General features: G+C 39.8%; 6 protein-coding genes across 8 annotated transcripts in view; 2 read left to right on the top strand and 4 right to left on the bottom strand.

The window, feature by feature from the left end:
• Positions 1-1,639: 1,639 nt before the first annotated feature.
• On the bottom strand, positions 1,640-70,446 carry nell2a (neural EGFL like 2a). The gene is made up of 20 exons (XM_058408776.1): positions 70,096-70,446; positions 69,796-69,924; positions 62,011-62,161; positions 56,088-56,261; positions 55,803-55,899; positions 54,021-54,093; positions 53,840-53,922; positions 52,557-52,685; positions 50,970-51,072; positions 48,835-48,926; positions 46,699-46,801; positions 45,606-45,734; positions 33,867-33,992; positions 25,844-25,966; positions 24,975-25,070; positions 9,822-9,962; positions 9,329-9,522; positions 7,756-7,932; positions 2,914-3,138; positions 1,640-2,191 (listed from the first exon to the last, which is right to left on the bottom strand). Exons 1-20 carry the CDS (start codon positions 70,145-70,147, stop codon positions 2,150-2,152), a joined length of 2,439 nt encoding a protein of 812 aa, XP_058264759.1. The 5' UTR covers positions 70,148-70,446; the 3' UTR covers positions 1,640-2,149.
• A 6,701-nt stretch (positions 70,447-77,147) lies between these two features.
• dbx2 (developing brain homeobox 2) lies at positions 77,148-84,137 on the bottom strand. The gene is made up of 4 exons (XM_058408651.1): positions 83,729-84,137; positions 82,021-82,113; positions 78,943-79,127; positions 77,148-78,067 (listed from the first exon to the last, which is right to left on the bottom strand). The coding sequence occupies exons 1-4, from the start codon at positions 83,979-83,981 to the stop codon at positions 77,840-77,842; spliced, it is 759 nt and encodes a 252-aa protein (XP_058264634.1). The 5' UTR covers positions 83,982-84,137; the 3' UTR covers positions 77,148-77,839.
• Positions 84,138-88,014: 3,877 nt separating this feature from the next.
• szl (sizzled) lies at positions 88,015-89,462 on the bottom strand. The gene is made up of 4 exons (XM_058407481.1): positions 89,182-89,462; positions 88,832-89,001; positions 88,633-88,725; positions 88,015-88,325 (listed from the first exon to the last, which is right to left on the bottom strand). The coding sequence occupies exons 1-4, from the start codon at positions 89,460-89,462 to the stop codon at positions 88,015-88,017; spliced, it is 855 nt and encodes a 284-aa protein (XP_058263464.1).
• A 3,040-nt stretch (positions 89,463-92,502) lies between these two features.
• On the bottom strand, positions 92,503-103,717 carry mov10l1 (Mov10 like RISC complex RNA helicase 1). The gene is made up of 27 exons (XM_058407668.1): positions 103,675-103,717; positions 103,206-103,312; positions 102,826-103,013; positions 101,908-102,064; positions 101,692-101,804; positions 101,332-101,522; positions 101,102-101,242; positions 100,516-100,923; positions 99,625-99,828; positions 99,368-99,482; positions 98,628-98,805; positions 98,459-98,529; positions 98,253-98,344; positions 97,968-98,026; positions 97,742-97,851; positions 97,549-97,633; positions 97,230-97,399; positions 96,078-96,224; positions 95,629-95,750; positions 94,743-94,842; positions 94,394-94,540; positions 94,003-94,176; positions 93,698-93,847; positions 93,507-93,614; positions 93,046-93,186; positions 92,834-92,925; positions 92,503-92,601 (listed from the first exon to the last, which is right to left on the bottom strand). The coding sequence occupies exons 2-27, from the start codon at positions 103,297-103,299 to the stop codon at positions 92,577-92,579; spliced, it is 3,582 nt and encodes a 1,193-aa protein (XP_058263651.1). The 5' UTR covers positions 103,300-103,312; positions 103,675-103,717; the 3' UTR covers positions 92,503-92,576.
• A 5,795-nt stretch (positions 103,718-109,512) lies between these two features.
• pclaf (PCNA clamp associated factor) lies at positions 109,513-111,042 on the top strand. Of its 2 annotated transcripts, none has more exons than XM_058408517.1 (4): positions 109,513-109,668; positions 110,387-110,473; positions 110,597-110,771; positions 110,847-111,042. In XM_058408517.1, the coding sequence occupies exons 1-4, from the start codon at positions 109,623-109,625 to the stop codon at positions 110,884-110,886; spliced, it is 348 nt and encodes a 115-aa protein (XP_058264500.1). In that variant the 5' UTR covers positions 109,513-109,622; the 3' UTR covers positions 110,887-111,042. The 2 variants fall into 2 exon arrangements, with proteins under 2 accessions (XP_058264500.1, XP_058264499.1); XM_058408516.1 differs by lacking the exon at positions 109,513-109,668 and adding an exon at positions 109,754-110,280.
• Positions 111,043-112,350: 1,308 nt separating this feature from the next.
• The window catches only part of LOC131364930 (casein kinase I), a 32,766-nt gene continuing 23,220 nt past the window's right edge, over positions 112,351-121,896 (top strand). The window contains exon 1 of one of the 2 annotated variants that reach the window (XM_058408411.1): positions 112,351-112,556. The gene's annotated coding sequence lies outside the window, so the exon portion shown is untranslated. The remainder of the gene's footprint in view (positions 112,557-121,896) is intronic. The other variant, XM_058408412.1, reaches the window with a different exon arrangement.

Raw genomic sequence — 121,896 nt, 5'->3', positions numbered from 1 at the left:
GTAGTGAAAAGACCAGGAGAGAGAGAGAGAGAGAGAGAGTGAGAGAGAGAAACAACTGCAGCCCAAGTGCTGAATGACCTTGTGTGTTCTGTATAATGTGAGCACATGGTGCTGCGTTTACATTTAGGACATGCTCCTATTTCCCCTGCTCTGCCTAAAAATTGCTGAATACTCATACAAAATTCAAATATACAACATGATATGAAGATGTTTGGATGTAAAATATGGAAAAATGAAACAGTCCTTCAAACTGAAAGCAGATACACCTGCCCATGTATATGTAAAAAGGAAAGTTTGGTTTAATTATTCTTTTTCTTACCCAAAATTTGAAGCGAAAAGTCGTCTAACTTTCACCCACACTAACTCAACTGACCTTGGCTATTTGTTCAGCATGGAATGTTTGTTGGTACTTAATAGGAACATTTGGTGGAAGTGTTTTTCGTGTAAATTAACTTGATTAGTTATTTAATGCTGTAATACCACATATGCAAACTTAAGATGAATATTGTTCATTTCAATTCAATTTATTTGTACAGGGCTTTTAAGAATGGACGTTGTCTCAAAGCAGCTTTACAGAAGTATAGAAAAAACATTATCAAGTTTAAAGTTACTATTTTATCCCTAATGAGCAAACCTGAGGCGACGGTGGCAAGGAAAAACTTCCTGAGATGATATGAGGAAGAAACCTTGAGAGGAACCAGACTCAGAAGGGAACCCATCCTCATTTGGGTGACACTGGACAGTAAATAATGAAACTGAAAATAATGTCCTTTCTACAGCAGCAACCAAGGGCTCTTGAGGAACTAATAGGTCAGTGTAGTTTTTCAGTGTTTTTGCTTGGATCTTGGGTAAAATGCCACAGTTCACTTAGTGTTGCTTCGGTGGTTGAAGGACCTTTAGCTCAGTGTTAAAGATGACCAGTAAACATTGAACTCTTTTCACTAAAGGCCAAAAAAGGAATTTTTTTGTTTTATTGAATTTCTTTCTCATGTCACGTTCCACAGTGGAGGTTAATGACTCATATGAAAGCAGACACTCATTGTTTTAAGAATTTGTTGTAAGTATTTCTACATAGCCTACTACGAAAAGTTTATATATTAAATAAATGCTGAGCTCAAACCCATGCCCCAAGTGTTTGTACATAAACAGCTCAAATTTAAAGCCGTTATCTTCAACCACAACCATTCTGTGTAAGGATATCCCAACAGAGGCAAAAACATCTCATACTGAAAGCCTACAGAGTCCTGACTCAATTTATATCAGACTTGCAGTGATAAAATAATCCATTTGTTGATACTGATTAAAATGTCCAGTAAGTCAATTTCCATTTTGCTGACAGAATGGAATAGCAGAAAGGCGAGAGAGAAAACCAAAGGAAAAAATCCACCTGCAAATTTCTGAACCATAAAAATAAAAATAAAAGTAGTAAACAAAACAGGTATATCTTTATTAAGCTTGTTTTTGCATTATTTGTCTCTGAAATATATATATATATATATATATATATATATATATATATATATATATATATATATATATATATATATATATATTAAAGACTATTGCCTCAAAAATATCTTTATACATATGACGTATGACCAGTCTTGGAAGTTAAAAAGTAATAAGTACAAGACATCTGTAAATGGAAATGGAAATACTTTATTTCACCATTAGACAAGAGCAAGCGGGATAATCCTTTAAAATTGTGAAATTAACCAAAAGGGAACGAACATACAAAAAAAAAAAAAAAAGTGTTATGGAATCACAAAATATAGACAACTTCCATAATGTGATGAAAGAGAAATACAATAACGTTTACATACTACCTAAGATCCCTAATTCTTTTACTGGTTTCATAAACAGCTCTAAATGAAAGGATATGATTTTAACATCCAGTGTGGTCATGCCTGTGTATACAGTATTCTGTACAGCGCAGTGAGATTTCACCTCAATGTGAAAAAACAAAAAATGGTTTCTTTCTGTAGCAGGTATGAACAGCGACATTCTCTGTCATCAGTTTGGTATAATACATAGTTTGCATTTGGTATAAAGATGTTGATTTGGGACAGGGTGAAAACAGTGGGTATCTTTTCTTTTTTTTTTTAATGGAGAACAACTGTACAAACACCTTCAGCAAGACGGACTGCAGCTAAAGGCACAGAGGATCCACTGAGCAACAGATGTGTCCATTCTAGACGGAAGGAAAGAGAAAGGAGAAAGAGAAAACATTAATTAGCTAAATATATATACGGGTTATAAGTATAGCACAGTAATATTTTGGATTTATCAAATGTATGCTGTATCTCCATCACTGAGCATTTGAAGGCTTAAGCATGTTTATTAGAGATAGCTCAGTGGTTAAGGCATTGGACTACTGATAGGAAGGTTGTGAGTTCACTGCCACTGCTGGGCCCCTGAGCAAGGCCCTTAACCCTCAGTTGTATAAAATGAGATAAATGGTAAGTTGCTCTGGATAAGGGCGTCTGCCAAATGTTGAGATATTTGCTCAGGAGCTCCTGGTTAACAACTGACTATATATTTCTGTAGAAAAGATATTATTCATAATCACACTCTCCGGTGTTTATGTTAATTTACACTCTCCGGTATTTATAATAATTTATAATCACACACTCTGGTGTCCCCAGTCTGATTCCTCTTAAGGTTTCTTCCTCTTACCATCTAAGGGAGTTTTTCCTTGCCACAGTCGCCGCAGGCTTGCTCATTAGGGATGAATATGAATAAATATAAATATAAGTCTAATATGAATCTTGGAACTTTCTGTTCTATATTTCTTATGTTCTGTAAAGCTGCTTGTCCAATGTTAAAAGCGCGATACAAATAAAATTGAATTGAATTGAATGTATCTTTGATACAGTTCACGCAGGTGGTGTTAATAACGTGTGGTGTAAAGACCTTGCAATGGCAGAGCGTGCACTCTGTGCCATGTTTGACCCAGGAGGAGCCGCTGAAGCGCATGATGCCGTGTTCATCCTCGCAAGTCTTGGTGATGTCATTGCGGATGCTCTGAGCCAGGCACGGGTCTGTGACGCAGCGTGGGCAGCATTCGCCCTCGGGCACCATGGTGAAGTCGCAATGTGCCGGAGGGCACAACAACGGCCAGCAGTCCACCTCTCCCTGCTGCAACACACACACAACACACCACTCAGCAAGTTCACTCTTTATCATCATACACTGCTCTCTTTAACCCGTTAGCTATTTGTATGAACACTTGTTGCATTCAAGATTCTAAGAGTTTTGTGGCATGCGTTTAGGTCTATACTTTTTTTCCATATGCGCTTTATTTACTGTTTTCTAAGTTTATGAAACATTCTCCAATAGTTGTTGTTTTTCTTCGCTATAACGGTCCTGGTTGCTTTCCCCATAAATTGTGCAATACCCTTAGCTGCAGTTTGTTTATCCTTATAACAGCAGAAAGTGAAGAAGAGAATTTTACACCTCTGTCAAAACTTGGAAAGAGTGAGAGTGCTCATTTCTGTGAAGCCCCCGGAGTGCATTGCAACAAATAACCAAGCCCAAAGTAGACCATAATAAACAATAGTTACTGCCTCTGTAATGAGAAATGACCCTACTTGGCCTGGAGTGAGAGACTGTTTTCCACAAAAGAAACACTAGCTCTGCAAATTAACATGCATTCTATCTGGTAATTAGGGTGTGGATCCATTTTAAAATATCACATGGAAGCAGCTACATTGTTGATGGCAGTAACTATATTTACAATGCACGGCTTTGGAAGAAAGCGTATGGCTCTCTGGAGCAAATGCTCTACTCTTTGTTTCTCATAAATCACACCGAAGCAGGAGCGCAGAAAGCTGCACCGCCTGCCCCCTGCTGCTCTCAGTAAGTCCCTAAAATACAGGTCATATATTTCACCCAACCTAATAGATTTAGGTAAGCAGTGGTGTAGCTCTGTCTGACCTATTTCGGATAAACCTTTTCATTTCACTAGGTTTAACGCTACCCCTACACTGTGTGTGTGTGTGTGTGTGTGTTTATGTGCCGGTGTTTAAAAGCATGTATCTAATGTATCTAAAGTGAGAAGAAGATAACTAAGCTCGTTATTTGTCCATGCACTCAGTCTTTTTTAATAATGGGATGTTGCAGAGCAGGTGGACCGCAATCTAGATACGGAGCCAGAAAATTATTGAATTGAGACCTCCTGCAAAACCAATCAGCACTGAAGAAAGAATAGCTAAGCGACTCTAATTTTTATTTATTTTTTATTTTTTTAAAATATGAACCACCATGGCTACGGTGCCAGATCCTTGTTGTGGCTAATCCAGTCGAGCTCATGGAGTATAAGAAGAATTTCCATAGACTTACTAATTCATTTGCCGTCTGTGGATGCATTTATTCTCTGCTGCAGCGTTAAAATAGACCTGGTGTGTGTCAAATGTGTTAAACTGAACTGTGGAAGCAAAAGATAAACATTTAAACGTTTCTATTAATAGCTATGCATGACAAATTAATAGTTGAGTGTTAAAAGATCAGTGCCGTCTCTGTAGTTATGTTAGACACTTATTGAGATTTTTCAAAGCATGATATTTAACGATCCAGGATTTTCACTTATTTTAGTTGATCTTGATGTTAGAAATGTAACCTAACAAAAGTAGGGTGTAGGTGCGGAAGTCTGGGTGTGGTGAGACTTGCTAGAGAATGATAGAAATTGCCACTGAGTGCAGCTCTAAAACTTTAATCTGAAGAACGAGCAGAGAGTGTATGCTGTAAAGTTGCTGCAAAAAAAAATTATACTAAAATATCTTAGGCAAATGCATCTATATTTTAAGACTGCACTCATGAATTTATGATATTTTAAGGTTACACAAAACCAAAAGATTTATAAATCTATTTCTAAATTATTCTTACTTAAAGATCAGTTAATTCAAAGATTAAGCATATTCTGTTCAGTGGGGTCCAAAGATCTGAGCGAACTAGTGAAAACTAGGGGAAAGTTTCTAATTTAATACAACTTTCATTGCAACTTGAGTGAGTCTCTCTACATGAGTTTTTCGGTTTTGTCACCTTTTTTGCTTTAATAACAGTGTGCACTAGAGCTGCCACGGACTCCACAAGACTGTGGAAAACCTTAAGATCCATTTTAGATCAAAATTAGTGTTGCCTGAACACATGCTTCAACAGAAAGAGAGATTAGACATTAGGAAAATCTGACCTTTAAGTACAAAGTAGTTAAAATGCTCAATAGAGACCTAGAAGCAATCTTGAACTTGTGAAACATTTACTTTCTTTGTGTTAAATATTTACCTTCTGTTTATTGCCAGTTTAAATAAAAAAATTATACAAAATTCCCAGATTTTTTGAGTGGTCTCAGACCTTTGGACACTTTACATCACAAGTTTGAAAGACTGAAGTGCCAAGAAATAGGTTCAGTAATCCTGCTATAATATATTTGGTGTATTATAATCTTTTGCTAGGCAATACTAGATCAATTTGATTATATTCAAGGTGTTTGCACTTTTAAGATTTCCATTTTTTCGTCTCCTTACAGTGCACCTACACCTGCTCAGGTCTTTTCTCCTCAGGTCTTACTTTTGTTCTTTCCATCCGTCTCCCCACACTCTTCATTGCCTTTTATGCTCCCCTCATCATCCTTTTCTCCTCCCTCCTTTGATCCCTGCATCCTTTCTATTCTTTTCTTCCTTTCATCCTTGACTTATCTCATTCCATTCCTTGAAGTCGGTTGTCCTGCCATTGCGAAGGCAATTAAATATCCTGTTTTCTCTCTAGTCCTTTTACCCTCCTGCCAGAACACAACCCCTGCATCCAGCACGAGAAGTTGGAAAGGCATAAGAGCATACTGGGTATTATGAAGCACTTTTGGTGCACATCTGTGTTCATATGCTAATGTGAAGCTGGAGGAGGGCTGAGAGAGCCGAGCAGGGCTGTGTTTCACTGTGTTTGATCTGTCTAGAGCTTAATAAGAGCAGACACACCTCCACCCAGACAAGAGTGGAGAGCATTTGTGGGGAAAGGTGCTACCCAGGAGGAAGCCGTAATAGTTTTTTTCCTTCCCAGGGAGCAGAAACTCATACTCATGAATGGCATGTAGCGCATTTGCATTTGATGAACATATGGATGGGGTGGAGGAACAGCTGAGATATGGAGGGAGGGAGGGAGTTGGGGAAGTGTCTTGTCAGAATAAAGTGTAGCGAAATGTCTTCCTCTTTCTTTGCTCTGCAGGAGGGCTGAGAGCCAAGGGAAAAGAAAGAAAGCAGAAAGTAAAAGCGAAAGAAGAACGAATGAAGGGAATTCTGATGAATGCCTTTGCTGCTCCATGGAGATCATCACCACATGCCATTATACTATACAATATGTGTGATTACTTAATATAAGATACATGGAAAAATCCTCTGCTGCCTAGTTTCCCAAAGCAATCATTACTATTTTTTACAGTGTAGTTACATCAGCTGTATCGAACCCTTTAAATACAAGAGATATCTTGCTACAACTCATCACCACTGGCAGGATCTGTGCAGTTCTGGAAAGTAAAATCAGAAGTATGTCTGGTTAGAAGTGTTTTCCCCTTACAGTATGCACCCTGAGAGCTGAAAGGTAGGAGATTATAGACAAGCTTCCTTTACAGTAGAAAAAAAGATGTAAGCTTCTTCAGCCAATCCCAATTGTCTTGAACCATGTGTCTTACCTGCTGCTTTATTACAGAACCATCCAGAATAGGTTCTGTAAACATTTGATTTACAGTTTTTTCCCCAACTAGAGCAGGTTAAATGCTTTTCATTGATTGATCAGTACTAATACTGATCAATCAATGAAAAGCATTTAACCTGCTCTAGTTTCAGTATCGAAAGTATAGAAATTGTCTTTCTGTACATCATAAATATTGCAGACAAATGCTAGATTTCTATACATCCGTACACCAACTATCAATGCATCCAAAATTTCTTGCAGAAATGCAGTTTGTGAGAATGAAGTGGTTCAAACCAGCAACCTTACTTTTACTTGTTAGCCCAATGTCTCTAGTTTAATGGGAAAAAACAGATCTATCCTCTCTCACGCTCCAGTGCTGATCTCATCCCACCACTGGTATTAGTCCAAGAGCAGGTTTTATTGTCTAATGCAGAGGTATTTACTATAGCAAAAGTATGTGTAGGAAACATCTCTGTAAAATTCCTTATATACTTGTCGAGAATGACCTTGTACTGCTTAATCATTAGTAATTAGCTCATTACTATCATTTAAAGTGATGATGTTTTCCCTTTTTGCACCAGTGCTTCACTTTTGACTAGTGCCACAGACTTTGATCAGACGAGACGTCTGTCCTGAAGACAATAGAGACGTTTCTCCACAAAGACGTCCTTAAATATTCCTTCGTCGTCGCCAGCTATTTTTTAACAAGTCATGTTATCACTTAAGACAGGATAAATCTACAAAGGTCTACGGAAATCTTTTTTTTCTTACGTATTGGGCTGTATTTCAAATAAACACTTGTGATTGGCTGCGACAGTGGATCTGCAGCAGATGCGGAATAAATAAAGAGATGCTGAACTACAGCCATTCTTTTCTCCATACATTGATCAGTTCTGCCGCAGTCATTTTTGAGTGCTCGGCTTGAGCCACTGAAATACTCGATCCACCTTGAGGCTGTGGTCTGAGCCCCTGGTCTAATATCTCTTATCAGACACTAGTAAAGCTGCCACCGGTTATAAGAACTGTATGTATTTTATCTTGATCTGTGTGTGTGTGTGTGTGTGCGTGTCTCACCAGGCACTGGCACTGCTGGCAGTTTTCTGTCCAGGTGTCTCCACTGCTATAGGTGACCAAGCCGTTCTGGTGCAGACACTGAGAGCTGAGGCGTGGATCACACTCCGGACAGCAGAACAGATCCACGGTGGGATTCTCGCAATCACACACCATACGCCTGCACATCACCTGCCCCATCTGACCACAAACAGACAGCAATCATCTAAACATATCCTCGCTCAACTAGCATGCGCACATGTGGATTTGGAATCGATGCATTAGTACAGTACAAGCCGAGCGGCGGAGCTCGACTGAGCGGTAACCCCATGAAGCCTTTGCTTTGGTCCTGACCAGGGCTAAGTACATATCAGATAACCTTGATCGTGCAGCGACCTGTGGATCTCAGAAATGAGAAACTTTCCACTCTGCAAATACAATTATATGTTTGTGCTTCTGTTCAGCCAAGCACAGAAAACCTAATTTTGACTGACAGTTTCCCCATTTTCAAATCAATTAAAATGAGTCATCTAATTAAAAATGATTTTCTCGCTCTGGCCTTCACCGTGAAGTGACTAATAGGAAGGCTGATTATTTAATATCTAGAAACTCATCTTCTTCTGTGCTACCATCAGACACAAGGAAAACATTTCAATTAAGTAGGTAATTACGGAACGTGACCGGAGAAACGAATGGGGGTCAGTCGGTTTAATGAAGATACTATTCTTAAAAGCCTTCAAGGTGTCGGTCAAATTAGCAGCAATTAACTGCCACCATTACCTAGTGATTAAGAGAGAAAAAATAGGGTGGATTTGACAGTTAAAAAATACTAGACTTTTATACTGAAATCATTCACTTCTATTTCTGTCATTTACCTGCTATACCTGAGTAACGGAAAAAACATTTCTTTATACAAAAGGGTTTAAAAATAATAATTACGGCACATTTCTTTTTCAGTGAGACTCTAAGTTTTTAAGCCTACATTTGAGGCCAATTGAGTTCATTTGGTGTTGCTTTTCTTTTGTTCTGTTTAGAAATTTTCATTTCATTTTTTATACACCGTAACTGATGATGTGGTTATACAATATGTTACAGTGCGATGTGATTAAAATACATTATCAGAAATGATTTATTCCACATTTATATACCACAGCATTGTTAAACACTTAGGTGAAGGTGTAGAATATTTTTCTATAACAGCACCGCTTACGGAATTTCTGATTGCCACATGACTAGATTTTAAAAACATATATAATGAATGATATGGTGAACATTTCTATGAGGAGACATTTGCTTAAAATTTATTGGAAGGAGTCTCCAGTGTTAGCACTTTATAACAGCCAGAGGTAAGTTCAGATTTTCCACCATTGGAAAGTTGTCAAGACAGAGGGCTTTGCAGTTTCTCAGTAACATGACAAGCTGTGCTTTTTTGTTGTTATAAGAAAGAAAAAAAAGAGAGTGTCTGGTGTTTCACAAAAAATGAATGAATAAAAACGTGGAATCAATGTAAAAATTGTTAGTGGTGGCTGTGGTAACGGCATCATGTCTGATCAGTGATGTCCGAGCTTGTGTTTCCTATCCATAGATCTTTACTCACTTGGCATGAGCAGACAGAGCACCTGTCATTGTCCAGGACCCAGATCTGGCCGTTGTGTTTCACTTTGCTGTCATAGATGCAGTCACCAGTGCAGTTGTGTCCATGGGGACACCTGCAGTCATATCCACCGTCCAGATTAAAACAGACAGTGTCGTTGGCACAGGTATTCCTCCCTGCCTTACACTCATCTATATCTAACGAGAAAAAAGAGAAGGACAGATTGAGAGAATGGGGATTGGTTCATTACAGGCATGAGATTGAGAAAGAAAGATGGGCTTTGTTCCACATTTCAGTCATTATTTTACTTGCCAGTCAACCAGCCCATGCCAGGCAATGGACAAGGTGTAAATTGGAAAGACTTTTATAGCAGCTTTCTAGCAAGTTTCACATAATCTTAAAAATACAAAGACTAAATCTTATGACACTCTTTATTCGAAGCTTAAGACATGCTGAAGAAACATATAAAGTGTTTAAGCAGAATGAAAAAGACTACCTTCACAGGACTCTCCGTTGGCAGTAAACATGCCGTTGTCATGGTATCCATCACGGCACTCACAGTGGTACCATCCAGGTAAGTTCACACAGGTAGCACGACTGTCGCATTGCACAAACCCTTCAGTGCACTCATCAATATCTGCAGAAAAAGCAGGCAGAATATATACATATTGTATTCAGTAATAATTGCTGGCTCAGCCTCTTTGCTAGTGTTTAGTTCTAATTCAACTTTTATCAAAAATTATTCCAAAGCAAGGATGTAAATCCTGAAATAATGAGCCCAAAAAACAATAAGGCGGAGATAAACACACAAACAAGCTCAACAGTGTTCAATAAGACCATAGAAAAGAAGTGAGAAAGAACAGAATGGGTCTTCTGTCTTATCTACAGAGGGTTGATGCGGCTGCAGGTTTTTTTTATTCCAGCCCAAAAGGAGACACCAAATAATCATCCAAGAACAGCTCTACAGTTCTACAACACAACTGAAATGCAATATACAGAAATAGAAGCACAAGAAGGAAGACAGCAACATTCTTATTTTGCTCTTTGACTAAAATACTGGTTGGAATATTCAACTCAGCTTTGGATTATATTGTAATTCTTGTGTGCTTATTGCATATAAGTCTGCTTCCTCATTTCCAAAACAGTGTTCATGAAGAATACACTGAGAGATAGCGTGAACTATTTAAAACTGTATTAAAATTCTGCCTTAACTGAAAACCTCTTCATACAACCACTCAGGATTGAGACTAACTTCACAGAGTAGCATGTCAGATAAAAACAGGAAGCATCCCTTTGGTATAAAGGCTAATGGACAGAATCCTCTCTATGGATGGGTGGGTGGCTTGCTGCTGGTGTTCATTACATAAAATTTTAATCTTTTTTTTCCCAGTGGCTGCCTTTTAAAGCACCATTTACTGCCGCCCTTAAGAAGGTTATTGACTATGTTCTGTGTTTAGCAGCGCAATGGCATTATGCAAGCTCGGGCTCTCTCGCACGATAACTGCATACAGGAAGATCCCTGATAGACGATATGAATTACACAGCAAGTGGCTTTATGAAGACAAATCTGGCTTAATGTCATACTTCATACCGTAGTGATGCTGTGATTGGTCAGAAGGAGTCTCCAGTGTCTCCAGCGCATTTTTTATTATTAACTTCAGAAGGGAGGAAAGAGAGGCTGTAAGGGAACGACTGTTTTATGTTCCTATAATGTAAGTGATAACTGGATTTGTCGCGTAACGGAGACGAAGATGGATGCAGTTGCAGGTGAACCAGCTTTACTGAGACACAGGTGAACAAATTCAAGACGAGAGGCAAGTTTAAAGTCATGAACAGGGTAAGGCAAACAGACTGAACAGACTAGGAACAGGGTCAAAACAAAAGAGCAAACAAGGATAGCAGGCCTGGTAACGTCAGGAGAACAAAGACTGTACTGAGAGTATGCTGTATATGAGAGTATACAAGGAATAAATGAATGAAAGAAATTCTCTTTTAAAGCATGTGTGTGTGTGTGTGTGTGTGTGTGTGTGTGTGTGTGTTTTTGCTGGGTTATGGAGTTTGTGGACTGCTGTGATGTGACAGCATTTGACTTGTTTTGCAGACATTTCATTTTTATGTAACTACGAGCAGATAAACAGATCGTTGTGATATAAGAGGAATAAAACACACCGGGACATGCTGTTAGTGAAAAATAACCAACTACATGTTGATAACAGCATCACAACATGTTAGGGTTTTTTTGTCTCTGTCTTGTTTTATTCCTTCTTTATAATACATCAAACAGAGAACAAACCCTGTGAAATACAAATAGCGCTAAGCTACGTACAAAATCACGGGGAAGACGAACACGTACATTAACGCTTACAAATGCATCCGCTCTGAAAAACAAACCTCATCTACAAAGGGCATCGCCGCAGTCCATTTCTCATAAATGACACAGTCTAGATTTAATAGCACAACAAACAAATGGGTTTTAATACTTAGAGGAAAGGACATTATATTTCAAATAATATTTCATTAGACAGCAGTGGGCTGGGGGATGGGCCAGTTATTAAAGAGGAGGGATGAAAACAAGAGGCACTGGGAGGTTTTAGGATGATTAAACGCTCCCACTAGGGCTGTAATGGGCTCATTACGATTGCCACGGACGCATCAGGCTTCAGTCATCGTGAAATTATTCTGTTGTATTCCGGGCTCCTCGCTCTGAGACCCACTTGCTGGTCCTGGAGAAGCTGCTGCTCTGTCCGTCCCGCTGTTTCTGTGCTGCAGTGAGGATTACTCTGAAGGAGAAGCGGCATTTTTGGAATTCTTTGGACCAAATTGAAGCGTGATTGCTTATAATAGTCATGATTAAATGTGAGAGCGCAGCTTGGAATGAGCTGAAAAACAAATAGTTCTTTTTGATAATAAGCATAAGGAGGAATAATGTGAGCTGTTAGGAGCAAAATTACCCAAACTGCAATGCATTTTCTTTTCACCTTTGCAATTTCGGGCATTCGAAAGTCGCTGTATACGCTACTACACTGTACTCCGAAGAAAGCAATACACTTCAACACAGATAGGAAAGATTTGTTAACAGTAAAAATGAAATGGGGACAATCTGGAAAAAAAGAAATGATGGCAATATGCGTAAACATTTTGGCTTTGCATTCTTTTTATTTGTCATTTAGCGGTTTTACAAATTTATATTTTAACCATGAAGGACTGTCAGATCCAGATCATGTGTTCAGTCGATTAGAGCATTTCTAAATTGTTCGTTTGTCATTGCTTTTGTTTTTCTAATGTCACCCTCTGCATTATAGAGCTTTTCCCCCTGTGTGTATTGCAATGTACTTTACCACTGCTGACCTTTTACTCTCTATAGTGACAATGGTACCAATTATTTACTCCGCCTGTTTTGTGTGTGTGTGTGTGTGTGTGTGTCGGGGGGCTTTTATTGCTTGCAATCAACATTATTGACAGGTTCTGTGCCACAAACTAGTCCTGCAGCAGTGTAACAGCTAATATCCTATTACTATTAGTTATTTAATTACTACAGTATAATTACGATTTAGCTATTCACAGTCATATAAATCAATCCACCCTAATTATTTCCTAGCTATCGTTTTTTGTCTTTAATTTTGTTTGTCATGTGGATTGAAAAGACTCAGTGACAACCTGTTTTACAACACAGTAATTTACACTTGTAGGTAATTTACAGATATCATGCTTTATGCTATATCTGCATGTTTACAGGGGATGTATTACAGTTACAGTTTCTCCGGCTGACAGACACGACGACGTCCTCAACCTTTACTTAAACACTGCAATATTTGGCAAAAAGAAAATAACCCTTTACCTTTAAAAAGCACTCTTTAGGCACATTGTCATGCTATTTTATAGGAATATCATTTTTTCCATGAATCTTACACAACCTTGATCATCTTCTATTGACTTTTGCTATCATGTTTAATTCTGTTTTCATAGATAATTCCCAGCAATTCTCAGTTATTTGGAAAACGAGCTGGTTTTTTTCCCTACTAACACTGAAATTCAGAACACAATTTAAATCTAAACAGTTGCTTGTGTCTATCTATTCACACAGCAGGAAAAAGTGGTCCAAATCTGATCTTTTTCTGCAGAGATATATTACTTGCGTGACTAGCAAACAACACGCTGAATCTGACATTTTCAATTGCCATTTGGGCCACTTTCATATGTGGTACTGACATCCAATGCATATCGGATATGTGGCAATGTGACCTCTGCCTGAACAGGCGGATCAGAATTAATGCGACTTTTACATCAGTCCATCAGTCAATATTTCACGCTTCCAGGAAGGTAAGATGGAGGATAACGGCGACAGAGAATTTCGGTGGTGGGATACTGAGATAATGGACCTCAGAAACATTTGGGGTGATGTTTCTGGATAAACAAAATCACAAGAGGTTATTTTTGACTTTTATCTTTGTGTTTGCTAAACAATAGCTAGTTTATATTGAACCATTTGGTTTTAAGTTCACTTAAAAAATGCAGTTTGTGGTACTCTTGTACCACATTTGGTTTTTTTGTCTATAATAGTATATATTAGATTTTTTTAACTTAGCAGAAGCAGCCAAGTATTGGGATCAATCATCTGTAGACCACAATCACCTCTAGATGTGAATGCAAATGTGAATTTCAATTTCGTTTCCATGTCATGGATTCCTGGTTCGGGTCGGGAATGAGGAGGAGAGTTTGGGACAATTCAAAACATGTTCTTTATTTTTAACTTTTTCTGTACTTTTGCTTTTGAATGGACATTCACACTCTCTCTCTCTCTCTCTCTCTCTCTCTCTCTCTCTCACTCTTTCTAATCTGTTATGAGTGTAACCTGATGGAAACACAGGTGCAGGCACTTGACCCCGCCCCTCCCCACCCACCGCCACAGACTTCTTTTCCACATCGATCTATATGTGCTAACGTGAAATACCACATCTTTTACTAAGAAAGCTTTGCCAGACAATTGCTCCACTAAGTGCCCTAAACAAAGCACCTCACTAGAGAAGAATGTACACTTGCTCTTATCTCAGGTTGCATTGTGAACACCCACATACTGTCTTTGTCACTGCCAGGGAATTCAACCATACGCAAGTGTAAAGCAAGTTACACCCGCAATGGCCTGCCGTTTTCAATAACTCACATTCATCCAGTATCTTACAACCACCAGATTGCAGAATTTTTGTACTTTATTCGAAACAATGTTTTTCTCATGCACACTGTGTACGGCAGAGCGTTCTGGATCTGTAAATAAGTCAACAGAATCACACAAACGGCGTTTGACTGCGAAAGACATGCAGCAGAAGCCACTATCCAGTCATCCAGAAATATTTCAATTAAAATCTATATTTCAAAATACACTCCCGCTGCCCTGCTTTGGTAAAAATCTGTCTTGATCTTTGTACCGGGTGAATTTGCACTTGGCAGGAGTTTTGAAATTAAAAAGCTGTTTGACTGCAATGCCCTCTAGCAAGAAAGAAAAGACCAAGACACCTGAATCCATGCCAGCTCGTTCTGCGTGTAGGGAATCTGAAGGCAGACAGAAGGCATGCAGACTATTTATACCACCCGAGGGTTTTGACAGCATTTTTAGCAGACGATGGATGTACCACCGGAGCTAGCAAAGCTTTTACATTAATACATGTCATTTTCAGAGACGATTTTCAAGTCTAACCTCCACACACACACACACATAAACGCACGCACTCACAAATATCAGAGATGAGATACAAGAGAAGTCAGTTTTCACTTTTCAAGCTGAAGTGTAATATCAGCATAAGCATAAAGCTTTATTAAATTATGGGAAGACTGCTGAGAGAAAGTAGCTACATGGGGACTGTATCACCATGACAACATGGGAGGACTAAAACATCTCCATATTTACTTTTCACACCCTTCTTGTGTTGTATGTCATTTAATTGCTACCACAGGATCTGAATTATAGTAAAAGAATGAAAGCAAAGAAGAAGCAGAAGACGCAGTAATTTTATTTACATTTTGTAAAAATGAGATTTTGTAATAATGAATCTGAACTGAAACAGAGTGAAACAAAAGACAAGAACACAAGAGATAAATGAGAGAACAAACTAAGTGGAGGAGAGACGGTGGGTGGATGGGGGAAAGAATGGCAGCAGGAGTGAAGGAGTAAAGTAAAGGAGTACAGAACAGGAGAGCAGGTGATGCAACAGCCACAGCTGTTCCCCTCATTATACTGAACGACAAGCTGGAAACAAAGGCTCTATTAAAATGGCCCTCAAAGGGCAGAGGATGAGTGAGTCTACCCTCAGTGCACTCGTTCATCCTGTCACCCGTCCTTCCTCCCATGCTTTACTTTTTATTCCGTCTTTCTCTGTGCAGGAACACTCAGAGGACGGTGTGACGAGAGCTGAAACAGCAACGCCGACTGACAGAATCGGATCGCACAAAGACACGAGGGCAGACTATTTCTTTTTGAAAAAAAAAAAAAAAACCCTAATGATTTTAAGTGAAAGCAGGTTTATTAGCAGCACATTCTTAATTCTCTTTTTTTTTATATAACAAAATTTTTGATAACTGTCTATAAGTCAAGAATAATTTAGAATACTGACGCATCATGCACTGTGTATTCTGACCCCTTTCTATCAGAACCAGCATTAACTTCTACAGCAATTTGAGCAACAGTAGCTCGTCTGTTGGATCGGATCACACGGGCCAGCCTTCTCTCCCCACGTGCATCAGTGAGCCTCGGCCGTCCATGACCCTGTCACCAGTTCACCACTGTTCCTTCCTTGGACCACTTTTGATAGATACTGACCACTGCAGACCGGGAATACCCCACAAGAGCTGTAGTTTTGGAGATGCTCTGATCCAGTGGTCTAGCCATCACAATTTGGTCCTTGTCAAACTCACTCAAATCCTTACACTTGTCCATTTTTCCTGCTTCTAACACATCAACTTTGAGGACAAAATGTTCACTTGCTGTCTAATATATCCCACCCACTAACAGGTGCCATGATGAAGAGATCATTAGTCTTATTCACTTCACCTGCTCATAATGTTATGCCTGATCGGTGTATATATGCGTGTGTGTGTGTATTCATTTATATATACCTCATATACTTGTATATTCAATAAGGTTAAGGGAAAATACAGCACAAAAAAAATTTCATAAAAAAAAAAAGTGATGCATAATTTATAAAACAATTGTGGACATTGCAGCTCGGCACTTTTGGAAGGATTTGTCTGGTTGGATGTAGCCCTAGGAGCCAGAGGGAGAAAAAGCATTTTTCGCATCAACTTACATTCAAAACTGGCAGCATTTAGACAAGGTGACTTTCGTTCCCCAAAGCAACATCAAATCTCTATTCTTTTATTACAGTCATTCATTATCCAGACAGAAATTGTTTTGTGGTAGCACCTAAAGCATCAAAACAGCCATTTCCATCTTATAGTTAGTGCAATATACAGTAGTCAGGTGAGTCACATTGAAGCAAAGCTCCAACAAACCCAAGATGGCAACGTCCATGACCTGTAATTTCTATACAATATGCAAATTCCATGTGGTGCTAGTGCTAATGATCTCTCCAGTTCTTTAAGAATCTCCATGGACACTGGGGGGGGGCATAAAAAGTCTACACACCCCCTGATTTTTTGGTTAAAATACAGGAACAATCAGCATAAATCATGTGAACTTTTTTCCCATCATGAATGTGGTATAGCAACCACCAAAACCTTTTGCTGCCCAATGTAGCACTCAATCAGAAGATCCTTCCAACATGGCATATCTTGATCCGGCAAATTTATTTCACTCTTCCTTGAAAGAATGCTCCAGATCCATCATATTGTGAGGGGAGCTCCTGTGCACAGCTTTGTTTAAGCCATTCCACAGATTTTCATAGCGATATTGACTTGGAAGTGTGTTCTGGTTCATTATTGTGCTGGAAGGTGAAATTTTTCTTCATTTTCACTTGTTAAACAAGAAGCCTGCAGGTTTTGTGCCAAAATAGATCTATACTTGGAGCTATCCATGATTTCTGTCTTGACTAAAGCGTGATGCTGCCACCACCATGTTTCATAGGATATGTTGTTTTTGATGCCAAAATATGTCTTTTAAAATCAGGCCAAAAAAAAACTTTTTACCTTGGTCTCGTCATTTTAGGACAATTTAGGTGTTTTATTTATTTATTTATTTGTCTTTTTTGTTTTGTTTTTGTGGAAAAAGGGCTTCCACTCGAACAGTCCATATAACGTGAAGAATACAATAGATTGTTGTCAGCTTCTTTAATGTTGCTGTAGGTCTTCGGGCAGCCTTCCTTTTAATTTTTCGCTTCATGGTACATCTAATGTTTTGGAAATTCTTTTTATTTCTCTCTCCTGATCAAAACTTTTTTAAGATCCGGGACATGCTTTAAGCTTTCTTTATTAAGCTCTTATATATAAATGTAGGGAAAATGCTGACATTTTTCTTGGTTGCATAACAAAAATGGGATGAATAATTTGTTAGAGTACAGCACTATGTGGTAAAAAAAATGTGCTAAACACACACACACACACACACCCTAAATCTTTTAAAAGTTGGTTATGTGAAACATAACATCTGACTTAGATACTGCTAAACTACTAAATAAGCAAGATTATTGCACTTAACCAGTACACATGAATTCACTGAGCAGGTCATAATTGGGGTCAAAATGTCACCCGGTACAGTCAGCTCATTAGCAACCCTAAAAAATCTTGGTGTTAGACTAACTTTTTTATAAATAGTCTGACCTTTAGCTACACCTCCGTGCATTCCCCTATCTCACTCGGGGTTATTCGGCTCCGTAAGTGCTCTAGTCAGTCTCTGGACTCTCTATATTTGTGCGTCTCTGTTTCTGTGTGAGTAATTGGAGGAGCTTCTGAATGAGACTTTAATGAGGTACGTTTGCACAGAGCGGCACTTTAGGTCCCAGCCATTATTAAGGCAAGTAATTACACAAATCTCCAGAAAAACCAGGCTCAATCTATACAGGAACCTGACCAATGTCTAGAGCTTACAGTCAATAATACTGTCACAGCAAACACATAGAACTGAAGACAGAGAGAGAGAGAGAGAGAAGCTAGTATTATCTTTTATATATGGTCATCTTTGATAAAGTAACAATGTTTAATACCTTATAAATTTCTCATTAATATATATGCAATAACCGAGAATTAACACTTGACCGGGTTAATTTTCTACACTCTGTACATCATTTTATAACTCATTTTTCCCCAAATACCTTATTTGGGCATTATTTCCTGTTCTTATTATATCTCCTGCTGTCTCTTGATTGATCTCGTCTGTTCCTTATGTCCTGCCAAGTTTGTGTTTCTCCCTTAGTCTTTCGGAAATCTTGTATGTTTATAGAGCAATTCTAAGCTTCGATCCTTCGAGTCTAGTCTTTTTTTGTCTTCTTCCTATATTTTCCCCCTATTTTTCCAGTTCTATTTTTAAAACTTGCATATCTCCATCATAAAAACTTGGATGTGCCTTTGTGTACTGTGTTCATTTGTTGGTTGACCTAACAGAGTTGAAGCTGGCTGGGAAAAGCTGTATGGAATTTAGAAAACAGCCAAAAATGCTAAAATATCAGATTTGGACACATTATTTATTTATTTATTTATTGCTAATTGCATACATGTCTCTCATTGCAGTAGCCCGGGTTCGATTCCCAGGCAGGAAGCCAACTGAAGAGTTAACTCTCAGTGTCGGTCCCAAACCTGGATAAAATGAGGGGGTTGTGTCAGGAAGGGCATCGGGCGTAAAACCTGTGCCAAATCGAAACATGCGGACCAAATGATCCGCTGTGGCGACCCCGATCAGGGAGCAGCCAAAAGAACAACATACTTGGACGTGTCTGTATCATGAATTGAGTTGCGTTAAGATTGTGCTTTGCGAGAGTCCCTGCAAATCAGTACAAAGTTATTCTGACTGAACTTTATCCTGTGCCGAAACATTTCAACCTAGTGGTCTCTTCCAGGATTTCAATGTCCTTATCCAAAGTGCACCAGGGCTCACAGACTGGTTTTAATGAGTATAAAAATGATGTAAATCACACGCTATGCCCTTTACAGCACCAGACCTCAACAAAACTGAACTGAACCTATGGGTGATTTTGGATTAGCACTCTGCACTACCATCATCCAAATACCAAGTGAGAGACTATCTGTTAGCAAAATTATGTTCATCTCCAAGCACAGCTGCGTGAGATTGTGATAACCCACCACCTTTATGTCGTTTTTTCTCCTTAAAAGTTTAGAAAAACACTAACCGGGCCACTGATTAACAACATTCAAGCACAAACAGCAATGTTGATCAGCATGAAGCCTCTGTATACTCCCTGCGATAAAATACACTCTAGTCTTTGAGGTTTGCTTTTGACTTGCACTACCTCTTCATGCAATTACCTTGATTTAAAGCTTAAAAAAAACTGCTATGCTTTGAAATCTTATGAGTTCCCACATCTCTTGTTCTCAGACTACAGCACTACAGAGTGCAGTCTATGCATTATACAGTGCTCTATGCATCATTACCCAAGAAGCGGACTGCTGCACTGCATTACAAGCATGCGTGTGTGCTGAAAAGTCCATTCCCTGGAGAGGGTTATGCCATGCTACTGGCTGTAGCTGCAGACTAACACCTGGGGAAATGACAACATCACTTGGACTAAGCAAAAGGTTTGGACATGGAGAGAAGAACAGCACATTTTTAGTCCTGTTCACAAGTTCTAGTCTGTAATATATGATTTGATCAGATAGATGTGTTCACCGGGAAATTTTTTGTAGGCATCGAAAGAACACAGCATGCATTTGAAAAAGTGTAGCAGTAGGGGGAGCGGTGTGTTTTGGTCTATATCTGATGGGAGAGAGGTGCATGGATGAGCCCAGTTTTCACACATATTTATATCATCTTTCTCTCGAACCTGTTCTCTATGATCATTAAGCCCGGTCTGTCATCCAATTAAAAAAAATAAAAAAGGGTTATACTTTTGCCAGAATGTACGCTGATATTGATATTGTTAGCTGATATTGCAATGTCAGTTAGGAGGAAATAATCTGTCCAAAACATTCACGCCTGTGGTATGAAAACTAGAAGAAAAATAAATCACAGTTGTCAATACACATCCAGAGCTATGCTAAAAATATATAATAAACTAACGTGAGCCCTGGCTCTGCATACTGGCTGTGTGTGTGTGTGTCTATCAAGTCATAACAGAAAACACATCCATTTCACCTAACATCGATCCTTATTCACAAACAGCTCCGCTGATAAGACAGCAAAGCATATCACTGCACTTTTTGCCACGCTGTGAGCACAGTCTAAGACATTTCTGGGAGTTATAATACTTCCCTAGCGTTCCATTGTAGAACAAGGTGCCATTTTTCCTGCAATAACATTCTGCCTCCCTGTTTAGGAGTACACTTTGTACTTGCACGCTTATTGCTTCTTTTCTTTTCAGCTTATTCATTTCATATAAACACAGCCAGTCTATCCTTGTCTATCTCTTTCTCTGCCTCTCTCTCAGAGCTGTTGCTGGGTAGTCAGTGAATCCCAAAGGTGTTCCTAAAAGCCAGTGCAGAGCTAGCTGCTGAGAGTGAGGGAGAGAGAGTGAAAGCCTTTCTATGTTCACTCCACCCTTAGCCCCAAACCCCAACCTCCTTTATTTTGTCTCCGCTTCTCTCTGCGTATCCCCTGAACTATCAGCCTAACTAATACAAATGAGAAAAGCTCTCTGATCGTTCTCTTTGTAAGCAATGTTCCTGAATAAGTAAACTCACAGAAACACAAAACATTTCCCGAATGCTTTGACACTTGTGACAGTCGAAATCAGTTGGTTTAATTACTGTGCACATTCTCTATCACTGCTGGAAGCCGGGAGACATCAACGCACTCCGATGCATCAAAGCCAGGACTAAATAAGCAAACGCAGCATGCGTAGAAGACACATAGTGATTCATAGCTGACATTTTGCTGTAGTGCTGTATTGTAATGCTCTTTCCAGAAATGCCCTCGCTCTCCATGGGCATCTGAACTGTGTCTGTCTTTCATTTTCCGCCATCCATCTATCTGTCATGCTCTTTGTCTGTTTGTCTGAACAGCTCACACACTGAAAAGTTCATTGTTCGAGTTCTGTGACTTTACACATTAAAATTAAAAAGCACTTCACTGATTAATGTGTACTGCGTGCAAGTGAGAACAGCAGCTGTCTGAGTAGTAACAGGTTCACGCGGAGTGACACACACACACACACACACACACACACACATGTGCTGCTCAAAATTATTAAATCTCTATTTAACACTGAACACTTTAGAGTTTACTCACTCTCCCTTTTAGTAAGTACTTTAAAGGGTCGTGGTGAAACTGGATCCCATCCCAAAAACCCTGGAAGCGAGGCAGGAATACTCCCTGGATGGTATGCCATTAATTAAATCATATCGCACATTACACACACATTCACACACTCCCCAGGACGGAGGGACAATTTATTTTAGCCGATTCACCTCCCGACATTTTGTTCACATTCTGCAGCCAATAATGCCCAAGAATTATGCACCATAGCCACCATTTCATACCAGACGGATGAAGATGAAGTGGCTCTTATGGACTTTAGAAAGGAGTTTTGGGAATCGGTTCTGGTCACTGACTTAGCTTGCAGTGACAAATCAATATGTTTGGATGATATTCCTGAGCCTTACAGACTGGTTTATTCTCTCATTAACTTCAGATGAGTGTTCAAGCTCACCCATCATGCGAAAACCATTAGCAGGTCTCAATTCTTCTCAAAAGAGCAGAAACCGAGAGACAGTCTCTGCTTGTATTGTCAAGAACGGCAGTTGCCGAACCCATTCCTGTAATCGTAGCATGAGTGACACTCTAGAAGTTTATTACAGTACTATATCTACAGCTCTACAGGTTGTAGCCCTCAAGGAAAGACCAGTGAGATCAGGTGCCATCATATACACACACACACACACACCTCCTCACAGTTGGGCCTGAGGCAAGCAAATTCACTACCCTGTTATCTAAGATCTCTCATGGCTCCATAAACACGACCCTCACATCAATTCAGAAACCCTAGACATTGTTTCATGGTCTGACGTCTGTACTGAATCCTTCATCCTAAAGCCCCAGGTGCTATTAACCTCCACTTCAGTGGAAAGTCCATCTAACTTAGCACAAGTAGTGATTCCTGCTCGATTTCAGAGCAGGTCTTTTAACAAGAACGCTATTGCTGTTTTTTTCCCTCCACGTGACAGTGTGATTGCACTAGTACAGGGCACATTAGACTTCAACTATAGGGTTCTCAATATCATGATGGTAAAATTTCTTCCAATACTTTCCAACAACTTTAAGAGTACTAAGAACCAAACTGACATTTAGACAAGGGCCTAGCTCAAGGGATCCAGCAGAGGCAGCTTTGTGGCCCTGGGATTCAAACACACAACCTTCTGAGCAGTAGAATAACACCTTAACCACTGAGCTATCACATACCTTCTCAGAACCAGAGACGGAGCTAAGTGGACGATCGCATTCAGTATTTAGTAAAGTGTTGGGGCTTGGTAATTGCCCCTTCTTCATTCATTTTCCAGTCATTTATTAATGATAAAAGGATTAAAGGATAATGTTGAAGGAGATGCTAGTTTATTTTGTTATACATACACTTATATTTCCTATTATCTCTTTACTTCCTTTATTTATCTGAGCCAATGTCCCACCAGAATTTTACTTGGGAATTTTATATTACTTAATTTTAATATCTGAGTCTGCAGGGGGTCACTGTGGATGACAACAAGGCTGAGATGATACACATTTAACACCGGGTGAAAAGGAGCAGTTTCATTTCGGGCGACATTTCAGGGTAAATTAGACCTAACCTTTAAGTAACCCTGTGTATAAATCTAACTTCTAACATATTTCAGCAAAAGATTAATTTCAGCAATTCCTTTTTGCAACATATATACAATCCAAATACAACCTAGTCACCTAGAAAGGAAAAGCTAGAACAAAAATATGAAAAATTGTGTATGTGTGAGATTATATGAGTCTTACAGAGTTCTATATTTAACAGTGTATTTATTGGGCTTCTAGAGCGTATAGGTGTGGGTGTTCCTTTTTATGCATTTCTTCACACAATTTAAAATGACCTTTATCATTAAGAGTGGCTGTGCATAAAATCACACATCACAACCCATCTCCTTAATCTAGATACACATGCTCAATCATTCCACTGCACACCTCATTATAATATAAATACAGGCGGTAAATCACTAATAATGAGTTCAGACAATCGCCATAAGTAATGTTACAGCATGCATTGTAGGAGAATATTAAACCGAAGCAGCTTAATACATTTAAGAGCAAAATCATCCATTATCTTTAAAGTGCCTGGAATAAAATAATGTTTTGTAGTCGTGTATTAAAATCAGTAGCAAACTGATGAAATAAATCGATGAAAATGTTATGACTAAAAAAATATAACAAAACAGCAACAGTAAGGGATTATGAAAAACAGGCTGGATTGTATGAAATTATTTTCATAGGGAAGTGGTACCTCAGTGGTTAAAGTGTTGAACTAATACTTAGAAGTTTGAACCCCAGGACCACCATGCTGGGCCCTTGAGCAAGGCCCTTAACTCTCAGTTGTATAAATGTATGCAAGCCACTCTGGATAAGTGCGTCTGCCAAATAATAGAATTTCTGAGACCTAAATATATACGATGTTTTGAACAAGCAGCTCAGATTGTGTGCTGCTACTGAAATGTTACTTTTGCCACTATCATTACAATCAAGTGTCTGAGGGCTCTTCAGAATCTTAAGCGTCTATCTCTGTACTCTGGGAATGACAGGGAGTAAAGAAAAGCAATTGGGCTTCAATCGGCTGCTGCAGAGGGACAAGTCGTAAAAAGGCCCCTTTATGTGGAATCGATGCAAAGCTGGATGAGTAGGAGGGTCCTGTTGCAGAGATGTGCATGCTTCTTGCTGCAGCTTGCTTTTGTCTTAGCTGTGTTCAGCATCTGCTGCTACCCATAATTACCTGTAGAGGAGTAGCAGCGCTGCTGCATTATGTAATGTTGAGATTACAAACACAGTCTCACTGAGCTTTAAATCCATGTTTTGATTAGTAGGTCCCTGCAAACTCAGCCCTTTTTTTCTCGAGGTAATTCATAGCTAAATTAGATGTGAACAGAAGCAACTTTATTACAAAAAGTCAATAAGAGCGCGCGGAGGATGGATGGCAAAATGAATCTGAATCTATTTAACGAGTCTCAGACGCCGAATGCTATATGACGCAGCTCTCCAGCTGCTGTACAGGTGAGAAGGAATGAAATCCTTATTCTCTTACAGCATATTTCAGCATGTGGAGTCATACAGAGATGAAAAGCCATGTGTAAATCTAATTTGATATGAAATCTCATTTCCAAACTGCAACAAACACAGCGCATTCGGCTCCAGATAAATTAAACGAGGAGTGTATGGGTGACGATCTTGGCATTTAGGACGAAATCATGAACTTTCCTCAGTTCCACTTCATTACACCAGTTTAGATGCAAATGCAAGCAATAAATGCACAAGGTAGGAAGACCAGATGATAACAAGAGCATTGACACGACAGCTAGTACCTCTTACCTGTCTCACACTTCTTCCCAGTGAAGCCCTGAGCACACACACACGTGTTGGGAGAGGTACAGGTACCGCCGTTCAGACACAGACCATCACACAGAGCTGAGGATCGAACAAAGGTTACACACATCAGACTTAAACTCAGATTTACAAACAGATTTTATAACGATTTGTCGGTTTCTGTGTCATGCACACGACAAATGGATTTCTCTTGGATCACATGCATTTTAAACTCACATTTTTTGCTATTCCTCTTCACACACACACACACACACTATATACCTTTAACCCTTTTTTACCAATACACTGGACTATCTATCCCACAACTTTTTCATTCAGTATAAACAAATAAAAATAAAGGGTATAAAAATAAATTTTAAAAAAGGGTTATGGTTAGTGGTGAGGGTTAGGGTTAGGGGTGTATGAGCTATTAACTACCACTGTGGAGTGTGACATGATAAACAATTTTAAATTCAGACAGGGCAGTAAAATAACAAATAACCATATAATATATAGTTATATTTTAGTGCATAAGAATATGTTCAGTACAACACTTGGTCATTAGACTACCAGCAAATGTTTTTTCCCATCCAGAAAAGCATAACTTCACACATGATAAAGATGCAATAAGTTGACTTTAGGTTAAATAGAGTATTATTTTATCATTTATAGCAACTATAGGCCAAAGGTAATTGGGCATTTGAAGCCAAACATTAAACAAACAAGCAGTCCAATTAACCACAGAGACGGTCTAAAAGAAAGCAGGTAGCTTGTGGTGTGCTAGGCAGGTGTGTGTGTGTGTTTGTGTGTGTGTTCGTGTGTGTGTGTGTGTTCGTGTGTGTGTGTGTGTGTGTGGTGAGCAGCATCGTCCTCACCTTTGCATATGGTGCCGTTGCCAGTGTAGCCAGGTTTACAGGAACAGCTGTGCCCCCCTACAGTGTTAAAGCACAGTGCATTCTCATCACAGCTGTGCTTCCCCGACACACACTCATCATGCTCTAGAACAGAGACAGTGTCAAAGAGAGAAAGAAAATCAGAGAGAAAATATATGTATAAAATATAAATATGATATAAATATGTATGATATAAATATGAGATAAATATGGTATAAATATGTATAAAATCAGAGAGAAATGTATAAATGTGTATAATAATAGCTATAATGTATGCTATTGTCTTAGAGTAAAGAAAGAAGAGATGAAACACGTGGAGTTATAAGTAACGCTTTATTTAGAGCTAGAAACGCCTTCAGCATGCTCTTCAGCAAATGTTAGCATGTGCAAATACCGTACACTGAACAGGTTTAACACTGATTGCTCTTCAACTGCCCATGAGCTCAAGGGGAGATCTTTGTCTGCACAGGATAATCCCATTTCATTCATAACAAGGGTAGGTCCAGCAAGATCACAAAAGTATTAAAAGTACTAATCAGGACTAACAATCATTCCAGGTGACATGACTTCTATCAAACTAATTTGCAATTTTGAAGATTTAGGCATGTGTCCCACTCTAGACAACGTTATTTCATACGGAATGTCCTGTAACCCGGTTTTTAGCCCTGATCATTATCACTCATGTAAAAGGAAAGACCAAACTAACAGCCAATGAAAGTAGCATGTGATGAAAATATATAAGTCGGAATGTCACCTTGGAAAATGATTCATGTTAAATGTCTGTATTGATTTGAAGACCGCTGCTAAAACGGACAGAGGGCGAAGGAGGGAAAGAGAGAGAATGGTGCAGAACGAGAGCGAGGTAGGCAGGAGATAGAAATAGATAGAGAAAGGAGAAAGAGAGAATACAAGGTGACTCTGTAAAGTCAGAGTATGACTCATTCCTGCATGCATGCCCTTGGACTGAAACTCTAGTGAACAATGCTTTTTTACTTATCTCACTCCACACACTTGCCAAAACTCCTTGCTTTCATGCAGAACAGAATCCTACACCAGATCCTGCGATGATTTTCAGAAGCCCTTGCTTTGCGTCAGCTTGTGGATATTCACTTAATGATAAAGATCCCTTTGCCTCTTAATCAGTGGAGTGTATGTAGTGTATTTGTAAAATACAAAAAAAAAATGTCATAATGAGTACTGAGCTTTTATTCTCCCAAAGGCAGACTGATATTGTAAAGCTTGCTCTAGGGCGTGTAATATATTGTAATGTAGTGATTATAGTGTAACACATTCAGTTATGCACCCAGCCATGCATGCATATCCGCCCTGCCCGTGTACAGTCCTGAATTATACACAGGAATCTGACTGCAGAGAGTCCGAATGAGGCAGGAATTAAATGTCAAGTAGACGGGTGAGGAGATTAACCCAAGGTCACTGCGGCCTGCTGGCAGTTGGACCTGCATGCTGTGTGTTACTGCAAGCATATCGACAGGGTTGCAGAGACGCTGTGACACTTTCTCACCTCCTGCCACTCAAATCTACTCCCTCTCCCCCCTTCATTCGTTCTAGTGTTGTTCATGCTCCTGTCAGATAAACAATCAATTATGTACAGGCAGTCACCAAGGGGATGCTCTGTGTTATTTCGCTCTCCTCTTCTCCTCCATTGCTGTTGGAACATCTGTGCCGAAAACAGAGCGATGAATACCAAACCCAGAGCTACATGCTAATGAAAGGCATTCATTTACAGCATGGAGCCTTGAATACGAGCTCTTTCACCATTTATGAAAAAAGAGGCCTGTGTTACTGTATAATGCATGCTTTTCAGCAACTATTCCTGAACACATACATACTTTCAAAAGCAACAGATGTCGTGTGTATATATATTTGGCTTTCATGCAAACCGTGTTGTGAAAATACATGTCTTTCTGCGCACAGAGAGCCAGAGATGGGAGATACAAATTTAGAAAGATGACATCAAATAGCCGGATTTTAATGCCTTAATTAACCCTGTCTCTTTAGAACTGCCACCACCAGCATCTCACAGACGCTTCCTTACTTAAAAATAAAACCAAGAAATGAAATAAAAAATAAATGCTTATATTGCGGAGTTCAAATCTCTGCCAGGAGACAGAAAGGAAACTATTGCACTAGAATTCTAGCACTATTCATTTCCCTCACTACTAACAGGTGCTGTATTCACTAACAGACATTTCTATTTGTAAACTAAAAATTCCAGTCATTTGTGGTTCTTCAGAAGCCCAAAGCTCCGAGGGAGGCCTGAGAAACAGTGTTGATAGCGGCGTCTTTGAACTGACTCGCTCTAATCCCGCTTCCCCTGTGACCCCCAGTGGGTAAGTGAGGTAGCTGATGCACACACCCACACACAAATCGGAAAAGAGTCTGCCAGCTCTGTTATCATCAGATTAAAGCCTTCTTACTGACCTCTGGAGGAAAAACACAAACACACACACACACACACACACACGTATACTCAAAGATCAAGAGAAAAAGAAAAAGAAGGGGGAAAGAGAGCTAAAGAGAGTGTTCCCTTCTCTAGGATTAAAAGCTAATCTTCATTATTGTTAAAACACTTGAACCCGTGCCTCACTTCAGTAGGGAATGGAGTGAAATCTTGACCAAGTTAAAGGAGTGATGGTAAGCTGATTATGTGTTAGGGTCAATCAAGAGAAGTTGTATTTCATTAATCCCAGCAGTAATACTTGTGTCAAGTGTCAGTCTTAATACCAGCCTACACAGTGCTTAAGTATATAATATATATCTGACTGACTGTATAGAGTAAAAAATCATTTTCATATGTAGGATTTTCTGTCTGGGTTTATTTTATTTTATTTTTTGGCATTTTTTGAGCAGCTTTTAGTTTTGGTATTTTTGACATTTCAGTTAGAACTCTGCTAGCCTGCTTAGACAACCCCGTCTGTTCTTCTTGACAGATATGAATGATTCTGTCCAACCAGCCAAAGATGACAAAAAAATCAAGTTTTTAGTAAGAAGTAAAAGAAGAATTGAGGGCACAAAGCCTTTTTTTATCACCACATATACATTACAGCACAGTAGAATTCTTTTCTTCACATATCCCAGCTGTGGAAGCTATGATACAGCACCCCTAGAGCAGGGAGGGTTAAGGGCCTTGCTCAATTGCCCAATAGTGGAGCTTTATGGTGCTGGGGCTTGAACCCTGATCCTCTGAAGCCTTAACCGTTTGAACCTCCACTGCCCCCTGACTTATGGTTTCTGACTTACAATGACATCTCTACTTCCAGAAAATATATTAGTAAATATATTTTAACATAATGAGGTAGAGACCGGCCATGCTGTATGGTAAAGAGACAGTGTCACTGAGGAAGGGACAGGAGTCAGAGCTGGAGGTAGCAGAGCTGAAGATGTTGAGGTTCTCTTTGGGAGTGACATGGTTGGACAGGATTAGGAACAAGTACATCCGAGGGACAGGTCATGTCGGACGTTTGGGGGACAAAGTTAGGGAGAGGCCGGATTAAGATGGTTTGGACATGTTCAGAGGAGGGAGAGTGAGTATATTGGTAGGAGAATGTTGGACATGGAGCTGCCAGGCAGGAGGCAAAGAGGAAGGCCAAAGAGGAGGTATATGGATAGAATAAATGAAGATATGAAGCTAGTGGGTGCAAGTGTAGAGGATGCAGAAGATAAGGATAGGTGGAGAGAGATGATTCGCTGTGGCCACCCCTGAAGGGAAAAGCCAAAAGAAGAAGAAGAAGAAGAAGACTTCCTAACCTTAACTTGGTGACCGGTTGCATAGTGGGTCAGATACTGGATCAGATTTTACAAACACAGCAGATAATGCAAATCTCTAAAGCTATGCTAGCGAAATGCGATTTCCTCCCACAGTGAATGTCACGCTTGGATCCCTACGTTCCATAACAAAATAGACATAAGCCTGATCAATTTGGTTTGCAATCAGGTAACAAAGCGTGAACAATGCCTGCAGTACTGCCTACATCATCCAAACAAAGAAATGTGCTTAGAAACTCTGCATAAGGTTTAAAATGTTTATATAACTCATAAAAAAACACATAAGAAATGTATTTAACAGAACAGAACTCACTGAATCACTCAGCTTTTATTTCAGCCCAGATGTTAGTGTGAAGAGAGATCAAGAAAGTTTAGAGACAATGATGAGGCTTGTGTTTCAGTGATGCTAGTGACTTTTACTTCAGGTGATGAGACAGAGACAGTTGTGGAGGCTGATGATAATTCTAGCGAGAACCCATATTAAAATTGTTCAAATTAAACTTGGTCAGAAAACCTTTTCCTTCAGTAGCTTAGGTTACAAGGCTGATGTAGGCGTAGAAACTTTCAGCGGAATTGAAATAAATTTCCTCAGATTTAAAATGATAGTACTTAAATTACTTACAAAAAGAGAAACAGGAAAGTTTATAGTTTTCAGAACAGAATATAAATATTAAAGTGTTCAATATACAATATAAATATTACAGTCTCAGGCTACCAGACGTATGTCATCACCAGACAATAATCTGAAATCTGAGGTGGTCATGACAAAACTAACTTATACACCATTTCTTGTGTTTGTTTCTTCTCTCCTTTGTTAACTTCTTAGTTTTTATGTCACCTTCATTTAGCTAACGACTGTTGCACTGAACTGTACATGCATTAGCGGCAGCTTTAAATCACTCAACTGCAGGGTGAAGTTATAGATTAAGACAAATACCGTTATAAATCTGTGTCTCGGGAGCCGCAAAACAAACCACAGCACTCTGCATTCAGCAATTAATCGCCTGTGTCTCTTGGGAAGACAGCGAATAGTGTTTTGTCAAGGGGTGGTTTAAGGGGTAATACAAAGTAGAGCAGGATTAATATGGTGTAGACTGCAGTGTGTGTGTGTGTGTGTGTGTGTGTGGTTGTGGTGCCTGCAATTAGGAACTAGAAGTTTTCAGTGTGGGTTAACATTCAAAGAAACAGATGCTCACTAGCCATTAATTACAACATCTGTGATGAAGATACATTTAGAGCACTGGCACAGAAGATGCAGATAATCTGCATCAGAAAGTTTGAGTGTGTGTGTGTGTGTGTGTGTGTGTGTGTATGCTCAAATGGAACCAGAGATGCGTCTAATTAAAAGTTTGACTGTTTTGAAACGTTTCACCTCAACCTGGAAGCGTGTCTGATTCAGCCATCTTGCTGGCAGACAAACTCTGCTAACTCTAAGAGGACTTTTCTCTTATCAGGAGGGATTCTAAAATAGTGTGCATGGGACAGCAGGAGAGCACTATTGGCAAACTAGCACGTCTGTTTACTGCCAAGGCCGCAATGAAACAACACTGGAGTTTTACTGCAGACTGAAAAAGGGCCTAATGTGGATCCTGTGATTTTTATAATCCAAGGGTCCTCAAATCAGTAATCCAGCTAAAATGTTTCATTTCATTGTCTGAACCGCTTATGCAATCTATTCTCAGGTCACGGGGCGCCATCAGGCATCAAGGCAGGATACACCCTGGACGGAGTGCCAACCCATCGCAGGGCACACACACACACTCATTCACTCACGCAATCACACACTACGGGCAATTTAGAGACTCCAATCAGCCTATTAGCGTGTCTTTGGACTGTGGGAGGAAACCGGAGCACCCGGTGGAAACCCACCAATCATGGGGAAAACATGCAAACTTCACACACACAGTGAGTGGGAGCGAGACTCGAACCCAGGAAGCTGGAGGTCAGCTAAACTGTAATCCAGCTTTTTACACATTAGGCTCATTATTTAAATGTTTACAGCAATATTTTGCCTACTTAATAAATTATAGAGCTTTCGTATAACACAATTCCCTTTAATTTGCCCTCAAGTTTCACATTTATTTACATGATTTTTTAATTATTAGGTTTTAAATTTAAGTTAAATTCGATTCACATTTCCTGTCATACATGTCACTGCTTTAGGCAAACAAACAACGCTATAATTGAATCAATAGGGTTTATCTGTCACGATATATTATTTAAATAAAACATTATATAGTGCCATTCTATAAGTGAAACTGTCAGCAATGCAGAAAATTAAATCCCTCCCAATTCACAGTATTGAGAGCATCAGCTTTCTTACCTTTACTATACTAAAAAGAATAAACCTCGGGTCTTTTCATTGCCTGTCTACTCAGCTCCTGTATCTTCATCAGTATGTTTATGGGTTTATACAGGCATGCTAAAAGCTACACAGTATTATAGGGAGAAATCTCTACTCAGTCAGAGTAGAGTCGAAGAAATAAAAAAAACAAAAAAGTATATTTCAGATGATAAAAGAGGTAGGCTGGTTAGAACAGCACTCATATTTCAGCATTCATCCATGATGCATGCTGTCTCTTAACAAGCTCTGTTGTCAGCTATGTGATAACAAGCAACAAGGATCAATCACAGGAAAGAAGCTGTATGCCTCTAGGCCTTAAATATCTCCCTCTGGGTCATATTTACCCTACACATCTATTCCACACCTTAATTGGACAATGTGAAACAGAAAACACTTCGATAATGATTAGTCATATACAATGTACTATATAAAGGCTGAACAAATCAGTCAGGTATACTAACTCACCATGCCTACAGGCTTCATTTGAACCCTTTTTCCGTATAGAGATACTATGCACAATACTAACTCCCAATATTTAATCAAATAATCTCAATATGTGTGTATAGTGACAATGTAGCTCAGTGCTGAAGCATTAATATACCTGCCATAAACCAATGGGGTGTCACCAAGCATAAAATCAATAAACCAGCAGTCCTTAAGGGCTACAGCACTCGACTGATTCACTTCATCAGGTAATTGCCAAGCCAGGTTTGAGTTAAATTTGGCATGTTAGAGGAGAAAAACCTTTCTTTGGAGTGGAGATTCATTCTTCACTGCAGGTTTTACTTCGCATCGCATCACATCACATCACATGTATTTACTCACTGATTGAATCAGCTCTTGCACAAACAGCTTAATTCTCAGCTTCAGTATTATATTCAGTCTCATTTAAAGATGCGCCGCGCCGCGCACAAGGCCCTTTGCAATCTCACGATCCGTGATTTGTTCACGCTGGTCGATACTCATAGAGGAGTGTGCGTGTCAGAGAGAGTTATATCCCACTCTGCATGCCAAGGTGAAGATGGTACATGTATAGTTCTATCTTCATAAGTCAATACGCGGATGACAGGCATTTGACTTTAGTAAGCACCTCTTACAACCGAGTCACTATAACAGAGCCAGAGAAAGGCTGACTTAATCACACAAATTGACTTTTATAGGGGTAGCAAAACTCTGCGCAGTAACCCCCCAGCTCCCAGGCTGGTTAAATCATGATCTATTTGAAAGCACTGTAGCAAAACTGAAAACATCTCTTTTACAATATTGATGTTCGGAGGTTCAGAAAAATTAAATGCTGTAAATGGTTCATCTGCTGCCTAGTAAATAAAGCATTAAGAAATGATGCGTAGCCTATAATCAAACTGGTACAGCTGTACTACATACACTGAGGTTGGAATAAAGAACATATGGATATGCATTGCACATAAGGATTAAGTATTTATACTGGATTCAATTCCAGCCTGGTCTAGCTATTCCTGTAGGATTGCTGGATAAAGCTTTTAGATTTGCAAATAAAATCCAGAAATTCGGTATAAGCATTGCACATGCACCCAAAAAATCCAATTGCTCTACATATTAAGAGGCACATCAAGTGGTTTAACACCAGTGATCAGTTTAATCACTGCAATTCAAGCCAGTAACAGAAGAACATACACATGTTGCTGAACCTCACCCCAATTTCCAGTAAGCTGAACCACACTGGAGAGAACAGCTTTTTAATTACACACGAGGTGCTTTAGAGACACTTTTTTTCAAGTCTATGGCATTAAGGTTAAATTTGCCATCACTATTTCATTACACCATGGAATGTAATCCATCTCATGGTCAAGTTGGTCATTGCATTGTACAATTAAACCACGGTTTTTTATTCCTTACCGGTGCAGGAGTAGTCATCAATGCGGATGTATCCTGTGTGGCAAATGCACATAAACGATCCAGGGGTGTTCACACACATAGTGTTCTCTCTGCAGTAATGCTTCCCCTCCGCACACTCATCGATATCTGCAAGAAGAAAAACAGGCTTTCAGTACAGAATTTAACATACACAAAACTATACTGACACGTAATACATAATATTGCAATTGAGGGTACTTTTTCGAGCCATCAGAAAGCTCTCTTGTTAATAAAAATAAATGGTATAGGCACAGATTGCTCATTAATGGGTCATAGATTAGAATTGATCTTCATCTTGTAATACTCTGCACTCTGCGATCCAAAGACACTGTCAATCAATCAATCACAAAATGATATTAAAGCTAAAATTAAACTGCAGTACTTGTTGCGACTGTGGAAAAAGAAATGATTTTTCTCTCCCGCAGGAGGCAAATGAACAGTAAACCTGAGACAGAGGAAAACACTTCAGACTAATTCAGGGGAATAAAGAGGTCAGGGACAAACTGGAACATTCTGCATCTCATTAATTCTGACAAAGTCAAATGTAGGGTTTTAAATCAAATCAAAACTGATAAAAAATTTTCAGTTTTCAAATGAAAAACTAACCCAATTTACTTCAAACATCCATCTTTGGCCAATCCTTGAAAATGTTCTACTTTTCTTCTCCTTTTCTGCACTCTGCAAGCATGTTTATTATTCAGTCAATTATCCATGGCCTTCTGTAAAGCCACATTCAATATTATTTTAATTTACATAAGTCGCTGATTTAAATCTAGTGAATACAAGAGAAAAACATCAGCCTTTTTCCTCTATTTGCCTCTCTCCTCAGACTACCTCAAGAGAATCATATTTCCTTGAACAGACCTTCAGTCAACTCTCAGCATTCAACTGAATGAATGAACACTCGCTTGTTAATCGATGGAGGCCATCCATCCCGTCACTGCTTAGCGATGGCAGACGAAGCTTGCTAAAACAAGATAGATAAGATAAGAGCTGTAGCATTGTAGGTACAAGCCAATCTAGCCATGGGATCACAGTCCAGTGACTTCTGTGCCGGTCCCAAGCCCGGATAAATAGAGAGGGTTGCGTCAGGAAGGGCATCCGGCGTAAAACATTGCCAAATTTAACCAATTTCATACCAGATTGGTCAAGGCCCGGGTTAACAACGACCGCCATCGGTGCCGTTGACCTACAGGGCGCTGGTGGAAATTGGGCTACTGTTGGTCAAAGAAGTAGAGGAGGAAGGACAGTGCGTAGACAGAGACAGAAGAGGAAAGGTAAGAGTGTAGGACTGAGAATAGGAACTCTGAATGTTGGTGCTATGACAGGGAAAGGTAGAGAGCTGGCTGATATGATGGAGAGAAGGAAGGTGGATATACTGTGTGTACAGGAGACCAGGTGGAAGGGTAGCAAGGCTCGTAGTATAGGAGCGGGATTCAAGCTGTTTAATTATGGTGTGGATAGTAAGAGAAATGGGGTAGGTGTGGTCCTGAAGGAGGAGCTTGTGAGGAATGTTCTGGAGGTGATGAGAGTGTCGGACAGGGTGATGAGTCTGAAGTTAGAGGTTGAAGGGGTGATGTTGAATGTTGTTAGTGGTTATGCCCCACAGGTAGGTTGTGAGTTAGAGGAGAAAGAGAGATTCTGGAGTGAATTAGATGAGGTGATAGAGAGTATTCCCACGGGTGAGAGTCCATGTCCCACTTCTTCTTGGCTAACCTCTTCCTTTGAATATTATCCTGAACTTCCTTATTCCACCAGCAGATTTTAATGGACATGTTGGTGAGGGGAACACAGGTGATGGGCAAGTTTGGAGTTAAGGAAAGGAACCTTGAAGGACAGATGGTAGTGGACTTTGCTAAGAGGATGGACATGGCTGTGGTTAACACTTATTTTCAGAAGAGGGAGGAGCATAGAGTGACTTACAAGAGTGGAGGTAGGAGCACACAGGTAAACTACATCCTATATAGATGAGGCAATCTGAAAGAGATTAGTGACTGTAAAGTGGTAGTGGGAGAGAGTGTAGCCAGACAGCATAGGATGGTGGTGTGTAGGATGACTTTGATGGTCTGTAAGCACAGGTCAAAGATAGAGATGGAGAAGAAAACCAAGTGTTGGAAGCTGAAAAAGGAGGAATGTTGTGAGGAATTTAGACAGAAGTTGAGGCAGGAGATGGAGAGAAGGACTTGTACAGGTTAGCTAGGCAGAGGGATCGAGATGGGAAGGATGTGCGGCAAGTTAGAGTTATTAAGGATAGAGATGGAAAGGTGCTCACAAGTGAGGAGAGTGTACGGAGGAGATGGAAGGAGTACATTGAAGAGCTGATGAATGAGGAAAATGAGAGGGAACAAAGAGTAGAAGGGGTGAACTCTGTGGAACAGGGAGTAGATAAGATTAGAAAGGATGAAGTCAGGAAGGCTTTGAAGAGGATGAAAAGTGGAAAGGCAGTTGGTCCTGATGACATCCCAGTGGAGGTCTGGAAGTGTCTAGGAGAGGCGGCAGTGGAATTTTTAACTAGTCTGTTTAACAGGGTTTTAGAGAGTGAGAAGATGCCTGAGGAATGGAGAAGAAGTGTATTAGTGCCGATCTTTAAGAATAAGGGTGACGTGCAGAGTTGCAGCAACTATAGGGGGATAAAGTTGATGAGCCATACAATGAAGCTATGGGAAAGAGTAGTGGAAGCTAGGTTAAGGAAGGTAGTGGAAATTTGTGAGCAGCAGTATGGCTTCATGCCCAGAAAGAGCACAACAGATGCAATTTTTGTTCTGAGAATGTTGATGGAGAAGTATAGGGATGGTCAGAAATCCTTGGAGAAAGCATATGACAGGGTGCCAAGAGAAGAGCCGTGGTACTGTATGAGGAAGTCAAGAGTAGCAGAGAAGTATGTCAGAGTGGTGCAGGACATGTATGAGAGGAGCAGGACAGTGGTGAGGTGTGCTGTAGGTCAGACAGAGGAGTTCAGAGTGGAGGTGGGACTGCATCAGGGATCGGCTCTGAGCCCCTTCCTGTTTGCTATGGTGATGGACCAGTTGTCAGAGGAGGTCAGACAGGAGTCTCCTTGGACAATGATGTTTGCAGATGACATTGTGATCTGTAGTAAGAGCAGGGAGCAGGTGGAGGAAAACCTGGAGAGGTGGAGGTTTGCGCTGGAGAGAAGAGGAATGAAAGTCAGTCATAGTAGGACTGAGTACATGTGTGTGAATGAAAGAGAGGGAAGTGGAACAGTAAGATTACAGGGTGAAGAGGTGAAGAAGGTACAGGAGTTTAAGTACTTGGGGTCAACAGTCCAGAGTAATGGAGAGTGTGGGAAAGAGGTAAAGAAGCGAGTGCAGGCAGGTTGGAATGGGTGGAGAAAGGTGTCAGGAGTTCTGTGTGATAGAAAAAGTTCAGCGAGAATCAAGGGGAAGGTGTACAGGACAGTGGTGAGACCGGCCATGCTGTATGGTTTAGAGACAGTATCACTGAGACAGAGACAGGAGTCAGAGCTGGAGGTAGCAGAGCTGTTGAGGTTCTCTTTGGGAGTGACACGGTTGGACAGGATTAGGAACGAGTACATCAGAGGGACAGCTCATGTTGGATGTTTGGGGGACAAAGTTAGAGAGGCCAGGTTAAGATGGTTTGGACATGTCCAGAGGAGGGAGAGTGAGTATATTGGTAGGAGAATGTTGGACATGGAGCTACCAGGCAGGAGGAAAAGAGGAAGGCCAAAGAGGAGGTATATGGATGTAATAAATGAGGATATGAAGTAGCGGGTGCAAGTGTTGAGGATGCAGAAGATAGGGATAGGTGGAGAGAGACGATTCACTGTGGCCACCCCTGAATGGAAAAGCCGAAAGAAGAAGAAGAAGTTGTAGGTATGAGCCGTGTTAGCTAGACTAGGACTGTCAGATTAACAAGCTGTGAATCTTGATTTGTTCCTTCTTCATTCAGTCACTCACCCATGCATTATTTAATCAATCTCGATCTGTCAAACAATCCGTCCATCGATCGACTTTGCTATTTGAAATAATCCAGCATAAGCCTCATGCACTGACACTGGCATCCTCAGATGCATCTCACCTGAGTGATTACAGCAATCTCTAAAAGCATTTCTCACAATGAGCCGACGCATTCAGCCACATCAGTGAGATTACTGAAGCCGCACAATCACAAGGTTTCTGTCTCCATTAGTAATTCCATTCCCTTGTTCGTCCTGTCACATGTCAGCCATAAAACGAGAAGGAGCATTGTGAGCACAAGGCTTGCGAAATCAATGCACACTTCTATTCCAAGAGTGATCTGGGTCAAGAGACTAGTTCGCACAAAAAGATAAATGAACACAGAGATACTCCTTTAACTTCTCAGACGCTTTTTTCCATTTCGCTGGCACCGAAGCAGAGGCTCACTAATGCAGTTTGATGCATGGTTTGCAGAGACACATGCTTTCCCATGTATCCCAAAAGGTTCCAATCAGACTCTAAACCCCTGTGACCAAACAACATAGAGTAATAAGAAAATGATGCACGTCTCATCGAACGCCTCACGCACATGATGACATTGTGTTTGCAGTACTCCAACTTTCCTTTTAATTATTCAGTAATGAATCAGACAACTACTGACTCACTGAAACTAATGCACGTGTCTGTGCATTAAGGAATAAAGAAATAGAGATCAGATCTCAGTGCAATAGTAAACTTAATGTATGTAATGCATTGATGCATTAGACATGTTAAAAAGTAACCAATGCACAAACTTGTAAAAATCATTTAACTAGCAAATTTCATATACTTTCCATATCTTACACTTCAAATTTCATATACTTTTAGGACTGGTTTCTATACAAATCCATACAATAGCTTTTCAAGGATGCAGGTCTACTATGATACCTCCTCATATCAGCTGCTTAAAGGGCAATTTCTTCTTCATAATTCACTTTGAAGCTATTCTGATTGTTCTGATAAAAAAAAGCACATTTCTATAGAGACTTGCCAGGATGAAACTATTCTGAAAACCAGTGAGAGAGATGCCCGAAGTTCTGAAAGCCTCTGAAAGCTACCTTCCTGAACACTGTTACACAAAACGTTTATGTAACCAGAACCCTCGGCGACTGTTTTACAATAGCTAAGACTCTGGCCAATTTTTTTTTTATTATTTATTTTTTATTTTTTTATTTGCAGAGACATTAGGTCCAGTCATTCAGGCTTCAAGCATCAACTGATCTAAGATCGAAGTGCAGCCAAGAGTGCAAAGAGAGCAGCAGAGAGAAATGCGAATGCATTATTCAGAAACTGCTACAACTACACTGTGAAACTTCTAAAGTGGGTTCATAATTAATTGAATGCACACCACCTGTGTGCGATTTTTGGTTCAATTCCAAGTTGTGACACTATACAATGAGGAACAGTTCAATGGGTTATAACAATAACTATAAAAGCTGTCGGAAAACACTCCAGTGTGTTGCAGACTCTCCTTCGTATTTAATGTGTCTTAGGCTGCATTTACATTGCCAACCATTTCCAACTGGAACAACACTGACTCCTGACACGCATTATATAATCTTGTATGCGTGAGAACATATTCGATACCTGACTTCTGAAGTAATCATCATTGTTAAACAGCAATGTCTTTGGCTAGGCCACAGTTCACTATTTGGCACTCATGTACAATCCGTAACAATGATGGACTCTTCTCTCTGTTGCGGTCAGGGAAACGTTTCCGCTCCTTGAAGGCAAAAAACAGGAGGAACTTCTTCCCGCAGGCCATTCGGGCCCTCAACCAGAATACCTAGAACCTGGACTTTCTGGACTTTTCTCTGGACTTCCTCACACATGACATTCTACCTCAGCAGACTGTTGCACACACAATAACTGCACTACTTTGCACAGGTCACACTCACTGAACTGAGTGAGTTATCTATCTCTAAAAGATACCTGTACATCTGTAAAATTATCATCTACAACATTTGCAGAGTCAAAAACGAAATCGCTCATCGTTTCTACAGCCACGGCGGTGCTATTGACATTGCATTTATTTACATTTTGACTACTTACTGTGCAAAAGGATGGGACTGAGGAGGCTGATTATTGTTCAAGCCCAGTATCTGATTATACAGATGAAGAACTATAGCGGATTAATGTTACAGAGCCAGGAGGATGAAGAGAATAAACCAAGCTGGAAGCAGATTTATGTTTGCAATAGAATACAGAACAATTCACCACCATGTTTAATAGCTAATCTGATTTCCCGCAGCTCAGCCGATGCAGTTATATTACTGTAACAGCTTTTATACTTGCTAACAAGCATTTTTCAATTCCAAGTGCCTTTAAAAAAAACCCTTTACATAGCACAACAGCACTCATGTGGACCAAACTGCGAGCGATATTTCTATTTCTTTGATAGAAAATGCATTCACTCAACAGGTTTCCGGTGTATTTGTTTCTCACTCTGCTTCAGCGACAAGCAACTGGGCAAATTTCTCTACCATCGCTATTTCACCTGAACATAGAACATTTACAATTTACATTTACAGCATTTGGAGACATCATATCCAGAGTGACATACATTTATCTTATTTATATAACTGAGCAGTTAAGGGTTAAGGGCCTTAGTCAAGGTCCCAACAGTGGCAGCTTTCGGTGATCGTGGGTTTTAATCTTACAACCTTCCCATTAACAGTCCGACACCTTAATCCCTGAGCTACCATCAGCACACAGAAATAAAAAACGGCCACAGTGTAAGTTCAGATCCAGAGGGGTGACAACATTAAAAGGTTTTCACCACGATTAAAATCCCAAATTGTTCCATACAGCACAGAACACCCAATTTTATTCCACTGCCTGAAAATTGATTGAATTATAATTATTGAAGTATAATGGTTAAAGTGTTAACAATAATTTTCTTTAACAGCACAGACTCTGACAGTAATAACCCCTGCTAGGAAAATCACAGGTTTATAGAAAAGTGCTTATTATAATAATATTAGCGTTTCTATAGTAACAACTAGGGCACAGTGGTGATGGCCTTGGTCTATTGATTGGATTCTCAGATGCATCCTGTGTTAGTTGTACGTCGCTCAGGTTAAAAGAATGAGCCAAATTAGATGAATGTACATATCTTCAGTAAATCAATCACTCACAATTTAGTCTTATTTCACATATCTGGCATTTCTTTTGGTTTATCCTTAGCCCTTATCCAAACCTTAACCTCATTTTATACAACTGAGCAATTGAAGGATAAGGAGGGCCTTGTTCAGGGGCCCAGCAATGGCAGCTTGGTGGACCTGGTCTTTAAACGCACAACCTTCTGATCAGTGGCCCAACACCTCATCACTAAGCTACCAAACCCCCACTGTTACAGTTTAGAAAGAGAAACTCTGGTGCATTGTTTAGGTGCATTGCAGGTACCACTGATTGTTCCTCAGATTATTCTGTGCATCAGCCAAACAGAAGCAGGTCTCTATACCACCCAAGCCCACTTCAATACTAACACAACTGAATGCTGACATGGATAAGCCTCACAGATAGAACTACCAAATGTGAGTACAATTCATTTCAATTCAATTTTATTTGTATAGCACTTTTAACAATGGACATTGACACAAAGATGCTTTACAGGGATATATAAAAATCAAGAACAAAAATGATTACATTCATATTTTTATTTTACATGTATCCCTAACGAACAAGCCAGAGGTAATAGTGGCAATGAAAAACTCCCTGAGATGATATAAAGAAAAAACATTGAAGGGAAAAGGGAAAACCCATCCTCATCTTGGTGACACCAGATAGTGGGATTATGATAGTGGGAATTATGTGGAAATGTGTAACCAGGAGCTTTTGGGAAACTCTAATGTATAAGCATTGATGTAATTTCTGAATTTAGTCTAGTTTTAACATAAATTCCTGCTGAGACCCGAGCGCAAAACCTCAGCAGTTCAAATCCACTGCCATGGTCTTATACACAAGTGCTATTACACACAGATTACAAATCATTTATAAGACTGCTTTCATCCTGTCCCATTGGTAACATTCCAGTACTTTAGTAATGTGTTTTACATGTCAAAGGAATAACACTAAGCTCTGAACTATGCGGTTTGGATTTAATAGATTTGATAACTTCTGTTAAGTATGCACTTTTTTCCAGCCATGGCCAAGTTTGATTTTGAGTTACAGCACCGCTTCACTGGCCTTCCTTAACAACCACACCGCACAGCTAATAATGAGTCAGGCTAGTTCATTCTAATTAGCCTTTGTGAATCACAGCCTCTTAGAGAGTGTGAGTCCACAGGAGGGACCCAGACATTGAGAGCCACTTGAAAACACTGCCTTAATGTTCCTTCTATGGGAGCTCTATCTGACAAAGAGACAGAATACCTTGAAAGCACCTTGGATCATTAACAGGATTTGGCGAGGTGTCAACAAAATGGAGATGGCAACGGTGCATCCTTTGAAAGCCATGCCGTTGCTATGGCCTCATTAACACAAACTCACAGGCGGTAAATCATCTCACGATATGAGATGCCTCTCATTGCCGAGTGAAATAAGAAACAATAAACCCAATAATGCTGTGAACGCTCAGAGAAGAAGAATGGACTCTGTTTGGCCTGATTAATAGTAATGAATTATGCTGTCCCATTTAAACTCCTCACTTACCCAAAGTGGTGCTGACGGGTTGCATGTGTGTGTGTGTGTGTGTGTGTGTGTGTGTCTGGGTGTGTTGTTAAGAAAGAGGCTTCTGAAAATGTTTCCCGTGCATTTAATTGGAAGACGATAATTAATCTTATTATTTTTCAGTTATACATCACAACCCATATTATTCAGTAAACGAAAATCTGTTTGTGAGAGCAAGAGAGCGAGGACTTAAAGGGTTAAAAAGGAATTAATCTGTTCACAAAGTTTACCGCAGCTAAATCCCTTCTAAACCACTAATGCCATATCTAGAAATACAGCTGCTTGCTAAATAGAGCTAAATTGCTTGCTGGGTTCCTTTAATTAACATCTTCAATTCTCTGCTTATTATTCAGTTATTCCTCATAAGCCATATTATTCAATAACTACTGTGAAACTAATATAAGTGGTATCATTTACAAGATTAAGGACTTTAAATCACCTGTGAATCCAAACACTATTCTTGTGTGCTTATGTTTTGCCGTGGATGGCAGGTGGCACTTAGGACTTCGATTTCAGTGTGCTGGTGGTTTAAACTGATCTCTTTGCCCACACAACAGATCCGTGTGTGTATGCCCCGAAGGTCACTCTGACGAAACCGTGGTCAGGTCATCCTCCTCGCCCACTCGCCACTCTCTCCCTGACTTCACCTCAGCTGTAATTGCATTTGGGATTTGCTTGCTCCTCTTCAGTCAACGCCAATTAACCTTCCTCCACCTGCTGACATTTTCCTCTCAAACTCAATCAAACAAAACCTTTCAACAGGTTCTGAGACACTCATCGTGAGCCAGTCTACTGGAATCTCCCTTAAAGTACAGATCTAAATAGAAAGAATGTCTTGTTTTTAATAAATGTGTTTAGATAGCAAAATTGACCAACAGTCTACTTAGTACGAATTTGTAGTTAAAATATCTATATTCTGTCCAAGATAAGGTAGTGATTAAAAAAAAAAAACTTTGTACATACATCCTATATCTTTGGTGAGATCAATATTGGTATAAAAAAGGACATCCTATGATATTTATTAACTGTTTTAGGAAGTTAGGGAATTCAAAAAAGAACACAAACACACACAACTAGAAGACATACCAGGAGGATTTTGTACTCCACACACTGGGTGAACTCATTATCTGTCCACTCCTGTTGCATATCTGCGATGCACCATGGACCTGCTGTGATCACAGACAGCATCCGGCATTCCACATCCCAGTTTATCACATCCACGTAATGATCCCCCCCCCCCACCAAACAGTGTTTGCTGTGTTGGAAAATTCAGCTTCTATTTGAGTGCACCCAGCAAGGGGAGGAATTGAGGCCCCCTGCTTTTCTGTCTGACAGAGCAGCACTCTGCTTCTAAAGAGTATCCCCCTGAGTCTCTGCCCTTCCACCAACCGCATGAAAAATTGAAAGGGGACTGATCTCATCGTCAGAGTCTATTTCGAGAGCAGCGATGTGGATGACAACTTTAAAGAAGTAGCTCTCCATTGTCTCTGCCACCCACAAAAAAAAGTACCCCCGTATCTCAGAGGATGCCGAGGAACTGAAAACAACAAGGAATTAATGAGGTGAGGGTTTTTGAAATTCGAGTAGCTCACTGCCTCTAGGTTGAAAGTTGCCTCAACTTTATCTTGGAGAAGTACAATTTTAACGATTAAAAAAAAGGGCATTATGAGTTGCCTTTTAACTTACAATGCCGGAAAAATAACTTCTTAGATAATAGCTTGAAAGGAAAAGTACGTTTGTTAAAATAATTGTTGTTATAAATATTTAACATGCACAAGTCTTTCTGAAATCATAAACTGGTACAAGAAGAATGCAACTCTAAACACCTTCGCCCACATGAGGAAAAAAACCTGATGAATTGGTCTACTAGTTAAGTAGGGCACTATGACTTTCACTAACGAAACATTTCTAGGTTCTTGTGGTTATCTCTACCGTTTAGGTTTAAAAAAAAAAAAAAAACTCTAATGATAACATTATTTTAACACATACATACTAATTAAAAGCTAAGTACTAATCTCTCAATGACTAATATTTTTAGCAGGCTTTCTGTATAATATTTCAACTCGAAAGTGTCCCGCAGGGCTAAACACTGCAGAATAAAGAATCCATTTCAAGCTAGTCCATTAGTCTAAGTAGAGCTTAACCCAGTAAGGACCACTGAACTCTCCATTAATTTTAAATCAGTGTGCAAGATAGCATATTTAATTATGCATATTCTCCTGTTCTTGTGTAATTACCTGACAACTATTTCCATGAGGCGTCTGCAAAAGCAGCAAGGGGTGACTGATGGCCCGTGCACATCGGTGCAGGTTTATTTTTGGATGAGATGAACTGCTTTCATTACATATCTGTCTGATCTGCACAGTGGTAAAGGCAAAAAAAAAGGGGGCGACGCTCTACGAACCGTTCGCCTCAATTCATTAGCAATGCTAAGAAAGTAGGTCAGACAGTGAGAGAACTGAACAGGAAAGCATGGACAGGTGGAGGTGAGCCAGTCATGACGTACTCCTGCTGATGATGGACGTCATTGTTTGAGAAAGGTGTGGCGGAGAGGAAGATGTCCATCACATCCAGATTAGTGTGCTCTGTAGCTTTGGGTCAGCGAAGACATCACGGTAATTACCCTAATTCTTTAAATTACCCAACAGTTAAATGTTACACTAGTGCAGTAAGAAGAATCTACACCACTTTCAGTGCTAATGAAAGAAATCCTGTCTGACTGAATAAGGAAACCCCACAGATAAGAAGCAATCGTCACTTTGTGCTCATTAAGACTTCACAGAGCATTTAAAAGCAAGAAGCGACTCCCTTAAAATAACTCAGGTGAAAATGGAATATGAGGTTAGCCTACTTTGCCTTTATAGGTTCATCCGTACAGGCCTCTCATCTCATATCATTTTAATTGGTACAAATCCAATTAGCAGAGGCAAATGATCTGCAGATGCCCTTGATATGCAAGATTCAGCAATATACTGTTTATGATAATACTCTACTGGCAACCAGAAAAACCCTCCGTACGACCGTTTATCATCTGAAAGTATATCGTTAATAAATCTTAAGAAAGGGTACAGCTTACCTTCACAGTATGCGTTGTCTGGACGGAGTGGACGGAAACCCTCTTTGCAGATGCAGCTCGCTCCTGCGTCCAGATTCAGGCAGTCGGAGTGGTCCATGCAGACGTTGCCCTCCGCGCAGAAATCATGGCCTTTGAAACGTAAAGGAATTAATGTCATAACTACTGAGAATGATAAAGTGTATAAACCGTGGCTCTGAACTATTTGAGGAATGAAAACTAGTAATAAATTTCTTAGCTAAATAATATTTAGCTAAGAAATGAATATCCGTAAAAGTTCTGGTACAGAAACATTCATCTAACATACATAGCAACATTATTAGCAACATTTATTTTGTTTGTTTAGGTCATTAGCTGCTTATTTGTAGCTTAGCAATTTAGCTGTACAAGCTACAAGGCAGTCCATAGATGAGGAAAAACTTTCGATTAGAATTACTATAAACAATCTTTCTTCATATATTCTCAGTATCTTAGTCAATATGAAACAAGTTATCAAGCTTGATTGTTGCTGTAATTCAGAGAAGCTAAATGGGCATTTAGCCTGCTAGCATGTCTACACAATATTAAATGTGGAATGAGGAAATGTAATACTCTCTTATATTAAAAATAACAACCTCTGGTACATTATTACACAACCAGTAAAATTGTGTAAAGAGAAAAAAACACAGCAATGGAAAGGTAGTTCTGCTCAAAGCAAAGCTCAAAGCAGATATTTGAAATCCATTTCTCAGCCTTGGTCTCAGTCATAATGGCTTAAAAATGGCTTGGAAAGCACAATACCTAAAGGTAGATCTAATATAAAGTCTAAGCCAGAAATGAAGTACATTTCTGAATTTGCTTGCAGTGTTTTGGCTGTGTGTGTACACTGCACAGTAGGATGTATTGACGTATATATGAGCGGCGCTTTAATTGGAACAGACCGTCATGGATTATTTTAATCTCACTTGTCTGTCTTCTTTTCTTCTCTTTTATTATTGCAGCATTCAACTTGTTCTTGTCATCTTCCCACACAAAATGGGTTACGCGTGTGTTCTCTCTAACACCCCCTGTCTTTAAAACAGCAAACTGAAAATCCAGTGATGTAGATCAGCCTCACCTCTACACACTCTGCAGCATCTGTCAGTGAGAGTGACCTGCTGTGTTTCTGGACAGTTGAGTTCGGGGCACCCGTTGTTCTGGACTTTGTGCATTGTGTGGTCCTGATAAAATACAATACACACTTGACTAATTCATGTGTCTTTGGAGCAACTTAATTTGCAAATTAACCTTTTCTACATTCTTAAATGCTGTTGCAAAACTGTCATTTTTGCATATTATATCTATGCTACAACTGTTTTGCACACCGACAGAGTGTTTAGAATCAGAATCAGCTTTGTTGCCATGTACAAGGAATTTGCCTTGGTCTATTGGTGCATAGTAGTGTAAAGCAAAGGTAGAGAAACTCTGTATACAACTGTATAATAGTGCAGTATAATGTGCAGTACAATGAACCAGTGCAAACATTAAATTACAAATGCTACTGGCCGATGCTATCTTTATGTATCTGTCTTGCAGTTTATTGTATTGTCTCTTTGCACTCTCTCTTATCCTGTGCTGTCTTTTGTCTTGCACTGTTTAAAGACTTCTGCACACATGCACGTTATGTCAGTAGGTTCATTTTTCTTTTCACTCTTTAGCCATACTTCTGTGTTGTTTTATGTAGCTCTGTGTTTTTATGTAGCACCAGGGTCCTGGGGCATCAGCTATATATGGTCGAAATAACAATAAAAGCCTCCTGATGAAGTACTAAAAGTAGTTCTGTACTAAACCTAACCATATAGTATTTGTGAATAAGGTTATTAGTTTAAGGATATAGTGGGACTTTCTATGTGGATAAAAAATGCTTATACTTTCTGTACTCTAATACTAAGGTCTTATAACGTAGTATAAGGTCACAGTTTCCATTTGATTGGTTGTAGCTACAGTGATCATGTGATTAATCTTTAGGACCGTCCGAATAAATTTCCATGACATTGATATGCTCTAAATATAAAATTATGGCCGTGTATGATAATCAGGCATTGCTGGATAATGCCTGATTAAATAAGCATTGGAAATCGTCTATAAAAGTCTAATGTTTCAAATCTAATTAAATATTCAATATAAAAATAATTGTGTCGTAAATTGAATATTACATGCACATATTGTGGAGTCCCAAGAGTTCTACAGATGCACTGTATAACCAAAAGTTTGTGGACACCTGACAATTCACACTCTGTGCTGGTTGAACATCCCATTGCAGATTTAGTCCGCCTTTTCCTGTAATAACAGGAACATCCACTCTTCTTGGAAGACTTCCACTATAGCTTGGAGCATGGATGTGAGGATTTGTGTTCATTTAGCCACGAGAGTGTTATTAAGATCAGAGGAGGAGGTCTGGGGTGGAGTCGGTGTTCTAGTTCATGCTAAAGGTGTTCAGTGGGGTTGAGGTCAAGGCACACCAGCCCTGGCAAACCATGTCAACCATGGCATGGACTATGCTTTGTGGGAAAAGCTCACAAGGGTGAGATAATAAGGTATCCAAATACTTTAATGTTATACTCTGTGTACATAGGATCTACAACACCATTTTTTATTCACTACCCAATGGTGATTTTTTTTATTGAATGTAGTGAAGACCTAGCTAAACAATCTAGCTAAAAGGCAAGAAAATCTTATTGTGGGTAAGTAAATTAAAGAGTAAAAAAAATATATTGTCTCATAATTTTCTTAATAATACAAATGGGAAGCTGAGTGTGTAAAATATAATTGAAACTCATTAAAATTCAAATGCAATTTGAAGGAGTTTGGCAGCACAGCAGCTGACACTAGATTAACAATAGGTCAGTGTTATTGGCAGGCCGAGCTAACTGTTGGCAGTCTGGCTCATCAGGTTAATGGACATTCCTGTGACAATCCCTAACAGCACAAATAGCATCAGTTACTGTACAAAAGCAATACAAATACAAAGCGATACACACTATAAAAAAATAAAAAAAAATACATGACTCCAATATCTAACTGTAAATACAAAATACTAAAAAAAAAATGATGATGCTTTTTGTAACTTCCTTGCTGAATGAATGAAAACCAGAAGTGCCTCAATCAAAAAAAATCTTAAACAAATCATCTATCTGTACACGGAAATCAAAGTGGAAATCATAGGTGGATATTTCCACAGTATGATTATAGAATACAGGCTCTAAACTCTCACCTTGCATTCATAGAGTTGGCACAATCCACTGGCGTGATGCACAGCTTTTCTGTCCCCTTCTGCCAGCTCCTGCCCAAAAAATACGCACATAGCTGCACGCACACACACACACACACACACACACACACAGGAAAAGGGTACATGTTCTCCAATCAGTAACATATCCCAGACTTTGTAGGGTTTTATGTCTCGAAGCACTACAGGACATAGAGGAGTCACACTCCATTAGCTGTGGTTACCATCTTTTGTTTCTAAAAGAAGAAGCAGAAATCCTGGACCACCAACCAGCTGAGTTTTATTACTATCTGTCGATCAGCCTGACAACGGTGAAACCAAGCTCCTCTTTTATTTCTACACCATAACAGAGCCAGTGTCTGCACAACATAGGCTCATCACATCGTCTTCTTTGTTGCCAGCAGTGTGTCCTCACATAAGCAGGTAGATCACACTGGCGTCTAAATGAGCTGGCACTTAACAAATGCATGCCTCTGATTTGAGCAGCCAGTAAGTATATGAGAAGGTTAAGCAGCTACTGCATACACAGCACATTGGATTGAATGCAAATCAAATTTAACACCAAACTGTATAGGACTGTACAAGAGACATTTGTTTTAACTTCCCATTCTGTCCAATCTGGCCAAACAAAACGTCCATTAGTGTGCCAAAAGTTTTACTTTTTTCTACGCTTTTTCTGACAACAAACTAACTAAGAAGGATGAAGATCACAAATCTACACATCCAAAGTGCCTCAGAAGAAAGCAAGAACATGTGTGACAACGATGGCATTTCAAAACACAGCGAATATTATTTGTTGAGGTGCTTCACTTTTTCTTCCATGTTTTTTAAGAAAAGACAGTGGTGTGTGTGTGTGTGTGTGTTCATCGGTCTGTCAGATGTATAAGAAAAGATCAGCACTTTAGCGCTGATCTTTCAAACTGAACAAAAAGCCCAACTAATTAGTGTTTTGTTTGTCTTCATGTGGAAGACAGAGACGGATGTAAAACAGCACAGTGACAGGAGGAAAAGATTAGCTTTGCAAAAGAGCTCACACAATACACAGTGTGCATTTCAGTCAAACCCGTACAAAGCTCCCACTACTAGCTGAGTCATTAGATAAATGTTACTTCAACCATTTAATCCAACTGAAACCTAAATTATTAAACCCACTGCAGTGGACTGAATCCCTCTGGTTACTGGCTTATGTTCACTAAGAAAATGATCAGAAGGTTGAGAGAAAGCACTGTGTGTGATTTGAATAGTAAATCCAGATAATGTCCAGGGTGTAGTACATATTTTCCATTAAGACTGACCACAAAACCTTCACCTGTATGTTTCGTGTGGGTCAGAAAAAAGTGACTGACTGGGTTCAAGAAAGCAAATTGGCCGTCTGACTGTCTCCACTGTCAGTCAGAACGACTATGGCTTCTTCATCTATGTGGAAGAGGGCAGATAGCACCTTTAAATGTGTTGCCCCATGACATAGCATGAACAGCAGTTTAAAAGGATGCTATGACTGGCTTCATGTGTCTCAGAGGAAGCACCTGATGCTGGGTATTTAAACAAGCTTAATCTGAGAGTTAAAATAAGAATAAAAATAATGCTAACACTATTAATATTAAACAAGGAGGTGCTTATGCTGCTTTATGGTGTGCTTGTGGCTCTTTGAATGAAAGAATACGTTCTGCAGCTTTTATATGCGCTAAATCAAATTGTTTCTGATTGCAATGGAATAGGAATTACACTCATAGACTCAAATGAATACAATATCAGAGAGACCCACTGTTAGGCCAAGAGGTTTAAATTCAGGTTTCCATTTGCATACACCCCAGAGGGCTGCACTTTATTGCCTGCTCGTGAATAATTTATTTGGATATGTATATGTACGGGAGGACACCTCTGGAGACACAGTGAGCATGTAGCTAAGCAACAGAGAGATGTGGTCAGTTGTCAGGCAACCCTGTGGGGGCGTGAGATGAAAAGCTCTGCTATAGTATCTTCAGCGTCTATGTGTGTGTATGTATGTGGGAGTGTGAGGGAAGAAAAAGGCAACTTTGGCAGCAAGGAGTGGATGAGTGGATGCAGGAAGAGGTAGGTGGTATGTGTGAGTGTGTGTGTGTGTGTGTGTGGGTACTCACGCTGACATTTTTTGCAACACTCTCCTGCCACATAGGCAGCAATGGAACCATCAGGACACTCCAGAGGGGGACACACCATGGCTTCACACTGGACCGTACCATTCTGAAAAGGCAGGGAAGGTGAGGAAAATTAGGAAACTAACATTCAAAGCCCAAATAAGAATCCATATGGCTGAGTGATACAGAGGTCCTGAACCTGTTTGTCTGCTCTAATACATCAGAACCAATTAGCCAGCTAATTAACAGGGTCTCTCTAAGTTGATGTGCATGTGCTAGACCAAGGGAAACGCAATAATATACAGGGCAAGGGTACACTCCAAGGCAAAGGTTATCGACACACATGCTAAGAACATGGGAAGAGAAGCATGTTGACCCCAAACTGCATCACAGCAGCATGCATTTACTTCTGAGATGTCTTACACTTCTTTACTAATATTTCGCAGGGAGCCTTTCAAAAAGCATACCGAACAGCAGCAAGCCATCCGTAGAAAAAGAAAATTACGCCGCTCCAAATGGAAAACAACATATGTCATCTTTCACTGTATACAACGTCAGTTACAAGCTGCGCTTATAAAAGTATTAAGAAGCCGAGCATAGTGCATGCTGTTCGAGAAATCCATCGCGAGAATATAATGTGGAACGCTGTAGTAGACAGATAGATTTGTACAAGTTAAAATAAAAAGAAAGAAAAGGGAAATACAGAATATAGCAACGAGAGAAGAAATGACCCGCTGTTAATTAACCTTTCATACCATGGTTCGTATCACAGGTTTTGTGTAAGTGGATGAAAGCAGCTAATTAGGTAATTGCAGATTGCTTCATGCTTGCCCAGACATGTATATTAAAATTTCGGGTAGATGGATTAGATTTAGCTAGTCACACACACGTATACACACACACACACACACACACACACACACATATATTTGACAAAAGGAAAAACTGGCAGCTCTGTTATGCTACAAGACACATGTTGCTGGCACGCTCAAGTCTACAGTAAATAGAGCTCACTGAACGGTTTGGTAAATATAACATGGATATTAAGCATATGCTATAACCTTCGCAATCACATTCACCAAATCTCAACACAACTGTGGGACCGACAGCATTCTCCATCATCATCATCATCATCATCATTAAAAGAATATATTTTGGAAGAATGATGTTTAACCCTTCAAGGACAGATACTTGAGTCCAAAGCAGCTTTTAGTTCCCCAATATCTTAACAAGACGATATATGTTGTTTTTTCCTTTAAATTTTTCACCAGTGTGTGTGTTTGAATAACTGTCTCAGTACACACAGCTGCTTAGTATCACTTTGTGTTTACGACCACAGTTCAGCAAGCACTGTCAGGATGCACAGTAAGGCCACTTGTTAGGAAACCTCATTATGTGGCCTAATCCGGGCATTGTACAAATTTCCAAGCATTTCTTGACAAAGACAAACCATTTCAATCCCTCTTCTGTGCCTCTTCTCCCGTTACATCCCCTTTTCCCACTTAGCACCCTCAGGGGTGCAACCGTCGCCTATAACAAAGACAACGAGGCCCTGCTGGGAGCTTCATAGACAGAGGACGCTCAACACACCAAGCATGTGCAGTTCTTGCAGCCATCTGTCCAGGCCTGCTCCTCCCTGTAGGTCACCCCCTTCACGCTGCACGTCCGCTCACAAAAGCAGTTATCCAGACTGTTCATCCTCTCTTCTGCTAGTGACAGCTGCAACACAACACACAAAGTAAATCAAATGCATGGCCAGACGGGTCACTCCAGGCCATTATAGCCCCACCTTTTCAACAAAAGTGTTCATCTAGCTATACAAGGTGCAACAGGAAAGCCAACATGACAGAGAGATGAGTGGGAGAAAAAAAATCTCTTGTTTGGGTAATGAGCTGGCAGCATGGCCTTGATGTACACATTTGGTTGACTGATTGCACAGGCACTTACTGTGTAGAGTCAATATGAGAAAAAAAATAATCCATGTGTTAAATCTCAGATGCTGGAATAAAACCCAGGGATTCATCGGTACCAAGACTGGTATCAGTGATCCATTCTGTACTGTGCATGTTTTGCCATAACCAAACCTTCGTTACCATGTGATAGTATGTACCATAAGCTTAGTGCAATTGTTGTAGTAATCAGTAATCTGTTGGTATCTCAGCATGCTTTGTGAAAATATCAAGAGGAGGATCTATAGCATTTCCTTCACTACAAATAACTGGATAAAACATGTTTGTACAAGAAGTTCACCACTAGGTTGCTGCATATGGCAGCAACCCACCCTGGGGCAAACAGCAAGAAAATAATTACTTGGTGAGTGAAAATAATAGCTTTTACCTAGTATATTGTTCTTGGTGTTTAGCCGTTATTGGTTAATGACAAGTAGCGATTCCAAAAACAAGGAAAAAATGAAATGTAGTGTACAGAATTAAAGTTCTACAAAAGGTACGAATTTCTGAAGTGAAATAAAACAAAATGTGCTCATGCCCGTTACAATCCTATTGATTCCTAGCTAAAAGAGCTAGCTAGATTTTTAAAATCTAATGTTATAATGAAAGAGCCTTGTAGCGTATGTGCTTGGACATAGATGTACACTGTTCAAGGCCACTATCTAAACAGGGCTAAATAAAAGGTGATGATTGCTTAACAGTAATTGCGTTCTGGTATCTGTATCAGCACCGATATCAAGTACCACAACACATTCCTCGCGCTTGGTCTAAAAGAAACTGCGTCGATGCATTCCTAATAAAAGCGGATTTTATCACTGAAATTGATGTGTTGATATGAAGATATAGAAACATACATTTTTTTTTAACAATAAACAGCTGTTCATATCCCAAAATAGCCATTAAACATCAACTGACGTGTTTTACCTTGCTTGATGTTTTGGCCAAAATATCTTGAAGTTCCATTATCTTCTGTACAAGCCCATGAAAGTCATTGCAGGTAGGACAAGCTGAAATGCAGAAATGGAGTGAGATGAAAGGATATAAAAGAGAGCGTATCGTGTGTTGTATCACTACAGTTGTTTCAATGCAGCTCAAGTGCACTTACTACGATTAAGATCTGGGCACTGCGTGATATAACCTTGAGGCATCACAATTATATGGACATCTTGCATTATGCCCTGTAATCACAGAAAGAGATCAGTCAGAGATGGTCAATAAGTAGCTTTGATTTAAGAGGATTGTGTCATTTTTGTACATTAGCCTTGTTTTCGCTTCTCTGTTCTCACAAAATGTAGCGCTGGTCCATGATGCTATGTTGTCTATTCCTGGTTAGGGCTTTGGATCCATGGGAGCATCCAGATTTGAATTCTTCAGTTTTGCTATACTTAATAATTAGACTTTAATTAATACTTCAAATAAGAATGTTAATACTTTTACCTCACTGTTATGTCTCAAAATCAAACCTTAATTCAATTGTACAGTGTAACTGTAACTTCAGTTCTGTTTAACCTGATTAGGGACATAAGCAGCTCCATGCATTTATGCCATATACGTCATAAATCTAAAATTAAAAGCACTCATTTATTTAGAATTCAGGAGTGAAGTAGACATGCATTAGTTACATTTGTCAAGCCTGTTTAAGTCTAATGTGCACGCGGCCACCTGATAATTGGACATCAAGTCATTCGATGTAGAAGACGTGGAGGCAAGGTTTCGTTCAGTGTCTCACGTTAATAAGCATAACTATGCGCTCCAAAATTAAATTTGCCTCATAGGTGCATTAATCTGATCAACTTCTGTCATCCGGCCAAGCTACACAAGTGCAACATCACGCATAGACACTCTGTATCCATGGCAACGCAGCCACCTCGCTTCCATCCCCCCTCGAAGGAGAGGAATGGTGCGATTTATGAGAAATTGTTTTTGAAATTGTCTTGCCACTTCAATTTAAAAACCATAAATTCAAAACCCAACAAAACTATTTGCGGATTCTTCAAGGCATGGCGAGAGGAAATGGAGGTGAGCGGTTCAACTACGGAAGGGCTCAGGATGCAATTTAGTGTTCCCGCATGCAGAACGAAGAGAGGGGACACATGCACTGATCATTTCCATTAGAGTCAACATGCAAGGTCAACAAGTAGAGAATCATTTCTGCATAGACCTACTGCTAATGGTACCCTCTACAGTTCTGCAGTTATAGGCTAAACTTGTTTATCAATATTTCATTACTGCTATACTTCACCCATGCCAGTGCCATCATATTTTTCTAGGTTAATACTAGTTGCTCCGGAGAAATATATTCAAAAGAAATAGCAGAAAACAGAAAAACAGTCAATAAACATATGCGAGAGAGACACAGCAAGTTCTCAGAAAGTAATTCGAGTACACATAGAAACGTTCTAATATTGTGTTGCTGTCATTTTCTCCTTGAAATGAAATGGGTTGAACATCTGAACACTTTGCAGTGCCTCCGTGGAGACAGAGAAGTGGGCGGGGGCTGATGAACACTCGTTAAGATGTGAAAATGACCTCCAAGACTCCATTCATCTGCCAATTAACGCTAGAGAAGCTTAACAACCTGGAGCAACAATTATCTCAAAGAGACTCCTGCATGTGTGCACACACACACACACACACACACACACAACAGCAACGCGTTTAAATGGTTGAAAGTCTGCATGGTGGTGTGATTGTCTCATTTATCACTGTAGAGACGGACAGCTGAGAAATGGAATCGACTTCAAGAGCTGAAGCTGCACGACTGAAATCCTTTCTCTCCACCTGATAGAGAGATGGCTGTTTTAAAGGCTGAATAACGGGGTGTATGCCAAACTTTGGGTGTAATAATTCAATCTTTTGCTCAACATAGATGAGACTCTAAAAATACCTTGAATAGTCCATGTGCACTGTTTCTTTGTCCAATCCAGAATGATGCATCTTCCGGGATGTCCATGAGAGGCACAGCTACCACCCGCTCATAAATTCTACACAGGAACAAGGACAATTCAAATTCAAGAACTGTTAATATGGGTGTAATAAAAACCATTAAATCACCATGTTACATTTAAAATATGGAACCCATACTCAAGGTGATCTCCAGATTACATAAACCATAAATGATCAGTGTACAGTTTAGTAGGAGGGGATGCCGGGGCAGGTGGGATCTACTTGCCTGTTGCAGTCCACATAAAGAGTGATGTGGGATGCGCTGATGGCCACTGAAACTTTGTGCCACTGGTTGTCTGCCAGCAAGTAGGGGAAGATCTCAGTGTGCATCTGTCGTCCTTTGGCCAGGAAATGGAGACGGACCTCGCTTTTCTGCCCGCTGCTCTCCAGCTCTAAAAACCTGCAGCCAAAGACATGTTTTTAGGTCTAGGTCTTTAATACGTTCTAAAAACCACATAAATAAATTCGATTAAACTTTATTGATACTGTGCAATGAAATGAAATGCAGTGGGGTTTCGCGTATCCCAGATTATTAGGAAGCTGTGGGCAGAGCACAGGGCTAGCCATGGTGCAGCACCCCAGGAGCAGGTAGGGTTAAGGGCTATTGCTCAGGGTCCATGCATTGGTAGCTTAGCAGTTCAGAGGCTTGAACCCTAACCTTCTGATCAGTGAACCAGCACCTTAACCACTGAGCCACTACAATAAAAAAAAAACCCTCAACATGACTATTAGAAAATCTTGGGCCACATATATACCTGCTATGAAAAAGAAAACTTGTAATTCTACAGGAATTGCAAAAGAACACATTGTAATCCCTCAATGCTAACCGTAACATTTCTAATCATATTTCCTTCATTAAAACCAAAGCCACAAATAAGTTCAGCTGGATTGTCGCTGCAGTATCCCACACCATGATATACTCTCACAGACCACTTCATTAGGAACACGTGTACTCTTGCAATTATGTGATCAGCCGAACATGTGCAAGGAGCAAAAAGCATGCAGAAAGAAGTCAAGAGCTTCAGTTCACACATTCTGAATTTGTGCTAGTGGAACCTTTCTACTCTGTGGAACTCAAACATAGTTGGTCAATTCCACTCCTTAATTCTATTCAGATTCAGATCAAGCAAACACAGCCATCTGTTCAAGCACCCATGGAATACATACTACCAAAATAATCAAGTTGAAATTTTAATACTACAATGTTTTTTTTATATTCTAGTATTTTTGTTTTATCTAATTGAAACTTACAAAGGAAACAGTATTAACACAAGCCCCAGTAACTGCTTCATGTCTAGAGCCACACACTCATAGAGGCATTTTTGATTCATCAGGCATGATGGCTAATACTTGTACACTGTCCAGCAATAAGAAAGGAAAAAAGTTCTCATTTATCAGTTCTTGATACGTTAACAGCATTTGGCAGATGCTCTTATGTACAGAAACTTACATTTTATCTCATTTTACACAACTGAGCAATCAAAGGTTAAGGGGCCTTGCTCAGGGGCCCAGCTTGGTGGACTCACAACCTCCTGATCACTGACCCAACGTCTTAACCACTAAGGTACCACATGTTTGTTGATACTTGATATTAGATGATGGACCAGGACAAGATAGGTGTGTAACTTCTAAAAAGTCCTACAAGATACAAGTCGAACCATCCAAATAGTTTAAAAGTTGTTTTAGTAGCAGATATTTGCATGTGTTATATTGTTATACTCGGACAAAATGACCTTAATCTGGCAAAGAATATGCTGATTTATTGTAAACAATTTTAAATAATAGCTGACCCCAAAGTACTTCTTTATTTGTTTAGTCTTTTTCTTTTTATTTAGTCTTTTCGATCGTCTTTTAGATCGATTGATCGATAGGTAGACAGACAGACAGACAGACAGACAGACAGACAGACAGATAGATAGATAGATAGATAGATAGATAGATAGATAGATAGATAGATAGATAGATAGATAGATAGATAGATAGATAGATAGATCTTTGGAAAAAAGCCAACACGGTCTGACAAATACACAAACACTATAACAAAATCATAAAAATCATGACTCTAAAACAGACAGGATAGTGGGGATGTGAATATACAATATGCCGCATATTTTACACTATCAGCAGAAGCAGGGGACTAGACATGCCTCCCAGGGGTGCAGCAAGCAGCTGGAGGACATCACACTCTCCTTTAATGATAATAAATGTGTCCATCTCCTTCCTAGATGCGCCATGTACTGTAATAACAGCCCAAGAGATTTACAGTCCACAACCGGTAGACTTCAGTCCTCACCACTGACACTGCTGTGAAAGCGAATTAATTCGTTATGCTGTTTTCTAGCTTTTAAGTGAAGGTGAACTCGTGCACGTTTGAAAAAAAATAAATAAATTTACGCCAAGCCTTCATAAAATAAACCGCTGACACTCTCACACTTAAAAAGATGCATTTATGTGAGATGAATGGAAAACACACTGATTCTTTGGGAAAAAATAAATAAATAAAAAAGCCTCACACGTTGTTATTCAGCAGCATTACCTCTGAGTTGCTCTATTGAGATTCAGTAAGAGCAGTGACATTAATGGAAAAAGCTGCCAACACAGTCATCAGCTGCGCTGTCTGTGCAGACCAGCAATTTTTGGTTCCCTCTCAAGACTACTCTTAAGAGCATTATTCGAGAGAAGCCAATTACTGACAGGTGAGTGTTGATCTATCTCTAAACCAGATCTAATGAGTTATTTTTCTTTTTTTCTTTCTCATCACATTTTCTAGCAGCTTAAATCGGACCACAAAGAGATGTATCGCTCCAGGCGTTAAAGCCGTGGTGTGGACGCTTATGCCTTGTTTTATCAACAACGCATTCGAAAGGAATAAAACACAGCAAGCATGCTGTTAAAGAAAATGCATGCTGCGGTGTAATATTTGCCACCGCTAATGCGCTTTCGAACTGTACATTTACTATAGTTGTAAAAACATCCATGAGACAATTTCCTGTTGTTTAATTCAATTTATGTCTATAGCACTTTTACCAATGGACATTGTCTCAAAGCAGCTGTACAGAATTCAGAATAAAATGTTTACACCGGTCAGGCATAGAATTCTGACCACTGCCAGGTGAAGGGATTAACACTGATTTATCTCCTTATCGTGGCATCGTGGGTGAGATATATTTGGCAGCAAGTGAACATTTTGTCCTCAAAGTTGATGTTAGGCTCGTGTGAGCTGATAGAAAGGTGTCAGAATACACAGTGCATGACGGGTCAGGGCTGTTTTGGGAGCAAAAAGGGGACCGACACCAATATTAGGCAGGTGGTCATAATGTTATGCCTGGTCGGTGTATAACTAATGAGTAATCCAGAGGCTACGGTGGCTTAAGGAAAAACTCCCTGAAACAATAAGAAGAAGAAATACTGAGAGGAACCAGATTCAAAAATAGAAGCCATCCTCATCTGAGTGACAAACAATAGTTTGATTAAAATAATTTCCTTTCTGACAACTGTATACAGTCAAGTGGAATTGTATAACCAGGAGTCACTGTGAATGAGTTGTTACTATAGAAATGAGAATCGAGTACATTCATATAAACCTGATTTGAACTACAGCTGGAACAACTATCAGAGCTGCTGCTATTAAAATAAAACTGCTATGAGATAATGAGTGCTATGGTATAAGGTGTATAACAAACATCTTTATTTACTAATCTGAGTGAATACAGCACTGCTGGCATACCAGTGATAAAGGTTATACTACTGTTGTTTACTCATGTTGAGTTCTGCAGCTGTGCTTAGTGCCTGGTCTGTGCTTTTATTCACAGCAATGGTAATGATAAATGTTTACAAACTGTTTCTGATTTAAAAAAATATATTTAAAAAACTCTTCTAAATCAAATATCTTCTTAAAGTCCCAGCTTATTATTCATTTATTCTTAACTATCTTTAGTATCTTAAAGCTTAGAAATGTGTTCATAATGATGGTTAAGATGAAAAAAATAATTATTCTTTGTTGTTCTTTCTTTCTTACTTACTTTCTGTCTTTCTTTCTTTCCTTCCTTCCTTCCTCTGTCCCTCCCTCCCTTCATTCATTCCGTCATTCCTTCCTCCCGCCCTTCCTTCCATCCTCCAATCCTCCTTTTCCTTCCTTCCTTCCTTCCTTCCCTCAATCCTTCCTCCCTCCATAACTCCCTACCTCCCTCCCTCCCTTCCTTCCCCCCTCCTTTCCTTTCTGTCTTCCTCCCTCCCATCCTCCCTTCCTTCCTTCCTTCCTTCCTTCCTACCTTCTTTCCTTCCTTCCTTCCTTCCTTCCTTCCTTCCTTCCTTCCTTCCTTCCTTCCTTCCTTCCTTCCTTCCTTCCTCCCTCCCTCCCTCCCTCCCTTCCTGCCTTCCTTCTGTCTTTTTTTCAAAAAGCACTTTATCCTGGTCAGGGTCATGGTGAAACTAGAGCTTATTGCCAGGAACACTGGGCACAAAGTGAGATTACACCCTGAAGGGTTCATCTCACACAAATATGTGCACATGCACTCAGACACACACACACACACACACACACACATACACACACACACACGGTCATACAAATGTACGCAACTAGGAGCAATTTTAGTGTAACCAGTCCTCCTGCACACACCTGCATTCAACTTTTGAGTCATAAAACAAAACCAGAGTAAGGAGAAAACCTACATGGACATGGAGATAACCCATGTGCAAAACCCAACACAGACAATGACCAGAGATCAGGATCAAACTGGGAACTTTAGAGCCGAGAGGTAGCAACACTGCACCACCATGCTGTCCCATATTAAGCATAAATAATCAATCTATCCCTTTCCTGTACTACTTATCCTACAGAGAGTCACAGGGAACCTGGAGCATTTCCCTAAGGACTCAGAATGTGGAGAACACCAGAGACGGGGTGCCAACACATTGCTGGGATCTCACACACACATACACACACACAGTTTAGAGATACCAGTCAGCCTACAACACATGTCTTTGGACTGGGAGATGAAACCAGATTAGAAAACCCGTAATGCACTGGGAGAACATGCACACTGGGCAGAGGCAGAAATCAAACCCCAAACCTGAAGGTGCGCAGCAAACATACTAACCACTAAGCCACTGTGGCCCTCTTGTTCTTCTTCTTCTTCTTCTTCTTTCGGCTTTTCCCTTCAGGGGTCGCCACAGTGAATCATCTCTCTCCACCTATCCCTATCTTCTGCATCCTCAACACTTGCATCCACTAGCTTCATATCCTTATTTATTCCATCCATATACCTCCTCTTTGGCCTTCCTCTTTGCCTCCTGCCTGGCAGCTCCATGTCCAACATTCTCCTACCAATATACTCACTCTCCCCCCTCTGAACATGTCCAAACCATCTTAATCTGGCCTCACTAACTTTGTCCCTCAAATGTCCAACATGAGCTGTCCCTCTGATGTACTTGTGTGCCCCTCTTGTTATTAATGGAAAACCTTTTAGTTAATCATCATGTAGCAAAATGTATGTGGGTTTCGATACCAGTAACCAACAGTTTAGAGAAAAAGTGGAGAGCTGTGGAGAGCTGGAATAGAATTAAGAGGCTAACAGAAAGAAAGATCAGAACAGCGATTTAGTGATTCTTAGTCAAGCCTGAGGAGAGTCTGCTGAGTGGTAATTCTAGCCTGGGCTTGAAGGAAAGCAAAATTCTAATCAGCCTTTTGGGTACAGGAAAATGATCAATGTGTAGAGAGAAAAGTCCTGATGAGCAGACCAGGCTAGAGAACAACACAGCTGGGAGAGAGAGAGAGAGAGAGAGAGTGAGAGAGATCACTATACTACATATTGCTCTACAATGAGAAATAATCTTTCTCAATTGTTAAGAACCTTTCAATAGGACGACTTGTTCTGTAACGTTGCTCTATTGTTCTCTATCCATAAATTATATGGCAAACCCTCACATTATCCTGACACACTGTATGTCAGGTTCATGTTTTTAGACTACACAGTACACTCTAGCCAATAAAGTATATCATTTCTTTAAAACAAGAACATTAAACATTACATTAGCAGGACCTTCTTCTGACCTGGAGTACAAGTGGCAGCTGTTTGTGTGTGATATCGATTATTTGATAGCTAAACAACAATGTCTTGTTGAAAAGTGAGAAGCTCCTGCATCACCTCTGCTCTGCATGATGGATCGAGAAGATGGCTCCAGAGTTGAGCAGCTTCTGTTTCAGTGTCACAGCCATGGTAAACTCAGTTCTGCCTCTCAGCTTCTGCAGCATGTGCTGAGTCATATCTTCAGGCACCTTCACACTCCTGGCGGAGCCTGCCAAGAGCCAACGAACAATAGAGTAAAGTAGAGATAACATGGAAAACTTAGTAAATCTGTCTTTGCAAATATGTTACGAGGTCAGTAAGTGATATTAGTGTCAGCTTCAGATTACTGAAGAGACTAGAAAAATAACATCAGGAAGATATGAAGGTCAGGTATGTGGTGAATAAGAAGCAGCATGGATTTATTTTTTAATGTATATGCAGAACACTTCACACTTGGGAGCCAGAGGCAAGGGAATATAAACACAAGTCTCTTTATTGAGCTGTTTTTCAAAAAAAGAAAGAAAGAAAGAAAGAAAGAAAGGAAAACATTGAAAGAATATGCAAATTAGACAACAGTCAGAAAACACCGAAACAAACTGATTAAATGTTTTGTGAATTGTCACAAATGCATATATCCGGCGTGTTCAGAAAATATTTGTTTGACGAAATGTAATTCACAGTGGAAATAATTTGCATTTATGGGTATGGGATAAATGAGATGTTGATGGCTTTTTAAAAAAGTTCATTGTAGAAGTTACAGCAATGTTACATCATCCTTTGCTAAAGATCTAAAAACGGAGAAAGTTCTAGACCCGGTGAGAACAGTGAGCCAGAACACCGTGGTCGTGTCTGAAAAATAAAACATCCTGCCTACTAAGGCTGTATTTGGAGACAAGAAGGCATCAAATCATGTCTGAGTCAAATGTTTGCACAGAATCTTGGATATATATCCTTCGGATCCCATAAGCCCATCCATCATCCTGCTTGTAAAATAATGGCAGCAGAGCTTGCCAAGAGGAAGACGAGGCATTTTGTGGTGAAATTAGTTATATGCAATTATTTTTATTTGATTTTGTCTGGAGAAGACACTGAATATTAATTCTACTTTCCCCAATGACACATCGTTCTATCTCAATGGACTTTTAGGGTTAGTATAACCTGGCAACATGATCACATATTGCCGTCTTGGAAACCTGTCTCAAACTATTTATTTCCAGTTTCTTTCAATTATCTAGAAACATCTAACTCATTTGATAGAACAGGTATCTAGGTAGGTGTTTTTTATACAGTATATATGACAATGCCACTGGACAAACACCACATGCTGACATGGATTATGGATTTTCCCCACTTAATTCCAACGTACATAAGCACACTCGGGTGCTGTATACTCAGGCAGCAGTCATTTATTTGAGGGCACTTGTACATTATTGTTTTTAACCACATGGATTTCATGGACTTCAGAACACATCCGAATGGATTAGGTGCCCGAGGTTGGTTTTTCTCATGCAAGCCGGAAGCAGAGAGATTTCGGGTTGGTTTTTTCCTCGCCTCCTTCCTGAACTTAGCCTCATTCCCAGTAACACTGAGCAGAGGCACTGCCACTCTAATGGAGGCATCAATAAATTATCAGGTTCCTCAGACGCGATCACATCAAAGGGTTCACTGTGGCAGCTGAGGGAAGCCATGACACACTTCTGAGATCCAGGCAGCCCAATACAACAGTGCCGTCGCTTCAGTAATACTCACACTGTTCCAGATGGCGAGGGGATCCAATTAACATAATGCACAATGCAAAAAAAATTGCAAAAGATTGGCACCGAGAGAGAGAAAGTGAGAACAGAGAGAGCCTTAGTGCTACACAACACCAGCAAACAATCGTTTTAGAACACTGTTTATGGTCTTCAGGACTATTGAGCCTAATGAGTATGGCTGAAGCACACTGAACATTCTAACATAAGTCTTTTCCGTCATTTATAATAAAGTACAATAAGGCAGTAGCAGAAGAGTAAAGGTCGTGCTTGGGGGTTTTGGAATGCTTTTTCGCTAAATCTCATGACTGAATCTCTAGACACAAAGAGCTTGCCTAGTCGATAAAAGAAGCAGTGGCTATAAGGCTGAGGAGAGGGATTCTATGAATCGTGATTGAGGCCATAGTAGTTATGATTTAGATTTACTGGCACTTTCATGGCGTATTCTGACAACAGTTCAGCTAAAAGCATCAGCTAGGTGACAGCTAGCAACATCCATGGAACCAAGATCACTGGAAGGTGCTCTCGTGTTATTGTTAGACTGATGGTATTCTTAGTCTGTGACCTAGTGTACCGGGGTTGATCTATTCATCGACAGAGACTTCAAAGCACTTTTGTATGTCACTCTGAATAAGGGTGTCTGCCAAAGCCCTAAACATAACTGTTATAATAGTGACCGAAAGTAGTGGTAGGAGGCGTCTGGGAGTGAAAGGAGGTATTCTCCTGAAAGAAAATGACTATTTATGCATTATCAAAGAAAGGATCAGACTGCGAACTGAATGTGTGCAATATACAGAAAGACAATAACTGTTGTTCCATTTAATCACACCAGGGCTTTAAACTGCCTGCATTTTTTCCTTCAGAGAACCATCTTGAGCCTGCCAAAAGAGGAACCTTTCATCTTTATACAGAACCACAAGGTCTTCACAGGGGGGAGAGCAGGAAGAATAGAGGACAGCAGGGGAGACAGGGGTCCAGCTGCTTAGGATTTCCAAAGTGCATCCAAAAAATGACTGTATCCATAGAAACAGCTCCTCCCATATGGTTCAGATCCTTGAACCACTCCCAGTCTGGGAGATTGGTCAATTATCTCAGTAACATGACAAAAAAGACAGGAAACTGAAGCTGTACAGATGGATGAATCCTCCTCTGTGATGGCCCATGCTATGAAATTCTCTTCCTCTTTCTGGTCTGCCTCACCAAGGTTAAATCAATAGATTCACTGCACGAGATGCAGGTCGATTAGGTATTGGCAAGAGACTACAGAAGGTGACCACCTGCTCTCACTGGGAGATGCTTCATATGCCACTGAGAAAAGCCAGAGACAAAAGCTCACAGCACTCGCTGCTCATATGGTCAAATCAGTTAGGCCTTACCATTTCTCGCACACACTCTGAATTCTATAATAAAGCAATTCCGATGCTTTAAACAATATTCCTTCATAATTAGGGAAGTAATTACGTCTCTAAAGTCTATCATAATCCAGAGTGGTCCATTTAGACTTGTTTCCATAATATATCTGAGACAACTAGAAGCATCTGCAGAATTATTCATAGAAATTCAACACAGGGGATATTGATAGGATTCGTGGGGAAACAACAATTTAGACAACAAAATTCATATCCTCAGGACATATCTTTTATGGTTTAGATTAAAGAAGTGAAATGAACAGTACAGAATTATGTACTGACATGTATTCATAACATTGCACAACCATTCTATTTATCCAGCATTTGCTATTCTTTTTGTAATAATAACAGTACTATTACTACTACTACTACTACTAATAATAATAATAATAATAATAATATTAATAATAATAGCAATAAATATTGTCATTCACATTTTAATTCATTTTTTAATTCAGCTCAAATAGGCCACTAAATACAACTAAAAACAAGAAAACAGGGGGTACAACAAGAAATCACACAGAATAAAAGTAGGTACAAAAAATAATTATGTATTTTAAATTAACTAAGAACCATATGGTGTAGTAAAACAACACCTGACTAGTTCCTCGAAGCTAATTCATCTATGAATATGTAAACCCACTGTCTGAAACAGTGAATAAATTGGCAAAATGCTGTTTTCATTCAGAGCTATTTGGATTAAAAAAATAACTGATTATCATTACATATTATTTAGATTAAGCTTCTTTATATAATACTGTATATGAAGAATATCCCAGTCAAACTAGATATGTGTCAGTTTCTTTTAAACTATCTACCGAAAAAGAGCAGCATAATCTATGCCAACCCTTATCCTAGATTCCAAGGACTCCTACAGAGCTAAAAACTGTCATTACACACACCTTCCCTTGGGCAATATGAGTAGCATATGGAGGAAGTACTATATTCAGCTTGATTATCCAAATGAAAAACGCTCAGCAGACTCTCTATCCAGCCATCACGGGCGTCCACCACACCGCAGTCTTAAAATCCGCCGCTTTATCAGAGCAGCTGTAACTATCACGAACCCCACACCAAAGGGCACCTTCAAATCTGCTGGGATGGCACTTTGGGCAGCAGACTCTGACTGACTGTCCAGTGATGGCCTGTAAGGGTAAAGAGGATGTCCTTGGTGCTCAAAGAGCTTGTAGGAGTGTGATTATATACTGAGTAAATAAAACTGGCCAATGCACTCGACTGTCACACAGGATCAGATATGACTGTGAATATGCCTGAAACAGTACAGACCAAATGCTGCAAATCAGCATCTCGTAGAAAGTTTAGGTTTTTTTTTTCTTGAACGTCAGTTGAGTGAAGCTTAAAAAACTCAGACATGTCCATATGGAGGCTCCTTGGTGCGCAGCAACATACAGAATAAACAAGCAGTAGATAAAGAGCCTGACGTTTGAGGATGCTTTACTTCAGAAACGTCACACTGCAAACTTTAATATTCTCCCTCGCATAACACAGTTAATTTAACTCATCAGATAATTACCAAGGCATTTGCCTTGTGTTGTGCGTTAGAAGAAGGATGAGAAATCTCTGTAGGGGATGGGCCTTCCCTGACCACAGTTTGGCACTTCTGTTTCTCATACATAACCACACACTGACAGTCCTAACAACATGACAGTTTACACTCCTCTCGGTTCAGCTTCTCTCCTCCTGCATTCCTGCTACTTGTCCCAATTAGGAGAGGTATACATGGCTGTGGCTCTCCAATTTTATCCCATCAGTCCCTCGGGCCTATCTAAATGTCAGTCAGAGCAACACCCGTTGGTGCATTTACATATCAAACTTGTTTTGTGGAATAGATGTAGGTGGTGTGTATGAGTGTATTTGCGTGTGGGAAGTAAGAGCTAGTTTGTATGGGAGTCTTGCTCTAGAGAGACAGGGCAAGATAGCAAAAAGATGCAGGAGAGAAGGATGGAGAGATACAGATAGAAGGAGAGAGAAATAAGCACAAAGGACAGAAGGAGAGGATATTAAGATAACGGTAGTCCATTTCCAATACTGAAATGATACAACATAATATTTACTCACTGATGTGAATTGAATTGAATGCATTTACTAAAATGGAAAATTAAATGTTTATTGTTCATTAGAAAAAGGTATACCGGAGGTATGTAGGAAGCTCAGCTTTGGTTAGTGTTTTCTGTGTCTAAATTGTTATTCATTATATCACCAAGTCCTGCAAATATCTTTATTATTGAACATTGGCATGGATAGATATCAGGCCACTGCAATACACACCACGAAATAATATTACTATATATAATATAGTATTCTTTGAAGGTTAAAGTTACTATATTGCTTTTTATTCTCTTGTGTGAGCTGTCACACAGTCTTCTGTTTGAATACGGTTCCACGGGGCCCAAGTCCCCACCACACTGAAGAATATTAGCCTGCTCAAGAAACAGTAATGAGAATACTGATGATATGGTCTATACATTTGCAATCCAGCTATGTGATTTACTGAGGTGGGAAAAAGAAAATCTAATTTATCTGTGTGTGATTTTCTGCAGAATATCAGGAGCTCCAGCTCAAACCGCTTTTGAAATTTAGGGATATTTCTGTGATTTGGTGCCATCCCATTGGATTCAGACAGGAAGATTAAATATATATATATATATATATATATATATATATATATATATATATATATATATATATATATATATATATATATATATATATATATATATATATATATATATATAGTTAAAGATGGAATATGACAGGAATAACGGGAACTATTCCACACAAATAATTACTGGCATCTTTCAAGTTCTGCAAAAAAATAATGGGATAAAATAATCACTCTACGAAATGACTCAAATTCAATTGGGCAAATGCTTATTTTTTTCTGATAAAAATCCTTTTAATACAATGCTGTTTTTCAAAATAAATAAATAAATAGATTAAATAAATAAATAGATTAATTAAATAAATGAATATATTAATTAAATAAATAAATAAATAAATAAACAGATTAAATAAATAAATAAATAAATAAATAAATAAATAAATAAATAAATAAATAAATAAATAATTTATTTTTAAAAAAGGAGAAGGTAAATCCCAGTTTTGGATTTGCACAATTTAGTAGATTTTCATGGTTATCTAGGTTTAAATTCAGCTGTGAGACCCCACCTCCATAACTGTCAGCTATTTCTAAAGGACTAGCATGAAAAAACCCTTACAGAGAACAAATGCAGTGCCTCAACATCACCAAGTGTCACTAAACCTACAGCTGAAATCATACACTGTGGTCTCAGAGTTTATGACCTAAACCCTGGACAAAGATTTCAATTAGATAATGATTCCAAACATGTATTTATCAACACAAATGACTGTGCACAGATTTAATCAATGTGTTGCAATGGCCATCTCAAACAATGAGATATTGTCCTCTACTCAAGATCCTCTAAAAGTTTCCTCAAACCTGGTTAGACATTTCCCAAAAACAGGATTGAATAAAATAAAACTATACATACGGTTATGTTCATAATATCACATATTGCATGGTATTTTTTCTATAAATTAATAATTGCTTTTTATAATTGCTGTTAGGTTTGTTGTTTCAGCAGCAGTTTAAGCAGAGACAGACACCAGTCCTAGAATGCCAAAAACCCTACAGGAATCTCTATTTTCTGTCCTCTGAAAGTCTTGGTCATTAGCATATGATTTGGATCTGGTGTATTGGATGAGATAGAATGTTAAACTATGCCATGGCCTTCTGGGACTGGAGTCTGACACTCTGTACATAGTAAAGAATAATGACCTTTAAAAAAAATGTCTCCACATACTACAGGTGCATAAAATGAGTTATTAAAAATGATGTTTGTGTGTGTGTGTGTGTGTGTGTGTGTGTGAGAGAGAGAGAGCGAGAGAGAGAGAGAGAGAGAGAGAGAGAGAGAGAGAGAGAGAGAGAAAGTTTGCGCAAAATGCCTGTATTTAAAGATATGATGCAAAACTCTCCCACACGCTTCTCCAGACTCTATGATTGAACTACATTGTTCCTGTACTATATTTGTATGGTGCAGTATGAAATATGCGACGTATTTAAACATACACACCACAATACTTGATAATAAACCATTCGTAGTCCCTGGCCAAGTTTGAACAACGTATCACTACTCACAGTGTTAAAAGACGAAAAAGAATATTCATTTGGGAGATAAATATCCTCTCTTCTCACTTATGCCTATTTTATTTCTTTGTGATATTTTTTTGCACTTTTAACACTTTGTAGTTATGCACTGTTAAAACACGTCAAAGAAGCTCATCACTTCTCACGTCGTTCTTAAAAGCTCAAAATAGCACAGGAAATAGAATAGAAAAGTGAGTTGGAAGAGATACTCCTTCTGTGCTTGATCCAGTTTGATTATAACGTGGAAATAATAGCAGAACCCTTGGTTGACAGGCGCCTCTGCATTGGCAGTAAATTGTGCTTCGATAAAGCATATCCACTGTCTTGTTCAGTGCTTGGTGAAAGGCTGTAGAACATGGTTTTGTGTGCTGTAACTCATGTGTTTCCTTTGTTAGCTGAAGTCTTGATTGTAATAAGCACCTGAAGGTTTGAAGAGGCTGTAAGTCATGGATGTACAGTATATCCCTATATATAATTCAAGGTTTAAATGGGAAATAAGCAGCATTCAACGTACCTTGAAACAGGAAGGCTCTGGACTCATCATTGAAGCCCTGCACCTGTGAAACTCCCTCATACTGCTCTCCGGGGCTGAAATCTTGGAACACACTGATGCGCAACGCAGGATCCACACCAAACCCTGCAACTGCAAACCCCACACACAAAACATCAACACCGAGCCAGTGTTAGTGGAAACAACTACTGGGAAGCCCCATTTGAATGAAGTTCCTTTGTGGCTACTGTTTGGATAGCCTAGGAGCATCACTTGGCTCGCCAAAAAAAATAAAAAACGCACATTAAGACCATGTCTACGTACCTGAGGAGACGAAAAGTAGTCCGAACGCAAGCAGGAACTGTAATAAACCCATGGTGGATGAGAATTTAGTCCATGTTTTTGTTTCTCTTGCCAAAAATGAGTCGTTTTGCGCAAAAGCAGCGGTCCGTGTTGTTCAGCCCAGGGCAACCTTATACATCCCGAGCTGCTGAACACCGCATCAGTGCAACATCAGCTCCGAGGAACTATAATAACTATAATAATAATAAACCCCTCCAAGGCAGGATTGTGTTATCCTCAGACGGACACGCGTAAAACTGGACTGCGCTACACACGTGGGAAGATGGACTGAAGGAAAGCAGTTTGCGGAATCGCTACCTACCCCTGATCCGAGAGAGAGAGAGAGAGAGAGAGAGAGAGAGAGAGACCAAACTGAGTCCCCCTACTGGTCTCCCGGTGTTTGACTCTTCTGTCAAAGTCTCGTGGGTAGCAGTAACATTACGTATACACTACACGGCTCACTGTAAGTCTGTGGACACCTTCAAAACAGTTCCCACTCTTGTGTAAAGGCTTTTGGAGTGTGACTGTGGGGATTTATCAGCCACATAGTATACACTGACCAGGCATAACATTATGACCACCTGCCTAATATTGTGTTGGTCCCCTTTTTGCTGTCAAAACAGCCCTGACCCATCGTGCACTGTGTATTCTGACACCTTTCTATCATTAACCTCTTCAGCAATTTGAGCAACAGTAGCTCGTCTGTTGGATCGTGTCACAGGGACAGCCTTCACTCCCCATGTGCATCAGTGGGCCTTGGTCACCCATGACCCTGTCTCCGGTTCAGCGCTGTTCCTTCCTTGGACTACTTTTGATAGATACTGACCACTGCAGACTGGGAACACCCCACAAGAGCTGCAGTTTTGGAGATGCTCTGATCCAGTCGTCTAGCCATCACAATTTTGTCAAACTCGCTTAAATCCTTATGCTCGGTCACTGTTCCTGCTTCTAACACATCAACTTTGAGGACAAAATGTTCACTTGCTAATATATCCCACCCACTAACAGGTGCCATGATGAGGAGATAATCAGTGTCATTCATGTCACCTGGCACTGCTCTTAATGTTATGCCTGATCAGTGTATATATATGCAAATGTGTTTATTTGATCATTGAGTGGATGACTGATCATCACATTATCATTCAAAGCTGCTAATACATATACTGTAAAGTTTGTTAATTTTTCAGAGTTTGACCAACTAGGCTGCAGTTACTGATGTTATTATTTAAAAAAAAAAAAACTACTTTAGACAGATGTCACCAGTCTGGAACAGACTTGTCAATTGTTTCTATTATTAATCATCTGGAATCTATAAGTGTCACCATCATAAACCTGTACAGTTCATGTTTGACTTCTGTTTGATTTGTAATGCTTAGTTTCATCATTAGTTCTCTGCCTGCCTCCCAAGCATCTTTATAATCACTTCTGTTCTTGTGCTTGAGTACTGTTAAAGTTTTTCTGTTTGCTCTAGAAACCTGGTTTTAAAACCCTAATTAAACATTTTCCTGAAAGCAAAGATTTTCTAATTACCAGCCAATAGGACTATAAGTAACTTTACACAAATATATCATATATTTATATATTCAGTGGTATTAGTCTTTGTAGGCCAGTTTAATTCCTTTCATGTGGCAAAACTATACGTTTTTATGGATACATCAAAATAGGGGGGAAAAACAACATGCACTTTTTTGTGTGTTTGACTTATTTTGACTGTTACCTTAAATTGAAATGTACTGTAAAGTAGTGTTTGGAGTTTGTAAACAAGTCCAAAGGGCCTAATGGAACAAGGAAGCCCAAGGAGAACACCTAGGATTAAAACCTGTTCTGGGTGCCTGAGGATGTCAGGCATTGCATCAAGCTGTCAGGGGCTTAAAATGTCTGCTAGTGCCCCTTGATTGCATGACTTTATTCTATAACATTGTCCTCCAAACACTTTGAGTATTCTGTATATACCAAATATTGTCTATTCATTCATTGTCTATACCTGCTTTATTCCTAATTAGGGTCATGGGGGTCTTCTGGAGCCTATCCCAGCGCACACTGGGTGAAATGCAAGGTGGACAGGTTGCCAGTCCATCACAGGGCCTATACCAAATATTGTATTTAGTGTTTTTTTGGAATTATTCTGAACAATAAAGAAAAGTGAATCCTAATCATCAGTTGCTACACAAGCTACTCAAAGCTAGCTCATATCTATCTACATGCAACTAGAAAAGTGTGATATGGGAAGCACCAGGTTTTTCACAGTGCATTTTGATCAGTCCTCCTTTATCTTTGTTTACCCATCAAATTCAGCTCTAAGGATGTTTAATACCTCTCCTCTTTCAGATCCCCCTTCTTTCTCACATTGTGCAAGGTGTGGAAACACATGACTAGCCAGGCTGGTTTTGTGAAGGAGATTCAGCTTACGGTTTTGCTCAGAGAGTCCCGTGTACTCTGCTTCATCTGGTCTCACACTGGTTAACCTTCTCCTCTGTACCAAAGACAAATCATTTAAAGAACAATTTCCAGGATGACATGTCCAGTGCAGTCACAGTTCTGTTCTTTGATAGAGTGTCAAACTAGACACTCAGGCAGATGGCTAATGAGATTATGATTTTCTGAGCCTTGTCTGAAAGGGGCCCAATGAAGCAACATGCTCAGGTGCTGTTGTGAATCCAAAGAGGCTTTTGCTTGCTCTGGTGGCTTATTTGGCAGTCCTGAAAGATGACAGAGTCTTATCATGGAGCCACCAGCTTTTCCATGGATGGTACATCATTTCTACTGCAGGGTTGCTGTCCAAATCCAAATAAAACCCACACAAACACAGCCTAATAAGAGGAACAAATCAGACAAACAGCAACAGCCTGTTCTATGTCTGACGTATTGGTACTGGGAAGTCATTTTTATCCTCATGTTCAGTTAAGATGTGGGTGTTCATTTACAAAGGTCAGCCCATGACTCCTACATATGGAATGATGAAAATAAAATTCTACGCCCTGATATGCAGCTTCTCAGCAAAGTGAAAAAGACAATGGAAGCCATTTGATTTCCATGCAGAGCTGCACACCAGCTGAAAGCTTCATTTTCCAACCTTGACTGTATACAGTTTGACCATTTACAGTTTACGGTCCCCTTTAATCTTAAAGATTATTGCTACGGTGAAAGCAATGGGAATGATATGAGAGGGAGGAATGCATCCTGTGTTCAGGGGTCCAGGATGCTGCATGTATCTGTAACTGTAACAGCACTAAACATTACTATAACGTTATCATACTATAATGCATGGCTGCTGCACACTCTATTCCGATTCTCAAAATTGATTAATTGTCTGTAAAAGCACAGCTCAGACAGCTGCTTTGAAAATCACGAGCTTAAATGAATGTGCTCATTTTAATCCTTTATGATTGCTATATTAACAACTTGCACAGGGTCTTGCATGGGTATAAATTTTGCATTTATGAAAGGAGTCTCCAGCATCAGCACTTTGTAAGTCATAGGTTAAGCTGAGAGAAAAGGGACAGTCTTCAGGACAGAGGGCTTTTTTGCCTGATTAATTCTGAGAGAGAGAGAGAGAGAGAGAGAGAGTGAGAGAGAGAGAGAGAGAGAGATACACAAGTTTTTCTTTAATAAAGAAAACAGTTCAATTGTTAGCAAATTGCAGTAGTTCAACAGGAATAAAACACTTCCAAGAAAATAATCAACATTGTGAATGATAATGGTGCACCTCTTTGTGTTTTATTCCTTACAGAGAGAATGCTTTTACCATTTTTACACATTTTCTGCTGTATCATCAGGAAGTTATCTCAGCATTAAGCTAAAGTGGATTTTCCCGTTAATTAACTTCATCTTTCTTATAAGTGCATGGACATGGGAGTCTCTTTGCATTCACTGTGCTCTTCAGCCACAGCAAACATGTTTGCACGTTTGTCCGTAAATATCTGAAGATGTGTGTGGTAGAATATCTGTGGCAGAGTTTGTTGTGACAGTCTGTGTCCAAAGCATCTTCAGACGTAATGTGAAAAGACAAGGCTTACAGTGAAGCAGGACTTACAGTGAAGTCACAACACAGACTGTGAAGGCATTTCAAAATGTGTGTTACTTTAAAACTGAGACTCTGGGGGAAATTATATTCATGATCATAGCTATATAACATCCTGTTGATTCAGAATACCCTCCTGGGCACATCACTGGCCGCTTCACTGACTGTAAATTGTTCAGAAATATAGAAAGTGTGTACATGTCAGGTCCAGCATTGCACAGTCAATGGATTAAACAATCCATGATAATCCTCTGGGTAAGATATTATATTTTGCAATGTATCAAAAGGTTGTATTAGAGATTATATTTAATATATATAAGATTTGTCATGTTCTTGTCCCAAGCTGAGCCTCTTTTTCTCATCTGTAAATTAAATACAGCAATGATGACATCTAGTGGACAAAAACCTACAGGATTTTAAAACTGACTTCACAGTTCAGTTAACTATTCATCCATCCATCCATCCTAAAGTACATGTTTTTGGACTGTGGGAGGAAACCGGTGTACCCAGAACCACAGAGAGAACATGCAAACTCCACACAGAAAGGCCTATGCTTGTTCGAACCCGGGATGCAAACTCAGGACATTCCTGCTGTGAGGCAGCAGGGCTAACCACTAAGCCACTGGGCTGCCCTGAGCTTAGCTAGTACTGCAGTTAATCCATTATAGTTCATTTGGGATGAACAACATCAGGATTGTTGTTTACATACGGAAGAGGAAAATTCTTCAGATGCAGAGGCAGAAATGAGAATGAGGAATCATCTCTTATTTGCAGTTAAATTTCTACAACAAACTGTGATCTTTTTAATACTTGGAGTATATAAATACTATATACTTATACCAATACCACTAATAAGTACATGGATTATTAGTGACTAACTTAGCTTCTACTATGTCTTTACTGTACATGATAGTAATTGTATTTCTGTTTTTCATTGCACAACACTCTTAGCCCTTTGTTTTTTTCTCAAGATTACTAGTCTATCTATGTAGAAACCCTAAATAGTAATAATCAGTGGAAAGTTACTCTATTAACAAACCTAAATCAGCCGCATAGATCACATTCATTTCCATAAGAAATACGTTAGGAGGATCTTGTGACCATAAATCTATGGTGAAGCAGAATACTTGCCCCCACTGCAATAAAGCTATTGCTTTGGCTGTAGGTTTCTGTAATTTGTACCCCGTTATCTACAGTTATCTTTTATGTAATTGTTTTTATTCAGTTCAGCGTGTTAACTGTTGACCATCTGCCACAATCTGTATTGTGTCCCTGCTACACAGATCCACTGCTACAAGGCAACAGTTTTGCATAAATCAGTGTTATCTCTGTTTCAACACATTTAAACTGATTAAAAAACCAAACACTAAAATATGTGTGTCCTTGTCCACCAGGAGCACGGGTAACACTTCTATTTTAAAATCGATTAAATCTATAAATCTGAATGAACAGGTCTTGCAGGATTAGTGGAGCTGTTTCTCAAGTCACAATCTGCAAGAGGCTTAATGTGCTGCCTTTGTGCCAATTAAACTGGACTGTTATATTTAGATCTTGCAGGAGTTGGGCCCCAGGCCACTTTTCCAGGTGGTTTGAGGCTGTGCTCACACTCTGATGTTGACGTCCATCTGGGGTGATCAGACTTCAAGTGGACAGAGCTAAATACATGTGTGGACTGGGTCAAATTTATCTTGTGATCCTATCCCTCTGAGCACTTTCAGATGTGGTCTGGGAAGCATGTGGCCACATTACATTTGTAGTGTGAACAGTAATGTGTCTTGATATGCCCTAGACAATATGGACACTTTTTATTTTTGTCATAACAATTAAGTTCAATTAGAAATAACTGATAATGAGCTGCTTGTTCTGAAGATTGCTCAACTGTAGATAGATAGATATGTGCTTCTAGAGGAACGGTCAAAAATTCCCATAAACACACTCCTTAAGCCTTCCCAGAAGAGTTGAAGCTGTTATAGCTGCAAAGGGCAGGCCAACTCCATATTATATTCATGTGCATGTAAAGGCAGATGTCACGGTTTTGGCCTGGCTCACAGTTTCCACAGCCTCACAGTCTTCCTTAGTGTGTTTTCTGTCTAATGGTGGGCTATATCCCTTTGTGAAGCACTCATTTGCAAGCAAACAAATAACTGCCACCCTGAGTTTATGTCCTTATCCATCTTCTCTTTCTTGTTTATTTCTTCCCAACCCTCTATTTTGCCTTGTGTTTTAAAAGCACCACTACAACTATGTGAAGTGCAGAACATTTTACCAGTCACTATTCTATAGTATTAAAGGATTTAAAACTCTTTTCTTTAATTCAATTGCTTCTATGACACCGAAGAGCCTGACTTTCCATCCAAACCCCGATCAGCTGTAACATTAAAACCACTGAGAGGTGATATGAATAACATTGATTCTTTTATTACAGTGGCACTTGGCAAGGGGTGAGATATATTAGGCAGCAAATGAACAGTCAGTTGAAACCGGCAATGGAAGAAGGTGAAGAGGAAAGTGAAGGTGAAGAACGTGTTCTGCTGACTAATGTTTTCTTTTACATCATGTGGATGGTCAGGTGTGTGTGTACAGATGAGATGGCACCAGGATGCACAATGGGTGTAGAGGGCAAATCCGTGGAGGCAGTGCGATGCTCTGGGTAATGTTCTGCTGGAAAAACGTAGGTTCTGGCATTCATGTGGATTTTACTTTGACACGTACCACCTACCTAAACATTGTCAGAGATTAAGAATACCCTTCCATGGCAGCATTATAATGTGATCTGATCTGACTTGATCATAGTAAATCCAATTTCTACACAAAAACCCTAACAGTGTGTCTGATTAACACAAGGCATGTTGTGTTATATACTGAGTCACACAGTTACAGAAATAACTTTTCAACTAAACAAACCAGTGATTTATGATAAAAAAAAAAAGTATATAAAATGAATTGATTTTTTGACCTTTTTTTATTAAACATTATTTACATGTAAGATCACATTATAAGTTTTATGCAGAATGCTAGCTTAAATTCTTGTTTTTTTTGTATCAAAGCACTGTGAGCAGATTAGCATTTTTACTAATCACAAATTTAAAAATAAATGAAATTTTATTTGCAGTTAAAAAACACTGAAAGTACATTGAATTAGTTTGCAAATAATATTTAAGAAATTTATACAGTGGCATAAAACAAAAAAACAGAAATTAGGTCAGCTTTGGCTGTTGGAGCACCTTCTGGAAAATAATAAAAACGCATATTTACAAATTACCAAATTTCAAAGTTTAATGTTATAATGCACAAGTATTCAGTATTTCAGATTTTTTTGTTCTGATTTTTTATGTTCGGATTACACTTACACTTTTGGAACTTGTTAGTTTCACTTTAGCTACTGAATAATTCACTCTGAATAACATGTTGGATTCTTTTCTAGATAAATTACTGAAAAATAATTCGGTTGAGAGGTTAAACACACTAAAATTTATTTTAATGCGCACAATCTTTACCTTGATCGATAATATAAGGTATTTGTGGCATATTACTGCAGTCAGACTAGCTCAGACGCTTACATCTGTGTTCTTCATTTCCTTAAGGTTCCCATTAGGATCTGAGACTTAATAAGAAAAATAAAAACAATAGCGATAAAATGATTTAGGTGTCTCTGGTGGAACACTTCTTCTTTGTAAACAAACATTTGACTGAAGTGTGCAACATTTATCTCTGAACATTAGCAGCCAGATGTGTGTGAGCTTTCAAGTGTTTGTCAGCAGCTGTTTTCGATGTGTGGCGCCCTCCTCTGGGGAATGTTTGTGTAAGCGCCGGTTCTCCATTTTCTGGGATGCTCCTAAACAGGAGCTCTTCCATAGGTGGTCTTGAGCTCAGGCTTTCTCTCTCTTTCGAGTTCCTCCATTTCATTCTGCGGTTCTGGAACCAGATCTTTACCTAACAAACAGTTTATATGAGTCACAGGATTTCAGACACAGTATACACTCTTTAAATTGGCACTTCATTACATTTCCAGCTTTTGGCAGTCACCTTTATCCAGAGTGACTTGTCATATTTTATCTCATTTTATACAACTGAGCAATTAAGGGTTAAGGGGATTGCTCAAGGGTCCAGAGGTGGACACTTGGTGGACCTTCGGATCAGTGGCCCAACACCTTAACCACTAAGCTACCACATCCCTCGTTACAAATATCATAGTGGAGTTCTGTTGTTGTTGTTGTTGTTGTTGATGATGATGATTTACAACCACAAGATACAGCCATTTAAACTAAAAATATTTTTTTTAAAAATAAGATGAAGACATTTTCTACCTGTTTAAGATTTGTAGATTTCATAGCAGTATGAAAAGCCTAAATGATCCCAATGTTAAAGACTGGAACATAAAATATATCTATGAAAGCTTTCATTGATTCAGGTCATGTCAGTCCTAATGACTGCTGCACTTGTGCTGACTACATGAAGCCTTTCATCCATTAGTTCCTCTCAGTTCCTCCAAACGGCGGAGGAAATAATCGATGATGAGTCTTGTGTGAACAGAGGCAGTTCGATCTCAAAGATTTACTTACAATGTCCGCCATAAACTCGGTTAAATACAAATTTCTAAAATTTATTATGTGACCCTAGAAGCAAATTTTGAGACAGTCATGAGATATCAACTAGCACCAGATGAAGCTGTATACAAATCTGTATGCATTTTGTATAGGAAAGTACTGGTTTAAAGTGAGACATCACAACACACACACAAACACACACACACACAAATGCACACATGTAGGCCTTTATCTATACAGACAGACTGCAGTGTGCTTCACCTGTGTTTCCTTCAGACAGAGTTCTGTGGCCAGTCGGTTGCGATCTGTCTTGCTGATGTATTTCTGTCTGCGGAACGTTTTCTCAAGTTCTCTCCTCTGCTGTTCAGAGAACACGGCTCTCCTCAGGATTCCTCTGTGTTGTTTAGGGCATGGGCCTGAACTCCATACTGCGGGACTTGTCCCTTCTACAAGAGAGAGAGAGAGAATCATATCATATTGAATGTTTGTCTCTGTATATACCTGGATATGTGTCTATAATATAGTCTTTCCAACAAGTTTCCAGAAATCATTTAAACCCTGAATTAAATGCTCAGTTATTCATCCTCAGTAAATTATTTAGTAATCGCAAATTAAACTAATAAAAAATAACGTAGTCAATAGAGTAAGGACAGAGGTCGCTGGTATAAATGGGATAGCAGAGGAATGAGTAGAATATTTAATTTTTTGTTTTTAGCAAATGTCTTAAAGTATATTTTTATGTGTTTTTGTGGATAGATATAGCAGAATGTCTGCAGTCTGATCTCATATTCATTATAGAATGTCTTAGACACATTTAGATAGATAGATAGATAGATAGATAGATAGATAGATAGATAGATAGATAGATAGATAGATAGATAGATAGATAGATAGATAGATAGATAGATAGATAGATAGATAGATAGATAGATTTTTGCCCTTATCAAACTCCCTCAAATCCTTAAGCTTGCCCATTTGTCCTGCTTCTAACACATCAACTTTGAGGACAAACCGTTATGCCTGATCGGTGTATATGTAGATAGATAGATAGATAGATAGATAGATAGATAGATAGATAGATAGATAGATAGATAGATAGATAGATAGATAGATAGATAGATAGATAGATAGACAATATATATATATAATATCCCACCCACTAACAGGTGCCATGATGAGGAGATCATCAGTGTTATCCACTTAACCTGCCAGTGGTTATAATGTTATGCCTGATTGGTGTATAGATAGATAGTTGTCTAGAATGTCTTTGGTGAAGCATTAAAATTTCCCCTCACAGGAACTAAAAGGCCCAAACCTGTTCCAGCTCCAACAAGACATGGTGTGTAAAAGAACTAGAGTGTCCCGCACAGAACCCTGACCTCAACCCCACTAAACACCGTTGGGATGAACTGGAACACTGACCGGACGGACCCCAGACCTCCTCATCCAACATCACTGTCTGACCTAATGTTCTTGTAGCTGAATGATCACAAATCCACACAGCTACTCTCCAACATCTAGTGGAAAGCCTTCCTAGGAGAGTGGAGGCTTTTATAGCAGCAAAGCGAAAGGGTGCGATGGTTAGTTTTTCAAAAAACTTTTGGTCATTTAGTGTATTATTATTATTATTATTATTATTATTATTATTATTATTATTATATTGTAGTTGTTGTTACATATTGCATATAGCTGTACATTTTAGAGTGTAACTTTTTTATGCAGCAACACGTCTAGTAGAGAGAGAGAGAGAGAAAGAGAGAGAGAGAGAGAGAGAGAGAGAGTCATTACCAGTCAGCAATAGAGAAATAAGAGGTCTAGAGGTCTGGAAGCAGCAATCCCACGCTTTTTTAACCACAGGTGCAGCTTGACAAAAAAGTCAAGCACCACAATTTCCACCAATCTATTCAACAATACCTCCTTAATCTGTCCAACAAATCGCCGCACTGACCACCTTCGTAGCAGAGGGTAAGACTGTTAGTCACGCTCCTAGTCCGTTATTCGGGATCAATGGTTTCCACTTAAACGCTCTATTAGTGGGTCAACTCACGAGCGGGCTGCTTATTCCCCCTCTCTCTTTTGTAGCCCCAAATCTCCTTTGCACTTTAACAAAAGCAGCGCTCCTTGCCATTCCTTTGCTGTTCCTTCAGCAACCAGTTATCCCTCACTCTATCTCTTCTTCTACAGGTACACAGATTCTCTCTATGGGAAGATGAGCTCCAATAAGTCTATAAAAGTCATCCCAATTGATCACATTATTCCTCCCCAAAGAGGGAGTCTGCCGTGGATAGAAAGTTGCACGTGAAAAGAAGAGGCGGATTTTCAAGCCTTTGCTTTTTATCAGATACAACAAAAAGGCTGCAGGAGTGTTCCCTCCTTCTTTCTGCACAAGAATGTAGGTTTGCATTGTGCCACTAGAAATTGCCCTTCTTAGTGATCTGACACCAGTGCTGTGAGGTCCCTTAGAATGTCTGAGCTTAAGATTTAGGACGGGTTCACTGCACTGGGATCAGTATAGAAATCCAACTTAGAGTTCATTGCTGTGGTGAAAAATGGCAGAGGGGTCGCGTGTGTGCAGACCGACTGAAAGAGCTAATTGGTCACGGGGCAAAGCAGCATTGTGTGTCTGGGGGGTGCTGTGGGAAAGTGTCAAGCCACTAAAAAGTTTTCAGAGGATTTTTTTTTTCTTCTCCAAGGCGGAGGGCATGCAAGAAGGTGGGTAGGTGGGTAACATTTTGTTACCTCACTTGTCAAGCTTTATAGTACTTTCATATCAAGGCTTTTCAGGTATCATCAACATTTAACTTTAACTCTTGTTAACTAATATCCCTTGTATGAAGATTTAGGAATTGCTCTGTATAATGCTTTTTCCGCTCTATACAAAGTAAACGACTGAAAACTACATGCATTAAAGGCAATCTTCTATCAATTTGTGAAAATCTTGCTGCAGATATTTCAGATATTAGAGAGATGGTATAGTGGTAAAGTAGAGCATTCAGGCTGAGTAGAGCTCACAGAAAATGGGGCTGGTCATTATGGGGCTCTTAATATCAATTGTAACCTACTCTGGCAGAAAACAGGAGGTGTGGTTTTATTGTGCTCTCTCTCTCTATCACCCTCTCACTCACTCTGTGTGTTTGTGTGTGTGTGTGTGTGTGTGTGTGTGGTACACGGTAATAAAAGCATTCCCCCCGACTAAATAGGCATGATTGATGAATAAGCTATAGCTATGCAGTGCTGTGCATATTAGGGAAGAATTAGCTATTAGTTATAGAAACACTACCTTTGTGTGTGTGTGTGTGTGTGTGTGTGTGTGTGTGTGTGGGAGGATAATATACTCACTGCAGAGAAGAGGAGGAGAGCATGTCAGTGGACTGGAGCTGCCATAACACGGGTGAACGAGAGGAGACCCACACAACAACACACCACTCAACACTGCTTCACAGAACAAGAGGAAAAATCACAGAGGGTCATTTTTAAAAAATATACTAGATAAAACATACTAGAAGTGGATTCTTTGCCTTTTTCATGTCTAATGGAAACAGTATAAGCATAAACGTGAAAGCTAAAGTTTTGAAACACAAGGCCACATTTCGGAAAATTAGATTTCATTAAAAGGTTGATTTAAAGTATAATATAGGTGTAATGCATATAGTATTGCAATTGCACATAAATATTGTAGCCCAACGATCAGCATTAAATGCTAGCACAAACATCACCTTGTGCGCTCTCTCACACTCTCTCTCTCATAATCAATTAAAAGAAATTAAATTTAGGGTGCTTTTGGGAAGTGTCCTGCCTTGGAGTGTTGTGCTGTTTCGTCTTAGTGATGTAAATCCAGCATTTTTTTCACAACTGCATTTGTGCAAGTATTTCACTTCACCTCACAAGCCTCCATTTTGAATTTTTATTTTTATAGTTTTTATAGAGCATCTCTCTCTCATATTTATAAAATCCACACTTCTCATTCAGTCAACTTTATAGAGATCAGGTTCGAACAATCAGATATTCAAATTCCCTTCTTTCTTCTTTCTTGGATCTTGGATCTCTCTGTCTAATAATATTATAAAATTAATAAAGAAAAAATCTATTTTAAAAAGTCGGGAATATTAACAAAACAGATCTTTATTTTTGATGCAGCTTAAATGTATGCGCAGGAATGAACAATGCAAATGAGAATTTATTGTGAAATCATTTTTAATGATAAGCCAGATACTGATTCAGAATAAAAAATATAGTTTGATATTAAACAGGTGTGGCATATAAAAAGCATCATTCCTAGATATGATATTATTCGACAGTGAACTTGATCATAAAACCTGACGGCAATGTGCTGTATAAAAGTCTGTTACGACTTTCATCAGTTCATTATGTTGATTTATTTAAGGTGTAATATGCATAATGTAAAGATTCAAGGGTTATACTGTTTTTTGCCAAGCAGGACACATTTTTCGTTTCAACTACTAATATTATTAGCTTAAACTATTAATATCCACTATAACTTTAATCGCCTGTAGTATTAGAATATTATATGATTCGATGACTTGATTTATTTGTTAATAATAGTCTCTAAATGGAATTTGATTTCTTCTGAACCACAAAACTAAGCTAAAGTTTAGCTAACCTGTTTAGCATTCAGATAGATGAATTATTGATAGAAGGTTGCTTTGGAACTGACCAAGTCACTGGTTGTCCAGTAAAAGTGTTATAAAATAACTGAAGATATTTAATTAAGTAAACAAAAGAAAGTGGAGCTGTTTATAAAGTGAAATTATACTACAAAAGTCTTTAATAGCAGTAGCAGTAGTAGTAGTGTTTACAAGCATTATTATGTATAACGGTTTTATAAACATGAAGCATTTTACAAAAAAATAAATACATAAATAAAACATCACAAATGTAAAATAAGAGCAATTGTGTCAAAGGTCACAAAATCATTAATATTGCATGTATTAGTTACTGACACCTCTTTCGGTGGTTCATGCCACATGCACTGTCTTCAAATACTTGGAATTACATTTAAAGAAGACTATGATGCTTGACATCCTACCTGAATGTGTCTTGCGTGTCTCTCTCTCCATCTCTTGGGGACTGTTACTCGGCTGAGCATGTGAAGGCACCCAGGAACTTTTAGGAGCTGGTCCCAGTGGCCCACACACCAGCGTAGAAAGGCATCTTTTCTGGCTGGCAGCAGGTATAACCTGGACAGCGGGTGATTTATTGTCAGGACGAAGCAAATTATCAATAAGGAAACTCTTCCCAGAATTACCAAATCCAAGATGTCGTGATGGAGATTCAGCCATTTCTCTCCGATTCGCCCTTTATCATGAATTTGCTCCTTCTGAGTCGGATCCAGAGCTCTTTGCAAAGTTTGTCCCAACTACTAACATTTTCCTGAAAGACCAACAGGGTAAACTTCATTAAAAGGCAGAAGGAAAACAATAACTCCTTTCCCTCTTTTGCTCTCGGGCGTGCGTCGCCGAGTGCTGATTGGCTGAGCCTCTCCAGTGTGATTGTGAAAGGCGATAAGAGTGGAGCCTTTCTGGTGGACAGAAGGTGGGACCAGTTCATTCATTATGTCAAAGTGGCCATTAAATGATAGACATTGGAGACAATGGACTCCTGACCAAAGTTTAACTTGCACAAGAAACAGAGTCCTGGAGCAGTAAATAGTTGTGTCTTTTTCCGAGCCATTTATTCAAGAGCCCATCAAGTCTCACAGCCTATAAAACTATCCGCCGCACAGTCTATCACTTCTTATTATAAACAACTCAACTGCCTGGCATGTTATAGCTGTGTACAATACAGATTTATTTACTATCACTTTTTTTTTTTTTCACAAAGACAGAATGTCAGATTGTATCATCTGAAATTTTTCCTCTGAATCTTTATCTCACTTGCACAGCTTCTATATAAGTCAGTTCCAGTCCAGTTCACAGCATACAGTAAAATCTGACAAGAGAGTGATTTCATCAGTACGACAGCTGATTGCTTTACTCTATATATTCCCTGTCAGCCTCTGGTCGCCTCACATAGCTACGGGATCGAAATGACTGAGGAAGTTGTCAAGGATAGATTTCATGCATGAACTAAAATAAGGCCAGTTTAAGGTAGATACTTGCAAAAAGAAGACAGACGGACAAGAAAAGATACCGATGCTTGTTAAGTGTCTAGTCCTGCTTCTGCAGTGTGATTTATTTACTTATCACTTATTACATCCTAATTAAATGTAAGTCCTTTAGTTTTTCAATATTTATTGTTCCAGAAAGCATGTTCAATGGATTAAATTTCATATATAATTTGATCATCGAAATCAAACTTAGCAAACTTAGAAACATTATGACTGCTTGTAAGTCCACTTTACTAGCTACAGTGAAGTGCAGTCAGTATGAAACCATTCTTTAAGTAAAAGCCTTTTGAACAGGAACAGGGTCTCCAGCAGGGCAAAAGTGAGCAGAAACAGCGCTGGCTAAACAGAGCCCTAAACAGGCATGTCCCAGTGCAAGGGGCGCTGGGGGATTTCTGTGGGGTAAAACATCACCTCATGCTGGGCATGGTAATCAGCCCAGACAGCCAGGCCCTTTGTGCCTTAGCCACAGAGCCAAAGGGCGCTTGTAATCAAATTTGCAGTTTTATCCCCCTTCGCTGGTGGAGGACCTGCCGTCTGGTGATGAATATGTAATGTGTTTACGGTTAACTATGAGGAGTTGCTCAGCTGAGGTGGGCTTTTGGGCGGACACCAATGCAGGATAAAGTTATGAGTGATATGGAGTGAGGGAGCAGGCAGCAACGAAACACACACACACACATCTTCATTTCTTCATTCTTGACTTTATACCAGAAAGGACTGCATACGGTAATTCAGTGTCATGTAAAGTACACATAAAATAAGGGATGTGGTGCAGTGGGAATTCTGCAAGCAGTTCATATTAGTACAAACAAGGAAAAGCAGGGAAATATTTTCCACTAATTAATATGCACGTAATGCTATCAGAGCTTATTTACGCATTCTATAGCAGTAATGGGATTTGCTGAATGTGTGGTGTAATGAATCTTTCCAGTTGCCTCAAAGTGCTCTGTAAGATAATCCCATAAAACTTGACAGACATAAAACTCATCCCACATTCTTTCCCCTATGCCAGACATCAAGTGTCTCTCAATCACTTCCACGGTGCACGGCTTTGCCAAATGGGAACGCTAGAACTGTTGTCCTATTATGATCTCTGAGCTCTCGACCACCGGTTCATGTGAATCCATTTGAAGTCCCTCGGCATTTTTTTTTTTTCAAGACAAGTGAAAGAAAATGAGAGGCCTCATAGAAGAGCCATAAAGAGTAAGCTCAGATCCAGTGCTCAGTGGACCAGCTGTGAGAGGTCTCCTTTTCCTTTTCTCTCTTCGACCCCTTAAAAACAGAGCGCACTCAATAGCCTTTCCCCCCCAATGGCACTTCATATTGTCAATGGTGGGCCAGACTCCATGAATTAGAGAGGACAATGTGGTGAAGCCTGGCACAGAGGCGGCTTTTTGTGGCGCAGCACGGAAGTTTCTAATGTGCTCTCTCCCTATTGTGTCTATGGAGTCATAATGAGGTAGCAAAGGAGAATGAATTGCAGCGACCCTGTTCACATTTGCTAGCCACTCACACGCATGCACACAGACCCACACACACAAAGACTTCTGCAGTTAGGGAGACCCAGAAGGATGTTTGCCACATTCCAAGTGCGCACAATAAAGAGAGCTTGGACAAAATAAATTGAACAAAATCATATAAGGATAGCGGGAGATGAAAAATGGGACATCAAAATGTAAAGGGTGGTTTAATTATGCCTTTATATCTATTTATATATGTAAATAGATTTTTTTTAAAAGTAGATATAAACTGAAACTGAAATAAAGCAAGTTAGGGAGTTTAGGTTACTAATTACTGTCTTAGAGATTTCACAAATAAGCCATAAAAATACTGTAAAGAAAAAAATTTGAATAAGTCACCATGTATAGTTGAATATTCATCTTATTCACGGTGTACTCTAGCCTCGCACCCAGTGTTCCCAGTATGGACTGTGGGTCCTGACTGGAATAAAGTGGTTACTGAAGATGAGTAAATGAATAAAAAGAGGGACAGTCTTCTCCTTTTTTTTAATTTTTAACTCATTTACTCTTTTGGAAACAGATGCATATAGACACAAAACTTACAGCTGAAAAGAGTTTTTATTTAAGCTTCACTATAAACTATTACTTCAGATGTGGTTCATTCTTAGTGTTAAACTAACTCCCCTGTTACATTCTATAAAACCCTGTGGGCCTGTGACCTATAGTGCCATTTTATACAGAACTCTTTAATGCTTTAACTCTAGAAACCGTATTACTATTAAGCCCCATGTTGTCTCTGGCTTCTACAGCATTACCACCAGCATGTTAAATGTTTTTGTAAGATTTTATTATAGCCTTAGCTATAACACCATTGCTACTTGAACAGCAGCAGTGAAAAGTACTGTAAATAATGAATAACCTTTATGGTCATGTGAAGTCTTAAACATGTACACAAAAACAGGTTTTTACAACATACTGAAAAAGAAATAAATAGATAGATAAGGTGTGTATCTATACGCTTCTTGACAGGTTTAGGTTTAGGCATTTGTAGCATGCTGTTACTGTTCATAAGAGAAACAAGTGTTTCCTCTTCCCCTTTGGTGCTCTCAAAACGATCTCAAGTCACTGAGCTCACTACAAAACTCATTAGTTATATCACTCTGTGTTGTGTGTGAAAATCACAGGGCATCAGTAGTTATACAAATACTGAAACTGTCTGGAACCAACAATCACATCACAATTTTTCTTCATTCTGATAAACATTACCTGACTCTGCATGATGTTATGCATTGCACTGGCAAGACTGGGTGACTTGAGAATTGCATGAATGATTGCTGGAAAGTCATACATGCTGTAGTGCTTTCCCTAAACCAGTGGTTCTCTGTAGCATTGCTGTAGCAGGATCTCTAAATCCTGTTTCAATGAAATAAACGAGGCCAGTGGGGAAATATCTTTAGATGGCATTTATTCAAATTCCGCTTACAAACACCACAAGACACACATAAATACACTAATAATTGGATAGAAAATATTATCTTTTTACAAGGCCTTTTCTCAAAGGCTCGATATTTACAAAAAAAACCAAAAAAAAAAACAGAGTGCATTACATTTCATGTGCTCAGAAACTCGGAGCGCAAATTTTCAACCAGAGGAGAGAATTGAAGCTCCAAAACGACCTCCCTTTCAAACACCAGTTCACTCTTCACCAGAAGGTCTTCCCCTCTTCTATCACTGTGTATAATGTCCTCAGCACTTGTGGTGTTTCCATTTGCGGGTAGCGGCAGCTATGTGCAGGTCCTTCTTTAGCCAGGGGAAGAAATGTGCAAGCTCCACGGTGCCATCAGAGCGCATCGTGCCTGTGATCAGGTAGAGCTGCGCTCGCCCGGGCTTGACCAGTGCATGAGCACAGCGCAGGTTCAGCAGCAGCCATTGCTGCAGCAAGTTGTTGGTGTCGTATGGCAGAAGCGGGCCTCGCTGGATGAACTCCACCTTTCCCTCCACCTCGAGCTCTGGCTCCGATGAGGCCACACGGCGGCGGAACAGCTTAGCTTTAACGGCTGTGGAGAGAGAAAGACTTATTAAAAAGCAAGTCCTTGTATCCAGGATACATTCTCAGAAGTACCAATACCAATATAGTGCATTAGAGTAAAGCTTTTAAAGGTGGATCAGTGGTCTTTAAGCTCTATTTATGTACTTTTCAGTTATTTTCAAAGGTAGATTATAGTCAAGTTTCCAGGTGAAAGACGTAAACGTACCCAAGATGTTACTCTAACAACAAGGACAACTACTGTTTAAATCTGTTCATGATTGCTCATACTACATACTACAAATTTACTATAAGTCGGCTATAATGATTTTGCTTACCAAAGTCAGTAAGACAAAGGGCCTCCATCACTGTCTTCAGAGAAGGAAGCTCATCTACTGGAGGACATGACTGACATACAGGCTGGGGTAGATCTAGAAATGAAAAAGACAGACATGATTAAATCAGTGTGAAATAACCTTGAGAAGTTTTTTTTTTTAATGTTAAAATTGTTAAACAAAAACATTATAGAGAACTGACCTTTAGAGAACCTGCTGATATGCTTGGGCAGTGGGGTGAGACACATGTCGTCCTGAGCGGGAAAACGATCACAGTCCAGTTCTTCAGGCCATGAGTGGCCATGGCAAGCCAAGACCGGAGCACAGCTGTTTCTCACAGCCCTACACAGACTTCGGCAAGGTTGGATAAACCTACAGAGGGCGAAGTGGTACATGTTCACTTACATGAGATTAAGAGATGAGATGGAGATGTGAAAAAATGTAGCTGATTTAAGTTGAGAGATAATAAGGCTGTAACAGTACAAGTCTAAGAAGCAACTTGCTCCCAAATGGGATATCAACTAAAATTGAGGTGCAGTACAGAATACTTACGTGTCTAGACAGACAGGAGCGATAAGGGAGCAGATGAACGTCTGGGCCTGAGGGTGGCACCCTGTCTGCAGCAGGGAACGCCAGTCTTCGGAGCGTGGCACCACCTCACTCTCCAGGCTGCTATCACCTAGGAGGTTAGGTAGTCGCATCTCTGAGTAGCCCACATCGTGACACACACTCAGCTGGCGAGGTATGGGCACGCAGCGGGTAGATTGTCCCAAGTCAAAAGCCCTGATCTGGGCCAAAAGAGTGAAGGCAAACAGGGCAACGAAGAGAGCCATAGTTCCAGAGAAGAGGATGGTCCTGTCAGAGAGAAGGTCCTGTGCTGAGGTGGAATGATGCTGAGTGAGGCTTTCTTGGTTTATATACAGTGGGAGCAGACTTAGCCGGGGTTGTTATCAACGACCTATCAAACAGGCGCAGACGACGCGTCAAGCAGGAGATAACAATGTGCAGACGCAGGGGGAGAGGGAGAAGGAGGGGGCATTAAATAAACAATCAGAGACTTAGGGTACTTGAGCCCTCTCAGCCCATTAAATGATGCACACTGTAGAGTTTGTACGTGTATTTTGCTGTAGTTTAAAAAAAGAAAAAATTTTTCTGAAAAACAAAATGTAAACGCACCATAAGGTCTTCAGTTTATTAAATCTATTTGATTTTAGATAAAGTATTGACAGAATGAGATGTAATTAATAGGGAATGATTCAGAAATCCATGTTAGCTCTACTGATAAATGTCTCTAGAAAGTAATGCATTCATTTTTTAGTAGTTTATTGTGAATAAAACAATGGAAATTTAATGAATGAGCTTCAAATGTTGACTTCAGATATGAACACAAGCTTGTCCAGTAGCTACACACAGTAGACGAGGAATATTGCAGGCCATTTTTGTTTGATAATCTAAATAAAAAAAAGAGAGAGAAGAGAAAAAATATTAAAGGAATAACAGCTGATTGCACAGATATATTTTATTTAACGTAATTATATCTCAGGTGTAAAATAATAGCTTCTTGTCCTGTAGGGAGGGGGGGCTAGTGGACAGACAGGCAGTCTCCTAACTGATGACAGTTACTCTGTCTCCCCATGTTAATTTGAGCTTCCTTGACCCAAGAGACTTGACCATACAGCCTGTCTCCCATTAGAGCAGCCTTGTCTGCTGTCTACCTGACCACTACGCCACCTTTGATCTAACAAAATAGGGAGCCATTCATATTCAAATGCTGAATGGGACACCACTTAGCTACCGTGCCCTCCCTAATCCTTACATGAATCAGCTTACTGTCTACATGACGGACTTGCCTCTCGTTATGTGGAGCAATGGATTATCCCACATTAGCCAACAACTCTGCTTCAGTTTGTGTTAAGCTCTAGTATTAATAGTCTATTCTATCTTTACAATGTTTCTCAGTGAGACGCTCCATCCCATTGAATTTCTATGTACAACTTTTTGATGTTCCTACATCAGACTGGAGATGTGTAGGCTTGTCTCTAATGGACATATAGATATAAAAGTTTTCTTCACCGATCATTAGTTGATCAAAGACTCCACTGAAAACCACAAGTCTTATCTACACAACAGGTGCCTGTAGTACAAAAGCTTCATGTCATAAATGTCTCCCATCTACAGCTTGTATATTGCTCTGTCTCCAATATATAAAGCTTCCAAGAGTCAAAGGCCTCCAGCTGCAACTGTTCCCATCTATATGAGAACTTTATTCCTGGCCCCAGTTTTCAGACAAGGACCCAAACTAAAGCACTCAATGAAAGCAATCAGGCAGAGTAGACGGTGTGATTATTGTGGTGCCATTTGAAGTGAATTAGGGGGGAAAGGTTATCCATGCCACCATGTGCCTTCTCCCAGTCTCCCGGTCCCTCAGTGCTCGAGTCTCCAGCCCTGTCACCCCGGCCCCAGCCTCGATGGCCCCTTTACTGCCCTGGCTCAAGGTGGTGTAGACGGCAGTTAGCAAGGGGACCTAACTGGGCAATTAGAGACACAGGCCCATTTTGGAAAACAATAGAGGCCCCCCTTCTCTCATTGTAATCCCCCTAGGAGCATGTTTGTCTATCTAATAGCTCTCCTGCCCCTTTTTAGGTATTATGTTTGTGTTGTTAATGTATGGCCAGCCTTTAGAACACTAATGGGACCCATACAAGTATGTCTGTCAAAGCTTCTTTACCAAGTTGGTTCAGGCTTTCATTTTATTTTTTGTTACAATTTGCATTATGCACATCATGGATATACCATGGACAGTGTGGCATCATGGAGCTACAGATAAATTAACAAAACTTAACAGATAATAAGGATGATGAGCTAGTATTTGTATTTCCAGACATGATCTCTGCTTATCTTTATCTTTGATCTTGCTCTCTTGGTGTATATACCATGGTACAGAAAGTTTTTTGACATTAACCAGATGATTATAGTCATATTTGAAAGTTAACTGGTAAAAGATTGAATGATCAGTTTGTACCTTACAGCTTAAATTATAGATTGTATTTGCTTGTAGGAACAAAACCTGATCAGACTCGGCGAAGGAGCACAGCGCACCCGTAAACACAAGCACAACGCCTAGACACACACCTGAGTGTCAGACAGCTTACTCACACCAGAGTTTTACATCAAAGAGCAGTCAGGTAGTCAGGCCTAGTCTGATAAAAGCAGTCTCCACCTCAATCATTACAACCTCTCTGACACATATATGCTACATACACTGTACTTCCTTCGCTTAAAACTTTTACAAAATGAAAGAATCTCAATGCAAATTGACGCAAATAGTTTTTGCACAAAGTGTCATTTCAGATTATATTCCTGTATGCAGTCATAAATTGGGCAAATACTAGTTCAGCAAACTGATTTTGCAAGTTACTCTACACATCCCCACGTCTAGTCTCTTGGTCTCTTCATCCATTCTGTCTCTTACAAATAGTTATTGGCACTCAATTGTCGTATCCAGACTCGGCCATGGAGACGCTGCCACACCAAGACGTTCAGACATAGGACTGTCTCCAACTTACAGACACTCTGACAGTGCTCTCAAACCAGAGACTGAGATTCAGACCTTTATGTATGAAAGCAGAAATGTCATTCATTTAAAAAAAAAAAAAAAAAAAGTATATATATATGTGAATGTCTGTTTTACAAAAGAACAACTGGGAATTTTATGTATTAACCTTTTAACCAAGGTGCACACATACTTTACCCTCCCTAACTATAACTTTCCAGAACACCATTATAGAGTACCTGCAGTTTATAGAACACAAATCATATATCTAAAAACAACTACAAATACAGATGTAAAAAAAGGAAAATCTGACACAGAAATGTTTAAGTAATTATTTATTTTTATTGAATACACAACATTACTCTTTACAGAATATCCTGTTCGGAATTCTGCCTTATTTCTTCTCTGTAGAAGCAGCTCTGTAGAGAAAAAAAGAAAAAAAAAAAACACTAATTAATAAATAAAATAGTTGATTGTAATACCAGGTGTATATATTATATGAGATTATATATATATATATATATTTTATATTATATATATATATATATATATATATATATATATATATATATTATATGTATATATAAAAACTTTATTTATTCTGCAATGCCTGGCTCTCTAAGAGCTAAGATGAGAGCATAATAGACTAACCCATCAGCAACTCTGAGGGAGATTGGAGGGTCACAGCCGAGGAAAGCCCCATTCTCATAGGCGTACTGCAGCAGTGCATGAAAACATGGGTCCTGTAGCATGCGCACACACATAAAATCACTAGAAATTGTTATATCCTTGTGACATTCAATAGGCATGGACAGCATCATGCCCAAAGAACATGTTTTTGATCTGATGTAGCGCAGTAGTACCTTGATCAGCACGTGCGGGTTGCCGATAACGATAAGAAGAGCTTTCGGTCGTGTGATGGCAACGTTGAAACGTTTGGGGTTGGACAGAAAGCCCAGTACACTCTGCAGATCACTGCTATGTATCGCCTCATTGGAGCGCACCTGAGGATTTAGAAACAAGCTGAAGTTGAAATTAGCTTAAACCTCACAAACCACCAATAAATAAACAAAACATCTAAGCAGATCATAACTAAAGTTTACATCTTTGTGTATAAAAGCAATAAATAAAAAAAAAGTTGGACACGATACCATTTAAAATCCCACATTTGCCCATTTGCCATCTTCCAGATGGCTCTAGGTTTGAAAACTAATCTATAAATGTCCAGGAATTTCATCCAATTCCAACTACAAGTCTGAGTCAGTAAATATATTTTCAGATCTAGAACTGTTTTAAGATCTCCGCTAGCGAAGCAGCATGTTACCATAGAAAGGATGATGACCAAGAACTCCTGTCCCTGGAATTCCTCAACTGAGCCAACCTTAATGTCAGTAAGCCCAGCTCTGTGCAACAGCATTCGAATCTTTTCCACCTGATTACAGGAAAAATGACAAGAAAAAGTGTTTATTTTTAATGCAGGCTTTAAAGTGTGCAGACAACATGAGAGCAAGAGACCTGTTTCTTGTAAGGAGCGATGATGCCAATGTCAGTAGTTGGTATGGGGTTGTAGAGTCTTTTCGCCAGCTGACAACAGTAAAGCATGGCCTGCACTGCTTCTCCAGGGTTAAACCAGGATGGGTTAGAGCCTTCCCTCATCTCCGTGCCCTATATGGAATACAGTACAAAAACTACATAATGCGAACTAATTAAGAACATGAACGGTACATAATTAATGAGAAAATTCTGCCATGTATATTTTAAGGTTAAACCACACAACGCTAGGCAACATAATTGAAGCTAGGCAGGAATGAATGGTGCACCCTGACTCCGTGGAAGATGAGGGGGAAACCCTTGGTAGGAAGGCGGCTCCAGTGACACAGGGAGTCCACGATAGCTCTCTGTGAGCGTACGCACAGCTCGCCACCGTAGAACAGCCGAGATGGTAGCTCCAGCAAGACCTCATGGGAGCGGTAGTTATACACCAGCTTAGTTACCTTAAAACAAATTACAAACCTGCAGTTATCCAAAGAGAAAAACCAAAAAAAAAACTTTTCATGCTACAAAAGATATCAGTAGTGTAGTTCTCTAATGAGGCAAGTTAATGTTGAACAGTAATGACGAATTCATTTACACCAATTATAATTTAACATGTGACTTTAGTCGCAACCTTTCTTTCCTACACTTTTGTGGTAAGGTTTTTTTTTTTTTTACCAGTAATGGGTTGTAGCCCTTCTCAGTGAGGGAATACAGAGGGCTGGTCATCAGTCTTTCAAGCAAAGACACTCCCAGTCCAAAAGCTTCCGCTGGTCTCGACTTCACTACTGGACCCAACTGCTTTGGGTCTCCAGCCAGGACTATCTTTATGAGGGGGGGGGACAAAAAACAAAACAAAATGAACAGCAGACAACAGTATACTAAATGTAGTATATTCCTCCTGTATCTACCTGCTAGTTTAGATATATTATTAAATACCAATCTACAAATTGATTATAAAATCAAGAATATAGGTATATAGTACAAAGAATACAATACAACAGAGAATAGAGAATGCATGTCCAACCTGGCCAGTCTTCTCAAACAATAGGCCAAGAGGAATCAGAGCCTCAGGCTCGGTAGCTTGACCAGCCTCGTCCAGAAACACGTGAGTAAAATGGCCAACACTAAGAAAACAAAAACACAGAATATTCAGGAAATTTTAGCAATAAAAAATTTAATACATTAAATTATATTTTCTTAGTTTATATACACTATATTGCCAAAAGTTTTGGGACACCCCTCTAAATCATTAAATTCAGGTGTTGTTTTTCAGAGTTTGGGCTCAGCCACTTAGTTCTAGTGAAAGGAACTCTTAATGCTTCAGCTTCATACCAAGACATTTTGGACAATATCATGCTCCCAACTTTGTGGGAACAGTTTGGGGATGACCCCTTCCTGTTCCAACATGACTGTACACCAGTGAACAAAGCAAGGTCCATAAAGACATGGATGAGTGAGTTTGGTGTGGAGGAACTTGACTGACCTGCACAGAGTCCTGACCTCAACCTGATAGAACACCTTTGGGATGAATTAGAGCAGAGACTGCAAACCAGGCCAAAACTGGGACGTCTGACTTTACATGCACATGAATGTAATATGGAGTTGTCCCGCCCTTTGCAGCTATAACAGCTTCAACTCTTCTCAGAAGGCTTTCCACAAGGTTTAGGTGTGTGTTTATGGGAATTTTTGACCATTCCACTAGAAGCGCATTTGTGAGGTCAGGCACTGATGTTGGACGAGAAGGCCTGGCTCGCAGTCTCCGCTTTAATTCATCCCAAAGGTGTTCTATCAGGCTGAGGTCAGCCCAACCACTGAAAAACAACAATGTGGATGGGTGGTCCAAAACTTTTGGCAATATAGTGTGTGGATAGATAGACAGAAAGATAGATATTTAGCTCTACAGTTCTCACCGTAAGCCAATCTGGTAAAACATGCCAGCGCTAGAGCAGGTGCTGACAACAATACGGTGGAAAGCAGCCTGACGTACATCCTCTCCTGCATGAGAGTACTGTCGCAACACCTCAGGAACAGACTACAAGGATAAAGAGCACTTAATCATTTTCAAACAAAATGACCAGTTTAACAAAAGCACATAAAATGAAATGTGTTTAGTAATTTATACTGCAATTCATTTCTATCATTTATTTTCTTTGCCTTATTTACATTTTTGTAGTAGTTTAATTAGGACCTCTTGGGAGAAATTCATGTCCAAAAGAACAGAAATAAAACCTACACTAACTAAAACATTCACATGAAAACACAATTACTAAACCTAATCTAAATTAACCAAGGACAGGAATAAAAAAACAAACAAACAAAAACAAACAAGAAATCAGTGCGCTTGTGGAGACTGCAGTACCTCCTCAATCCTGCAGGTGGCGTTAACTCGTGCCAGGCTGGCGGCTTGCAGGTAGCCTGTCTCGTGCAAACGAATACAAATCAGATCTGCAGCACTGTTAGAAGGAGCGCACACCAAAACACGACTCCCTGGCACACGGTAATACACCTGCATGTGAATGCACTCAGTTAATATTTTGGACCATAATAAACAAACAAATAAATAAACTGAAACGTGAACATAAGTAGTTTATTCCTCATTTAATTAATTAACTCGTGTACACTCGATCACACTTTTACTCAGCAAAAACTTTCAGCTCAGTAATTCAGTATTTATGGCACTTCTAATTATTGTCCAGTTTTCACAATTGAGCAGTGAGCAACTGGACTTACAAGGCAGGTCAGTCATCGTAACGGCAACACGCGGTGTCTGCTCGGACAGACAGGTAGGCATCGTTTAAAGAACGTGTAAGCAACCATTTTCATTTTATTTTTAGTAAGCGCTTTATCCTGGTCAGTGCAAGAGAGGATCTGTCCCTACATCTCTAAAGACACTGGGCATGACGGATGGGACGCCAGTCAATCATGTACGAGTTTACACTCTAACGGCATTATTGTGTTGGTCTCCGTTTTGATGCCGAAACATCCCTGACAGATCCCTGAAGGTGTGCTGTGGTATCTGGCACCAAGATGTTAGCAGCAGATCCTTTAAATCCTATGGCGCCTCCATGGATCAACAAATTGTGATGCACTGTATATTCTGACACCTTTCTATCAGAACCAGCATTAACTTCAGCAATTTGAGCAACAGTAGCTTATCTGTTAGATCGGATCACACGGGCCAGCCTTCGCTCCCCATGTGCATCAATGAGCCTTGGCCACCCATGACCCTGTCACCTGTTCACCACTGATCCTTCCTTGGACCACTTTTGATAGATACTGACCAAAGCATTTTTCCTGCTTCTAACACATCAACTTTGAGGACAAAATGTTCACTTGCTGCCTAATATATCCCACCCACTAACAGGTCCCATGATGAGGAGATCATCAGTGTGATTCACGTCACCTGTCATAATGTTATGGCTGATCGGTTTATGTATCAGTCAGTTGATGAGTTTTGTACGTCGCTCAGGATAAGGGCGTCTTGTCAAACGATGTAAATGTAAACGAGTACCTGCAGTATGGCCTCTATGAGTGTGATGGTTTTGCCTGTGCCTGGGGGGCCGAAGAGCACGTAGGGAGTGGGGCGACACTCTCCACCGAGAATGCGTTTGACTGCCTCCTTCTGAGCGGGGTTAAGATCACAGTTAAAGAACTTGCCTGGGTCTGGGATGGGCTTAGCCGCTGCAGACAAATTTTAGCAGAAAAAGCAAGACAAGTAAAATATTCATACTTAAAGATTAGTATCTGCTTAACTGCAACCAGTAGTGACGGACGTGGGGTGTAAAGTTTTTTTAAAACTAAATAAACAAGTGGATTCAATCATTTTCTACCTGTTTTTGTCTGTGTTGCCACAGAGACCATGTCCATAGTCAGGGAAGATGGCTTCCCATTGTTCTCACAGGGATTTTCTTTACTCTATAAACACCATTATCAAGTTAAAACATGATGTGCACTGCGATCATATTCACCTTAATCACTGTAGTACAAAAAGAAAGACCCAGCGCTTGCTGGATTTCCACTCACATCGTCACCATCTAGGGTCGATTTGTTTTCCTCCTGTTTGGCTGACAGTTCAGGCTCCCAAACGCCTGTCCACAAGGGGCTCTGCAGCTGCAAAGATCTGGGGAAGAGCACTAAGCCACCAACAAGAGATGAGAAACACTTCATTGAAATATCCCTACTTTCAGAAACATCTGCATAAATGATACATGCAAGAAAAAGAGGGAATTGCTGTCCAGTTTTCTCTCACCATTCTCTCCAAAGTGCTTGGTCTGTTCCAGAGCACAGTGGCATCTTTTCATAGGCAGTCTGGGTTCAGGGAGGAAAAACCTTGCTAATTATTCTGAAGAATTATCACGAGGAATCTCGAGGTACTTAAAAATAATCCAGAGGAATTTGATTATATTGAAGTTTATCAGCATTGCATATGTACCTCAATTACTGATTGAGATTAGGTGATTTACAGTCAGGATTAAATCCAGAGATGTCTCATAATAGCTCCACTTGAGTTTTACAAGCGAGGTGGGATAGTCACCTGTTGTATGTAAACTCCACATCCAGCGGCTCACCCAAGTAGCTATTCAGAAATCCGCTGTTTACCCGCAAACTCACATCCTCCTCGCTGATCTGCAGATGTCAAGCAGCAGTAAAGAAAACTACTATATTATATGGAGATAATAAGCTTTGCAGTGGTTACATTTAGTACAGACCACAACGATAAGCCTAAATGAATTACAGCACCTCAATAACATAGCCGATGTATTCCACAACAAACCCTCCGTTGCATGGCTTCTTCAGAACAACTTTGTCTCCTGTTAGGAATCACACACACACACGCAGTATCATAATAAGCTACACTTAAAGGATCATGACAGATTATGCTGCACTGATAAACACATTTCTTCCTCACCTATGAAAAGATTGGGCCTTCCTTCACTCAACCCAGGCACCTCCAGATGCAGGTATCCTGCTCCCTTTTTTAGAAGCGCACCACTAATACTGAACTCTTTGAGCTCTCTCTCAGCGTGCAGCTCCTCCAGCCAAAGCAGAGCAGAGAAACGAGGTAACATATTGGATGGACACAATGGCTACAGAGGATAAGAGGACATGAGAGATTAAAGTTTTTCTACGGAGCCTGGAAGCACTGTAGTATATATAATCAGTTATACTGAATCCTAGTTTCAACATGATTCTGATTTTTCCATGTTTTCCAAAAATTATTTTAGTTTTTAAAATCACCCATAAATAGAGAGTCTCGTCTTTGTGTCCATGAAGCAAACATGGAAGACGACTGATTGGCTAAATGCTGACCACACATGATTGACCACTATAAAAACCATCTTCTGTCGATTCACCTTTGATCTAAATTACAAGAAATCTGTATTTCTGACATTTGATTTTTTTTTAGATTTGTATTTACGGCTCCAGATGATAAAATTTTATTTTATAAGTGTTTTTCTTTTTCTTTTTTATTATTTCTTGGAATTTGAGATCAGGGTCCTCCGTTTTACTCCTTACTAGGTCTGGATGCTCAGAATAAAGTTTCTGATTTCAAACATGTCTTTAAAAAATATGGAGTCTGCTTTCATACATATTTGAGATCAGAGACTTTATTCTGAGTAGGCAGACCTGGTAAATATGTTTCCTTACCTCCCCAAGAGCAGGCTGAACTACCAGCACATCAGTTTTGGCCTCCACACAATCTCTCAGGGCTTGTGGCACTGGGTAGCTCCCCAGGAAATTAGGTAGATGCCGTCTCACCAGTCTGAACAGAAACACATAATAGAAGAGGCATTCTTCAATACACACCAACTCACTTGTCACTATATATGAATTTACATCACTTATTATTACCGAAAATATTTACTCTTATGCTTTTGTTTTCTGGTCTCTGTTGGAACGCTTACCTGACCGGAGGTGCGGGAGCCACCACAGTGACCACTTGAGCAGGGTTATGTGGTGCTGGTGTTGGTAGCAGGGCAGCTGGACAGTAGGGGGCACAGGGCTTCAACAACTCCTCTTCCACACTGCTGACAAAAACCTCCAAGCGCCGCCCGATGGTAAACGAGGAGAAGTGCAGCAACAGCAGCTCGGCACAGCGACCCAGGTTCCTACACAGAGCACAGTCACAAAGTTCACCATTTCTTTACCTAATAACTCTTCCCCAAGACATTTCATTATAAACACTTTAAGGAAATCATCATACATCCACATTTAAGATTACTTCACACACCACATAATAAAAGGCTCTTTTCTGGTATTTCTTTTTATTATGCACGAGAGAACGTTTTAAATCAAGCTAGATCATAGTTACACTGCATTATATAAAATATTTCAGTTCACTGCATTCTGCATTTCGATATTTGCTGGTTCAAGGCCAAGTCTGGGCTTATGGCGATATCTGGATTATATGTTGTGTTACAAGCTTTAATCTCAGACTTACAATCTTAAAATCAGCTGTGTGTGAACGAGCATATCATCTTGCCCTTAAATACCGCTTCAGAATTACTGGCACCCTTGGTATAAACTGGTTTGTAAAAGGCTATGATATTGGGGGAAAAATCATTTTTAACAAAAACTATGCCACAGTTAATAGCACCCACTGTGCTTTTCACGCCAAAATCATTTTGAGCCTCTATTTTCCGTCTCATTTCACTACAGAACCCAGGATCCAGTAACATCTAGAGCAGGAGTAGGCAACGTCGGTCCTGGAGAGCCGCTGCTCTACAGAGTTTAGCTCCGACCATTGACGTTGCCTATCCCTGATCTGTGGTCAAATAATTTAATCAATCACTTACTTAGCCTGGCAGCCTACAGTGATGGACACCTTCTCTCCTGGTAAAATGTTCAGATTTTTCTCGATTGCTCGCACACACTTTGCCTCCTCAGCATTCTTCTCGCTATTATTTGCAACCTCTTCATCAATATCAACCTCGATACCATTGTTATGCCTTTCATCATCTGCCTCCGCAGGTACAGAGGAAAAATTGGGCAGCACACGGAGACCATGCCTTGCTATAAGGCCTCTGCCTGGGGCCTGGAGAACGGGCATGTAGGGGTTGGCTGGGATAGTTTGTTGAAACTTGGGTTTTGACAGAATGTCACCGTTGGCACAACATGGTGTCGGTCCAAACGAAAACTGCTCCTCTGAATCCCAGCCAGCAAATTCACAACACTTCAATATATGGGTCTCTGAACCAGTATTGCTGGACAGGAAACCAAAGAAGAGTTATTATGCTACAAATGAAGGCCGTTAGTTATAATGCCGAATATAAACAATTCTGCTAAATACACATCATCTTTTTAGTATCTGAAACATTTAAACTTAAAAACTAAGTCGTTATAAGTTTATCCAGTGGCAGGCCGCGTCTCATATTAACTCACTGAAGAAAGATGATCAGCTCTTTACTCTCCCCCAGCAACAAAGCGCCAAACTGGGTTTCCTCACTGACCACAAGTCCTCCCTTATTTTCCAGCAGTGTCTGGATTTCAGCCTCTGGCATGATCGCCATTGAGCCATTCAAGCTACAGAGTGATAAAAAGCAAGAAATCTTCAGTATGGATCTTTGGTATGAACCAAAGAAGTGATAAATGCATGAAAAGAGATCACTTGCCTGTGTTTCTTAATTGGGGCCATACAGAGAGCTCTCCAGCAATATAACGACTGACTGCTCTCCACCACCACAACACTCACTACATCTCCTTGTGTGGGTTTGTATCCAGCAGGCAACAGCAGACAATCCAAAGTGAAAAACACACTGTCTCCAACAACGCCACTATTTCCAAACACGCTCGACACATACACCTGACAGAGAGAGAAGGGACACAGTGTTAATAGATTTTAGATTAAATTCAATCAGTTCTACAAATAAACAAACTGAAAGAAAGGAAGTAGATAAAACAACACAATGAAGAATAGGAACATTAGTTGTGTGTGTGTGTGTGTGTGTGTGTGTGTGTGTGTTTGGACAGACTCGGTCCATGCGCTGGTATCGAAGCGGGGCAACACTTCGAGCCTGACTGGTCCACTCTGTGGGGCTAATGAAGTATTCTGCCTGCACCCAGTCTCCTTTCATAGGCTCAAAACCTGAAAGACAGACACACAAAGACGTGCACTTTCCTTCAACACACATTAATAATAATCCTGTGATATTTTTACTCAGAAATAATAGAAAGTTTTGATGCTTGACCTTCACACACGGCTGATCGGGGAAAATATGTCGTCTGGTTTATGAAGCCACCATCTTTATCACATGATGTTACTGTTCCAATCAGAGACCGGAGCTTATTAGCATCTGTTTTATCCGAGGCCCTGCCTCCTTCCCATGCATCCATTTGCCTCTCCACCTACAGAAAGAATTACACAGACATGCTGTATTTTGAATCGGTACATGACATGGCTAGTTTCTCAAAGCCTAAAGCCAATAATTCACATTCTATTTCTCATTTAAAAAGTATGACTGATGCTCTATGTTATCTTTCAAAGAACATTTTTAGTAAAAATATAGTATATTGGCAAAAGGTTTGGGACTCTTAATGCTTCAGCTTCATACCAAGACATTTTGGACAATTTCATGCTCCCAGCTTTGTGGGAACAGTTTGGGGATGACCCCTTCCTGTTCCAACATGACTGCACACCAGTGCACAAAGCAAGGTCCATAAAGACATGGATGAGAGAGTCTGGTGTGGTCCTGACCTCAACCCCATAGAACACCTATGGGATGAATTAAAGCGGAGACTGTGAGCCAGACCTTCTCGTCCAGCATCAGTGACTTACCTCACAAACATGCTTCTAGAGGACTGGTCAAAAATTCCCATAAACACACTCCTAAACCTTGTGGAAAGCCTTCCCTGAAGAGTTGAGGCTGTTATATAGGCAGACATCCCAGTTTTGGCCTGGTTCACAGTCTCTGCTCTAATTCATCCCAAAGGTGTTCTATCAGGTTGAGGTCAGGACTCTGTGCAGGCTATGGTATGCTGAAGCATTAAGAGTTCATTTTTAACTGGAACTAAGAGGCCGAGCCCAACTTCTTAAAAACAACACCTGAATTCAATGATTTGGAAGGGTGTCCCAAAACTTTCGGCAATATAGTGTACATGGCACCAACCCTTAGTGCTCTCCATCCTCCGTGGGCTCCGTCTCGAACAGCCAGAACATTAACCGCATCACCCACATGCAGAGGCACTCCTCCCAGCACTTCTCCAGTGGTGAAGTACACGGAATGGTCAATCAGCCCGTAATTCTCACAGAACTGAGTCACTACACCGTCTCGCATCTGCCGGATCTCCTCCATACCTAAATATACAAAAGGAACATGGATATACATTTAGGGGAATGAACCGACAGTAAGAAATGCGAGAACAGCGTCTGGCTTAAATTCATCAAAAGCTTAACTGGTGCTGAGAAAGGGTCAGCATGTCAAGATCACAATAAACCTGCTCAAGCCCTTTGCATCATAAACGTGTGTTTTTAGAAAGCCTGTCTTGCCTGTGCTGTAATAAGAGCCATCCTCTTCATCCTCCACCGTCCTCCAAAGTGGAGAGAGCAGCTTAGAGATGAGAAACTGTACAGCAGAGACCATTCTTCTCTCACTGCTAATACAGAACAAAAGACATTAACCAAGGCTATAAAGAGAGTGACTGGCGCATACAAACTTAATAAATAATGAATGCCCAACACTTGGCGTGTCCTCAGGACAACTATGCTTGCTAAAAGCAGTAACTCCAATATAAAACCAATATATGTACAACTCTTTAACAAATGACACATTTAACTGCGGTAATGACCATGTCTCCAGGTCAGTTAATGAGCTAGTCTGATTACCACCCTGCAGCACGTGCTGTAAACAAAGCACATGCCTTTGTCCTGACAAGCTAGCCCAGATTGTCGCAGGAAAAAAAAAAAAAAAAAAACAATATATAAAAATCTACAGTGAGAATATTCTACTCAAACATACAACACTTCGAGATATAATATGAGGTTAACTGTAATGGCGTGGCTTCAGGAGGTGTCAGTAATGTAACTCGCTCAGCATCACCTCGACTGGAGACCAGGAGCAATTTTTTTGGAGTCTTCTTAGTGAGTCGACTCATTTGAATCAGTTCTGGTAAATGATTCGTTCACTAATTAGTTGCTCAAAATGTGCCGCGAGTGGCATGTTTCTTAGTTTAGAAGTGTTAAGAACATTTATTATTATTAAATAAACAGCAGAGATAGATAAAATACAAATGTAAAAGTATTACGAATATAATAAAAGTAATAAGAGTCAGTTGTTTGTCTTGGGTCGTGACTGATTCACTAATTCACTGACTCGAGATTCACGAATCAGGTTCGGCTCACACACACACACACAGAGAGAGAGAGATGCAAATAATTCAGTGATTCAGTTTAATTGAGTGATTCAGTGAAAAATATCCAACGATATCGGAAATCTACGCCAATTCTCCATAATCGTGACGTCTCTGGAACAGATTTGGAAGCATTTTTTCCCCCACTATTAATATGGACATTATATTTGAACATGTGTGATAGTTAAATTTATAAAGTCTAAACGTTTTTGAATCAGTGACGTGCAGTACCGATTACACCCACTAGATGTCACAAGAGACCATCAGTAATATGGAATATCATGTGGACAAAATAAAACAAAATAAAAACAACTATTGACATGGAAATTGTACTTACGTGTAAATGACTACTGAATTAAGGCGAGTGACTTGTCGACAAGTTTTATTTGAGAGGTTCTTGATGCAAGGAACCCATGCATAGACATCATTTCCATGTGTAAATGAAGTGAGTGATTATCTCTAGTACTACTCCAGTCTGGATGGTTCTTGATAACTCGTAGTGACTTATTAGCCACTCAGCCTAATGTGGCAGAAAAAAGGTCTTGGAACAGCCCCTCGTTCGGTTCTAATGGACAGAGTACTGTTATTAATCTTTATTTACTAATTTCTGCTCATATATACTTAGCTTAATACTACTTAATAAAACTTTTTGCAGTCAGAAACCCCTTTGAAGATGGAACAGAATTTACAAGCACCCCCATATGACCACAAGATTAAATTCTAAGAATAACAAGGCAAAGTAATGCAATAATTTAAGTCATTTGAGCCATTAAAGCATTTTATATCTGATCCCACTTGATCATCATTAACAGCATTAATGCTTTTTGTTTGATTTAAAAGTGAACTATATTTATACTTGTGTTTTAGTTATCAAGCTTCTCATGAACCCTTTTTCTTTCAAGTGACCAGTAAACATACCTTTACAGATAAAATACCTAAATAATAATCACAGCAACATCTCTAACACTACTATAGTCAGGGTTGCACCCTGGACAGGTCACCAGTCCATCACAGGGACACACATGTAGACAGACAAGCACACACATATTTAGAATCACCAATCAACCTGATGTACATGTTTTTTGGACTGTGGGAGGAAACCAGAGTGCACCCACGGAAAGAGAGCAAATGCAAACTCCACACAGAAAGGCCCCTGCATGTTCAAACCCATGACCTTCTTGCTGGGGGGCAACAGTGCTAACCACCAAGCCGCCATGCTGCCCTACTCAAAACTCAAACAATTAATAACCAGTACAAATCTTTTGATTAGACTAATGTCAATGTTTTGATTCATGTTTCCTTGTTTTCATAAAGTGTTCTACTCAACAGAGCTTTCGTAGTTTCTCTACTAGAAAGACATATCATGTATTTAGATTATGATCATACAGATGTAAGAAAACACTCCACCTTTTATTCATTGCTAGTAAACATTAAGTTTAAGGCAGCTTGATTTTAAAGGGTAAAAGCCATTAAATGATTGTCCATAGTAATTAACCATTTTCCCCCAAAATGTACCTTTTTCTGTCAACAATTACTTAACTTCTAGGAAAGATTGTAGTTTCCCTAGATTCTGCTCAGCACTATACAATATCTAAACCACTGCCAGAAGAGAGGAGTGTTTAGGCCAAGTCAACTGTCCATGCATGTATAGACCGGAAAAAAAATGTATGTAGCTTATACACCAATCAGGCATAACTTTAAGACCACCTGCCTAATATTGTGTTGGCTCCCCTTTTGCTGCCAATACAGCCCTGACCTGTTGAGGCATGGACTCCACAAGATCCATGAAGGTGTGCTGTGGTATCTGACACCAAGATGTTAGTAGCAGATCCTTTAAGTTCTGTAGGTGGGGCTTCCATGGGCCTCCATGGGCCCTACCTCGCAACTTCCCCGACTTACAGATTCTTTTGATAGATACTGACCACTGCAGACTGGGAACACCCCACAAGAGCTGCAGTTTTGGAGATGCTCTGATCCAGTGGTCTAGCCATCACAATTTGGTCCTTGTCAAACTCGCTCAAATCCTTATGCTTGCCCATTTTTCCTGCTTCTAACACATCAACTTTGAGTACAAAATGTTCACTTGCTGTCTAATATATCCCACCCACTAACAGGTGCCATGATGAGGACATCATCAGTCTTATTCACTTCACCTGTCGGTGGTCATAATGTTATGGGCACATCCTCAGGAAAGTAGTTTAGATTGTGTTTATTTTGAACGCTAGGTGTCAGTATTACATAAAACTGGAATGGGGAAAAAACCCTCTTTCGGTTTTTCATTATATCCTCCTCATACTATAATGAGTTAGATAGATGCATGTAACCAAGGTTTTGGATAGTCCTTCATCAGCATAGAGAGGTTTGCGGTACTTGGACTAATTTCTGAGATACACAGGATATCAGATTGCATTTCATGAGCAGTGAGCAGTTCCTTCTCCTCCTATCATTCTAGTACAATTCATCTTTGTTGCATCTGTCCACTGGATGTTGTTCCAAGATGTTTTTGGTAAAGAAAGAAAGACAGAAAGAAAGAAAGATAGATAGATAGATAGATAGATAGATAGATAGATAGATAGATAGATAGATAGATAGATAGATAGATAGAAAGACAAACTCCTCCCACTGCCTCCAGGTGTCTATAATGTAACTAAGTGAAATATCACACCTCCTATCATTTAAATCAAATTTTAGACATTTGTGGTATCACTTTGGTGTGCCACTTACTGGTGATCCATACTGGATCCACTTCTCATATTCATCTTCCCAGTACCAGATCCATTTCGTAGTGAGGGCGAAGCTGGGATCCTGAACTGAAGAAATAGTAGAGAGATGGCGGACATATACAGAACCCTGAGTCATCGTGTGAAAGTGTACAGGATTTGACGTTGTCACTGGAAAACAGAAAGGGATGAAAAAATGAAAACAAAACTGGATTAATGTTCGTTTACCAGCAATTTCACTCCATCTATTTTCTATAGCACTTATACTACACAGGGGCATGGTGAATCTGGAGTCTATCACAGAGGACTCTTGGCACGAGGTGGGGGACACCCTGGGCCGAGTGCAAACACATGGCACAATCATGCACACATTCGTGAAACCAGAGTACTTGGATTAAACCCTTTAAGCACATGGAATATATATATATACAGAGTGGAGGAAATAATTGAACCCCCAGCCCTGGAGATGTGAAGGAAGCATGCTAAATCATGACTTAGCATAGCAGTTAGTGTTTATTTGGTCACCTCTGCTCCCTACTGAAAGGGGAGAAGTTATAGAGTTTGATGGCCACTGGTAGGAAAGTCCTCCTATGACGCCCTGTAGTTGTCCTCAGTGGTCTCAGTCTGCAGCTGAATTTACTCCAATAGGACTCTAATGTCCCGTGCAGTGGGTGTGACGTGTCAAGGATATTGAGAGGTTTCTTCAGCATTCTTCTCTCAGACACCTCAACCAGAGACTCCAGCTCCCCTCCCATGACAGAGCCTGCTTTCCTAATAAGCTTGTTGAGTCTGTTGGCATCGGTAGTCTTCACTCTGCTACCCCAGCACACTACAGCTTAGAAGATAACGCTGGCTACCATCAGAGTGGTAGAACATCTGCAGCATGGTTCTGCAGACATTAAAAGACCTGTATCTCCTGAGGAAGTACACTCTGACTTTTACATATACATGTACATTTCTGGCATTATCCAGAAACCCTTATCCAGAGCGGCTTACAATATTATCTCATTTTATACAACTGAGCAATTGAGGGTTAAGGGCCTTGCTCAGGGGCCTCAGCAGTGGCAGCTTGGTAGAAATGGGATCATCAGTGTTTTTGGTCCAGTCCAGCTTGTTGTCTATGTGGACACCTTTTTTTATCTCATAAGGTGCTAAACAGAGACGAAACAAGGAGAATAAATTCTAAATTCTAATTCTAAATTGCACATAGGAGTGAGTGTGTGTGGTTGTCTGTCTATATATGTAGCCCTGTGATGGACTGCCAACCTGTCCAGGGTGTACCCCTGCCTTTCACCCAGTGTGTGCTGGGATAGGCTCTAGCAGATCCCTGTGACCCTAATTAGGAATAAAGCGGGTATAGACAATGGATGGAAATCAAGCTTACTTTGAAAACTACAAGAAAATTTAGAAGTAGAAAAGACATATCCACTATTTCTCTGCAGAAACAGAGACCACACTTGGCTGAGACGTTTATATTAAATATATGAAATGTAGGATTTTATTTATAAAATGAAAATGTATTCGTCAAAGGTTCAATGTGACACTCACATAATCTCTAAATAAGTCTAATAACAGCATGAAATGTCACGTCATTGCTGAAAAGTATAATTAGTCTAGATCAGGGGTCTCTGTTAACATGCTGCTTATGTGACATTAAAATGATTTATTGCAAAATATGACTGTTCGATACTGACATTAAAAGATTAAAAGAACACAGAAATAGCTCATTCATTTGGTTTGGTTTATGGCAGTAAGCTGTGTAAATAAATATTACTAATATCTTTAAATGAGGAAAAAAGGTTGGAGACCCCCGCTTTAAAGGACGGGACTTCTTATATAAGGTGTTCGTCTTATTTGAATACAAACGCACACATAGCAGAATGTCTGCAGTCTGATCTCATATTCATTATAGAATGTCTTAGACACATTTAGATAGATAGATAGATAGATAGATAGATAGATAGATAGATAGATAGATAGATAGATAGATAGATAGATAGATAAATTGATTGATTGTCAGGGCTTCATTAGGGGATAGGTGAAGCCCAGTTTTGAACCCAAGCATATGAGAAGGGGGCAACATGCTTCCTTTCCTGCCTCAACATTACCCCCCCTCACTCATCCATGTCATTATAGACTTTGCTTTGTGCACTGGTGTGCAGTAATGTTGGAACAGGAAGCGGTCATCCCCAAACTGTTCCCACAAAGTTGGCAGCATGAAATCCTAGTCCAAAATGTCCTGGTATGCCGAAGAGTTCCTTTCACTGGAACTAAGGGGCCGAGCCCAACCCCTGAAAAACAACAATGATTTGGAGGGGGTGTCCCAAAACTTTTGGCACTATAGTGTATAAAAAATTAACAGATTTTTAATGATTTTTATAACTATATGAAAATCTAAACTATATAACTATATGAAAATCTAAAAAAAAAAAAAAAACATATTAGAAAAACATATTAGTTCTAATCGCACTTGATATATATATATATATATATATATATATATATATATATATATATATATATATATACACATATATATATATATATATATATATATATATATATATATATATATATATATATATATATATATATATAGCTTTATTACAATCAGGCAACATGCAAGCACGCCTATAGTCCAAGTGGGAGCCGCCTCGATTGTGGTGACCAGAATCCCCCCCGACTATTGGCTGAGAGCAGGCGACGTCAACACTTGCCCCCGCCCCATTCCTCTCTGAGGTATAGCTCTTTTAAAACGCTGGCGGGAAGCGTGTGATTTCAGTCTTTTATCTGAATCCGGGAAAGACGCGACTGAAGCGTGGAAAGACGCCAAAAACATGGTTAGAACGAAAGCTGATAGCGTTCCTGGCAGCTACAGAAAGGGTAATTATTTCCATAAAGGTTGGATTGATGGTGATGATGATGATGATAGTCATTTCCTCACAGACTTTGATAGCGTCGTTGCTTAGCACCGGTTCAGCAATGCATACGGAGAGAATATTGAGGTTTCTGTGATTTATCATGTCTTCAAACTATTTGTAAACGTGTTCATTTTGAGTATAGATTGCGATTAAATGCGTTTTAAATGACCTGTAATATCCGGGCTGTGTTAAACCCCTCAGCTGCCTTTATCCCATCTCTCCCGCCAATTTGTTTCTCATCTGCTCGATTAAACAGGAACATGTTGAAATTACTAATAAATCTCAAAATCTGCTTATAGCGTGACATTTTAAATGTTTAGGAAAGCGGGACGTGCTTTATTTTCCCTTTAAAAAAAATTGTCACAAAATGGCTGTCCCTTAAACATTTGAGCCTACGTTCTCTCGACTGTAAACAATATTAACGCTCAAATTAAAGGTGATGGGTAGAAAGTGAATTTTAGTCGGCTAAAGATATCTATTTAAAGATGGTAGCTCGGGATGACGCTCAGCCTCAGGAGGAAGGGGGGAAAGAAATGGCGCCATATTTGTTTGCGTCTTGGCGCCTTCATGTTAGGTGCTCGTGAGCTTCACCCATGTATTTGAGTGTGTTTTATTAACAGTTATTTTTTCTACTAATAGTGATGTGTGTTAAAAGATGGCTTTTTTTATTTCGTTGTTAGCTGTCGCTGCTTCTGCACCCAGGAAGTCACTTGGCGCGTCCAGTTCAGGGAATTCCTCAGGCAGCAGCTCTCAAGCGTCCACACCCGGTAATGCTCCTGTAAACACTTCACTGACCAACATTAAGTGTCCAGTTCATGTAGGTTTGTGTCTTTCTCCCACTCAATGGGCCGTGATCGACTTTCATTATAACATGATGATTTTTGTTGCAGGGAAGAATAAGTATACTGGTGGGAACCCCGTGTGTCCACGTCCGACCCCAAAATGGCAGAAAGGCATCGGAGATTTCTTTGGTGGCCCGGGCAGGAAGCCTGAGAAGGAGAATGTGCATCCTGTCTCTGATGGAGAGGAGGCTGGGGGCAGTGGCATGTCCAAAGCACCCAGGAAGTATGTATTGTTGGGGACCCTCTTGAGTTGTGTGTAGAATTTACTTTGAATGTTTCTAAACTGCCTGTTTTTCAGGTCCAGACCACTTCCAGATGAAGATGAGGAGGATGAGTAACTCTCCTTGTTGGATGTTTGAAACTCCTGTTGGGTACATGAACTTAATGAAATTTTTAGTGTAAATCTTTGTACATAACTTTTTTTTTTTTTTTTCTTCCAATGTTGCTTTTCATTTTTTTTGTACAGAAGTGTAATAAACTGCCCTTTTTCAAGAGCTACTGCTGTATTTTCATTTATTTTGAAATGCAAAGAAGCTAAAGTCTGTAAATGAAATAGTGCAGTTATAAAATGGTGACTGCCCCTCTCTGATAGATGGATAGTGTGTGTGTGTATATAGATTAAAAGTAAGCCTGTATGTGCTTAGAACACACTGATCAGGCATAACACTATGAACAGTGAGTGGTGATGTGAATAACACTATCTCATCATGGCACCTGTTAGTGGGTGGGAGATATTAGGCAGCAGGTGAACATTTTGTCCTTGAAATTGATGTTAGAAGCAGGAAAAATGGACAAGTGTAAGGATTTGAGTGAGTTTAAAGAAGGGCCAAATTGTGATGGCTAGATCACTGGATCAGAGCATCTCCAAAACTGCAGCTCTTGTGGGATGTTCCCGGTCTGCAGTGGTCAGTATCTATCAAAAGCGGTTCAAGGAAGGAACAGTGGTGAACCGGCGACAGGGCTGTGGGGAGCGAGGGCTGGCCCGTGTGATCCGATCCAACAGATGAGCTACTGTTACTCAAATTGCTGAAGTTAATGCTGGTTCTGATAGAAAGGTGTCAGAATACACAGTGCATGACTGATCAGGGCGGTTTTGGCAGCACCAGCACAATATGAGTCAGGTGGTCATAATGTTATGCCTGATTGGTGTAAGTACACAGTACAGTGTAATCACAGCTTGTGTTTTGCTGATTGGCTCATCGGTTAAATTGTCCACATGGACAGCATTCAAATTAAAGTTGTGATGACAGGAAACGTGATTTAGTTTGGAGTTGCTAAAAGCTTCATGAATTAAAATGAAGGGATTTTTTTTTTTTTTTTTAAAGCTCTGAGGCACACTTTTGCTTACTAATAATTTAGCATCATTAATTACTTCATACAGAATTCCTTGACTAGAGGGACAGCGGGCTAATTTCCATAGCTTGACTAAAGCAACAGCTTTGGTTAATAACAGCACGTGACGTTACGGATCCTCTAAGAGAGGATATGACGTGATAAGCTGATAAACCCATGAGAAACTCTTACAATTTAAGAGCAAAAGATGAATAAACATACAGCCAAGTCGCTTTATATTATTATTATTATTATTATTGTGTGATTTGAACAAGAAAAATTGTCAGTAAAATTTCCCACCGTTAACCTCGCAGTTTGTGACAAGGGCCCCGTCCTAAACAGTACAGCACACTCCATAGCAAGTGTAGATATCATATCGTTGGGGCGTGTACACTATCCCTAGCACCCTTGATACGCGATTTGGGACATAGCCCACGCCTAGACAGCCGCCTAGTTACCCGGATGAGCTGTTGTTCCATAGGCGGTGCTGTTCCGGGACTGAGAGAGCCGTTTAGACTGGAGAAGGAGAGATCTTGATCTGTTCAAGAAGATTTAATTTTTACATCCATGTATTATTAGTGCTCCTTCACAAACCCTTTCCCTTCAACACGACGGTCCGAGGATTGTATTGTCGCGGAGGTGAAATGAGGAAAACGACCTTGGGCGCTGTTTTAAGGTAAGGATTTTGAGTTTACTTTTCAATGAAGCTGCTGGATGTGGCTTTAGCACAGCTGAGTGTTGGTGTGCTAACTTGAGAGCTTAGCCAGCTGACCTCTTCTTCTTCTTCTTCTTCCTCCTCTTCAAAACCTGATGGATGTTTCAGATCACCAGAAACGCGCTGCGATTTGTACATTGTGACCAACACGCTATGATGCACTTGTACGTGCGTATATTTACACACAACCTGTTTGTTTTTATTTTCCTCCTCTGTCGGATAATGTTTCAGAGAGATGGAGCTGTGATGGAGAGAGAGAGAGAGAGTCTGGGCTGGTGTTACTGGACCCTGTAAATATAATAGACTGGATTTCAGCGTCATGTCTGATGAAATGTAGACAAGCTTAAGCTGTGTGTGTGTGTGTGTGTGTGTGTTTCCTCTTCATGACATATTCCACTTTGCCCCCACCGGGGCAGTTAGCTCTATCCGGTTTGGTGTGTTAAGCAAGTGTCAAATTTGTCTCCTGAACCTGCATGATATCGGTGTGATCTTTTTTTACAGCCTTTATTTACACGATTTCAAGCCTATTTTTCCACTCTAGACTAGCCATTGTGATTGATGGCACTGCAGGTGTAGCTTCAGTCCATTGAAACATTTGACATAAGCAAGGCCCTGATGATCTGGATAGCTAGAAAAAACTGACCTCATGGCTATTTTTCGAGTAATAAAGCAGCTTTGTCCATTTTTTTTTGGAGGATCAGCCAATACCTGATAACAGTCCTGACATCCTCTCAGTAACTGAGCTGACTCTCTTTTTCTTTCTTCTGTTGGCGAGTTACGTGAAACCTCAGAGGTGTGATGGCGGCGATTTGTGTGTGTGTGTGTGTGTTCACATGTTTTGGTTGGTAACACATTCAAGTAATCACACTGTAAAACACAGGGAAGTTGTTGAAAAGGTGCACCTCCGTTATCTGTCTTCACATCTGGACATTTCAGCATGAATATCTGAAATACACAGACCAAGAAATAAAAAGATTTTGTGTTCAGTTTTGACACTGATGATGACCTAGATGATTGAAGTTCATATCGGTCTAATAACAGACCTATTACATCATTTCCTGAGTCGTCTGATACTTCTGAGAAAGCCTTTAAAATCTTACTACAGGTCAACGTTCTGATTTGACCTGTTTAAGTATTTGTAACTAGTTAAAACGCTACGTATTGTTCGTTAAGAGGAATTCGACTTGGCACTCTGGGCTGCAAGACCGTAATAGTACGTGTTGCTACACGTCTCTGTTGTGAAACGTCCTGACCCGAAATGAAAAGAAACCATCTTGAGTCGAGATCCAAGTCGGATTGGTCTTCTTGTTGTGGACACAAATGAACCAGTGTATGTTTTTGAAACACACACACACACACACACAGTTGTGTTTAGTTTCATTTTACAGTTCCTGGAAAAACAGTGAGAGAATTTGATGACTCATCTTGTACTCATCTGGTTTGTGACCAATCAGATGCTCATCTGCATTATAAAAAACAGTGGGTGTCGCTTCACAGTAGCAGTTAGTTAGCATCAGACATTGGTTGTGTGTGTGTGTGTTGTTTTTTGTTATGGAGTTTAGATACATGTGCCTGGTCTTGTACATCCTGATGGCCGATGGTTTTTGCTAACTACCCTCTCCTAATTAGTAAACATTATAGACATATTCTACAGAAAGTGGGCAGAAGTGATCTTTGAATTCAGGTGTTGCGCTTGACCCCTTCTTAACGCTTCAGCATACCAAGACATTTTGGTCAATTTCATGCTTTGTGGGAACGGATTGGGGATGACCCCTTCCTGTTCCAACATGACTGTGCACCAGTGCACAAAGCAAGGGCCATAAAGACATGGATGAGCGAGTTTGGTGTGGAGGAACTTGACTGGCCTGCACAGAGTCCTGACCTCAACTTGAAAGAACACCTTTGGGATGAATTAGACCAGAAAGTGCGAGCCAAAACTGGGACGTCTGCCTTTACATTCACATAAATTTAATGGAGTTGGCCCAGCCTTTGCAGCTATAACAGCTTCAACTCTTCTGGGAAGGCCTTCCACAAGGTTTAGCAGTGTGTTTATGGGAATTTTTTGACCATTCCACTAGAAGCGCATTTGTGAGGTCAGGCACTGATGTTGGACGAGAAGGTTGAGGTAATTTTGTCCACACCAAACTCGCTCATTCATGTCTTTATGGACCTCACTTTGTCCATAATGCCTTGGTAGGCTGGAGCATTAAGAGTTCCTTTCACTGGAACTAAGGAACCCCTGAAGAACAATTCATTGATTTGGATGGGTGTCCCAAAACTTTTGGCAGTATAGTGTATGAATAGAATTGCACAATATAGACTAATTAAAAAGACACTTGTAAGATGTCTTGATCACTAGAGTGTCATTAGCCATCTATAATAAAAATCTTCAACAAGGCAAGGATTTGAGGCCCTAGCACCTGATAGCTCCGCCCTCTTTACTGTTGAATATGCAAATATATTAAGCAGCCTGTTGAATATATAGTTTGAGTAATGTGTGAACCTCATATTGAGGATGCCGCATCGTTAGACGCTTACTCTGTAATAAACCGTTCAAGTCTCTTCTGGTGATGGCTTGTTAATGTTTTCCGTATGAAGCTCTGCTTGTTTCTATAGGAATGTGTATATAGTAGAGAATGCTTGTTACTTTAGGAATGTAAGATATCTATGTCCGTGAATGAGCACGCTCCTAATGAGTGAAATAACTGTTTACATGACAACACGGTATGACTACATTGCAATGTTTTAATTATATTAGAACACAGATTCATTTCAGAGACCTTTGTAAGAGTGTCCTTGGCCATCTATAAGGCCCCTGCGCCTGGTAGCTCCGCCCCTCGTCCTCTACGTAAGCAAAGCTGCGAGCTTCCAGTGAATGAAGCGTCCATCATCCTACACTTCTTTTTTTTTTTCTTGGTTGAATAAATGCATCATCTGGAATTTTCAGTGTGTAAACTACTCGCGCTGCACTACAAAATAATATAGTAAGTATTTGATTTGAGGTCTTAAAGGGGTGTTCATCAAATTTCCAACATGACCCAACCACAATCTGTTCTATGAAAAAAATTGGTCCTTTTTTAATGCTCATATTGACTAATAATGGGTCAGACAGGACCCATATGTCTGCAAAAGTTCTCCAATTCATTTCTAGCCCATGCACTTGGGGTCAACGATGGCATCGCATCCGAATTCTAATCACAAGCGGCTCTCGCAACGCTAACTTTTTGCAAGCGCTATTCCTCTGTCTTAGACAGAATTAACATTCATCTTACAGTGGGGTTCTTTAAGCCTGGATTAACTGATAATCCTAAAAATATCCTTCCTGGATAATAGCAACAAGGTGTTTAAATGTTTTCTGTAATTCGGTATAAGTGAATCGGTGTTGTTGCTGATGTCGCACAGGCCGACTGACGAACACGTTACGTTCGAAGCTGGGTTTTTGATATCGTGGGATTGTTTTCTGTCACTTTTTGCGAAGTATTTCCTGAAAAATATCATCGAAAGTTTCTGTCATAGTTAGTTTCTGTTTTAATTTAGTACTACTGATACTATGCAGTTTTATTTTAGTGCCTTATGTAAAAATGTCAGTGTTTTCTCTAACATACTGCACAGGATAGGCGAAAAAACCAAACCCTACTGTGATCTGGTACCAATCAGAGGTGTGTTTACATCACCCCCACAACCCTGCAAACCCTGCTCTAGGAAAATAAATACGAAGTTGCGACGCACAAAATGCATGTGAGGAAACCTATCCAGCTGAAAATGAGCTTGATTATAGGAAATTTCGATGCTTTGGCTTTGTTCACACATTATCATCGGGATCAGACAGCACTAACGATGGGGTCCAATGTGTCTTAAGATGTTGATCACTCATACCATGACCGTGCCACGGTACATTTCCTTTTAATGGTTTTCACACTGCTGCAATTCAACTGCCCAGAATTCACACTCTTAATACATGTAATAGCTTGTTGTTGTTGTTGTTGTTGTAGCTTGAATTGAAAATGAATTAAATCTCAATTAAGGATGTAACACGACACACAAGTGGACACACCGCTGTCTCTATATGATGCATTTTCAATACATTCAAATTCTCCATATGCCTTCAGATTTATGCAGAAAAAGTATAATAGCGACATTGTTTAAAATCTATAACCAAATAAAAGCTGTTTATCAGAAGGTAGCAGAGTGACTTGACTTTATTTTACTGTAAAGTTTCAGAAAAAAAAACACATACAGGGCTACAGAGATGTGTTCCTACATTCTTCACTACTGAATATGAATTTATTTCTTAATCATTGTGGTGATTTCTCCTAGTCAGCTAGGAAACATCATCTAAATGCATGCGTGTGTGTGATTTTTAAATATATATGTTGTTTGTGTTTTCATCTGGTTTGAGAGAAAGATACAAGGGTGATGTCAGACGTGTTTCTGATTTTATTATCGTACACGTGATTCAGCACACTGTAACGTTTCAGTCCACCACACACTGGATGTCAAGCATCATAACTTACCGAGCCATGTGAAATGCTTCCATACACAAAAGCTTAAAGTCTCTTCTACAGGAGCTCTGGCCTGCTGCTGACTAAAGCCGGTGCTGTTTTCTCAAGCTAACAATTTATTATGGTAGTGGTAGCTCAAGTGGTTAAGGCTCTGGATTGTTGATCCAGCCACTGTTGGGCCCCTGACCCAGGAGCTTAACCTTCTCTGCTCCAGGGGTGCTGTATCATGCGCTCTGAACCCCAACCTCTAAAACATTTCACTGTTCTGAAATGTGTATGTGACAAATAAAGGCTTCTTCTTATGCGTGCTTAGGATTGCATATCTACCGCTGAACCTTTTCCTGATTGGAGAAAATGAGGACCTTATGGACCTTGCTTTGTGCACTGGTGTGCAGTCATGTTGGAACAGGAAGGGGTCATCCCTAAACTGTTCCCACAAACTTAGGAGCATGAAATTGTGCAAAATGTCTTGGTATGAAGCTGAAGCATTAAGAGATCCTTTCACTGGAACTAAGGGGCCAAGCCTAACACCTGAAAAACAACCCCACACCATAATCCCCCCTCAACCAAACTTTACACTTGGCACAATGCAGTCAGGCAAGTACCGTTCTCCCGATAACCACCAAACCCAGACTCGTCCATCAGATTGCCAGACACAGAAGTGTGATCGGTCACTCCAGAGAACACGTCTCCACTGCTCTAGAGTCCAGTTGTGGCGTGCTTTACACCACTGCATCCAACGCTCTGCATTGTACTTGGTGATGTAAGGCTCGGATGCAGCTGCTCGGCCATGAAAACCCATTCCGTGAAGCTCTCTATGCTCCGTTCTTGAGCTCATCTGAAGGCCACACGAAGTTTGGAGGTCTGTAGCGATTGACTCTGCAGAAAGTTGGGGACTTCTACACACTGTGCTCTTCAGCATACGCTGAGTGATTTTACGTGGCCTACCACTTTATGGCTGAGTTGCTGTTATTCCCAATTGCTTCCATTTTGTTATAATACCACTAACAGTTAACTGTAGTGAGGAAACGTCACGAATGGACTTATTGCACAGGTGGCAACCTATCACGGTACCACTGAGCTCCTGAGAGCGAGCCATTCTTTCACAAATGTTTGTAGAAGCATGACTAGGTGCTTGAATTTATACGCCTGTGTTCATGGAAGTGACTGGACCACCTGAATTCAGAGTTCCCAAAACTTCTGGCAATATAGTGCAATGCTACTTTATTAAGCAGCCTGTTGAATGTTTTGTTTGAGTTGAACAGGTTGAGTTCAACCTTATATATACTAGAGTAAAATGTGCACACTAGTCAGGTTAAGTCTCCTCTTGTAGGCGTGATTGTTGGTGTTTTCAGTATGAGCTCTGCTTGTTACTATAGAAATGTAGATTGAACATGAATCTAAATACGTCTACACCCTGCTGAAATTACTGTTAAATTGGAATACTACAACATGTTCTGCAATCATTGTCTTAACACTGTACTTTAAATATATAAGATACCACACAGATAAATCTCCAGACATTTATTTATTTATTTGCTATAATCCCAAACCTTATAGACTTAATTACCCTCTCTTTTCATTTGTGCGATTGTCGAAAGCACGTGAGCAGTGACCAACGGAGCAAATGATTCACATAATGATGCACAGCCAGACGACAGCGCGAGGATAGCCTTCATCGATCGGTCCGATCAGATCTGACCGATTTAATTAGGAAGAGCCATCTGACAGTTAAACAGCACTGCAATCCGTCGGAGTTTGTAGGTGGGATCGGTTAGCTCTGGTTTGAGCAGTCGTGCTGCTTGTGATTAATAAGATATCTTAATGAGTCTTAACACGAGACGGTGCTTTTACTCGGAAAATATGTATTTTCAGGAGATTTTATTGAGTGCTAAAGTGAAGGACGTCATATAGCTGCTGTCTCTGAGACGGTTGAAATACTGTATACTAAAATATCTAGCGTTTCTTATCTTGATACCGTCGTGAAAATAGCCGTTAATGCTGGCATGGTGTCGAAGGAACAACAATGAGCCTTAATAAATTAAGTTTTGAGATCTTGCGTCTGAACAGAACTTTGTTGTTTCTTGTGCATGCACAATTTTGCGATACTTTAAAAAGGCAGAACTTCATTTTGATGCAGCAATGCAATGAAATTAAAACAAAGTGCAATATTAGAATAGCTACTGAATTTGCAGCATGTACAAATATATATATATATACGCAAGATACGGAGATCTTAGTTTATTAAAGGCAAGCAGTAATAGCACGAGCTGTGATTAAGTGTTGGATGTGTACAGTGGTGATTATCAGCAGTGGCAGTATAATTTTAGTGCTTAAAGGATTTGCGCAGTCTGTCATTGAGGAAGGTTACAGCGTAGGGTACAACCGGTTTTGATCATGTTTATTGTCTGGTACCTCACCTGTTTCTTCACCGGATCATCAACCCCGGTACCGAAGAGTCAGGCCTGTGTGACGTATACGTAAACAATGGAAACCTTTTGTCTGTAAGGTGAACCATGCCGTTCGACGGCCTGCTGAATCCGGTCCCTAAAATGGCTTACCGTTGAAACGACCTGAAGTCCAGCGTGATTGGAGCTCAGGCTGAACCTTTTAAAGCTTTGAATAATACATGACCTCTCTCAGATTGAGTGTCTGTGTCTTGTATGATGTGAGAGCTGTGTGGTGGTGCTCTACATGACCGCCTCATGGCAAGGGTTTATTTACCAGTTTTGATCAATGGCAGTGAGAAAAGCCACGTATCGTGCTGCTCACTGAGACGGGCGTCTGGGCCTAAGCCACGATCTCCAATCTCCAATCAGGCCGCAGTAGTTTGAGCTGACAATGGAACGTCTCAGCTCAGGTGTTACACGTTTCCTTCACGTGTCATGAGTGACAGCTCATGTCTCATCTCATGACTCGAACACCGTTTGCGTCTTCTGATCAGGAAATGATTCAACCTGTTGAAGGGCTGTACCAATTTAAAGATAAAAAAAAACATTAGCTAGCTTACTGGGGAGGTATTAAAGCTCCCATGTGGCCCGAACTTTGATTAGGCGAAAAAGTGATCAGAAACATATTAGAATTGCATTATTAAGTTCCTCTAACGTTTGTAAAGTACTCACTTTCGCTCATGTTCACTCACGAGACGCGATGTTCGGTCCTCGAGTTAGACTAGCATTTTTATTCTCTATTGATATTTCATATGAGTCAGATAGCAGGACAGCTATATGGCTGCTCTTGCTCACTTTCATCAATATTTCCACATTACTGCTTATAAAAATCTCTCTACAGCTCGTACTCTGGACAGTGTGCGTGTGTGTGTGTGTGTGTAGTGCAGCAGGTGGTGGAACCCTGGAGTTACCTCAGCAGCCCAGGCTAAGAATTTATCCACATTTTTAATTGACAAAATAGTGTCATTTAACTTATTTTCCATGAGGTAAGGCACAAAGACATTGTGGACGGGCCTTTATCGGTGATCACTGATATGGAGATTAAGGAAATAATAATAAAAAATCTTCTGCTGTGAATTATTAACAGAGTGCTTAATGTAGTGCACACGTTGGGCATGCGATTAAATATTTAAAAGGTATGAAATATGCTTTTTCATTATGTTCATTTAAAAAAACTGGACAGTTTGGACACTGGGAAATCCTTTTGTGATGTTCCAGAAAGTTTATAATCTCTTTTTGGGGGATGAATTTTTTTTACATTTTTGTTTGTTTGGTTGAATTTCTGGGCAGTGCGGTGGCTTAGTTGTTCTTGGTCCTGGGTTCAAATCCCGGGTTTAAACGGGCAGGGGCCTTTCTATGTGGCATTTGCATGTTCTCCCCGTGCCTGTGTGGGTTTCCTCCAGTTTACTCCTTCCACAGTCAAAAACATGTACATTAGGTTGATTGGTAATTCTAAATTGCCCATAGGAGTGTGTGTGGTTGTCTGTCTATATGTGTGGCCCTGTGATGGACTGATGACCTGTCCAGGGTGTACCCCTGCCTTTCACCCAATGTGTGCTCCAGCAGATCCCGTGACTCTAATTAGGAATAAAGTGAGTATAGAGAAGGGATGGATGGATGAATTTCTCTGAGCTTCCTGGTTAAGTTATGCAAAATATGAAGCATTAGAGCAGCAGATAACTAAGAGTTATGAGATGAGACAGATTTGAAGCAGATGATACATCAAGGCCTAAACGAGCCAAGTAATTAAAATCCATGTTTTGTTTGGAATATAGATGAGGTTTCTTGAGATACTTTCAGATTTCCCCATTAATCCTCTGATCTGAAGAGCTGGCTGTACGCTAATGTTTCTCCTTTACTATAACATTTGTCTTGGTCTACCTCCTTCGTATTTACCACTTCCTTGTTCAGTGCACTCTTTTACTGATTGCTTATCAATAGATCAGAATAGTACGTAATAAAGCTAGTAATTTTGTTTATTATTACCGATGTACACCAGGGATACACAAAACACACAACAATTTTAATTCATGTTCATTTCTAAGCTTCTGATACTGCTGGAATAAAACTGATCATTTGTCCACTTGGTTCCATTTTAAAGTCAGACTTCATTGATTGGTCAGAGCCCGATCTGTAAAAATCACGGTCAGGTATTTCAGAGAATATGATTTATGCACTCTCAGAGGCGTCCTGCGTTAATATTATCTCGAGCCTTGCGTGGTGGAAACTCAGACTGGGTGCATGTTTCCATAAAGCAGGTTATATGACACTAGCTTATAGAGGAAGTTTGAACATAGCCAACAGTCCAGCTGTAGCACTGATACTGTATTTATAATATTTATTCATTAA

This window comes from Hemibagrus wyckioides, linkage group LG14 (genome assembly GCF_019097595.1).
Source record: "Hemibagrus wyckioides isolate EC202008001 linkage group LG14, SWU_Hwy_1.0, whole genome shotgun sequence".
Taxonomy (NCBI): domain Eukaryota; kingdom Metazoa; phylum Chordata; class Actinopteri; order Siluriformes; family Bagridae; genus Hemibagrus; species Hemibagrus wyckioides.
Note: the sequence above shows the minus strand (reverse complement) of the source record. Positions and strands in the feature narration are given on the sequence as shown.

What these genes read in the sequence shown, in the direction of transcription:
- szl (XM_058407481.1), bottom strand. Translation starts at nt 89,462, where the DNA reads ATGGCTCTCTTCGTTGCCCTGTTTGCCTTCACTCTTTTGGCCCAGATC. An exon ending in GCTCCTGTCTGTCTAGACAC is followed by an intron (nt 89,002 to 89,181) that starts GTAAGTATTCTG and finishes CGCCCTCTGTAG; the next exon opens with GTTTATCCAACCTTGCCGAA. An exon ending in TATCAGCAGGTTCTCTAAAG is followed by an intron (nt 88,726 to 88,831) that starts GTCAGTTCTCTA and finishes TTTCATTTCTAG; the next exon opens with ATCTACCCCAGCCTGTATGT.
- mov10l1 (XM_058407668.1), bottom strand. Translation starts at nt 103,299, where the DNA reads ATGGTCTCTGCTGTACAGTTTCTCATCTCTAAGCTGCTCTCTCCACTT. An exon ending in CAAGCACTTTGGAGAGAATG is followed by an intron (nt 97,852 to 97,967) that starts GTGAGAGAAAAC and finishes TTGGTGGCTTAG; the next exon opens with TGCTCTTCCCCAGATCTTTG. An exon ending in CCACCTGCAGGATTGAGGAG is followed by an intron (nt 95,751 to 96,077) that starts GTACTGCAGTCT and finishes TTATCCTTGTAG; the next exon opens with TCTGTTCCTGAGGTGTTGCG.
- pclaf (XM_058408516.1), top strand. Translation starts at nt 110,205, where the DNA reads ATGACGCTCAGCCTCAGGAGGAAGGGGGGAAAGAAATGGCGCCATATT. An exon ending in CTCTCAAGCGTCCACACCCG is followed by an intron (nt 110,474 to 110,596) that starts GTAATGCTCCTG and finishes TTTTTGTTGCAG; the next exon opens with GGAAGAATAAGTATACTGGT. An exon ending in ATGTCCAAAGCACCCAGGAA is followed by an intron (nt 110,772 to 110,846) that starts GTATGTATTGTT and finishes CCTGTTTTTCAG; the next exon opens with GTCCAGACCACTTCCAGATG.
- dbx2 (XM_058408651.1), bottom strand. Translation starts at nt 83,981, where the DNA reads ATGGCTGAATCTCCATCACGACATCTTGGATTTGGTAATTCTGGGAAG. An exon ending in GACACGCAAGACACATTCAG is followed by an intron (nt 82,114 to 83,728) that starts GTAGGATGTCAA and finishes TCTGTGAAGCAG; the next exon opens with TGTTGAGTGGTGTGTTGTTG. An exon ending in CTCTCCTCCTCTTCTCTGCA is followed by an intron (nt 79,128 to 82,020) that starts GTGAGTATATTA and finishes TCTCTCTTGTAG; the next exon opens with AAGGGACAAGTCCCGCAGTA.
- nell2a (XM_058408776.1), bottom strand. Translation starts at nt 70,147, where the DNA reads ATGGGTTTATTACAGTTCCTGCTTGCGTTCGGACTACTTTTCGTCTCC. An exon ending in CAACGGAGAGTCCTGTGAAG is followed by an intron (nt 9,523 to 9,821) that starts GTAGTCTTTTTC and finishes TTTTCTCGTTAG; the next exon opens with ATATAGATGAGTGTAAGGCA. An exon ending in GCCAGCAGTGCCAGTGCCTG is followed by an intron (nt 3,139 to 7,755) that starts GTGAGACACGCA and finishes TGTGTGTTGCAG; the next exon opens with CAGGGAGAGGTGGACTGCTG.